At 33.5% G+C, this 144,179-nt stretch overlaps 8 protein-coding genes and 1 long non-coding RNA gene across 13 annotated transcripts; 2 read left to right on the forward strand and 7 right to left on the reverse strand.

Moving 5' to 3' along the window:
- Window positions 1–34,600: 34,600 nt before the first annotated feature.
- LOC111418293 (pupal cuticle protein 20-like) lies at window positions 34,601–56,836 on the reverse strand. The gene is made up of 7 exons (XM_023050800.2): window positions 56,783–56,836; window positions 56,547–56,692; window positions 43,415–43,708; window positions 35,897–35,939; window positions 35,608–35,776; window positions 35,118–35,232; window positions 34,601–35,060 (listed from the first exon to the last, which is right to left on the reverse strand). The coding sequence occupies exons 1-7, from the start codon at window positions 56,789–56,791 to the stop codon at window positions 34,694–34,696; spliced, it is 1,143 nt and encodes a 380-aa protein (XP_022906568.2). The 5' UTR covers window positions 56,792–56,836; the 3' UTR covers window positions 34,601–34,693.
- Window positions 56,837–70,564: 13,728 nt separating this feature from the next.
- Window positions 70,565–71,406, reverse strand: LOC111418292 (uncharacterized). The gene is made up of 5 exons (XM_071197020.1): window positions 71,290–71,406; window positions 71,106–71,239; window positions 70,982–71,049; window positions 70,840–70,923; window positions 70,565–70,784 (listed from the first exon to the last, which is right to left on the reverse strand). Exons 1-5 carry the CDS (start codon window positions 71,401–71,403, stop codon window positions 70,648–70,650), a joined length of 537 nt encoding a protein of 178 aa, XP_071053121.1. The 5' UTR covers window positions 71,404–71,406; the 3' UTR covers window positions 70,565–70,647.
- A 7,275-nt stretch (window positions 71,407–78,681) lies between these two features.
- On the reverse strand, window positions 78,682–79,459 carry LOC111421949 (protein lethal(2)essential for life-like). Its single transcript, XM_023055142.2, has one exon. The coding sequence runs from the start codon at window positions 79,442–79,444 to the stop codon at window positions 78,854–78,856; it is 591 nt and encodes a 196-aa protein (XP_022910910.2). The 5' UTR covers window positions 79,445–79,459; the 3' UTR covers window positions 78,682–78,853.
- Window positions 79,460–88,104: 8,645 nt separating this feature from the next.
- Window positions 88,105–89,594, forward strand: LOC111421948 (succinate dehydrogenase iron-sulfur subunit-like). The gene is made up of 6 exons (XM_023055141.2): window positions 88,105–88,249; window positions 88,353–88,552; window positions 88,631–88,777; window positions 88,851–89,040; window positions 89,092–89,316; window positions 89,378–89,594. The coding sequence occupies exons 1-6, from the start codon at window positions 88,190–88,192 to the stop codon at window positions 89,459–89,461; spliced, it is 906 nt and encodes a 301-aa protein (XP_022910909.2). The 5' UTR covers window positions 88,105–88,189; the 3' UTR covers window positions 89,462–89,594.
- A 3,110-nt stretch (window positions 89,595–92,704) lies between these two features.
- LOC111417273 (serine incorporator TMS1) lies at window positions 92,705–101,685 on the reverse strand. 4 transcript variants are annotated; one of them, XM_023049498.2, is made up of 8 exons: window positions 101,506–101,685; window positions 101,066–101,415; window positions 100,715–101,009; window positions 100,476–100,659; window positions 100,212–100,406; window positions 93,511–93,549; window positions 93,118–93,262; window positions 92,705–93,064 (listed from the first exon to the last, which is right to left on the reverse strand). In XM_023049498.2, the coding sequence occupies exons 1-8, from the start codon at window positions 101,539–101,541 to the stop codon at window positions 92,926–92,928; spliced, it is 1,383 nt and encodes a 460-aa protein (XP_022905266.2). In that variant the 5' UTR covers window positions 101,542–101,685; the 3' UTR covers window positions 92,705–92,925. The 4 variants fall into 4 exon arrangements, with proteins under 4 accessions (XP_022905266.2, XP_022905265.2, XP_022905268.2 ...); XM_023049497.2 differs by having other exon boundaries at window positions 92,884–93,064; window positions 93,118–93,289; XM_023049500.2 differs by lacking the exon at window positions 93,511–93,549 and having other exon boundaries at window positions 92,884–93,064.
- Window positions 101,686–102,178: 493 nt separating this feature from the next.
- On the forward strand, window positions 102,179–103,158 carry LOC111417277 (uncharacterized). Its single transcript, XM_023049504.2, has 3 exons — window positions 102,179–102,343; window positions 102,457–102,764; window positions 102,882–103,158. Exons 1-3 carry the CDS (start codon window positions 102,268–102,270, stop codon window positions 103,098–103,100), a joined length of 603 nt encoding a protein of 200 aa, XP_022905272.2. The 5' UTR covers window positions 102,179–102,267; the 3' UTR covers window positions 103,101–103,158.
- Window positions 103,159–118,250: 15,092 nt separating this feature from the next.
- LOC139430232 (uncharacterized) lies at window positions 118,251–120,536 on the reverse strand. 2 transcript variants are annotated; one of them, XM_071196920.1, is made up of 7 exons: window positions 120,443–120,536; window positions 119,621–120,052; window positions 119,466–119,564; window positions 119,159–119,412; window positions 118,657–119,053; window positions 118,527–118,595; window positions 118,251–118,451 (listed from the first exon to the last, which is right to left on the reverse strand). In XM_071196920.1, exons 2-4 carry the CDS (start codon window positions 120,030–120,032, stop codon window positions 119,327–119,329), a joined length of 597 nt encoding a protein of 198 aa, XP_071053021.1. In that variant the 5' UTR covers window positions 120,033–120,052; window positions 120,443–120,536; the 3' UTR covers window positions 118,251–118,451; window positions 118,527–118,595; window positions 118,657–119,053; window positions 119,159–119,326. The 2 variants fall into 2 exon arrangements, with proteins under 2 accessions (XP_071053021.1, XP_071053022.1); XM_071196921.1 differs by having other exon boundaries at window positions 120,447–120,530.
- Window positions 120,537–131,148: 10,612 nt separating this feature from the next.
- On the reverse strand, window positions 131,149–131,744 carry LOC139430271 (uncharacterized). Its single transcript, XR_011640733.1, has 2 exons — window positions 131,253–131,744; window positions 131,149–131,197 (listed from the first exon to the last, which is right to left on the reverse strand). It is a non-coding gene; the product is annotated as an uncharacterized lncRNA (long non-coding RNA).
- Window positions 131,745–139,964: 8,220 nt separating this feature from the next.
- Window positions 139,965–140,904, reverse strand: LOC111419950 (uncharacterized). Its single transcript, XM_071196702.1, has 4 exons — window positions 140,807–140,904; window positions 140,285–140,746; window positions 140,142–140,231; window positions 139,965–140,088 (listed from the first exon to the last, which is right to left on the reverse strand). The coding sequence occupies exons 2-4, from the start codon at window positions 140,724–140,726 to the stop codon at window positions 140,063–140,065; spliced, it is 558 nt and encodes a 185-aa protein (XP_071052803.1). The 5' UTR covers window positions 140,727–140,746; window positions 140,807–140,904; the 3' UTR covers window positions 139,965–140,062.
- Window positions 140,905–144,179: the final 3,275 nt, after the last annotated feature.

Here is a 144,179-nt window from a genome sequence, read left to right on the forward strand (position 1 = left end):
TTCTATTACGAGTTTTGTTCAGTGAGATTTAGCACACCCAGATCTTCACTGATAAACTTTTTTCTCTGTAATACAATCAAATCGGCTTAAAATTTCAATTAAAGTTATGAATTTTTAATGTTGTGTTTTAATAATATAAAATTAAATATTAACAAAAAATCGTTAAAGTAAAGCTAAATTCCTTATTTCTAAGAGAATAATTAATAATTATAGTATTTTACAACAAAATTACCGAGGTATTCTGTGACATTAACAGCAGTATATGAAAGCAAAATTCTAAGTACTTCTTGTATAATTATAATATGAATTCATTATACACATATTGTTATTGGCAACGAAACTTAAATATACGTACAAAATAGCCCTGTACTTTTAGATTAGTTGAAAAATCATTGAAAAGAATCAGTATTTCTTATTCGAAAGTTTAAACGCGATTTTCTCAAAACCACCTTTTTATAGCTCTTGGACATGATATTACAAATACTGCCGTCCTTACTGAAATCATCCTAAGTGACAAAATGTTGAAACTGAGATAATTCAATTTAAAGGGAAAATTAATCGCTGTCCATATCTTTCAACATTTATTTTTCAATCTTTGTATGCCATCTCAAAGCGTATGGATATTTTCATTATTTACGATTAAAAAAGTGTAAGTTTAGTTATAACTGAATTTGAAATTGAATGTAGAGAAATGTGCAGATAAGATGTTATGTCTTAGTAAAATTACACCTAAAATATAGAAAACTGTAAAGAAAAAGGAATGCTACTAAATAATATATGATTTATCAAGTTTATTGACAAACAGTACATACGTATTTTGGTAAAAAATATAGCTATTCATGCAGTAAACATAGCTGAAAATTTCTGTGATAGGAGTGGTAAAACAATTATATCCTGTCAACCGGAAACTAAAATGTTCAAATCCTCAAAAATAATTTAATAATAATAAAATAAAAACTTATTACACCTCATCCATAAATTCGTCATCATTATTGCCGTCAGCACATATGGGTACATGCTCCCAAAATTTTCCTCGTCTCGGATATTCCTCGGCATTCATGATTGGAAGTAGGCTTCGGCATTCCTTGCTTGAAGTGTTTGGCTGTCAGAAAATTTAGTTTGACAAAATTATCGTCAAGAAAGTTGTTTTTATACCACATTACGTATTCTCCTTCCCTAAATACCAAATGTAACATATCTTGCAAATATGTTTTAGGAATCCTTTGAATTTTGTATTTGGAACTAAAATCTTTCCAGTCAAAAAAGTATTTGATAGTCATGTCTTTAATGTCAACTTTAGAAGAGTTTGCATCGTTAACTGCACGTTTGAAATCATCAAAGTCTAATACCTTCCCTATTCTCTTAAGTGATTTTTCCACCTAACGGTGGAATTTCCAAAGTTTTCAAGGCCAATTCTGAACAGTTATTGACAGCGTAGATACAAAAACAGAATAAAGCCCAATTCTTGTTTTGGGCTGCACAATTGTCCAGCCAAATCGTTATGTTAGACACGTCTCTATTTCTCAATAGAAACGCATAAAATGTTGAAATCAAATCTTCTTTTTTCCTATCTCGGATTACTTCGTGCCACACCACCGCCAGAGGTTTCGTGGACTTTGTATATTGACCAACTGGTACAAAGGACTCATTAAAGGCAATCAGTCTTGGAATGAAAATAACCTCCTTAAACATATCCGCCCGTGGCAGCATGATCACCTGGAAGTTCAAAGATATAATAAATTCTCAGTCCTTAAAAAAAATTTAACTTTAGCTAAGCATACCTTTTGTAAGTCACCACCAACTTATCAGTTATGAATTGTTTCCCATCCTTTTGGTATTCCACCCTGGCAATATTGTATTTTTCCTTATGCCTTTTCCATAACATGCATGAGTCGCAATCTTCGGGTAAATTGTTTTTTTGATGAAGAGTAGTTGTTGAGTGTAAGTTAAACTTTTACATTCAAAATATTCCTCATTCCCAAGTCTCGCGAATGAAATATTCATTGCTCTTATTTCTTTTCTATATAGCTCGTAAGACAGTTTAAGATTCGCATTCTTTTCCTTGAAGTCTTTATACATGAGGGTAGCAGATATATCAGCTGGCAGATAGAGTCTGTTTGGAGCATGCTCCCTTCTATAATGGGATATAACTGGACGAAAGGACTTAATATGCTCCTTAATTATTTTTGCGTGATTAGGATGACGTCCGCGTCTATCAATCCTCGGTGAAATAGCTGTAGATTCAGTGTTTCGGACGGATTTCAAGAGACTGTCATTGGAAGAATTGAATCCTAATGTAGCTAGGAGAAACGTTTTGCATACAGACGTGTCTATGCCATTGACATCTTTAAGAAAATATTTAAATGAGTTTTCCCTTCTTGAACGTCCTTTTGTTGTTTTTCTTCCTTTTTGACACTTTCTTATGCATCCAAATAAGAATGATGTTTGATTAGTATTGTTCATTTCCCAGAACTGAGAGTTGATTTCCTTTTGTCTCAACATTTATTTTTTTCGGGCAGTTCTTTATGCATTTCATACATGGTAATTTAACAGTATGCATTTTCTTGTAATTTTTGTTTTTTCCTTTCAACAAGAGGTGCTTCAAACATTTTTCGCTTGCGAATGATCCCTTTCTTGGTATACACATATTTTTCTAAATTCTCACGCATATTAACAACTTGGTTTACTACACTTATTAACATGTTTTTAATCCACATTTCATTTTCTTCAAACATTGTTTCTTGATTGTTTTCTCTTCCTTGTGCCATGTGATTTCCTGAAATTGGTCCCAATGTTATATCTGATAGCATAGTGATTCTCGTGGATTTATCGGGTTCCATAGGAATTCAGTACTCTTCATTTTCGAACTTAGTTCCATCGTTCGCAATCTGGTTCCCATATTCAGAATAATTTTCCAAATCACTAACGTTACTATGATGGCTGCTGACGCTGCTGGAATCGTAATATAGCGGTAGATAATCGGGATCATCATCATCATTACTGCTCTGTTTAGGTTCCCTATTGCTCTTTAGTTGAGAAATTTTTTCTTGTAACTTCTTATTTAATACCATGGATACAATTTTTTTACCGCGAGATTCCATTTTTCTAAAAGCAAAAATTAAACTTACCAGACTACTTATTTATATTTGATAGAAAAAGATGAAATCGACGCAGGCGAGAAAGGCATCCAGCAATCGGTATTTATTTTCTTATAACCTAATTGACAGCAAGGTAGAAGCAAATGAAGGTGCTAGGTTTATGTTAAGTATACCTATGTTTTTTATTAATCTATCAGATGTGCAACTAAAATGTCTTTAGGGAAATTTACAATATGATATGAAATGGAAATACTTCCCATTCTTTCTACCACAAAAATAAAACCCTAAATCATTAACATTGAATAATAGGGACAATTTTAACACATTATTCACTCGGCAAATTCATTCGGCAAACACATTATCAGCTGTGATTTTTATCACTAACTGGAATAATCATAAAATCTTAATGAGTCTGTATCTTATACTTACCATTAGCACTTGACTACCAACAGGCATTCCTTGTCACCACCACTTATTAGTATTGTAATAATTAGTACATTAGTAATTCACAATAATTGTATAGCAACAAAACACGGAAACACATGGATGATTGCAGACTACTTGCATACTGATTTTTATAGGTTATGTTCTGTAAATTATTTCCCATTAAAGCCTATGTGAGAGAGGTTTATTGAAATCAGCAACCAATTTTCCCATGTAAACTCAGTAAATTCATCCTATCTACAACAAAAATGTGAGATAGGACAATTTAACATAGCACGTGGTAACATAGGACATCTTAACGTAGCAAAGCCTTCACATTGAATACTCATGTACATAGTCATAAGACTGAACAAAGCTAGTTAGGATTATTTACTTTAGTAAATATCAGATACGATTTTCTCACTTAGGAAATGTATTAATACTGGAGATAGGATGATATGTTTAGGTATATTTTAGCAACTTTAAAAGCAGCTAGGACGTTCTTACTTAGCCAAATAGGTAGAAATAACACCCATATTCAAGAATTTGCATTTAGGTTGAAAATTAGGAAAACTGTAGATACGACGATTTAAGTAAGGACGGCAGAATACTACTTATCGTTTTTATAATAAATTGTAATTTCAATAAATCATTATGATGTTAATAATAATTATATTATTAATACATAATTGCCATACAAGTCAAAAAAACAAAAAACAAAAACAAACATCTAAATTGCTTAATATTCGAATATTATAATTTTTTAAAACAACTCACTCAGTTCGTAGTATCTTTTGAGCTTCACCTTTGGCAGACGAGTTGGCATTGACTTTATTTCATCAAGAAGATATATTATTGGCCGATTGCTACATAATATATTTTTGAATTCGGATAAATCTTGTCATCGGTCAGTTCTAGTATAGTACTCATGTTTTCGTTGCATTTCTTTATACTGTCGGGTATATCGTCTTAGTAGATTTCTGTTAAGATAAGTATCTGACTGCTTAAAATATTCTTGAATGAGTCGAGTCTCTTTAATTCATAAATAATTCTAACACATTTCTTTTTCAGTTCTATTTAGTGAGAAACTGTTCCATAATAGGCAAGCAAGATAGTCTCAGTAGATGTTCTATCTCTAATTTGCTATATAATATACAGAGTGTTTTAAAACAACGTTTAAAGATTTATAGGGGTAGTACTACAGTCAAAAACAAGTCGAAAAGTGTTAATGAGTCCGCAAATCGACCGGTTTCGAGTTGATTTCAGGATGTTTGTTTTCATACTTGGCAAATCGATAAAGTATGAAACTGTCTCATTTTCAGAGTAGTATGATGCTTCCATTGCTTCCAGTTGGTATAAGTTATTCCATTACAAAACGTTATGTCGAGTGTACGGCCATTAGTTACCAAAATTTTGCCATTACAAGGAGTAGTCTTTGACTTACGTACAATTTCGATGGGTTTGCAGGGTGTGTTTCAAAATTTACGATTTTCAGGCACCCCTTATATCTCGACTAGCCGGAAACTTAGCAACAAAGTAAAAATTGGTTCTCATAGATTTTTTCACGTAGTATCCAATTGTGTACGTAGAATTTTTCTAGTCATCACGGTTTTTGAGTTATGAACACAACGTAGGTTTTTTTAAACGGAACCACCTATATTTTATTTTTTTATTGAACTAGATTTTTTCAAGCTTTTCAAAGATATATAATACACTATACTCATCTTTATAATTATAATAATAATAATATCTTTATTCCCATAGGCTGTACAGCATCAGAAATTATCATTACGATAATGATTACAAAAGATAGTCGGTACAATACGTACTTTCGTCATCTCACAGCGAAAATACAAAAAACAAACACAAAAGGAAACAAAACAAATTACTGCAATTCTCTGTCATCGTCGTGGTCCCATTCCGTGTTTAATAAATATTCCCCCACTGAGTAAAAGCATTTGGATATAAGAAAAATTTTTAATTTATACTTGATATGGTTGAAATCAAGCCTCTTAAATGTTATCGGCAAATGATTGTATAAGCGAATCATCATATGTTGAGGGCTATTTTGGGTGAGAGACAATCGGCATTTGGGTATGTACAGATTTCCAGCCTGCCTAGTGAGGTATTGAGTATTTATATCACCACTCCTAGCAAACTTCGTAAGGTGTTTCTTTACATATAAGAGTGATTGCAGAATATAAACAACAAGGCATGGTTAATAAGCGATTCTTTCGAAATGATTGCTTACATGATTCAATATAAGACAAATCAAACATCGACCTAATGATTTTCTTCTGGACCACAAACACCCGTTGTGAAGTCGAAGAATTGCCCCAACACACAATGCCATAATTTAGATGGGAATAAACCAAACCGTAATAAATAGTTTTGGCAATTTCGGTATCAGGTACCTTCCGAAGTTTCAAAAACAAAAACGAGAGTGAGGACAGCTTGTTTGAAAGAACTCGTGTCTGCTCATCCCAGGAAAAGTGTGCATCAAATTAGATACCAAGAAATTTTACATTGTCTGCAGATTTAACCGATGTTCCGTCGACTTTACCCAGCACGCTGAAATCAGGTTTATTGTATTTTGAGGTGAACTGCGTTAGTTGCGTTTTACCACAGTTCAATATCAAACCGTTGGTGTTACACCAATGTAGCATTTCGCGGGCAACATCAGTGATCCTCATTGACAACTGCGGAACTGATTTAGCCTTTATTGCGACGGAACGATCGTCGGCAAATAAAACCTGTGTACAATCTGTACAAGATAAAGGGACATCGTTTATGTACAAAATGAAAAGCAACGGCCCCAATATACTCCCCTGAGGGACTCCATATTGCACTGGAAGGAGAGACGAGTAGACAGTACTATTATTCTTTGACCACTTTACCCGCTACTGAATACCAGACAGGTAACTTTGAATCCACGCTAAGGCTAGGCCTCTAATACCATATCGACTCAATTTTTCTAAGAGTAGTTGGTGATGTAGAGTACCAAACGCTTTAGGCAAGTCAAAGAATAGGCCACAACAGACAGACCGAGCATCCAGACCCTCCACCACAGATGCATAAAAATCCAAAACAGTATCCTGAGTTGACTTATCAGTCCTAAAGCCAAACTGATGATTATTAATTATATTACACTTGTTAAATTGCCGGAAGAACAGCTACAGGTCTATAATTGGACATCACTGAAGGATCTCCCTTTTTGAAAATGGGAGTTATGGAGGCTATCTTGAGCTCACACGGAAATTCCCCGCATACAAACGACAAATTAATAAGAGCTGTCAATGTATCAGTTACAATGTGAGATACCTTGCCCAACAAGGAACAAGGTATCTCATCACGACCGTCCGAGTGCTTGACAGCCACGGACTTAATTATGTTAGCAACTTCTGTAGCTGTAACTGGAGTTAGAAAAAGTGAACAGTCATTATTTTTTATGCTTATTAGTGCCTCAGAAATATTTACAGTCGAGCAGCTCCCCAATTTTCCAACAGAATTGATAAAAAAAGTTCATTAAAAAGTTCAGCAATATCAATGGGAGCTAAGACCTCGGCACCATTATCACCTATAAAGGTATTAGTCGCTGTAGTAATTTTATCTAAGGAATGCTCCTGTCGGGCCAGGTCCCATGCTATTTTCGACTTATTGTTTGCTGTTGAACATAGCTTACTATAGTACATCTTTTTGGCAATCTCAATAGACCCAAAATGACATCTCAGCCGATCCTTATTCCGCATCTAAAGCCGGATTCCTTACTAGTTTACATGAGCGATGGAGGCTCCTCAAGTCGCTAGACTGTCTCCTAATATCCTGCGTAATCCATCCCTTGTCGGTGGATTCGATAACAGATTTCCTCAAGAGGTAGCTGGATTGGAAGTCATTGCAGAAGTGACTGTAAAATGACGAAAAAGATGTCTGGAAACTGAAATGGGAGTTTAAATATTTAAAGGTGCTCAGGGTTGTTACAAAACTACTCAGGTTAACCTTATTAAACCGACTTACACACACTGGAATAGGAATAGAAGTAATTTGAGCAAGGTGATCGGAGAAACTCGTGTGAACCACCCTAGAGCTGTTAGGTACTACCACGTTAGTAAATATGTTGTCAATAATAGTGGCTGATGCGTTCTTTACTCTAGTATGACTGAAGATTCGTTGGTGAAGATCATGGGACATAAGAATATTAATTGTGTCAATCACATGGGGACACTGATGAGCCGCAAAATCCATATTGAAGTCCCCACAAACAACCAAGGGACCACGACGACTGCGAAAATTAAGAAGTAAACGCTCAAGTAAGTCCCCGAATAACGATATATCTTCCGAAGGAGACCGGTATATACACAGAACAATCATTGAAAAGCCGTGGGATGCGTATCTCAACGCAGGCGTATTCAAAAGTCTTTTCAACACAAACACAATCAGTACAAATTAACTCTTTAAAATCGATGCCCTGTTTGATAAAGAGCGCGACACCTCAATTAACCTCGAAATTGAATAAAATACATTAGATATATTATATGTAGGCTGTGATAAATTAAGTGATCGCGTTGCTAGGATACCGGAATAAACAAAGAATTTTGAAAATACTATAATATTTTTACTATTATATTACTTTTATTTAATTATTGACTTATTAAAAAATGTATCTAAAATGTCTCTAATTTTTGTTTGCAAAAAACGAAATATAATTAAAAACTAAAGTTGATGCAAATATGACTTCCAGTTACAAGAATTGTTCAAAGTTGTTACCATTTTGATGCACACATTTTGAGCACGCAGCTATAAAACTGATGCCGAAAAGGTGGTGGCTCAAAAAAAGACTAATTGTAAAAAATAAGAGAAGAATTGTTCGATCGATAAATAAGCATCGCAAGCTATCATGCAAGATTGACCGTGGATGGGGTTGCATGAGACGATTTCCTCGGCATGACAACCTAGCATAGCTAGAATTGTCTCATAATTCAAACCGTTTTGAATTTCTGTGGGCGGGGTATCTGGCTTGCAAGCAAGCGTGCACGTGGATGGCAATGCTGTTATGCATTTCGTCATTCCATCTGTAACCTTTGTGAGGTAAACATCACTTTCAACATGGCTTGTGGGAGCGAGAAGTCCTTTAGGATGGAATTTTTTGAAATATTTTGAGATCATGAGGAACTGTGGAAGGTTAAAAGCGGAAAATACAAGGATAAAAACGAACGGTCGAAGGGATATGATGTTTTATTAAAAACACATCACCACTATGCTGTGAGTCTTTTTGTAGTTAAAATAGTGGCTACCTGCATTTGCTGGTTTATAATCGCTACATGTTTTCCATCTATTGCACCTAAGCAATTTGGGAAATTCCATCAGCTATTAACATTTGATACGATTTCTTTCCGGGCCTCTTTATTTCTTGGCATCTAGAAATTGCAAAGTATATTTACATTTACTTTTAAAATTGTATCTTTTAGTATATGAACGTAATTTTAAAATGGTATTTTTAGGCACCACAAGATTCATTAGAAGCCGAATCAACACAAGTAACTCCATCACGTCCAAAAAAACAAAAGTTGTCTATTGAAAGAAATGAACTTCTAAAAAAGGCAGTTAAACATTTAGACACAGTAAGTGATAAGGCAGAAATGCTCGGCAAAGTTTGGGCATCGCAATACAGAAAACTTTCCGTTGAGCAGTAACTGTATGCCAAGAAGCATATTGATGACATTCTGTATCATGGTCGCCTTTCAAAACTAGGTCCTTCGCCTACCCCATCAATGACACCATTGCCTTTCGTGAGCCCATCATCGTACGACTCAAGTTCAACCACTACGTCGTATATGTATGAACCAATGCAGACACCATGTTATACAGATGTATCGTCTTTATTAAGCGATACTCAATATCATTAATGTGTTATAATGAATAAACGATAATAATTTTTCCGTCGACCGTGTATTTATATGATTTATAAATGTATACAAAATCATTCATTAATGACACCTATTAATAAACGATTTTCTATTAATAAACGATTTTAAGAAAGTCCGACCGAACTAAATAGTAGTCAATTTAATAAATATTGTCCAATGAAATTTGTAATACCGACCCAACCGACCACTATATCTATTCGGTAAGACTACAAAAATAAATTATGACACATTAAAAGTGAGGTTATTTTGCCAGTGACAGAATTGGGAGATTTTTCAACGATGGATTTTCTCTATGTTGTTGAAAAGACGGTCAACGGAAAAATATTGTAACTAACTCGTATATTAAAATGCGATTAATTATCTCAATAATTAATCGCCTTCATTAATAGACTTGTTGGTTAAATAACTATTAACGATAATAATTGTTTACGTGCCTTTATACAGGGTGAGTCAGAAAGAATGGGAAATCCGAATACCGGAGATACTAGACACCAAAATATGATGATTTAACGTAACATCTCTTATACAAATGTCAGTGGTTTTCGAGGCATAGGGTGTTGAAAGTTAAATTCTTATTTCGTAACTTCTTGATAATTTTGAAGGTTTTTGTACTATTAATATAAAATTTTGTAGTTTTATGTTTTCGAGCATGAGAAATACGAATTTGAAACTTGTTTTGTTATTGCTCGTAGAAGGCGCTAGATACACGCTGCTCGTTTGATAAATCAAATCATAAGTTTTTTGGCTCGACAGCTACGACCAATAAGAGCTGCAAATCACAAAGAGCATTCAATTTTACGTAAAAAAGGTACTCTTATTGAAATTGTCTAAGTCTATCGGTTTTCGAATTATTTACTTTTAAATGTTTAAATGTATTTCATATCCAAGCAAAGTTGGGTTATTTTTCTGCTTATGTTTCGACAATTGCCTATTAATTGTCAACATTTATCTAATTTCCGTGTGTAATAATCATTTTTACCAACAATAAAATTATTACCAATTTGAAAATGCCACGACATAATGAGTTTTTTAATAGCGAGAAATCCAGATTAAGTCCACTGGATTTTTGAAAATGGTCACAATATTCTATTGTTATTAATTAATTGTTATTGTTATCGATTATTATCGTTACTAATTGTTATAGTTACTGTGTGTTATTGATTTTAAATGTTAACCTTAAAATTACTTTGTAACAATTAAAAGCAGATAACTTGGAAACCAATAGACTTACACAATGTAAGCAAGAGTACCTTTCTTGTGTGGAATTGAAAACTCCATCAGATTTCTGGTTCTAATTCACCATACCTCAACTGACAAAATAATCATGACTTGATATCTCAAACGTACAGTGTGTATCTAGCGTCCTCTACGAGTAATCACAAAACAAATATCAAATTCGTATTTTTCATGCTCGAAAACATCTAACTACCAAATTTTATGTTAATAATACAAAAACCTTCAAAATTATCAAGAAATTTCGAATAAAAAATTTAACTTTGAACACCCTGTGTATTAAAAACCACCGACATTTGTATAATACATGTTAGGTTAAATCGTCATATTTTGGTGTCTAGTGTCTCCGGTATTCGGATTTCCCATTCTTTCTGACTCATCCTGTATATTCCTTCAATGTACTAATAATCGCTTCGCATGTTTCAATTACAATTTTTCCTTTTCTTTGCTGAGCTATCGCCGTCAAAAATTTTAAATCTTCATAAGTTGCACCACTGGCCAAATATCTCAGCATGGTAGAAAGCCGAAGTTGTGGTAAAATAGAATCTCTCATCTGTGTATTTTGTTTTTCAATGAAATCGTCAAATAATTCAAGATCCATTCTTAAGAAATTGTTATAATCTTTTGTCCAAGAAACTTCTAAGTCTTTTAAAAGTTTGATATGCGAAAATTTTTGACGTTGTAGAAACCAACGCTTCCACCAATACCTATGTCGTCTCTTTTTACGAGTTAACTCGTCGATTATTATTAAAGCGCAAGCTATATCACTCATTATAGATGTACCGATAATCAGTATTTACCACCTTCGAGGATTCGGATTAAATGAATGAATGACAAGCTTGCATGATAGTGTATGGAGAAAGTAAGAAACGGCATGAACAGCATGCATGACGAGCATGCATGACCGTGGATAGGCCCCTTTACACTGTCCTTTATTTGATCACTACTACACTTTTGATATGTAGTAGTTATAGTTTATAAGAAAAAACGTAAAGTACCAAAAAATTTTAACATCCTGTATCTCGAAAACGGGTACTACTCCTATAAATGTTTAAACGTTGTTTTAAAATACTCTGTATACGTATTTAGCTACCTTAGATGCTAATATTCAATATGCTGCTTCCATTGAAGATTTTGATGAATTATCACACCAAGCAATTTGACACTATGGGCAGCTACTACCTGTTTACCTCCATACCTTATTATCGTTCTATATCTGGCACTATTTATATCTTATTCGATAACTTCTGTTAGAAAGAAACACAGGTCAAACCATCCTTAGCTTTACTACTCACATACTCTCATTTGCACGCATTATTCTCTATAAGTCAAAGACTCAGTTGGACATTTTACTGTTCCCCTTATACCAATATTTCATAATTTTTCCATGAGGATACTTGTTTTGAGAGAATCAAATGGTTTTGATAGCTCCAGATACAATCCAGGTATACGCCCGCCATCTTCGTTTAATTTTTTTATTATTTCTGCTATCACTTGATAGATTCCACATTCAGCATTTTTTCCCTTCAAGTAGGTGTTTGGACATTTCGAGAGTATATTATTTAATTCCAGAAAATTGACAATTCTCGCGGATATAACCTTCTCCAACACTTTGGAGATATTGGATATTAATGTTATAGGTTTATAGTTGTCAAATAGCTTGTTACTGACTCCCCTTCTTATGGAGCGGAATGACTACTACTTTTTCCGTCTGCGTGTTATTCAGAGATATAACTATGTTGAAAAAAGGATTAAAAAATTTGAGGGATTATAGGTCTCCTCTTTCTGAATAAAAAATTCTTATAACACAATGTCCCATTCTTTGTCCTTCTTAAGATATGATACGATAAAGTTAAGGGTTCACAAGTTTGAGTACTACTGGTTAATGAATTATATTAAGCAGGCTTTGCTTTGCAATTTGTAATTTGTTTCTAGTTTTGTAATTTTGTTGTTTTTAATACAATTAGCAAGTTTATTTATTAAAACCTAAATTTTTGTAAATTTTCACATTAAAGAGTGATAAAACAGAAGTGATAAATTTATTCGTATAAAGTAAACAACTTCTAAAAAAATATCTCAAAAATGAGATATTTATATATTATATAAATATCTCTATTATATGTATTATTATCATTACATTATATTATCATCATTCATAATACGAATTCTACGTATTAAAATGCATTTTCAAAAAATTGTAATAAATTGTAGTTTTAATACATTTAACTCAAACCAATTTATCTAAATTAAAAAAAAATTTTGGACAATTCATATCCCCCTAGATTGCTTAATAAATTACTTTTCAATGCTACTACTAACAATTTAAATGAAGGCCTTTAGCCACTAACGAACGTATCATGTACAAGAAGTTGATTTACATTCCTATAAATTAATTAAAATGTTCATATCTACTTCAGTAGACAATAGTAGAATATTATCCTTTCAAACTTGATAGAGTTTTTCCCAAGTTGAAAGATAAAATTCCCTTTGAATATCAATCTAATGTCATTTGAAACTACAGGTGTTTCATAACATTGCAATCAATATTTGTACATTAAATAATGTACGGTTTATTGACTAACGTAAAGTTTGTTGTATCTATGAATAACTTACATTGATTTTCTTAAATAAAGTTTATTAAATCAATAACACAAAATATTCGTGAAGAGCCCACAAAATTCTTGCATCACTACCTGTAGTTATAATACTAAATTCAATTAATTTGTGATGAAATGCACAAATAAAGTCACTAACTATGTGCCTAAAACCAACCTTCATCAACATCGCCAGTTATTCATACTCTATCAATAACGTTGCGTATTCCTTTTTCTTAATTCTTCATAAAATCAATGTCGTCAATCTAGAAAAATAAAAATATTCGTAAGTAATTAGCGCAAGAATAATTATCAATCGATATTTTAATACCAAACGAAACCCAAATTGATTTTTGTAAAAAGGCTATTTTTCAAACAATGCTACAAATAAATACTAATCGGAATTTGATATTAACGTGTGTAACATATAAATGAAACAACCAGAAGGTGGGATATTACCATTACACGTTAAAGAACAGGAATAACAGAAAGGAAAAATTAGCAGCGCCGGGACTGGGGGGACGGGGGAATTCTACGAATAGTCAAATTTTTCGGAAGACATATTTTAAGAATTTGTATATATTTTCCCCATCTTCTTCCCATATTGAAAATAGGATAAATTATTTCTTCTAATCGATTAAGTTTAGAACGTTGCGACTGAATTATACCGAGCTAAGATAGCTTGTTGGAGAACCATGAGGTAAGATTTTTCTTATATCTGATGTAAAATTAGCCCTTGTAGAGATTACGTTTACATGTAAAAAGAAAGTAATAACCTTAATCAGTAATTTTTTTATTGAAAACGCATGTTTCTTACTACAAACTTATAGGTTACAATCGGTGTTATGTTTGGTGGTTTGGGCGGGTCATTATAAGCAAATGGTTTGGGTACTTGGGGCAAGAGTCCTCTAAGAAATGGGGGCATAAGTTCGCATGCGGTCTCGTGCTTTTATTAGAAAATAAGTGATCACCGGTTAAGCCGAGCCTTAGACACTGAGTTTTTGATATTTTTCAGAGTCTACAAAAGAAAAACGGAGCGAAAAAATTGCACAGAGGACATGCTAATGATAGCAAGACAAAGAAGAGAGGAGGGTATTTCATACAGACAAATTGCAAACGAATTGAAAATTGACCAATCCACTTTAAGAAAAAGGCTTAAGAAAGGATGTGGTGCGTCAAAGCTTGGACGTTTCACATCCATCTTTCACCGACAACAAGAAGAAGAGTTAGCAGAACATTGCAGGCAGTTAAGTCTAAGATTTTATGGGCTAACGTTTAAGTCCTTGCAATGTTTGGGATTCGAGTTTGCAGAAAGGAATAATCTAAACCACCACTTCAACAAGGAGAAAGGATTGGCAGGGAAGGAATGGTCTCGAAGTTTCATGAAAAGGCACAACCTTACTTTGTGGATTCCTCAGAAAATAAGCGTGGGGCGGATAATGGGATTCAACGAAGTGCAAGTAACCAGATACTTTGATAATCTAATGACTATTTTTGAAAAATATAATTTCCCACCATCATCTGTTTTTAATATGGATGAAACTGGTCTTTCTACCGTGCCAAATCGAATACCAAAAGTGATTAGTACGAAAGGAAAAAGGGCTGTCGGAAAAGTTGTCTCCGCTGAACGAGGCCAGCTTGTAACTGCGGTATGCTGCTTCAGTGCCTCGGGAAACTACATACCACCCGCTTTAATTTTTCCTAGAAAGCGCAAAAAAGACGAACTTATGAATGGGGCACCACCAGGTTCAATGATGATGATATCTGATTCCGGTTATATTAATGGTCAGTTATTTATTGAATGGCTGGCACATTTTCAAACACATGTAAAATCATCCGAAGAACATCCTGTGTTGCTAATACTTGACAGCCATAGTTCACATATAACAATTAAGACAATAACGTTTTATAGAACAAACCACATTCACCTACTCACTATTCCGCCTCACAGCAGCCACAAGACACAGCCACTAGACAGATGCTTCTTCAAATCACTTAAGGACTTATATGGAGCTTGCTCCGATCAGTGGATGGTCAGCAACCTGGCGAGAACCATAACTCAATTTCAAATTTCAGAAAATTTTGGAAATGCGCGGTATCGTTCCTTTCAATCGATTTATCTTTAGTGAAGAAGATTTTTTACCTTCTCAAGTTACCGATCAAGCACCCACCGCACCTCATGAAGATGAAAGTACTAGTGACCATAATGTTCCTCCAGGATGTAGTATACCAGTTCCAAATGCACAACAACCATCCTGTTCCAAAGATTCACTTAACAGTAAAACTCTATCCTCAAGGACTGATCCAGATGTACAACAACCATCCTCTTCCAACGATAACTACATATCACCAAGAGAGATTTTGCCTTCACCCAGGATTTCAAAACATCGAAAGAGATCAAATAGAGGCAAACAATCTGAAATACTATCCAGCACTCCTTTCAAAGATAAACTTGAGGAGCAACAGAGACAAAAGGATAATAAAGAAAAACAAAAAAAAACTAGTAGGAAGATATTTAAAGACGATGATGAAAAAACTGAATTCATGCCTCGCAAAAGCAAGACACTGAAAAAACCTAAAAGGCAAAATCAAACCGATGGCGAAGTGCTTTGTGGAGGCTGCGGAGAACTATACGAGGAACCACCAACGGAGGAATGGATTCAGTGCGATAGCTGCAAACAATGGTGGAATAAAGAGTGCACGTGTTACGAAACGTGCAGATTTATTTGCGACCTTTGTTGAATTTCTTTCCTATAAATACTAAATGTTAATGTTTATTTTATGTTTGTTTGTTATTTGTGGTTTTTAAATATCTATTACTGCACTTTTGCCTAGCTTTCAAAAGTGCGGAATTTTATCCCACCAGTCGCGGCCTCTTGCCCCACATGTGGGGCAAAAGTCCCATTTTGACGCAACATGTATGTTAATTTTTTCAATGAACAACGTTTTAAAATCATGGCAGTACTATTATTTATATCAAAGTAGAAGTGCTATACTAATATCTCATGCAAATATTCAGCTGATTGGATGAAAATATATAGGCGTAAAAAAATACAATGTTCTAAGTGCGGACTCTTACCTCCCTCTACTCTAACTATGCATATTTTGCAATAAACTTTATCGTTTCTGATGCTTTCATTATTTAATTGTGACGAAAATAGTTAAATTTAAAGTTTAAATTTAAATGAATAATAAATTTAAAATAAGATATCTTCTTGAACAAACTATTTTTTTTTGTTTTACATTTGTCATATTTTATTATTAAATAAAAAAAATTAGTTTTCATAAATGTCTAAACATTAAAATCATTTTTGGTCTTACAACATGAATTCTTCTAAAAGTATTGCCATTTTTATTGTGGTACAAAACATGAAACTGAAATTCAAATCCTTAAACTGGCTTGTGAAGAAGGTATCATCGTGTTTCCATACATTTTATAGACCTTGGATATTGCAAAAAGGTAAACAACAAAAGACTAAAATACAATATTGAACACCTACCTGGCTTGATGACTTCCCAACAACTTTTACGCAATTCGGTACGTTTTTCTTTATTATCTATAGAGTTACATACGGCCTTCCTTATCGTTGGTTTTAAATTTATATATTATAAACTTTTATCTTTTGGAGATTCTATAGTATTCCTGTTACAATAATAATTTGTTTATGTTACTATTAAACCAAGATTAATTTCTAATTTTTATAGACTATTTCTATTCTTCTATTAACAATTTCTTATAGACTTTTAATTCTTATTAAACAAAGACCAGCGTAAACTATAGTTGATGACGTGTGTAGTCGAATTTACTGCACAAATTATCGAATTTTGGAATTTCTTGAAGGCGAATGAATAGTAAGTAAATTTACAAATTTAGCAGCAAGTTTTTACATGATGTAAGTTTGATTATCATTTGTGTTTCGGAATAACTTTTATATTCATAGTGATATCTAGTCTGATATCCATTCTGATTTGTAACAGTTCCCGATATATCAAACGTCCGTCGTTGATTATCCCATATTTTTATATTTACTATTTAAATTCTTCATGTCAGGTTTCAGTTTTGAAAAGAGTGATCACATCTTAAAAATTGCTAAAAGATTCAAGAAATACGCGAATAATATACCAAATCCGTGACCTATTTCTAACAACGCTGTGCCCATATAAATTACATATGTTAGCGATGAAGGTTTTGCGTTATCAGAACATTTACAAAAACTTTACAATTTTACTTTAACGCTAAAACATTTTTACCACGGGAAAAGGGAATATATAATTGCTATTTGACACGTGCAAGAAGATTTATTGTAGTACTCTCTGTTTACTTAGTAATAAATTTAAAATTTTTATTTAATACGGAATATAAGTGTGGATTTCAGTGAGTAGGTATATAAAGCCGTTGTGTAATGCATATAAAATAAAATTATACGTATGAATTATACGTTTGTAATATAAGTAAGAATGACGGATTTAAATATGGTCATGGTTTACATATTGACAGATTAGAAAATGCATGTTCTAATCCGTTAAAAATCCCTCTGTTCATGAAAATTTAATTTGGACTAAATCCGAAAGACGATTACAACTGTTAAGTGGAACTGCAAGTATACATATACAGAGTGTCCCGTTAAGCGTACGGAGCGGCTGTATCTCAACAACGGTAAGGCCGAGAGGTTTGGGAAAAAAAATCCTTATAAGCAAATTATTTTCAGTAAGACCGCTTGATTTAAAACAAATAAGCTAGACGGCGTTATCTGCAGCGGTTACATATTTTTGTGATTTTTGAAAAAAGGTTAAATGGAACGGTACTATTTATTTCACAGACCGTAAATCACCATAAAATTTGCTAAATATTAGTGAAAACCGCATCTCGATATCTCCATCCATTCTCGAATTATAAAAGAAAATGTTAAAAATTCGTATATCTTAATCAGATCAAGTTACCTTAGGAAACAAATAAGAGAGAACAAAAATTTTATTATCTAGAACCTTCCTTCACACTTTATCCAAGCTTAGAACTGCTTCAAAACTACTTTTGAGGCGTGTTGAAAAGCCAACGGATCAATGAAACATCAACAATGATAATAAAGCAAAATAAACCAAAATACTTAGAATAACTTAAATTTTTGGCAAAAATAACTCACTAATGAGCGAAATGCCTTCCATAAACCTCGATGCATTTATTTAATCTAGTTTCGACGAAAAAAAAGCGCTGCTTAAGTCTCGGCCCTGGACACGTTTTTACTGGTATTTAGTGTTTTGTCATATTTTCCCTGGTTATTGGTTTTTCTTGAAAAGTCAGGTCGTTTAGTCTACCCAATAGATAAAGAGGTGAAAGCAATGTGGGTTTTGCTCGAACCAAGAATGCATATTATGCAAGTTTACATCAACTTGTGGACAGATGCTTCATGCATCCATAGCATTTGTGATAAAAGGTTTGGATTTGCCCAAATCATATTTAAAAGTCAATGGTAATAGTTCAGTCTGTTATCATAATCGGTATCTGTTAAGGCCTGATGTAAAACAACGTGGTGGAGATATTATAATAATAAATAATAATAATAATAAACTTTATTTCCTTTTCCAAAACAAGTATATATATATATACAAACAAACAGTAAAAAACCAAAACGATATACATAGAAATGAAAATTGGCGATGTTTCGTCTGACGCAAAATTGCGACAAGACGCTTTTCAAACATAACCTTTACGTTACATTAAACACAAAAAAAAAGAAGAAGCACAATTGATCAAATGAACTCAAAAAATAAACTACAAACAACAAAAGAACAACGATAAATTAAAATTTCCCTAACCTTAAAAAAAAGAAAAAAAAAGATAAAACAAAAACTTAATATTATATGAAATGCAGACCCATCATCGAACGAAGCAGAAAAAACAGAGAAACAACAGTTCACTGTTACATTGAATAATTCACTGAAACAGCCACAGAGCTTGAAACTGCGACAGGCGTCAGACACGAAAGCCAGAGAGAGCACAGAGGTATCGTGTGTACTTGATTTTAAATTGTTTCGACGCGCATTTTTTAAACTCATTTGGTAGCGAATTGTATTTCAAGACTATCTGATATGAGAAGCATCGTCTAAAAAACTCTATCCGGTGTGCAGGTATTTCAAGCAAGCCTCTATGTCTAAGATTGAGATTATGCACATCTGTACGATAAGTTAATTTTTCGTACAGATATGGTGGTGACTTATTGGTGATAATTTTGTGATACATACATAAACAATGCAATAAACGTCGATTCTCCATGTTTAACCACTTCACTTCTTTTAATTTGTACGATATAGGTTGACGGCTACGAATACCATATATCAATCTCAGACACGATTTTTGCATTTTCTGTGTTCTACCCACATCCACCGCTGACAAAAAAGCGCCATAAACAGTGTCGCAATAGTTAAATCTAGACAGCACTTGTAGGTCGCATAGTAGTTTTTTTGTATTTTGATTTAGTGAAAACCTGTTATTAAAAATCACCTTTAGTGCAGCGAAGGCCCTCTGTATGGTGAGATTGATATGCTTTGTAAACGACAGCTGACCGTCCATTATTACACCCAGACTTTTCACCGTATTTTGTACTTCAATATGTTGTCCATCTATAACTAAGGTTATTGGGCCTAAAAGTGAGTGCGCATGATCCGTGCCAAAGACAGTAGCTGTAGTTTTAGCGCTATTGGTGTGTAGGGAGTGATCTGTCGAGAATTGTAAAACATTTGATATATCGTTGTTAATAATACCCATGGCGCGTTGAAGATCTGAAGGTAGAAACGAGTAATAAATCTGGGTGTCATCAGCGTACGAGTGAAAATTACAATGTTTTAAGCGTTCTGACATTGTAGATGTATATGTATTGTATAGAATAGGACTCAGAACACCACCCTGCGGTACACCAGAGACCAGGGGCTGTGGACGGGACAGTTGACCATTCAGAATCACTCTCTGTGACCTACCCTTTAAATACTGGGAAAGCAGTGAGAGGGAATTCTCACCGAGACCGCTGTAATGCAAGATGGAGATAAGGGTATCAATGTCGATTGAATCAAAAGCTTTGGAATAATCGATGAGGACCAAGACTGTAACCAGGCCCCTGTCAGAGGCGCGGACGATGTCATCACAAACATGCAGTAAAGCTGATTCGCAGCTATGCAAAGGTTTAAATCGAGATTGTAGATCCGGTATAATATTATTTTTGGATAAAAACAAACGTAATTGTGTTTCCAGAATCCTTTCAAAAATTTTGGAAATAGTTGGCAAAAACTGATAGGCCGCATATCTGAGTAGGAGATAGGAGATTTTATTTTTGGAATAGGGACGATGTTAGCCACCTTCCACAAAGAGGGAAAGGTATTAGTTTCAATACAAGTATTTATGATATGGGTCAGGAACGGAATAATGTGAGGAAAACATAGTGTTAACATGAACTGTGACACACCGTCCGCGCCAGCAGAAGTATTTTTCATTGTAAGAAAAACCCTCTCGACCTCCGCCTGAGAGACCAATTTGAATTCAAAAATATTTACTTCATCTTTCCGATCATTTAAGTAGGAATTTATCAATTGTTGTGAAGTAGTGGCTGGCGGCAGGGCGGAAATGAAGTAATCATTTATATCATTGACATTTGATAAGGTTTCTGGTAGCGACGGCTTATTTTTCAAAATACCTATCTTTCGTAAACGTTTCCAGACATCTGAGGACGCATCCCCCGGTCTACACATACGAAAGTTGACATAAGCTCGCTTTTCGTCTCGAATAACACGAGCCGTAAAATTTCTTAATTCTTTATATTCGTTATGATCCGTAACAGCCCTGGTCCGTTTCCATCTACCCTTAGCTTTATCCCTCAAAGACATTAAAAATTTGGTATTGCTTGTTAACCATGGGCTAGCATTCGAACGGCGTGTAGTTGTTTTCATTAACATCAAAAATCATTAACATCTAGCATACGGTAAATATTGTTAAAGGGAAATGCTACGAAATCACTTAAGAATTTATTTTTATCAAAACTACCAAAATCACGATACCGTTTGAACGTAGGCTGTTCAGTAGATTTTATAAAAGTTAGCTTGCAATAGATTAATTCGTGATCAGAGATAGCGTCAGCGTTTAGTGTATCTACATGAGTAATTAAATTTAGGTTCGATGTTAAAATGATATCAATGATCTTTGAGGTCTTTGGCGTAACTCGAGTTGGCTTATCCATTAGTTGTTTAATATCAATCCCTTCTATCATGTCATTGAATCTCAAAGCATCATTGTCATTTAAGTTTGACATATCAATATTTATGTCCCCCAACCAGAGGACCTCATCATGCGTTGGAAGTAAAGATAATAGCTGCCATTCTAGTTCCTCCGTGAATGTGCGACAATTAACTTTAGTGTGTTGGCGGTAAACTACCCCTACTAGAAATTTAACCTTACCTAGCTCGACACTCATCCAAAGCTGCTCAATTTCGTTACCTGAGGGAATGAGTGTAAATTGCAAAGAATTACGGATGTAAAAACCCACTCCACCGCCGTGAGTTGAACGATCTTTGCGACAAAAAATGTAATTGTCTATGTGCAGGTCTTCTGTACTAATGCCATCATTCAACCAAGACTCTGTGACTGCCAATATATCAAACTGGTGATCGTTTAATATGTTTCTAACTTCGTCGATGCTGGGAAACAATGATCTACAATTCAAATGTGCAACTGCATATGTACTTGACATAACGAGAAAAAATAACAAAAAAAAGAAAAAAAAGGAAAAGAAAAGGTTTAACTCAAAACAGCAAACTCCTTGCTTCCTTCCTTCCTTATTCTCCCGTAATCGGTCGCTCGGGGGGAGATACACTCTACTGTTTCTTCCGACTCCTCGTCGACATTTTAGTGGACACCTCAGGTGCAGCTCCAGAGCAGGATAGCTTTCTCAACTGTTCCTGTTCGTCTCTTTGTGTTATCCTGTGGATTCTTCCGTCCCCAAGTTAATGCAAATCCTGCTGTCCTTTGTCCACACAGATTCCTTATCGAAGGCTTCAACGGCGTTTTTAAAAAGATTCATTCTATTTTTTGAGAGAGATTCCGTAATTAGAATCCGGGTACCTTTCAGGTGTTTTTTGTGTAACCAAACGAAATTCCTGTATCTATATGACACAAATTTTACAATAATCTCACGATGATTCCTTTGCCTTTTGTTAAATTTCCCCAACCGGTGAGATCTATCGATGATTTCGATATCTGGATTCCAATTGGGAATTTTTAGTTTGTTAATCGTCTCCAGAATTTTTTGATTAACTAATTCGGCTGTTTCGTTTTCCTCTTCCGGGATTCCGTGAAATAGAAGACAATTTCTACGAGAATAATTCTCTAGGTCGTCAATGCGCCTCTCAGAGTCTTCAATTATCAATGCGAAAGATTCCAACTTTTCATTTATTTCGTATTGAAATTTGTGGAATTTCTCACTTAAGGCTTGTAAAGAGATGTGCTCACCTCCTGAACCTTGGGTTTCGACAGCATTCTTTAATTGACACTTGAAATCCTCCATATTTTTGGCAAAATCATTCTTTAATGCGTGAAGTAATTCTGTGCTGTTTATTGCCATTATAGACACGTTTGAAGAACAGGTTTCCAGACCGTCCGTACACACGTTTATCGAATGGCGCGTGCCGACCACAAAAATTATAACAAATAAAACTGTTCACGAGTATCGCCTACACTTTTACTCGCACAGAACTATGTATGGACTTAATATGGTGTCGATAATAAGTTGTTTAAATTAAAGGTCGACATTTTTACCCACTATTTACAAATTATCGCGGACCGATCACACAGTGCGTGCGCTTAACTCGACATGAACTGGATTTCTGGAAATAAGTAGTGCGATTCTACATTTCTTAAAAACGCAAAAAAGATAAAGGAGTGACGAAAGTTATTCTGTATTCCGACAACTGCGGAGGTCAAAACCGAAATCAATATTCTCATGAGAAATCTTGTGGACAATTGTTTTCGGAGTTCCCAGATTATATGGGATCACATTGCGCACCAATGTGATTTACGAATTCATAGAGATGTCTGAATGGACTACACGTTGCCAGTTTTCCGTAATCGCTAAATCAATCTTAAAAACACTTCTAGAGAAAAATGTCTTTCTTTGTCGTAATTGCATTGCACATTTTTGCCATGCAGTTGCATCGTATTCGAAACATTAAAAATAAATCATCATACGCTCTATCATACGCTTCTGCGTTAGTAAATGACATGTTTACAGTTACCATGGTTATGTGATTTGTTTTTCTCGATGAGGTAACTGGATCCGATTGATGGCACTCAAGTTTTTAACGTTTTCTTCTATAACTCGAGAACTGGTGGCGATATCCAGATGCGGTTTTCACTAAAATTTAGCAAATTTTAAGGTGACTAAGGGTCTGTGAAGTAAATAGTATCGTTCCATTTAACTTTTCTTCAAAAATCACAAAAATATGTAATCGCTGCAGATAACGTCCTCTAGCTCATTTGTTTTAAAGCAGACGGTCTTATTGAAAATATCTTTAAAAAGAGCATAAAATGCTCTTTTAAACAACACCGAAAACATTCAAATCGGTTGAATGGTCTAGGAGATATTAAAATGTAAACGTATGAAAACGCATTGGCCTCCCCCTCCCTTATTATGACAGATATGAAAAATATCACAAAACAAAAGCGATGCGGTATTATCCAAGCTATTAAATGATGTTGTCAAAGTTATAGCTCATCGTCTAAATTTCTGAGATAGCGGGAACTTTATGTTTTTCAATGACAGTTAACATAAAGTTAACCTTAGTATAATTTCCAGCTATTTCTCTTGGTCACTTTGCTTATAAGGATTTTTTTCCCAAACCTCTAGGCTTTACCGTTCTAGAGATACAGCCGCTCCGTACGCTTAACGGGACACCCTGTACAGTAAAGCTTCGCTAATCCGAATCAATTAGAACCAGCCCAATTCAGATTATGGAAGCATGCGGATTATTGAAGTCATATTTAAATATTATCAAAAAAAGTCTTATAAATATTTATTTATAGATTTATTGAACTAGATAATATCGAGGGATTCATAACATAGGGACATATGAGCCAAAATGCAAATTTTACAGGAAACGATAAAATAATAGTAATAATAATGATGCCTGGGGCAAGAGCAACGATCACTTCCGGTTCATACGCCCATCTTTTATGTTGACAGATATACGTATCTGTGATGAGGGCTAGAGCGCGTATGAGAACAATTTCCAATTCTAGAGCATTTTAATGGATAATAATATGGGTAAATCATCCAAAAATAATCCTTTTTGATTAATTTAGAATAATAATTAAAAGTTTAAAGTCTAAAATCAAAAGCAAGTTTATATTTTTATTTAATCTCTCTCGCTTTGTTTGGAGAGTGATATGGCAATTTGGCATTGCTGAGTGTTTTAGTTCCTTAAAATCTTTAAAATCTGTGAACTTTATACGGTTCACCTCTTTTTTTTGCGAGACGTACAACATTGTATCAATCAGATGACAGCACAATTTTTGATGTGGCTGAAGTTAGATTCATATTCGAATCTGTACCAGATTCAGATTCATAAAATTACAGTTGACCAGACAAGTATTGAACATATCAATTGAAAAATAGTTTTCTGAAATTATAGAAGTTGTAGCAATCTGCGACTACCCTGGATAATTCGAATAGACCCTCTAGTATGTTCCCTGTCTATCCTCACCCTCAGATTTGCCGTAGGGGCCGAGCGGTTCACCGTTTTCAATAGCATACTTAGATATTATTTTCTCAATAACTAGAGACTGCAGCACCCTGGGACTAGTTCAGATTATTGCATTAGGTCCTCTGGTATCTTTCTAGCCCACCAGCACCCCCAGATTTGCCGTAGGGGCCAAGGGGTGAATTTTTTAATATTATTCGTTTTCAATATCAAATGTAAACATTATTTTCTCAATAATTAGAGACTGCAGCACCCTGATACTAGTCTAGATTATTGCATTAGGTCCTCTGGTATCTTTCTAGCCCACCAGCACCCCCAGATTTGCCGTAGGGGCAGAGGGGTGAATTTTTTAATATTACTCGTTTTCAATATCAAATGTAAACATTATTTTCTCAATAATTAGAGACTGCAGCACCCTGATACTAGTCTAGATTATTGCATTAGGTCCTCTGGTATCTTTCTAGCCCACCAGCATCCCCAGATTTGCCGTAGGGGCCGAGGGGTGAATTTTTTAATATTACTCGTTTTCAATATCAAATGTAAACATTATTTTCTCAATAATTAGAGACTGCAGCACCCTGATACTAGTCTAGATTATTGCATTAGGTCCTCTGGTATCTTTTTAGCCCACCAGCACCCCCAGATTTGCCGTAGGGACCGAAGAGTGAATTTTTTAATATTACTCGTTTTCAATATCAAATTTAAACTTTATTTTCTCAATAACTAGAGACTGCAGCACCCTGGGACTAGTTTAGATTATTGCATTAGGTCCTCTGGTATCCTTCTAGCCCACCAGCACCCCCAGATTTGCCGTAGGGGCCGAGTGGTGAATTTTTTAATATTACTCGTTTTCAATATCAAATGTAAACATTATTTTCTCAATAATTAGAGACTGCAGCACCCTGATACTAGTCTAGATTATTGCATTAGGTCCTCTGGTATCTTTCTAGCCCACCAGCACCCCCAGATTTGCCGTAGGGACCGAAGAGTGAATTTTTTAATATTACTCGTTTTCAATATCAAATTTAAACTTTATTTTCTCAATAACTAGAGACTGCAGCACCCTGGGACTAGTTTAGATTATTGCATTAGGTCCTCTGGTATCCTTCTAGCCCACCAGCACCCCCAGATTTGCCGTAGGGGCCGAGGGGTGAATTTTTTAATATTACTCGTTTTCAATATCAAATTTAAACTTTATTTTCTCAATAACTAGAGACTGCAGCACCCTAGAACTAGTCTAGATTATTATATTTAAAATTGATGTAATATTTAGTTTGATATTATAATTTCGTATTGCTTTTACTTCTATATAATAACATTGAAATAAAAGAAAGATCTACTAATGCAAATGAAACTATAATACTGAATAGTAACAGCCCCATTCTAAAACGTTCCTCGCCAACTATATCGCAGCTACTTGTTTCTAACGTTTCATTATTTAGTAATATTCATGATAGATTAGATGAAGAACATTTATCAGAACCCTCTACTGATAATGAAACTTTTATAAGTAAGGCACAGCTACCGACGTTACAGGTAGAGCCGTGTCAATATAAAAAACATATAATATAAAAAACAAATACAAAAAACAATATAAAAAATTAATTTAAATGCTTTAATGTGTCTAAAAATTTTGAAAAGTGTCGTTCAAGTTTCATTAATAAAGAAGTAAAAGCCATATGAAAATTATACCTTCAAATCAAACTAAATATTGAATAAATTTTGAATATAATAATCTAGACCAGTCCCAGGGCGCTGTAGTCTTTAGTTCTTCTAGTCTAGTCTAGAAAATAATTTTTAATTTTGCTATTGAAAACGAGGAATTTTAAAAAATTCACCCTTCGGCTCCTACGGCAAATCTGGGGGTGCGAGTGGACTAGAAGGATACCAGAGGACATAATGCAATAATATAGACTAGTCCCAGGGTGCTGCAGTTTCTAGTTATTGAGAAAATAATTTTTAACTTTGCTATTGAAAACGAGTAATATTGAAAAATTCACCCTTCGACCCTACGGCAAATCTGGGGGTACTGATGGGCTACAAGGATACCAGAGGACCTAATGCAATAATCTAGACTAGTCCCAGGGTGCTGCAGTTTCTAGTTATTGAGAAAATAATTTTTACATTTGATATTGAAAACGAGGAATATTGAAAAATTCACCCTTCGGCCCCTACGGCAAATTTGAGGGTGCTGATGGGCTAGAAGGATACCAGAGGACGTAATGCAATAATCTAGACTAGTCCCAGGGTGCTGCAGTCTCTAGTAATTGAGAAAATAATGTTTAAATTTGCTATTGAAAACAAGGAATATTAAAAAATTCACCCCTCGGCCCCTACGGCAAATCTGGGGTTGCTGGTGTGCTAGAAGGATACCAGAGGAACTAATGCAATAATCTAGACTATTCCCAGGGTGCTGCAGTCTCTAGTTATTGAGAAAATAATGTTTACATTTGATATTGAAAACGAGGAATATTGAAAAATTTACCCTTCGGCCCCTACGGCAAATCTGGGGATGCTGATGGGCTAGAAGGATACAAGAGGACCTAATGCAATAATCTAGACTAGTATCACGGTGCTGCAGTCTCTAATTATTGAGAAAATAATGTTTACATTTGATATTGAAAACGAGGAATATTGAAAAATTCACCCTTCGGCTCCTACGGCAAATCTGGGTGTGCTGATAGGCTAGAAGGATACCAGAGGACCTAATGCAATAATCTAAACTAGTCCCAGGGTGCTGCAGTCTCTAGTTATTGAGAAAATAAAGTTTAAATTTGATATTGAAAACAAGTAGTATTAAAAAATTCACCCCTCGGCCCCTACGGCGAATCTGGGGGTGCTGGTATGCTAGAAAGATACCAGAGGACCTAATGCAATAATCTAGACTAGTATTAGGGTGCTGCAGTCTCTAATTATTGAGAAAATAATGTCTACATTTGATATTGAAAACGAGTAATATTAAAAAATTCACCCCTCGGCCCCTATGGCAAATCTGGGGGTGCTGGTGGGTTAGAAAGATACCACAGGACCTAATGCAATAATCTAGACTAGTATCAGGGTGCTGCAGTCTCTAATTATTGAGAAAATAATGTTTACATTTGATATTGAAAACGAGTAATATTAAAAAATTCACCCCTCGGCCCCTACGGCAAATCTGGGGGTGCTGGTGGGCTAGAAAGATACCAGAGGACCTAATGCAATAATCTAGACTAGTATCAGGGTGCTGCAGTCTCTAGTTATTGAGAAAATAATATCTAAGTATGCTATTGAAAACGAGGAACCCCTCGGCCCCTACGGCAAATCTGAGGGTGAGGGTAGACAGGGAACATACTAGAGGGTCTATTCGAATTATCCAGGGTAGTCGCAGATTGCTACAACTTCTGTAGTTTCAGAAAACGATTTTTCAATTGATATGTTCAATACTTGTCTGGTCAACTGTAATTTTATGAATCTGAATCTGGTACAGATTCGAATATGAATCTAACTTCAGCCACATCAATTTTTGCATTTTTCGATGCTGCCTCAATGATAGGATGATTCAACAATTTCTCTAAATTTCACAAAATGCACTGAATAAAAACATGAAGTGAAGACGGTTAACGGTTAACAACCGTCTTCAGTTCACATTATCGAACACCGGTGATCGAACAACCAAACCCGAACGCCCATAGACGTCCGTAATACCGGACACACGGGGGCTCAATTTTTTCGAACAAAAAAACATTACATTATCAACTTAAGAAGTTAATTACAGTATAAGAAAAGTAATTAATATATTTATCACTAATATCTAGGTACAATCGGCAATTTTAATTAAAATAACTGGCTCCAGCTCCCTTATTGATTCGAAGATCGGCACCAAACTTTATATACGCCTTCTAGACATGATAAGAAGTATATTTATCGAAAGAAATTCCACTTGCAAAGGGTCCGCGGGGGTGAACTACCCCGCAGTAGATTATAATTTGCTCTACCGCCCTTATTCGGTCAAAGATCCGAACCAAACTTTACACAAGTGATCTAGACTACCTTAGAATTTACACAAATCTTCTAAATTATATTAGAATCAAATATCCGTTAACAATTTCCACTTGCATAGGGATCGCGGGGGTGAACTACCCACCAGTAGATTTTAATTACCCCTACCGCCCTTATTCGGTCGAAGATCCGAACCAAACTTTACACAAATCTTCTAAATTATATTAGAATCAAATATTCGTTAACAATTTCCACTTGTATAGGGACCGCGGGGGTGAACTACCCACCAGTAGATTTTAATTACCCCTACCGCCCTTATTCGGTCGAAGATCCGAACCAAACTTTACACAAGTGATCTAGACTACGTTAGAATCAAATATCCGTTAACAATTTTCACTTGCATAGGGACCGCGGGGGTAAACTACCCACCGGTAGATTTAAATTACCAATACGAAGGGGGACGTTGACACAAATGGTCAAATGTGTCAAAACTATATAGTAACTACAAAAACCAGGAGGTCGACTTTATCCTTTCGGGTAAAATTATATGGGAAATAATTAATAAAAAACGCGCCAACAAAATAGACAAAATTAAAGCCAAATTCGATCCAAATGATGTTAATGATTACTTTATTAAGGTACCTCTTGAACTACTAAATGGCTTAAAAAAGTCCAACATAGATGATAAGTTTGATTGCCTTTTGTAAAAAATTAATGTTGCTGATTGTGGGTTTTCCATTGATCAAGCAACATTTGTTGAGGTTCGTAACACAATAAACTCGCTAACATACATGGATGATTGCCGTAGGGCCTTTACAAACCATAATATACTGACCTTTCCGGCATTGTACATTTTGGAATGTGTAATATTTGTAAGGCGAAATCTCAACGACTTTATTAGTCATGACACTTTACATAAATATCGGACTAGAAACGGTACCCAACTGAGACCGACCTTTTGTAGACTAGGTCGAAGTCAGTGCCATTTTACATTTCTTTGAGTAAAATTCTATAACAAAATACCGAACGACATTGCTCGGTTGCCTCCTGAACTGTTCAAGAATAAAATTAAAACTTTTTTAATTCGGAAGGCCTACTATTCGTACTCTGACTATTTGTGCGACACCATACACTTGCGTGACTTTAGTGGTTAATGTAACTGTTTTTGTTCTGTAAACAACTGGATGTTCGATGATTTTTTTGTTAAGTACTAAAGTTAAGACTGCTGACGTATTTATATAAATATTGTTAATATTTATACTAAATAAATTCGAATTTGAATCCTCGTTTTTTTCAACAATAAATATGGCAGGAATAAATGCCCACATTTTGTACAGTTTCAGCGACAAAACAAAAGCCAAGCCGCAATTTAGAAAAGATTTTCTAAAAAATTTGGCATTGAAGATGAATGGATTTTTCATTGAAAGAAGCCAAATAACTACTCTGAACCAACAGGGTAGTTAAAACCCAAAAGGGAAAGCTCCAAGAGCCAACAAATATACACACTCCATCGACATCGCAGCAAACAGATCCACATTCAAGAAAAATCAGAGAACGATGCCAATTATGTGGTAGGGCTAAAAATAATTATACAACAAAAAAATGTGATGAGTGCTATGAATTTATGTGCAAAAAGCATCTGATTAGAAAACAAGTTTATCTCAAATGGTAAATAAGGGCGGTAGGGGTAATTAAACTCTACTGGTGGGTAGTTCAACCCCGCGGTCCCTATGCAAGTGGAAATTGTTAACGGATATTTGATTCTAAGGTAGTCTAGATCACTTGTGTAAAGTTTGGTTGGGATCTTCGACCGAATAAGGGCGGTAGGGGTAATTAAAATCTACTGGTGGGTAGTTCAACCCCGCGGTCCCTATGCAAGTGGAAATTGTTAACGGATATTTGATTCTAAGGTAGTCTAGATCACTTGTGTAAAGTTTGGTTGGGATCTTCGACCGAATAAGGGCGGTAGGGGTAATTAAAATCTACTGGTGGGTAGTTCAACCCCGCGGTCCCTATGCAAGTGGAAATTGTTAACGGATATTTGATTCTAACGTAGTCTAGATCACTTGTGTAAAGTTTGGTTCGGATCTTCGCCCGAATAAGGGCAGTAGGGGTAATTAAAATCTACTGGTGGGTAGACAGGAAAAAATATAGAGTAAAAATCAACTCTAAAACATGGTTCAGATCGGTCCAATATATTTAGAGTTATTTTTTTGCACTATATAGTGTAGGTGAATAGATTAAAATTTTACACTAAATAGTGAAAGATGGTGTTTATTAAATAGTGTAAAATCGTTACTCTATAACAGTGTATTATATGTAATCTAACTAGATGTTGTCGTGACTCTAATTAGATACATTTCTAATCTAATCAGTGTAAAATTAGTACAGTAAATTATTAAAGATTCGTTCGAATTTTATTCTATTAAGTGACAAAATATCACTAAATAGTGTGTATCTTTCACTTATTAGTGTTAATTTTTAATAGGAAGTATAGAATATTTTTAGGAAGGTTTTAGGTTTGTAACAAAAATCAAAATTATAAATATATTTCTTTTTATTTTTACTTGTAATATATTGTTATATCTTAAATTTAAAAAAAATTAAATTCTTTTTATATAACCATACTTAATCCATTTTAAAGTTTCCACCGAGTCACCATGAAAACTGCATCTAATGAGTCTTCTATAAGTTTTCTGTATGTATAGTTGTACATACTTACCAATCTTCGTAAGGAACTCGTGCGTAAAATCTTCCGGAAGTTCCACTAATTTCACAACACGAACGTTTGGCAAACATAATTAAAATAAAAATAATCGTTCTTTCTTTTTATATCGCGTAAATCAGGTCTCGAAACGCTGTCGAGTTCCGACTCATTTAGTAAGTGACCGTTAAATTTTAGCTGTATCACACCACATGTTAATCACGTGGTACCGACGAGTAATCCCGAGCAAAATAGTACGATGCCTAGGAAGTACCTGAAGGAAAAGTACAGTTTACACGTCTTGTGTAAAATTTAATGTTTTATATATTACATAAGTTCACTAACATAAGTAAAAAAGAACTCTCCTTTAGAGAACTGTAAAAACTACTTTATTAAGTGAATAATATATGAACTCTATATTAATATTAAATATAGTGTACATTAGAGTTATTTTTACCATGTGATATTACAATTTTTACTCTAATTCTTTTTACCAACTACTCTAAAATTTTTACACGACACAATTTTTTCCTGTGTAGTTCAACCCCGCGGTCCTTATGCAAGTGAAAATTGTTAACGGATATTTGATTCTAATGTAGGGTAAACGCACCAGTGTTTGACCTGTTAAGGATTTTTTAATGTCAGTGTTTGACCGAGCCATATTATTTTTCTTGTGGATCCCTCTGCCTTTACATAAAATGATCAAAATATGATCAAATACACATCTGATTCATTTAAAGTTATTTACCCTACATATAAAATATAACATCATGAAGTAATATTTTTTAAAAATTAAAAAGGAAAACAGTATTTCACATTTAGTGTTTGACCACTTTGATTACATTACTTGACCAATAATACCTAGTCTTTGACCTTAAAACCGTCAATGTTTGACCGATTCTTAATATAATATTCATTTTCATTATTTTTCCATACTATTTTGTTCACAAAAAACTGTTTATATTTTTTGACTCTTTAAGAACATCTTTTAAAACAGGAGCAAAATGCTCTTGACTTAACTTTTCACCCAAATTTTGTGTTTTTCAACTGGGTTTTTGTAACAGGAAAACCCCTATCTGCAGAATTTAAAAATGCTGGTGGGCTGGTGTTTATAAATAAGATTTTACTTTGGAACGTTAAACATCTTGGCTGCTTTTTCATATGATAAACCCCTACTTCTTACATCGAGTCTTTTGAAGATCCTCTTCACTATTTTTAAACTTAGGCTTCGTTGTCATATTGGTACTGAAAAAATGTTAACCTGATTCATATTTGCTAAATTTTCCATATAGATTTTCCATTGTTTGATAATTGAAAACTATAAGAGTCAGCGTTTGACCAACCTTCTATCCTTTTAATTTTACAGATTCATTACTGCTTAAGTGCGGTCAATTACTTTTATTGTTATAAAAAAGGTTTAAAAAAATAGAAAAGAATCAAACATTTACACTTATATTTATATTACGCTTAAATATTTATAAAATTTAAAGTCGGTTAAAAAAACTCAGTTTTGAGTGTTTGTGTCCTATAAATGACCAAAAGAGAAACCAGTAATTGACCGCATATTTAAACTGATTGTATCTTACTTTTAAAGTATAAAAGTTTTGGTCAAATACTAAACAACTTAAACGGGAAGATATAAGTTTTAAAAACAGGTACTACACATTTTTCCATTTTATTAATCAAATATAAATCCTTGTGAGATTATAAAACAACCAATTCGTCTAGTATTTGACCGTTTGGTCAAACACTAATTTTTAATTAAATTTAGAACTACCAGTCATTGACCGGCTTTATTTCAACAAATAATTAATTAAAGCGGTATTTTTTTAATATAACCAATAGAAAACATTATTAGATCACTGGCAAACAAATAAAAAACATCATACATACAAAAACGGCTGAATAGTACTACCCTGTTTAGGCGAATTTCTAAACATAAAAATTACGCTTTTTAGCACGATGTGAATAGGCCGGCAGTTAGTGCGAAATTAAACAACAAAAACTCAAGAACGGGTATGGTCGTGGACTTTTTGTGTACTAGGGGGTGGAGAGGAGACTGGTGGCTATTTATGGATATATTTATATTTTTTTAGATATTCCTTGGATCCTTATTTTTAAAATTTTTTTACAAAAACGGTCAAACACTGACCAACGGTCAATTACTGGCGTTTTATCCTAGTGTCTAGATCACTTGTGTAAAGTTTGGTTCGGATCTTCGACCGAATAAGGGCAGTAGGGGTAATTAAAATCTACTGGTGTGTAGTTCACCCCCGCGGTCCCTATGCAAGTGGAAATTGTTAACGGATATTTGATTCTAATGTAGCTTAGAAGATTTTTTATCGAACGACGTCTTCTACATTTTCAGGTGTTGCGAAGCGGCTAAAACATGAACTGATCATTGTCATACAAATACGAAGCAGCTTCGTAGTTGTCCCGTTTTTGCACCGAATCCAATAAGGAGACATCTAGATATTCAATCTATTTCCCTTATGTGCTAATCACTCGCTAGAGATTCAAATCGATAGAGCGCCTTAGGATTATCTTACAGCGATTAAACACGATTACGTTATTTTATAAAAATGTTTCGTATGTTAGCGCTAAAACTAGAAAAGAGTAATTTGGGAAAAGTTAAATCGCATTTTAATCATTTTCTCCAAAATTTGTCAATGGAATTCCAGACTGTATACTTCTGAGACTAAATCTTAAAGGTGGAATCGAGAAATATAAGTTCTTTTTTATGATTATCACCATGTTTTTGTGGTAATAAATGAAAGAATTATTTAACTTATCACTTGTTATATTCACACAATTTTTTTATACATTTTATAGCAATTACAACTATTATAATACTATGATACATAAATAATGCGTAAATAAGCTTAATAACAACGTAATAGCACCATAAAACATCACATATATCATTATTTTTTCTCTTTGTCCGTTATACATAGCAAAAAATCTAGAGTCCATTTCGATTAAGTTCATGTTGTATTAATTTTCTTAATAACTGTAACCGTTTGAAGGACTAAATCCGGGTTTACCGTTTCCATTTCCATTTCCGGGCCGTCCAAATCCACCACCACCTCCACCTCCACCACCACCTCCACCTCCTCCTCCGCCACCAGCTTCTTCAGCTGCATTTTGCTCTAATGATTTTAAGATTTCATCCGGAATCGGTGGAGGAGTCGGTAAATGAGCGCCTTGTGGAACAAAACCGTTCTCATCGGCAGTATAAGTTATTTTTATTTCTTGACCATCTGGTCCCGTATAACTGTACGAACCAACGGCGCTTTGAATTTCGTTATCTGATCCCGCATTTTTCAATTCACCTTCCTCTTCCGCTTTAATTCCATTTGACGTTTCATAACTTAAGAAATAAAGATACGAAGTAATAAAAACTAAATAGTTAATTTAAAATGCCTACCTGAACTTGTAACTTCCGTCACCATTATTTACATTTTCATAAGATATGATGGTTGCGCTTGCATCGTCGCCGCCACCACCTCCAGGTCTTCCACCGCCATTACCACCTGGTCTACCTAAAGTAACCGTTCAAACGTCATTTTAAAACGTTCTTTTCTATATTTAGATTTTGTTAATGAGACTTGTTTTTATTGAAATTTCCCAATCAATTTCCTTTAGTGGCCATGATCAGGCACGCGACTTGGTTTGATTATGTTAACTCGGAATTCGAATAATTCATTTAATAGACGTGACCTAACAACAACGACGCTTTCAACGAAAAAGATCAGTACAAACTAGTAAAAACATTCTTTGGAATTAATTTGTATTGGCAATTATTGAGAGCGTTGCGATAATGCGTAATTCTTAATTGATTCTGGGAACTAAATAATTAACTATTAACATTTTTAAGTATAGACGTAAAAAATTTGATTAATCGTTTTATAAGTTACCAAATCCACCTGCACCCGGTCTTCCTCCACCTCCTCCTCCGCCACCGCCTGCGCCAAAAGGAGTTGAAAGTCCTGGACCACCACCTGAAGAACCAGCGCCTGCTGGTGGTAGGTAAGTGTTTTCTAAGCGAGCCGCTTGTATCACACCTATGAGTGCTACAAAGAGCACCTAAAAATACACACCAAATTTTTTTTTCTTATTAATTTATTAATTAAATAAAATTATTACAAAATTATTTAATGAACTTGTTATAAAACATCAACAATTGAAAATATAATATGATCTTACCAATTTCATGTTGGTGATGTCCAGTTTAAATGATGTCTCCTCGCTTTATTGAGAAGCCTCCGGCGGTGAACTGAGTGTGACAATCGAATAACATTTTCCCCTTTATATAGGATTAAATCGAGAGCAAAAGAAGAAGATGCACCCATCCTCCCTTCCCACCCAACAACGTAAAAGACGTGACCGTCGAAGACACATATCGGACCACATTAGAAAGAAGAAGAAGAATAGTGAAAATGCAATTGCAGGGCCACGACGAAGAACTATGGCAAATGTGTGTGTCGTGTGGTGATTACCGAACGTTTTTTTTTTCTGCTAAGAGGACTTTTAAGGATCTGAAACCAGTGGTCAGGAATTGTTAATGCTATTGACGTAGAAAAATAACGAAGGAAAAAAACTTAATAAGGCAGGTTCTTTTACAAACAGTCTGTTGTAAATCAGGACTTGTTCATTTATGTAGATTTCAGTAAATTTAATTAAGATGACGTGTAACTTTAATCAATTATTTTTGGTACAAATGCTGATTGGATTCACGAGATGTTAATAAGTAAGATGAAATTTATTATAAAACATCCTTGATACAATTATTAAACGTAAAATTTCTGTAATGTATGGCATAACTGTTTGTAACTGGTTATGATGAATTGAATTTAAGAGAATTATCGGTATATTGAGTGAAACTCGAATTTCATTGAGCTCAATTCCCCTGAAAAGGAAAAAGAACGAGATGGTGTTTGGTTTAGTGATCAGCGAAGATGCGTCTCCTTTATGTTGTAACCGGACGACATTGAGCTCATATTTGATTTACGATTATTTAGAAACTATCCAGTAAGACTTAAAAAGATATATTTTAAAATATTTCAAGATTATTTCTAATAATTGTTACGTCTTGAGAATTTCGATATTTTTGTATAATACCTAGATAATGGAAGCTATTTTTTAAGCAGTTATGAATTATATTTTTTTGGTTTATTATAAACAACTTTTATGTTCTTTTCCATTGGGTTTTATATTTGAATTAAATGAGGAGGTTTGATCCATGTCGACCAGTTATTGTAATGTAAATTAGAATAAAAACAATGCTTTTTCTGGTCCTTCTAATTATTATATTTTATATTTGAGTAATAATCGACTTTTATAGTAAAAAAAAATGTTGAACATCACAATTTATTACGGCAAATTTTTTTAAACAGTTTTTTCAGTTTAAGAGATAGAACAATTTTTATTTAGGTAAACCTAAAATACAAATTAATATAACTTCAACAAAAAAGAAAATATTATATGTACCTATATAGAAAAAAAAGAAGAAAATAACATTGCGCTGAACGTTGGCTATCGACTATAGTCTTTCTGCCCGACATTTCAGTTTAAGATTTTCGATATTTTTTGCAATATATTTAAATAATTTTTTGTTTTGAGATTTTCAGAACTTCCGCTTGCTATAGATAACGATCTTAGGTAAGTTTATACTGATTATGACCATGTTTTTCCAATTTATCACACACATTTTTTATGGATAACTTTACCCACTATTTGTTCTTAATTTCGAGTTACAAACAATTTTATAATAAAACCATGTATCACATTTATTAATAAAACCAATCGTGTATTTTGAAATTATATATTGATATTATATTTAAATATTATTATATTTGAGTTATAGCCCATTTTAATAACAAAAGTTGCTCGTTTTGAGATTTTCGAAACTTTTGCTTGCTATCTAGATAACGATCGTAACTAGTTTCAGACTGATTATGGATAATGTTTTACCATTTCATCGCGAACATTTTTTATGGATAACTTTTTCTACTACTTGTTCTTATTTTCGAGTAATAAGCAATTTTATTTAAAGTAGGCATGTATTTTGTAAATATCTGGAACCTTCGCTTTACACATTAATAATGGAAACAGCTAGGTTATAACCGGTTGTGAATTATGTTTTTCTAGTCCATTATAAACAATATTCTATAGAGAATTTTTTCCTATTTGAGTTATAAACGATTTCAACCGCAAAAACTGCGTTTATAGATTGTTGGGATTTCTACTTACTATCTAGACAACCATTATACAACCATTTTATCATTTCATCAGAAATATTTTTTATGCACAATATTTTTCTCCTATTGCTTATAACTAGGAAATGAGCAGCAGCCTGGTATAGGAAACTCCGACAGACTTTAGTTATCAGTAAACTTTCACGAATTCAACGAGTAGCTGGATTGGCAATCTCTGGTGCGATAAGCACAACGCCAACTCTAGCAATGAATGTTCTACTTGGCCTATCTACTTTGCATTTGCGTATAGAGAAAGTGGCTAGAACTATCATGTACAGATTTAAGCAATATGCTGAAAATTGTTCCTACATGTTCTACCTATGGGCTGCGGAAGACATTATAAGCACTGATATGAATGCAGTCAGATTTGGCGACATCACTATCAGTGCTTACCTATACCAGGTTGTACTGCCTGAACGGCAGTCCTGGATCGAAAACGAAAATTTTCTGGTTCAGGCAGATATTTATATTCACAGATGGATTAAAAACGTCGGAGGGGTCGGAGCAGGAGTATACTGCTAAACACCTCGGATTAAGCAAGCTTACAACCTGGGTACGTACTGTACTGTATTCCAGGCGGAAGTGTTTGCTATTGACCATTGTGCTAACATCCTTCTTGAGTACTTTCTCAGATAGTCAAGCCGCTCTCCAACCGCTGCAGGCCATGAAAACGTTGTCGGCTCTGATTAATGACTGTAAAAGAATATTAAACACACTGAATTGTGATAACAGGGTGTCTCTGATCTGGGTCCCTCTTTTGGATCCCAGGTCACTCTTAGTATATCATTTGCGATAGCCATACATAAGATTGGAGTGTGAGCTGAAGAGAGACTCCTGGAATGTGCATGCTAAGGTGTTTATTAACATCGCCACTATTAAACCCGGGAATATTTTAGGACTAGCTCGTAGCAGCAAAGTTCTAATTGATGTCTTTACTAGGCACTGCCGATTAAAAACACACCTCAACTTGTTGGGGCTAACCGATGATGGTGAATGCCGACTATGTGCGGAGGACGAGAAGACGGTTAAGCATGTTTTATGTCAGTGCCCTGCTGTTAATCGTATCAGATTTTTTGGGTCCCAGTTTATCTCCCTAAAGGATCTGAATTACTTTTCACCGAATAAGGTATTAATGTTTGTTAAGAGTAGTGTTAAGATGCGGATTTAACGGATGCGGAGTTACTGAAAAAAGTTACGTACTAAAATTTTAATGAAAATAATATTTCTATTGTAATAAATAGTAATTAGCAATTGCTAATTTTGTTGTAACGGAGCTACGTTAAAATATATGTGGATGCGCCTACCCGATATGTAATTAGTATGATGTAATGTAACTAGGAAATAAAATCACTTCCGAGTTATAACCAATTTTATTGAAACCAATCATATATTTTGAAAATATTGGCATTTTCGCTTTACACATTTATTGTGATCATAGCTAGGTTACAACCGGTTATGGATTATATTTTACCAGTCCATTGAAATAATGTATTACACAAAACTTCTTTTCCTTTATTATTATATTTGAGTTATAACCGATTTTATTAAATTGAAGATTGCTGGGATTAACTAACAACAATCTTAAGATTGCTGAGACTTCTGGTTGATATCAAGATAACAGTCTTAGATAGGTTCATACTAATTATGGATAATGTTCCATTTCGGAACAAACATTTTTTATGGATAACATTTTTCCACCATTTGTTCTTATTTCCGAGTTATAAGCAATTTTAATTAATCGAAATATGTGTTTTGAAAATACGGGCATTTTCGTTTACACATTTATTGTGGTGACAGCTAGGTTACAACCGGTTATGGATTATATTTCTTCTAATCCATTAAAAATATATTTCGTATTTCGTTGTTTCATTTTCCCTTCGTCCAATCATCCCTGCTTCTAAATATGACCTTATACGGCTGGTCGAAATTGTTTTCTGTCGGTATAAGGTCCGTTTTAATTTCGATCAAGTGATTTAGACATGGGTCCTAAAGCATTTCGAGGTGTCCTCTAAGGTTATGCCGCATCAGCTTGAGTGAAGAGCATGTTTTCAGTGATAAGGCACTTAAAGCTGCCTTCTTTTGTATATATAAATGAAGTGGTGTGATCTTATTACACTCGTTATATTAAGACATGCTAACCGCTGGATTTGTGCCAGCTGTTGTTGTGTTATCTTATCATTTGTTGTTTGCCACCAAACCAGTGAGGCATAGGCGACCATGGGTCTGATTATTACTACGTAGGCCCAATGAGCCATTCGTGGTTTAAGAACCCACTTCCTTGCGAGGAGCCTGCCGCAGATCTGGTTAGCCATAATGGCCTTTTTCGTCACCTTGTCTATGTGGGAGTTCCAGTTTAATTTACTGTCTAGTATTACCCCTAGGTATTTAACTTCTGTTTTGAGGTTAATAGTTCTGCTTTCAATGAAGGGTCCTCTCCATTGTAGCTTCCTTCTCCGAGTGAAAGAGACTATTGCGATTTTGTTTGGATTGATGCTGAGCCCATTGCTTTTGCGCCAAGTGTTAGTAAAGGACGGTTAGATATATGTAAGAACTAAAAAGAATTCTCCTTCAATTAATACTTGTTCTATATTTTGTAGTTCACCTTTCACAACAACATTTCTATTAATAGGTAGAATTGCATTTTCGCTGAAAATTGTTTGTCACATTGGACAAAGAGTATCCATTATCGTTCCATTGGCAATTAACATTACTAAATAAATGTCAAATGTGTCTTTTTAGTACAGCATCGCCTGCTTTGGAACATAGGTCAAATAATGATCGGTTCTATCAAACTCTATATCGTTGTATATACTCTATATCTTGAAATTAAAAGCATTTAAGTTGTGTGCAAGATGTTGATAAATATGTTATACAGTGTTTTTGCGAAATGGTAATTGTGTTGAATATAGTAGTGTTGTATATTGAATACAGTGGCTTAGATGCCTAGTATGCCTATATCATGCGAGAAGGTACTACTCCTTAGAATTCTAGGTAATCATTTGCTGATACTGCTCATACTGCTTATACTGTTTAAGTTTACGTTTATCCATTGCTCGACTAACAATCGACAATGGGATTTTATGTATATATTTTTGTTATTAATATTTTTTCTCATTGTTTTTTCTGCTTGTGTACCTTATGTAATTTTGTATTCTTATTTGTGGCAATAAATGGTAAATAATAATAATGATAGGCGCTTAATCAAATGGCTATGTTAACAAATAAGCTTGTCATATATGGGTCGACGCCAACCTACATGAGTTTCACCAGGTGGCAATGGTTGGTCCATACTTCTTCGAAAACGACGTTGCTGAGGCCATCGCCGTCTACGGCGAGCCCTACAAATCAATGGTAACCGATTCTAGCAGGACGACGCTATGTGCCATGCAGCGAATGCCACAATAGATATTCTGCATGAACGTGAATTGGCAACCAAGATCATATGATTTCAATATAGAGTTTTCTTATAGCTTTTTCTACAATCACAGGTGTTTGCCAATAATTCGCAATCGACTGATGCCATTGCTCAAATTCAGTGGAATCTATACGGCAGAATCATTAAACAATTGGACCTTTTGAATCCGTGTCACCGTGCGCAGCCGCGACGGGACGCGAACGATGTTATTTTCCGTACATAGTGGTTATATTCAAATAAAAAAAGAGTTCCATTAATACTTTATACATGGGTTGTTTTATTTCACTTCAACGTTGACCCGCGTAGTGGAAAACCTGTTACAAAACAATGTACGGCTGCAAATATTTTGACCGCCGAGAAGTTAATCTCTTGACCGTTCAGACTAAAAGAAGCAATAGATAATGAGTGAGAAGTACAAACGAATTGTATTCATAAAAGTTTTCGAGAACTCGTCTTGTTCTTAGATTATCGTCATTGTTAAATTAGAAACAATTTCAAACAATTTTAACTTTTGAATTAGGATTATTGAAATTTTGGAAATATGTGCTTTAGACATATCTGTGATGAAATCGGAATTTACATTTGTTGTTCCTAATGTATAATTGCATAGTGTTATATTGGTTTTGTATGAATCTTGTTGCTGCGATTAATTGGTTGTGTGGATAGATGTTGTAGTTAGTATTCGAAACTAGACCAGGAAACGTGTCTATAGAAAGCCCTGGTTCTTCGTCAGACATTGTTGTTTCGATGTTTGTTGTTTCTTTAAAAGAATTGTAAGGCAGTATGGCAAAGTGTCTTTTAAAAATTGTATTTGATACGTATACATGTACGGAACTTCTGTTTCAGTTTCATCCTCAGATTTTCCTTTGTCTTATTATAATTCTCTAGCAAATCTACCCTTTCGTTCCAACGGTTTTAGTTTTAGGGTTATTATCCGAAAGTATATTCCGTCGATTTTGGTTCTTGAGTTGTAATCGAGTATAGCAAAATTCGACCATTTTCTGATTTTGAAGATTCAGCTATCAACTTAAACTTTGATCATAGCTAAGTTGGAAACGATTATGGTTTATGAATTATGAACAATTTTAATGAATATCGATTTACTTTATTGATTCTTTAGAGTTTTGATAACAAAAGTCCTCAATTTTGTGATTTTGGAGATTTTCGTTTAATGGATTATTATTTTCTAGTTCATTATAAACAATGTTCATACAATGAGTTGTATAATTAGTTTAATAAGAAAAATCGTCGTAAACGGTATGATTTTGCGATTTATAGTAAATAATTTTCATGTATTAAGTTTGTTTATAAAGTAATTTCACATCACTCCGGTAAGTTTTTAAAAATGTATATAAATAAATAAAAATCCTAATATTTTTTTCACTTTCAAAATTGTTAATTGATTTACTCTCATATTGATTAAAATTTTCTAATCAGATCGTTTCGAGGTTGATCTTTCGAGAGCTGCATAAAAGCTGAAAGGCAGAATGACTCTGAAAGGTTCTTCATCGTTTTGAGATGTGTCTACACACCCACATCTCTTGCGCACTTTGCACTTCTTCTGCTCTGTGCGAGATCGTGCTTCTTCTTGCCCAAGATGAAAGATTCAAATGAAAGAGACGCCGACCGCGGCCGTGTTGTTACGATCGCGACGGTAACTTAGGTGGCAATCGCGAAAAATCACGGCGGATGCAAACAGCATGAGAACATTCCAGAACAGGTAACACGAGAATCCAACCAATCCTAACCTGACCTTTATCCCGTTAAAGAAAAGGAAATTGTAATAGCATGAAACGTGATTGTTGTTGTTTCAATACGTAACTTAACTCGATGTGGAGAATTAAAAAAACGAGTTTAAAACATCGTTTAAACACGATTACAACTTATAGACATGAAATTTGAAATGAAGCTGAAAATAAAATATGTAATACATAAAAAAAACAATTTTGTTTGATAACATCAAATATATTTAAAAGAATCTCTTAACACTAATTATTTTTTTATTTAATTTTTATTTAATCGTATCCTGATTATATTTTTGATTAGTATTTTTAAAAATTGTATCGATTTCTTTGAAAAGCATCGTTGTTTTGATATCGTTGTGGTTGTTGCGCGATGATAGCCAGGGATCGTTGGATGGCTTCCGGAATTGGTGGTGGTGTAGGTAGATGAGCTCCTTCAGCTCTGAAACCATTCTCATCGGCGACCCAAGTAACAGTGATCGGAGTTCCATCGGGGGCCGTGTACGAATAGGATCCTTGGGAAACTTCAGCTTCGGAATCTTTAACTCCGGCGTTTTTCAAGTAGCCTTGAGCTTGAGCCGATTGACCGTCGCCGGTTTGGTAACTAAACCGTGAAGAATAGTGAGTGCAAAAATCTAGGTTAATATGTCTACAACTTGTGACATGGTCGACAAATCTATGTCTAGGTATATCTATCTATTTATTTTTGCATAAAATGTTTAAATTAATAATTTAAAGTTTAAAACTTTAATGAAGATACCTTATTATGGTTAAAATATATTTTTTTAATTTACCTTCAGTTTTTAGGTATTTAGCAATAAGGTTAAAATGTCGGTTTTAAATTTATAAGTTATATTTCCAAATAAAAGCTTATTAAGTTATATATCATTTCAAAGGAATCTTATAGCTTTAATTAAGTGTAAATCATTTCTTTAAATGCAGAAAGAAATTCAGAATAATTTCGTAAAGATTACGTTTAGTTTCTATGAATTTATTACAATAGATAAAATTTAAACTGTTACAAAGCATTTTTTTAGGTCTAATGGTTGAATATATTGAAATTGTTTAAAAAAAATGCGAGAAATACTTGAAACAACAAATATAAACCAGACCTTCATAAAAGCGTTGCAGGAATTATATAAAACGCATAAGTAAAATATGGTGACAACTTCGGAAAGCTATTTAAAACTAATAAAGGACTCCGCCAGTGGTGCTGTGTCTAGTCTGTGCAGAATCTACCGAGATGGGGACAGTGGAAAAGGAAGTGCGAGAATATGGAAATAGAGCAGGGACAGCTATATACGTTTCATTACGCAGATTACCAGATAGTAATGCCCCATGATAGAGAAAATATAAATTACATATTTAAAAAGCTAAGGCAAGAATGTAGGCAGTAGGGACTAGAAATAAACTTTTCAGAAAACTAAGTACATATTTGTGTGTAAAAGGAAACAACGAAGATCTACTAGTGAACGACGAGAATGTTGTACAAGCATATTTTCCATCATAATGTAAAACACAGAAAAAAAGACCAAATAAATAAGGAAAATAAGGAAAAGGCAACTATCAGTATGCTAAACCTAGTACTGTAGAGGAGAGATGTATCAACAGGAAATATTCGATACATACATAACACCAGCTTTAACACCATAGTTACCTACGGGTGTGAAGTGTGGCAGATGAATATAAGTGATGAAAGAAGGATGCTGCTGACGGAAATTATTAAAGAAGAGTGGCAACAAGATCTAGAATAGGAAAAGTCACCAACCAGAAAATACGAGATATTATGAACATAATAATAATAATAATAAACAGTTTATTGAGCCATAATAGTTATTTATATTACAAGTGGGCTAGAAACATAATTACAGTACGAGCGTGGAGAATTGCACGACGAGGTCGTAGACCGAGGTATCGAGGTATATCAATCAATTTCTTTAAAAAAGTCTATTTGACATTTATAAAAATATTTTGAAATGATTGTTGACAATTTTAAATTGTCAGTTTCAACAACATGTTTACTCATCTGGAATAAGTGTTTTGAAATGTAAAAACATAACAATTAATGTTTATAATAAATAGTATTGTTTCTCTGTAAGTAGATAGCACTTTTTCTTTTGTATTGTTGCTCGTTTCAATAAATTTAGTCTGTTCTGATTAGGCTAAAAATGCGTTACGTAATGAAACCAGTGCGGTAATGAACTTCATTACGTAACTCAAATCATCTCAAATGAGTGCGGTAATGATGACTTATCCAAGCAGTCGTAGATAATAGTTATTTATATTACAAGTGGGCTAGAAACATAATTACTGTACGAGTGTGGAGAATTGCACGACGAGGTCGTAGACCGAGTCATGTAATCACACGAGTACTGTAATTATGCTCTAGCCCACGCACAGTGGGGCCAAAGCAATGAAAAGTTGGAAAAAAGTCGAAAAATATAATTCATATTTATGGCCAATTTTCTATGACAACATGCAGGTACATAACCTAACTACCCTACTCAACAATAAAAATATCAAAGGGATCGCTGGTGCTCCGGATATAACAGTAGAAAGTTTGACTTATTACAAATCAGTAAAAATTATATAGAGGTTTCAAACTATTTTTATATAATTTCTTTGTGTGGCGATTTATTATTATTATTTATTTTGCGATGGAAAATCAACCTAAAGGTTTTAGTTGTTTACCTTTTTACTATAATTTTAATTTTATAAGTACTGACGTATAAGAAAATGTTAAGGTTGACTTTTGATAACCTTCCGGATGATATCCGGTCAAAATTTTTCCTCTATAACATAAAGTGACTAATGTAGTTTCATAATCAATCAAAAAAGTTTGCGCATATTTGCGCCCTTTTATATAAACAAATATCTACGGACTTTCTTTTCTTACGGAACACGGAACAACATGCAACGCTATAATTAATAATGCCATGTTAGATACTAAATTCAAAATATACTTATCGCTATGTTTTAAATTTATTGTTTAAAAGGATTCAATTTAAAAATGAACATGGGAATAAATTAATGTGTTCCAAAATACTCATCTTAAAAGACAGTATACTATAAAACGATTTTGTTTAATTATTTAGCATCCGGTTTATTTATCTCTGTCCTACGACGTACTCTCGTTTACGAAATGAGGAGTTCTCATGAGAAAAATTTGGATTAACAACTGAACTCACTGAAACAGTACATTAAAAACTTCACGAAATATCCTATGGATATGGATATTACTCCAGAAATGAAAAAGACCGTTTCTCATTTTGCATCGGATTTTAAAAGTAGATGGCAAAAGCCTCAAAGAAAAGAAGATAGATTTTTGAAGGAAAATGAGAATTGGCTAAATACTTCCATAGGATTTGCTATTTATTGTAAAGAACCGGGGCAGAAAAAGTTACGAAGACCAACAAAATCTTTTGCGGATGTATGTGAAAGATCCAAACGGCAAAAAACCGAAATAATACGTGCTTCCCATGATTCTGATGAGCTGGTTTATGCGGCTCAGATGAGTCTTCGTTCATCTGGATTGAGCGATGCTGCAAGCGTACTGAAAGATATAACAACCACGTCTCCAGCGCGAGCCAGCAAGTATAGTTGTTTTGTTCATTCACCTGATTAAGATGTATTAACCCAGATATAAAAACTTATCTATTAGATGATTTTTTATCTGGGTTAAAAACAATAGTTATTTGCAAAAATATTTTCTTTTCATTTTTTTATACTATACCTTTTACGATGTAGGTACAAGTCTGCATACCGAAAATCCCTAGAAGGTGTAATTCCTCAAAAACTTCCACGAAGCGAAGCACTTTCTTTATTTGTTGATGCCACTCTTACCAAAGAGCAATATAATAAAATACGCAAGAAAGATCCATTGCGATTTCCTTCTTACAAAGAAATTCAACTTGCAAAAAAAGAATGCTATCCATTAGAAGAATACATAATTGTTTCAGAAACAATGGCAGAGGTGAGATTGCAAGGACTATTGGATCACACCATAAATCATATTTTGGAAGCACAACAAGATCTATTGCAATCAATAAACAGCAAACTTTGTTTAATTTCAAAATGGGGATTTGACGGATCGTCCCAAGCACAGTATAAACAAAAATTTTGGACGAACCCGGAAGCGTCAGATGCCAACATTTTTATTGCGTCAATGGTACCGTTACGTTTGACAATGAATGAGCGTATCTTGTGGCAAAATAACAAATGCTCATCAACCAGATTTTGTAGGCCTATTCGGTTTCAATTTGCGCACGAAACAACAGAATTGATTAAAACGAAGAAAGAATACATAGATCAACAAATAAAAGAATTAAAACCGACAAAATATTATATGGATGAAGCTAATGTCGAAATAACTCATCAACTAGTTTTTACAATGGTAGACGGAAAAATTTGCAATACACTTACAGATACGACATCTACACAACGTTGTTATATTTGCGGATTAACATCAAAAGATTTTAATGACATTGAAAAGGCAAAAACAGCTGAAATTAAAAAAGATTCTTTTGACTTTGGTTTGTCAACACTGCACGCTTGGATTCGATTTTTTGAATGTGTTTTACACATTTCCTATAAATTACCTATAAAGAAATGGCAAGCGCGTGGAAAAGAAAATCAAGACATTGTTGCTGAGACTAAAAAGAAAATTCAAGCTAGGTTTAAACAGGAACTCGGTCTTATTGTCGATAAACCAAAACAAATGTCTGGGAGCACGAATGATGGTAATACGTCAAGGCGTTTTTTCATGAACCCCGAAAAATCTGCAGAAATTACTGGAGTTTCTATAGATTTAATAAAACGATTCAAAATTATATTACAAACATTAGCAAGTGGACATACTATCAATATAGAAAAATTTAAAAATTATACGTTGGAAACGGCAAAATTATATGTTGAAAAATATTCTTGGAATCCAATGACCCCAACAGTACACAAAATATTAATACATGGTGCAGACGTAATTTCGAATTTCTGGTTGCCCATAGGATTGTTGAGTGAAGAAGCACAAGAGGCAAACAATAAAATTTTTAAAAAAGTTCGAGAATCATACTCACGAAAAATGTCTCGTGAAAAAACAAATGAAGATGTACTTCGTCGCTTGCTTATTAACTCTGATCCATATACAGGTGTCTCAGCGAGACCGGTCATTAGACGTTTCTGGGGTTCTGGCCAAACAAAAAATTTGAGAATGCAGACTTAAGTATTATCAATTACGTTCTCTTCATCTAAAATATTTTCAGATTTCTAACACTTCCGGTTATACCGGAAGTCGCCACCTACTTTATTTTTTTAAATGGAACATCCTGTATATTTTTACATATTTGGATTTGTCTGTTTTGAAGGTTTATAAATAACTTTACTTTTTGCAATTTGATTCTACCGTTCTCGAGTTATTCGATTTTTTCTAGAAAAATCTGCTCCAGCGGACATTTGTTCAAAAAATCATAGAACACTTAATTTTTGAGATATCAATTTAGGATTCAGAACATGCTTAAACAATATGATGGAGTATGTTTTGGTGCCGAGAACGGCTTTCTAGATCGTTTGGTCACTTTACTATGACACGTTAACTTTTCGAAATTTAGCAGCACCATAACTTCATTTTTTTAAATGGCACCCCCCATATTTTATTACTTAGTCGTCTTCGGCGTCTCATTTTACATCTTTTATACTCTATATGTCCTATGCCTAACATTAATAGTTTAGGAGATTGAAACGGATACAAAAGTCTATTTGACATTTATAAAAATATTTTGAAATGATTGTTGACAATTTTGAATTGTCAGTTTCAACAACATGTTTACTCATCTGGAATAAGTGTTTCGAAATGTAAAAACAACAATTAATGTTTATAATAAATAGTATTGTTTCTCTCTAAGTAGACAGCACTTTTTCTTTTGTATTGTTGCTCGTTTCAATAAATTAAGTCTGTTCTGATTAGGCTAAAAATGCGTTACGTAATGAAACCAGTGCGGTAATGAACTTCATTACGTAACTCAAATCACCTCAAATGAGTGCGATAACGATGACTTATCCAAGCAGTCGTAGATAAATGAAATTACAAATCAAATGTAAATTTCCAAACAAAAAAAATTAAATTCCTAATATTATAACATAATTCCAATATATGTAAGCACACAGAAATTTGCTATGGCTCAAGTAGTACAAGAACAGAATAGACAGCTGAACTTCCACTGATTTTACTTGCACCAAAACAAAAAAAAACAAAATATTAAACTGAGTAACAGTTAAAATAAAAGAAAAATATGTGTAATTATCGTCGGATCCTAATAATAATAAAGAAATGTGATTTAAAAATAAACATTCAAGCACTCCCGAAGCACAAATCCTCTGAACTGAGTCGCCAAGCTCGCACATCTAGCCAGAACAGACAATGCATTCCATAAACGGGCTATTTGATAAGAATAAAAATGACAAAATTTTGCAAACCGATGCAATGGTATAGTCATTGTAAATCTATGTTTTAAGTTTAACTTATAAATGTCTGTTCTAAACCTTATTTTATTTACAAGATAAGGAAGTTTCCCTAAGTGAACAATCCGGTCTCATACTCAACCATCCGCTAAACAACAGAACAGGTGAAATATGGTCCTTACTCCATAAACAAAACGTAAGCAAGAATTTTCAAATACCTGCACCCTCCCCCTGGATTTAGACAGCAAACATGAACTATAGACTACACTACAATAATTGAAATTTGAAAAAATAAGACTGTCACACAGTATACGCCTGAGCCCAATGGACAAAACTTTACGACAAGAATACAAACGTTTCAAAGCACCATAAACACGACCACACAGAACGCTTACATGATTATCAAAGTTCAATTGATCATCAATAGTGACCCCGAGACTCTTAACTATATTAGAAAAATGTATTGGCCTATCCATACCAGTAACATTGACTCAAGCACTATCAACAAACCAACTACCGCCTTTGTAAATACCTTGAGTCTTGTCAGGATTAATTTTAAACCATGATTAGTAATTTCCATGCACAAAGCAACCAATTCGTCAGTAATAATATGGCATGCCGAAAGGCATCGATCATCTGGTTTAAAACTGTGATATAATTGCGTATCATCCGCATAGAGATAGTAATAACAATTCTTTAATTTAGAAAATAAATTGTAAGTGTAAATAGTAAATAAAATTGGTCCAAGAATAGACCCTTGTGGAACAGCTGATGAACGAAATATAGGATTAGATATCACTGAATTCAACTTAACGGACCGCATGTACATCCAACCTGATAAACTTTAAGCTCAGTAGCAAGCCGTGATCAAGTATATCAAAGGCCTTGGTGAAATCAAGCAATATCAACAAAGTTGACTTGTCCTGATCTAAAGCCCGGAAGACATCATCAGTCAAATCCATAAGACTGAAGTTGCTCAACCATAAGCCTCTTCAATAATGTTGATAACCCTGGCGGTGTTATTATAGACCTCAGATCTTTATATGTATTAACTGGAACTACTTTGGGAATGGGAGTAACATAGCCGTACTTCCAGGAGTTTGGGAATACTGATTGAGTAAGACAAAAATTTTAAACATGGCCAAGTACATTAAGAATACGGGGACAACTAAAACGTATCATAGCTGATCCCATCAGACTCAACACAAGTAGATCTCATATTTAATAAGATGCCCTGAATGTGATCAGTAGATACTTCATGCAATGTCATTGTCGGTGAGTCAGGACGCATCGTGCATCAACGTCGGGACAAACCAAGGTATCTTTTATACAGTTACTGAAAAATGTGTTAATATTATCGGGATCTGACAAATGTGGAGGCATGCTAACACTGGAAGATTTAAAATCATTAAAGTTTTTAAGATTTTTTTACATATCTCTTAAATTAGCAACAGCTAAGTTTTTTCAAAGAAGGCCTTTTTCTTCCGACGAATGGCACTTGTAACGTAATTGCGCAGCGATTTGTAATACTGAAAAGTTCCCCGATTTTTGTTTCTCTTATATTTATTAAAAGCATCATTCTTTAATTTAATCATTTGTTTAATATTCCATGTAATCCAAGGTATGGCCCTTTTCTTTAGTACTTTTGTCACAATTGGTGCATGAAAGTCAAATAAAGATACCAATAACATCAAAATCATAAACAGCCTCCCAGTTCATTAAATCGAGATCTCTACTAAATTTATTGATATCGATAGCACTCAAATTATGGAAGCTAATGAGTTTGGTCTTAGGTTTAGCACTTGTTGGAATTAACATTAACAATAGACTAATAAATGATCTGAGACCATAATATCCTCAGTATCACAAATGAGAAGAGGCAACTCTTTAGATATAATAATAACGTCAATTAGGGTCTCAGAGGAATCAGTAATTCCAGTCGGTTAATCAAATGCATCCTAAGTAGAGATTAAGGCATCAGCAGAAGATCCAATGGCCAAAAGGTTAACACTAATATCGCCAGTATTTATAATTCCATCGACAGTAATACAGATTGCTGACAAAGACTCCTCCAATACTTCAAAAAACGACCTCAAATCAAAAGATGGCGACCATAATTTTCCATGATACACAATGAATATAAATCTATCATTGATTATTAACCATCTAAATGACTTAGTAATATACACACAACCAAATTTGAGTTATTAACAAAATGAATTCCAACATAAGAAGTAAAAACAATGGAAAAATCAGTCATAGAAACAAAAATGCAATGAAAGTATTATTAATAAACCACTTTAATTGATATTTAACCTATGAGTGAAAAACCTTAAAATACGATCTACTCAAATCACATTGTGCAAGAGTCTACATTGCTTAGCATTTTTTTTAAGATATACATCATTAAAATATTGAGATTTATTTAAATATTTAAGAGTTATCAAAAAGGGCATCTACAGTATGTCCCCGGATCGAGTTACAAAGAGGAAAAAAATGTTTGTTACTGATTTTTGAAACCTATCTCAGCATAAATAATGCGTCGGATATGTTCAAACTACTAAATCGCATGAATTTTATACTCTAACTATAAAAGTTAACTAATTATTCCAATTTTTATGTAAAAATTGAACTTTTTTCTAAATTGTAAATGTTTCAAGTTCAATTTATGACATGTAACCATAGAAACCATAAAAGTTACAACTTATGTTGGTGAGATTAAGTCTTTTTATGCGATGTTAACCGTGAAAGAGAGAATTTATTTAGTACTGTGCTATGGTACTAGTGAATCATGTTTTCGTGTAGTTATACAAAAATTCCAGCAAAAATATCCGGACACAAAAATATCTCATGTTGGGGCTCGCAAACTGATGAAAAAATTTTTGGAAACGGGTTCTGTATTATCCATAAAGAGGCAGACAAAGAGACTAAACGAAGAAGACGCTGCTTTTCAGATAGTTTTTCAACAAATGACATTGTTTCTTCCAAGCATTGTCGTTATTGGAGCGATGTAAATCCAATTACCCTTAAATTTCATATGGTCAATGTACTTTCAGCAAGACCGTTGCCCAGCTTACCATTCACACATTGTGCCAAATGGTTAAAATTACAATTTCGTCAAAAATGGATTGAACGAAATGGTCCTATTTGATGGCCAGCACGTAGTCCTGATTTTACAATTATGGATTTTTATTTCTGGGGACAATCGAATCAAATTGTTTACAGTGAACCATTACAAGATGATGCAGAACTATTAAAACTAAGAATAACTAAAGCGATAGAATTTCTACCACAGGCGGAAATTCGTACTTCTTATAAAGAATTTAGAAGTCGTCTTCAAATGTGTGCCGAATTGGGAGGGAATTTGTTTGAATGAGGATTTGTTCACTTACAAATAAATAATATTTATTACTTACGCAGTGTGTTATTTCATAAATTTACATTTAAAATATTTTATTCAATTAGCCATATTTTAATTTGATTTGTCCGTATATTTTTTTACTAAGATAAGTTGTAACTTTTATTTTATTTTATTGGTTTCTATGGTTACGTATCGCAAATTGAACTTGAAAAATTTTTAATTTAGGAAATGTATAATTTTTACATAAAAATGGGAATAATTAGTTAACTGCTATAGTTAGAATATAAAGTTCGTGCGATTTAGTGGTTTGAACATATCCGACGCATTATTTACGCTGAGATAAGTTTGAAAAATCAGTAACAAAAATTTTTTTCCTCTTTGTGACTCGATCCGGGGACGTACTGTATACTTTCACTTTACTAATTTCAAATTGTTTTAGGAAACTTCGTTGTATACTTGGAAGGTGATTGGCATATATGATACTTCATTGGACACTTTATTAATTAGGGTTTGTTATATGATGTAAACCGTTTAAATGCATTAATTATTTGAGAAGTTATGACAAAGGGAGTTTTATTAATAATTTTAAACCAGTTAGATATGATATTGATAACTTAGCAGCAGAAATTCTAAAAATACGATCTGATCGTATTATATTGTGCAAGAATTTATATTTCCTAGTTTTTTTAAGATATTTATCATTAAAATATTGAGATTTATTGAAGAGTTATCGAAAAGGAAACTTACACTTCAACTTTATTAACTTGAAATTGTTTTAAGCAACTTCGTTACTGATATTATGGGAAATTAATTGGCATATATTATAATAAAAGTATATACCCTCGTTATTGTATATATTATTAATTAGGCTTTGTTTTATGATATAAATCCTTTAAACGCATAAATTATTTAAGAAGTTATGGCAAAGAGAGTGTTATTAATAATTTTAAACCACTTCGAACTGCTATTGAGATTCAGGAACAAAAATCATAAATATAGAATCTGATCATATCATATTGTGCAAGATCATATCATATTTATACTGCCTAGCTTTTCATTAAGGATATACAACACTAAAATGTTGAAACTTATTCAAGTGTTATCAAAAAGAAAAGTTAACTTAACTAATTTGAAATTGTTTGAGGCAATTTCGTTATAAATCCTTAAAAGAACCTAACAAGACACTTATCATACCTCCTTCGGTTCTTTATTAATTAGGGTTTGTTTTATAATATGATCTGTTGAAACACATCGACTATTTATGAAATTATGACAAAGAGAGTATTATTAATCCTAGAAATACGATCTGATCATATCATATTGTGTTGGAATTCGTATTCGCTAATCTTTCTCTCATTAATATACAGTATGTCCCCGGATCGAGTTACAAAGAGGAAAAAAATTTTTATTACTGAATTTTCAAACTTATCTCAGCATAAATAATACGTCGGATATGTTCAAACCACTAATTCGCACGAATTTTATACTCTAATAGGAAGTTAACTAATTATTCCCATTTTTATGTAAAAATTGGACCTTTTTTCTAAACTAAAAAATTCTCAAAGTTCAATTTATGATATGTAACCATAGAAGAGTGATGTAAATCCATATTCTACACTCTCTACACGAAGTCAACATTTCAAAAAAGTAAATGCGTGGTGTGCTATAACATATTACGGGGTAATTGATTGGGCCATATTTCTTCGACGAAAATGTAAATCAACAGAAATATTTGGATATGTTACAAAATTATTTTAATGAACAACTTGATGAATTACCCTTAAATTTTATACGGTCAATGTATTTTCAACGAAACAGTTGCCTAGCTCACCATCACATATTGTGACCGAATGGTCCTATTTTATGACCAGCACATAGTCTTGATCTTACAATTATGGATTTTTATTTTTGGGGACGATTGAAACAAATTGTTTACAGTGAACCATTACAAGGCAATGCAGAACTTTTAAAACTAAGAATAATTAATGCGATAGAATCTCTACCACTGGCGGAAATTCGTAATTCTTTCAAAGAATTTAGAACTTGTCTTCAAATGTGTGCCGAATAGTTGATTTGTTCACTTACAAACTTACATAGTGTGTTATTACATACATTTACATTTAATAGTTATTTATATTACAAGTGGGCTAGAAACATAATTACTGTACGAGTGTGGAAAATTGCACGACGAGGTCGTAGACCGACTCGTGTAATCACACGAGTACTGTAATTATGCTCTAGCCCACGTGTGATATACAGCATTTTATCTATGACTGCTAAAAATTACTAAAAAATCAATTTTTTTAAAAAAGTTTATTTGACATTTATAAAAATATTTTGAAATGATTGTTGACAATTTTGAATTGGCAGTTTCAACAACATGTTTACTCATCTGGAATAAGTGTTTCGAAATGTAAAAACATAACAATTAATGTTTATAATAAATAGTATTATTTCTCTGTAAGTAGATAGCACTTTTTCTTTTGTATTGTTGCTCGTTTCAATAAATTAAGTCTGTTCTGATTACGCTAAAAATGCGTTACGTAATGAAACCAGTGCGGTAATGAACTTCATTACGTAACTCAAATCACCTCAAATGAGTGCGGCAATGATGACTTATCCAAGCAATCGTAGATAAAATATTTTATTCAATTATTTAGCCATATTTTAATTTGATTTGTCCGTATATTTTTCACTAACATAAGTTGTAAGTTTTATGGTTTCTATGGTTACATATCATAAATTGAACTTGAAAATTTTTCAATTTAGAAAAAAGTTCAATTTTTACATAAAAATGGGAATAATTGGTTAACTTCTATAGTTAAAGTATAAAATTCGTGTGATTTAGTGGTTTGAACATATTCGACGCATTATTTATGCTGAAATAAGTTTGAAAAATCAGTAATACAAATTTTTTTCCTCTTTGTAACTCGATCCGGGGACATACTGTAGTTTTGACTTATTCAGAAGATATCGTGAAGAAAATTTACACTTTCATTTTACTCTTTTGAAATTGCTTTGGAGATCTTTGTTACATTGATTAATATTAATTAAAATTAGTTTTGCGATATAAACCCTTGGGATGCATTAATTATTTGGTAACTTTTGTCAAAAAGACTGTTGTTTTTAATTTTTAACCATTTCAAATTGAGATCGATAACCTAAATATGAAACTCTGTTATGCTGTACCTCATTAAAACGCTTTGACTTATTTAGAAGATGTTGAAAATAAAAATACACTTTAATTTTAGACTTTTGAAATTGATTTGCATGATTTCATGTCCGCCACCTCGATGGGTACTTACAATTAGTTTTGCGATATAAAATCTTGAAACGCATTAATTGTTTAATAACTTTTGGCAAAGACAGTGAGTTGACCTATATACGGAAATACTAGAAATACGATCTAATTATATCATATTGTATTGGAATCCGTATTAAGATATAGACTATTAATATACTTAATTTTATCGCATTCTACTTCGTTGGGTATTTTATTAATTAAGCTTTGATAAAAAATAATGTTGGTATCAAATTAAAGTTAAGATTCTGTTTAAACCAATAGGGGAAAATGTATTAATAATTATCAACTATATATATTTATAAATCAACAATATGTTTTAATTACCTGTAACTATAAGAACCATCAGGATTAATCTCATTCGTCTCCGAAACGATTGGAATAACATTGCGGGGGATTGGTTGCTGATACTGTGGTTGATAATAATTTTGTGGAGCACCCAACGTTGAAACCGCCAAAGAAACTAACACAATCTTAAATAAAATCCGAATTAAGTTTATCAAAATTATTAATCATTATTTAAAAAGAATCTCGAATATATATTATAGTCCTATTTAACTTACCAGCCTCATTTTTCGTTTTGAGATACTTAGTAACGGGATAAGAAAATTTGTGGTTTATGTGGTTGGGTCGGGCTGTTTGCATTTATACGGGGACCCCACCACACGCATCCGGGACCGATGTTTCATCCTTGCAATCGGACACACCCACCCCCAAACATTGTCTTCATGCCACACACAGATTACGTTAGCACCATAACATCCATACCATTTACACACATTATTGTTTCAAATTCAAATTTTGATTTTACGCGGAGAGAGGTCACGGTTTTTAGGTTTACATGTCTCAATCACGTAAACTACGTGATCTCTAAATTTCTCTATTTTTAAGGTTTCTGTGCAATTTCAAAATATCACATCTGTCGAAAGACAATAATAAGCATAGTATTCTTTTTTTGTTAATACACCCAAAAGGAAAAGGTGCTAATAATTTTAAAATATTACTAAATAAACAAATCATTAAAAAATTTATTATAAATTTTTTTGTTGACAAGTTTTCATCACATCGTTAAAAAATCTAACGCTAACGTTTCGGAAGTTATGAAACCTTCCTAAGACATAACTTATCCGCGCACAATGCTTCTTGCATCTATCCATCTCCTCCTCTAGGAAATATTCTAGATACGACGAAAGATTCTTTACGATAAGTTGGTTCCTTTGTGCGAAATGGCCTGAAATAGTAACGTAACCTACTATTTCAGGTCATTAATTTCGTTATAACTATATCTTCTTTTTGGGTCAAGGTTTAAAATTAGTAAAGGAAAAAAAAATTAAAAAATATATTGTTTATAAGTAGGTGGGTTGGAAACTAATTTTGACGATGACAAAGAAAGGTACATAATTCTTCTTCTGCGAAACGATTAGAATACATTTACGATTTCGCAATTTTCGTTTCGTTTTTGGTATCGCTACGATCGGCACGTCAGAAATGTCCTATTCAAATGTCCGGGTTTTAGATAATTTATAATCTCCAATTACGCCTTAAATATACAGTATTAAGGCAAGAGGACGGTTCAGAATTTATTATTAGATTTTAAAGAATAATACCATTATGTTATTATTTATTTTATAATAAATTATTGTTGTAAAATAATTATTAAAATTATTATTTTATAATTACTAAAATTTACGTTATCTTACACAGTACCGAAATTATAAAAAATAATACAAAAATGGAACGACCAAAGACTTTACGAATTAAACATTAATCTGAGGAACTCAAAAAAGATTGAATAAAGAAGAATAAGTAACTAAAAAATTAACATCACGTAAACACGTAAAAAATTAAAATAGATATGAGGTGTTTGATTGTTCCTGATATTGATACAAATAAATAAAAATAAATGAGCAGGAAAAATGATTAAGAAATTTACTATATACTACGGCTTAGCAGTCAGTAGAAACTGCGATTCTGTTTATATCTATTAATATCATTTAGATATAATGAGCATAACATTAATTGTACAACTTACACTTGGTTCTTTCCTACAATAATTGTGAGAGATCATAACTCGCCTTATTGATGATACTTTCGCTTGAATATAAAACATACTCTCACCGTTGAGTACCACATCTGAATACTAAGGGAGCTGATAGTACGAACTAGTAGTAAATTATAGTTCTTTTAGCCATAATATCTTACTATCGTCTAAGTCACTAATGTCACATATGTACGACTTAAGAAGCAAGGTTCTTGGATTAGTCAATGACATTGATAATCATTCATCATTTACATGAGGTTTTTCAGGTTACGATGGCAGGTTATCTGTGATATAGATTGTATTACACAGCCCTTAGAATATCTCTGGTACATCACCTCAACTTCGCTTGCTTATTTTAGCATACAAATATTCTTCATAACGTCTAGTACTCCAGGTTGGGAATCCAAAATTGAATCTTTCACTAAAGGGTTCCCAAATCTATTAAGGAATTGATGAATTTCCAACTCTTAAAGATCGCACAAGCTTTGAGAAGATGATAAAGTATCAAATACACCGGATAATAAACCAAATGGTAGCCCGAGGTCTTTTCTTAAACGAACGAAAATTTTATTAAGTCAGATACGTCTGAAGTAATAATTAAGTTAAAGCAAGTTTCATTAATGGTTCTTAAAAAATTAACCATAAGTCAACGGAAATATAGTAAAGGTATGAGCAAACGTTGATGACATCTAGCAAAATGAATTAAATTATTGTCAAGTAACGAAGAAAAAAAGATTTTATATTATGTACAAACTAATTATTTAGCTAAAAAAAGGAATGCAAAACAAAATGGAAGAAGTCAAGGAAATTAGATAAACTGAAGGAGCTATAACATTGAATGAGTCAGAAAGACATCAAAAACAAACATAACAAATAGATCGGATGATGTCATATAGAGAGGTAGAAGAAGCCTGAGCTAAGCCAAAAGATTTCTACCGTTTTTTTCAATCAAGTACTAGTATGGTGAGGAAGCAGACAACAACCAATCTATAATAGAGAGAGTCAAATTTGAAGCAGAAATAGACAGTGATGAAGATAATAAAACTGAAGAAGCCGAAAGAATACCAGAGAAAAAAGATGAAAGTCCAAAAAAAGTCTGAAAAAGAATGCTAAAAGGAGGGAAGGAATTCAGAAATCGAAGATGAATTGTTGCAAAGAAAAAGAGAGAAATACGCATGTAATCCATTTTCGGATACATTATAGTCTTAAATGGCACGTCTTAAATGGATTATTTTTAAAGTTAGATTTCATCAACAAGGACATAAGATCACCAATAGAAAAGCACATCGTCGAGATGTAGAATAATTACGTAACTTTTTGTAGTGTAATGCTGAAGGAAAATCTTCTTTCTCCTGTTGATGCATTCTTTGTTGGGTACGAGCTTATTTTGTCACTTTCATCCCGAGAGTTGGCATACATTTTAATCTATTCACCAATTTGAATTCTCATTGTCACAACTTTTAAAATAGCAAATGAGCCTTCGTTAAAAATGCTAGCTGCTACACTGAGGGAAATTATTCTTGACTATCAAGAAAAATTTATTCTTGAATGTATTTCTTAGAAACAAGTATAAGATACTCTTAAAACAAAAATATTTTTTTGTTTTATGAATAGAAGTGTTATCGAATGAAGTATATCATATTCTTAACATCAAAGAATATCAAGTTTTTGTATCAAAAAGTTCATTTTTGCGTGAATAATTTATAATTCTTAAATGAAGAATTATACAAGATTATTGTACATGAATAAGTTTTTCTAAAAAGAAAGATACCTTCTTCTTGACTTAAGAAATCTCTTTTCCTTACACCAGGAGCATGCGCAATAGAGTTAAACTTAGCACATCGAAATCTAGATGATATAAATTGTGATATTACACTCTTTACACTATTAATAAATGTGTCATTGTATTGACTAATAATTAAAATAGAGAGTTGAGAGAGTAGAGTTAAACAATAATCGGAAGTTATTTTGTAAAATTATTGTATATCGAAGTAAAAATTTGTATAAATCGTTAAGAATGCAATCGAGGATGACATTAGTTATTAGAACTAGTTATAAGTTTAATGTTTATAATCCGTTAGCGCATTCAAATAGCGAGCATGAGAGTTAAATAAGTTTCGAATTGAGATTCTAACCTTACTTTTTAAATTTGACATAATATTAATTTAATTTTTTAAATTTGTTATTAAAAGACTTCAAACCACTTAAATATTATAATTAGGATACTTATTAGTTAGTTTAACGATAATTTGGAACTTAATAACGCATATTGTTGACGAAAATCCCTTTCGTAGTTACAAAGTTTTAACATCAAAAATTCATAACGTAGGGTGAAATTTTCGTCAAATCCTTTAGTCAAATGTGAAAAAGAATAAAGATTAAAGTAGAATTTAATACAAATAATTTTGTAACCTCAAAACAATAGAAATATTATAAAATAGATGACCCACCGAAAAATCCCCCCAATTAGAATGAACCGATTTTCATTTGTTTTAAGAAAATCGTATATAAGGGGAAACATTTTCGGAAGAGTGACAGTCGATTTAACAGCGGTTCTACGTACACGTTGTTTTGTAGAAAGATTAATTTTATCCTTGTGGTGTTATTCAAATATATACAGAAGAGAAAAGTTAGAGGTTTGGAGGACCTTGTAAATACTTTTGAAGGTACGTATAAAATCTTTTTTAAATAAATTAAAAGCAGCTTTTACACAATATTTACGATACTGAACGATGCAAGAGCACATAGTTTAGTAAGTTGTTGTTATGTATAAATAAAAAGCGCATAGTATATTTTTGTTATTTTTAAATATTCTTAACTTGTTAACTTTAAACGGTTATTTGAGATAATATTAAAACTTCGGAAAAATATTTCCATTCGCTTTCATGAAGGACAATCTGTTCTTGAAGAGCTTAACACAAATCAAGAAATTGCCGCTGGTAATTAACTATATACTTGACATTACGTACATGTTTATATTTATAATGTTTTTTGATGACTTCAGTTTATGTCATTGTCGTATGTTCTTTCTCTGCGAGGCAGAATTAACAGACGAGTAAAATTATGTTCTAAAGAGGTGGCTGATTCATTGTGTTTGTTTGTTAAGGTAAATAATGTTAATCTGAATATGTTTACTTGATATCACAATGTTATATTTTAACATATTTAACTATGTAGTATATGATCTTTACAGAATCCAGAAGAAATCGAGCAAAATATAATAGCCCAACGACGATTATATGCTGACCAAAAGATAAGTATACAGCCATAGGTTTTATTCGAAGGAAATTCTATTTGTGCTTCATATGTGATCATTGATGACATAAAATATAAATGCGAGAAGGTAATTGATGCGATTGAATTATGTTTCAAGTCCTTCCATGTGACAGGAGTACAGTATCCAACTCACAGTGGTTATTTGTGGACTCTTATTCAGCAAGGTATTTTATACATACATCAGAAGATAAAATTTATCCTTATATTTGCGACGGTTTATATTATTATGTTTTCAAAATTCTTTCATAATGTTCATTTGTAGCAAGAAACTTAATACTGTTAGGTGATTGATTTTACCTTTTTGAGTTGAAAATTCGTTATTGTTTAATTTATAATACTATAATTTACAGTTTAAATATATAATAAGTTCAAATGATATAAATAAACTTTGTTACAATATTAAACTTTTTTTTTATAGACTTGTACCTAATCTCAACACTATTATACATGAGATAAGAATATAGCGGTTTATAGGGAATCTATAGATGCAATGGATCGATATTTCGCATATCGATATAGAGCAAAGAAGTCGATATTTTGAGGGTAATGTTGTGTTTCTAAGTTGCTACCAACTTCATTATTTTTAAGAAAATTTTAATAATATTGAAGTTAGTAGCCATTTCCGATATAACCGAAAGTGATTGAGACATGACACTACCCTTACAAGATTGATATCTTTGGCTTACATCGACGTGCCAAATATCAAATCCATTGCAGCTGTAGTTTTCCTATAAAATCCTATGTCTCAATTCCGTGGGAAGTATTCTTGTTTCAAGATTATTAATATTCTTATTGCAAGAAAATGGAATTGTTGTTCCAACACTAACATATTCATGTTTTAAGATATTAATACACTTACTGCAAGAAAAAGGGATTGTTGACGCAACACTAAGTTACTCTTGTTTCAAGATAATTGATATACTTCGACAAAGGTTTCGTTTTCTTGAGAATCAAGAATAATTGTATATTTGCTTTGAGAATATGTCGTTTTTCTTTACTCAACAAAATGATCTTCTGGATATATAAGAATATGATGAGCTTGAGCCAAGAGCAATAATCTTCGTTCAAGAATATATTTCTCTCAGTGTATATAAGTGAATATTTTCATTATTTTTAAGCCATAGTATAGATATTTGGGGATAATCGCCAAACAATAGAATGAAAGTTTTCATTGTTATTTTGAAATTCACCACCGAAACATCTTTCTAACAATTCTTTTGTTGATAAGTCGTAAATTGATTTTATTTATTTATTTATTACATATTTGAGATGCATACAGGGAGAATATCCTCAATAAAACATCCTCATAATAAAGAAAATTAATATAAAATTTGTGACATAAACTAAAATAAATACAACAATAAAGCTATCAACAAAACATCCGCTATATATTAGTTATTATTATATTTAGCTAATGCAGAAAGCCCTACTACTCACCAGTACTTGGTGCAGAAGCAATGGGCTCAGCATCAATCCCAATAAAATCGAAATAGTCCCTTTCACTCGGAGAAGGAAGCTACAAATAAAAGCACCCTCCATTGAAAGCAGAACTATTAACCTCAAAACAGAAACTAAATACCTAGGGGTAATACTTGATAGTAAACTAAACTGGAACTCACACTTAGACAAGGTGAGGAAAAAGGCCATCATGGCAAACCAGATCTGCCGCAGGCTCCTAGGAAGGAACTGGGGTCTCAAACCACGAATGGCTCATTGGGCCTACGTAGCAATAATCAGACCCATGGTCGCCTACGCCTCATTGGTTTGGTGGCCAAAAACAAAACATAAGACAGCTCAACAACAGCTGGCACAAATCTAGCGGTTAGCATGTCTTAACATAACGGGTGCAATGAGATCCTGTCCGACGGCTGCTTTGGAAGCCCTACTTGGTCTCACACCGCTCCACATAAAAGGAGGCAGCCTTAAGTGCCTTATCACTGAAAACAGTTTCTTCACTCAAGTTGATGCAGGGTAATCTCAGAGGACACCTCGAGATCCTCAAAGACCCATGTCTAAATCACCTGATTGAAATTAAAACGGACCTTATACCGACGGAATACAATTTCAACCAACCGTATAAGGTCATATTTAGTAGCAGGGATGATTGGGCGAAAGGAGGGCCTCAACTAAAAAGAGGAGCCCTAGCCTGGTACACCGATGCTTCAAAGACAGTAAGATCTGGAGTAGGCATGGGCATCAGTGGACCAAATAGCCACATCAAATTGCCCCTCAGCTCGGACTTAACAATTTTCCAAGCAGAAGTTCTTGCTATAAACTTCTGCACCGCTTTGAACCTACAGAAGGGACAAAAAGGTGCATCCATAAACATTTTCACAGACAGTCGGGCCGCCTTAAAGGCAATTCAGGCCTACACGTGTGGCTCCGCACTGATCAGAGAGTGCACCAACAACCTGAGAGAACTCGCTAGGGGCAATGATGTTACCCTATGGTGGGTTCCAGGTCACAGCAATATTGAGGGCAATGAGAAGGCCGACAAGCTGGCCAAAGAGGCAGCAAACACGCCCTTCATTGGACCCCAAGCTGGATGTGGACTACAAAAAAGCCACCTAAAACAAATAATCAATAACTGGGAGGCTTCAAAGATAGCCTTACGCTGGAAAGAACTTCCAGGTCACAGACAAGCGAAGAGTATGATAACTCCGTCGCAAAACAAAACCAAAGAGGTTTTATGCCTCAGCAAAGGGGATCTAAGAACACTCTCAGGCTACCTAACCGGCCATGTGCCCCTAAAATACCACCTCTTCCACATTGGACAAGCTGAGGATCAAACTTGTCGACTATGCAACGACGAGTCAGAAACTGCTGAACATATACTGTGCAATTGCGTCGCCAGAGGACGTCTAAGGCACAACGTCTTCGGTAAAACTACCCTGTTACCTACCGACATAAAGGTTCAAGACCTTAGGACAATACTAAGGTTCATTAAGGACCTACATTTGCCCTAAACCTTTGGAGGGCTAAAGTTACAATAGATCTTATAGGTCGCGGTAACGAGAGGGGCCGCCCTCCTCAGCCCGGCAGCAATAATAATAATAATATATTAGTTAGTACACATTCTTTAAAAGAGCGTAAAGAAACGTCAAAGCTTCAAGATACATGATTGAAGCTCTTATTATAGGTATTAAGAATTCGAACTAATAGCGTGTTTTGATAAAGGTTGCTGTTAGATACGTTCTGACTTAGATGAGATGTGGCGTTGTAACGTGTAAGCCGTTGTGGTACAATGAAGCTCAACTAAGTCAGAAGATCGGGGGTATCCAGCATACCACTAACAAGTTTGACAAGGAAGATGCAGTCAGAAACAACTCGACGTTGCCGCAGAGACTATAAGTTGAAGACTACGTAACGCCTGTCGTAATCGCAGTAAGGAAGATGTATATGTGCCATATGTGCCAAATAACGTACAAAGCGTCGCTGATTAGCTTATTACTACGATCACGATACACACCGCATACATGGGTTTTCATATTACAGAACCATCACATATATGGAGTACACTGTTGACAAATGCTAAGTAAAGGGTTTTTATACACAAAAAATTCATGAAATTTTTACTGACTGATAACAAATCCCAATTTACGGTGAGATTTCTTTATCATAAATTCAATATGATCATGAAATCGCAATTTGGAATCCAATATGATGCCAAAATCTTTTACTTTATCCGTGGACCGGATACCAGTACCGTTAAAGCTGTAAGGAAAGTTGAGAGGATACCGTTTCCAAGTAAATGTAATTTTTTAGCATTTGTCATAATTTAGGTAAAGATTATTGAAGCAACAGTAGTCATGCAGGTGGTCACGATCTTCCTGTAGTCTAAGACAGTCCAGATTAGACCCGATCCTTTTGAATGTTTTATTATCGTCAACATAGAGTAAAAACGTAGAAAATTTAAAACAAGAAGAAATATCGTTTATGTACATTACAAATAGTAAGGGTCCAAGATGACTACCCTGAGGCACACGGGAGGTGATATGTTTGTAACCAGATACAAAGCTACCAATCCTGACCGCATGACTTCTGTTAGGTAAATATGATAGAATTTAGTGAACAAGACCATCTGGAATATCAAAGTAGAAAAGTTTCTGTACAAAACTAGTATGACCGATTTTGTCGAAGGTTTTGGAGTAGTCGGTGTAGATTGCGTCAATCTGAGTATCCTCGGTTAAAGCAGAATGAATAAAGTTTACATAGGACAACAGATTAGACTCCACCGATCGCCCAGACAGGAAACAATGTTGTTCCTTGATTATAGAGTGAGAAATAGGGAGACTAAGATATTCGTGGATAATTTTTTCAAAGACATTGGGGATAGCTAAAAGAATAGAAATAGGACGGTAATTCGATACCAACTGTTTATCACCGGATTTAAATATTGGAATAACGGAAGCCGTTTTCCACATACTTGGGAAAACACCTTCAAGTAAGAACTTCGAAAAAATATGAAGCAGTGGTGTAGACAGCTCAGTAGTAAATTCTTTTAAGAATAAAGTTGGAATACCATCCCGACCAGGGTTAGAAGACCGGTCAAGATGATAGGACGAGATATAACATACTATCTTGATAAAGTGCCGGTTGGTAGTCGAATTCATTCAGTATTTTCTTCTATTCTGCTTTACGCAATTTATTTTCTTTTCGCTGATTGGGCAATACATATGCTGCGGATTTTAATTTGTAGATAATGGATGGTAGTAAGTTGCTGTGGGGGCATTGTACATATCATTAAGAGAATTTGGATGTCTCCTGATAGCTAAACCATACTAAACCGTTAGCTTTTTTCACCAAGTTTTTATGTTTTTTTCATATCTCTCAGTCGTGCACGATGCGCGCGCCACATACATTTTTTTTTTACCGTAAAGTTGTCGCGATAAGGAATCATAGTCTACAAGGCATTAAAAGTTGCTGTATCTCTATCACCAATATAAAGCCCCTCTTCTAATAAGTTCCATCGCCGGACACAGTTATTTCTAGTACAAAATTGCCGTTTTCAGCATTTTTCATTTCTTCTATTGCTTTTTTCTTCTATACATCAAATACCTTCTATACAAATAATTGATTTTATTAAGTTAACACAAATAAAATTCAAGGATTTTGTCGACAACAGCTGGGTTTACTATTATTCCTCTTACGTTTCCTGCGTATATCTATACCCGACAAATTTTCTTTCTTTTTTGGCTTATCAGCACGTTAAAAGTTCGCAGACTACTGAACGATTCTCGCGAACTGTGTATGCTGAGCGAAATAATACAGATAAATTGAATCCTGTTCTTAGAGAAGGTTTAATCATCACACCGAAATCTGTTCATCTTGCTTCAACAATGCGCCCGATTACAGCCCCCGATATATGGAAAGGAATTACAGTGAATTAAATACATACTCGGAAATCTACAGTATTACATACATACACCTTTATTTAAATTTCATTTACGATTTAAACGTCCACCGTTTTGATATATATTTTTTGTAATTCGCGACGGTAACGAAAGCTCTAACAGTACTCAAACGGGTGCTGTAATGAGACTCCTTACAGCATCCGATGCTGTAATGAGATTTTAGTAACATTTTATGGAACCAGTTCAAGTTGGTGACATTGGGTCATTAATTTTTCTAGTTGTTAATGTGACAATTTTTGTCTATGGATGTTTAAATAAACACGTTCTTAGCATCGAATGCAAGGTCCACAATGATGAGGACATTGAACACTGAACAATTTCTCTTATTTTGGGAGGTGTACATGAAACATTTTTTTCAGGTGAATACATTTTGTGTTTTGACAGTTTATAATTGTCAATTCAAATTTATATTTTCAAGTGTTACGGTGTTACCAACTGCTGCATACCTATTTCCCTACATTGTCAAAATTTATTTATTTTTGTTAAAAAAAAAGGATAAAAACGCGAATTACAAAAAATAGCATAAAAAACACGTTTCATAAGACTTAAAGCACTCATTCATTAAAGAACTCGTGGCTTCGCCACTCGTTTTTCAACTTGAATTCGTGCATTTCAAGCGTGTCTTACGAAACTTGTTTTTTAATATACTATTATTTGATTCTTGTAACTATTAATTCGAACAACTATCAAAAGTACGTTTCAAAAGTAACGGATAAATTCGATAAAATTATTATAAACAATTTAGGTTAGAATTTTCCATTTTTATTACATTTCAGAAAGAATGATACGTTTAAAATGTACCAAATTAACAATACTTCAGAATTTCGTATTGATTGGCTTGGAAGTAATTAAAAATATTATATATCGCAACTTCTCCTTCATAATCAATATTAATGTTTTAGAGTTTAGAAGGAATTGGTTAATCGCTATGGATTACGATTCTTGGTCCTGTGGTATATTTGTTATTCGGAAAATCATGATAATAGTAAATATATTTATAAAATTGTCATTTTTTATTACATAAAATATATCTTGCGTAGGTGCAGTTGTATTAGTACGAGGGAGTCCAGACGAAACGAAACCGTTATTAATGAAGCTAAAAAGGCGATGAAAAATGTTAAATTAAATTCGATTTATTCTAAAATGAAAGAAATTGATAGAAGCAACTGTGAATAAAAACAATAAACGAAATAATTTAGAATGGATTTGTTATAAATGTGTCAAATGATTGAATTAAAATAAATGATTTGAAATTATTAAAATTAACATTTCATAAAAAATTAACTTCGTTTTATTTATTTTAATACGAAAAATTACATTGCTGAACGTAATAGTGCTTCCAGAAAAGATTCAGAGTTGCATACAGTGCGTTTCAAAAGTAACGGATAAAGTCGATAAAATCATTACAAACAATTTATGAAAAGATCGCTGAAACAGGTCTAAAGATTTAAATTTTTTGCAATTTTTTGGTGTATATTTTAAATTTTTTCCGCCATTTTTAAACGAGTTATGACGTCATCGAAGTTTTTTTTAAATGGAACACCCCATTGTTTATATCGGAATTTGAAAGAGAATTTTTTTCTGAATTATGTGCAATAAATATTAATATTGGTTATATAAGAAAATTTTCGAGAAAAATTAATTTAAAGTTTCTTTATTTTCCATTCATTTGATTTAAAAAATAGTAGTAGCCGTGCGTAACCATGGCAACCAAATGTTTTGATTTAAAATTTCCAAGTGTCAAAATTCAATTTGAAACAGTGTATTGTGCGTTAATGAGATTATTTTGAGTAGTATTGTGGAGTTTCTTGTGTTAATTGTTGTTATTCATTGTTATTCGTTGTTATTTGTTGCTATTCATCGCTATTCGTTGTTATTTGATCTTATTGTTTATCTATTATTGGTTATTTTTTATTTATTGACTGTTCGATAAGTAAGAAATTAATAATGACGCTTACTGAAACTGAAAGAATCGAGATTCTTATGATGATTGGTTTCGGAAATAGAGTCCGAACGTATAACGAAGTCCGTGCGTGTTTAACGAAAAACATCCAAACCGTACTCCAATATCACTATCGACAATAAGTTGAATTGAGAGTAAATTTCGCGAACTTGGTCATGTACGAGATAAACCTAAGACCGGACGTCCACTGGCCTTAAATGAAGACCGTCAATTGGATGTCCTGTTAAGTGTAGAGGAAAATGGGCATTCAAACATCACCAATATTGCTGCAAATTTAAATACATCTAGAAGCACAATATCAAGATTTCTTAAGAAAAAAAAATATCACCCCTACAAAGTACACTTGGTGCATGAGCTTTCCGATGACGAGTTTGATCGACGCGTGCAATTCTGCGAAACAATGACGGAATTTATTAAAAACATTCTATTCTCCGATGAAGCAACATTTTGTTTAAATGGCACCGTCCATAAGCAAAACTGCCGTTATTGGGCAGTAGAAAATCCCCATTGGAAAGCCGAGGCAAGTACACAGTATCCCCAAAAGGTGAATGTGTGGGCTGGAATAGTGGAGAACAGAATTATTGGACCGTATTTCTTTAACGGAACAGTAGGCGGCCTTCAATTAGAATTAATTCCAAGTTTATTTGCAATTTTTCCAAATTCACTACATCCCAGAATTTGGCTACAGCAAGATGGTGCGCCTCCTCATTATGCTCTAGTTGTACTAGAATACCTCAACCAAAAATTTCCCAATCGGTGGATTGGCAGACGCGAACATATTGAATGGCCCTTTAGATTATTTTCTTTGGGGTTATTTAAAATCTAAAGTTTATTTTAATAAGCCTGATACCTAGAAGATCTAAAGCAAAAAATTAGAGAAGAAATTCAATTAATCGGCCCGGATATGATTCAAAACGTTCAAGAAGCATTTGTCTCCCGATTAAGATTTTGCCTTGCCGCTAACGGCAGCAATTTGAACATTTCAATTAATGATGATTATTGTTTTCTATCGTTCATGTTACTTTTGTAAACTTAAAGTTTAAAAAAAATGTTTAATTTTTGATATCTCATTTTCTGTTTGCGTTTTTTTTAATGCGTTTGATGCAACAAGCTATTGCTACTTTTGTATCTCAAGTACAATAGTAATAATAATTAATTTAAATAAATAATTCAATTCAAATTGAATTTTGACACTTGAAAATATTAAATCAAAACAATTGGTTGCCATGGTTACGCACTGCTACTGCTATTTTCTATATCAAATGAATGAGAAATAATAAAAGTTTCAATTAATTTTTCTCCAAAATTTTGTTATGTATCCGATATTAATATTTATTGCACATAATTCAGAAAAAAATTCTCTTTCAAATTCCTATATAAAAAATGGGGTGTTCCATTTAAAAAAACTTTGATGACGTCATAACTCGTTTAAAAATGGCGGAAAAAATTTAAAATATATACCAAAAAATTGCAAAAAATTTAAATCTTTAGACCTGTTTCAGCGATCTTTTCATAAATTGTTTGTAATGATTTTATCGACTTTATCCGTTACTTTTGAAACGCACTGTATGTAGCACTATTACGTTTAGCAATGTAATTTTTCATATTAAAATAAATAAAACGAAGTTAATTTTTTATGTAATGTTAATTTTAATCATTTCAAATCATTTATTTCAATTCAATCATTTGACACATTTATAACAAATCCATTCTAAATTATTTCGTTTATTGTTTTTATTCACAGTTGCTTCTGTCAATTTCTTTCATTTTAGAATAAATCGAATTTAATTTAATATTTTTCATCGCCTTTTTAGCTTCATTAATAACGGTTTCGTTTCGTCTGGACTCCCTCGTACTAATTACAACTGCACCTACGCAAGATATATTTTATGTAATAAAAAATGACAATTTTATAAATATATTTACTATTATCATGATTTTCCGAATAACAAATATACCACAGCGACCAAGAATCGTAATCCATAGCGATTAACCAATTCCTTCTAATCTCTAAAACATTAATATTGATTATGAAGGAGAAGTTGCGATATATAATATTTTTAATTACTTCCAAGCCAATCAATACGAAATTCTGAAGTATTGTTAATTTGATACATTTTAAACGTATCATTCTTTCTGAAATGTAATAAAAATGGAAAATTCTAACCTTTAATAGAAAACGTCTTATTTACCCATTGTCCCAAAACCGATCTATGGTTATAGTAGCATTACATGGTTTGTCGTCTGATCGCACAACGTAGTAAACACATCTTTTTGTGACTTCTATTTCACTTGCAATTTCTTGAGGGTACCAGTTTCCCATTATCTAAATAGAAAATTAAGAAAAACTAGAAAGTTTAAATTTTTTTATATAACCTGTGCTAATTTAAAATCTTTCACTGTGGGCATACGATAACAAATCTGACCGTATGCTCCCATTTCGATTAATATTCCCATAATAATCACAAGGAGAAAATATTTTTGAGTCATTTTCATCAACTAACAATTTCACCTTAACCTTTTTTAACGAAACCTGCGTAGTTTTATAAACTACACACCAGATTTTTTGTTACCATTTAATTTTTATAACTAATTAGCGTGTTTGAATTTGCTTCGTTAACATGAAATTTTTTTCACGTTACAATATAAAAATTAATAATAATAAGGTTAGTTACTTTTTACTAATTAAAATTCTTTTTGATATGGAATTTATGAAAACTAAAACGCTTACTAAAAGGCTAGATTCTTACAACAAATTAAAGTTTAAACATAACCCTTCAAAATGATGTATTTATGTAAGCTCCAATAAAATGCTCTAAAATACTTATTAAATAAAAATATCCCAAGTACTCAAGTTCGAACTAGTCATTTGTAACATACTACTGATAAGTCGTATACCGAGAGCTTACGGAAGGGCTTTCTACTGTGGTAAAGGTTGTTTAAAAGACTTTACCACAATTAAAAACTCTTTGTCTTTTTCTTTATAAATAAATTATATTTTACATATGTTATAACTTTCGATACAAGATACGAAGTGAATGAAGTATATCAAATTCTCAAGTCTATTACTTTCGTTTTTCTTTGTTTTTTGGTAACTCGATCTTTTTAAAATAAAATATCAAAATATATCGTAGTGCATTTGGATTTTAGGGAGTAGATTTTGCTATAGAGATTTTTTATATAGAGCTGCTATATAAGCTCATAAGAATCATGTCATACCAGACCACTATAAACTTATCGGAAACATGCTGTGCGACACATACTTCTGCGTAACGCTGGGAACCAAGATGAGAAAACAAAAAAAATTGAACATGGCTCCGTTCTTGAACCCATACGTTTTAATTTATACACATCAGATCTAACAACCACAAGGGCAAGAAAATGTATCTATGCCAATGATATAACACTCGCTGCCCAACAAAAATGGATTGAGTGCACTGAAGATATCCTCTCTAATAATCTGAGAGCTATGGTGAATAACACCTAACCTGAAAAAAACAGAGGTGAGCCTTCCACCTGAATAATAGGAGACTCCACCGAGAGACTCCAGGTCAGTTTTATAACATAACGCTGCAGCACCAAGATTTCCCTAAATACTTAGGCATCACGTTGGACAAATCACTCTGGTTAAGAAAAAACGTCCAGAGAACACATTTGCGAAAATCTGAACTCGCGATAATATCACATAAAAACTCTGCTGCTCTACATGGGGTGTCGCAAAAACTACGCTGCGATGTTCTACCCAGTCACTGGTTTTCGCTTCAGACAGAACCATTCAACAATATCCCAGTACATCGTACTATAGATGTTACAAAGAGAGCACTCAAAAAATAACAAGTTAACTCTGTAAAGTTAAACAAAAGGATGCATATTTAGACATAAAGGAAAAGAAAATAAGCTACTGTATGTCTTGTATACCGGACCTACACTAGGTTGGTATTGCTCGTAGTGAGACTAAATATCACTGCTTTCAATCAATATAAGTACGAAGGCTTTCGCGGCCGGTATGAATTAAACTAAAATTAGAACTAAAACTAGAAGTAACACTAGAAACTTTCGGGTTTTGCCGTGCGTCTTTTCAGAAAAGGTTTAACGTTTCAGATGCCATGTTGTAACCCGAAGTGACTCACTTCGAACCAGTTTCTGAAGAATGTTGCAACAAGTTTAGCATATAGCCGGCCATAGTACTATATGTGAATTGACCAAAAGTTGGAACATAAAATCAAATGCCTTCTACCGTGAGTGTGATTTACATTTTTCTGACAAATTTCTCCACTCTTTTCTGTTCCGGCCATCTCTCTTACTCATTCCAGCTCCTTCTCGGACTACCTCTCATCCGTCGTGCTTCCGCTCCAGTATTCAAGACTTTTTTTGTCTGCCGATCTAAAGGCATTTTTTAAACGTACCTCCCCATAGAAGCAGTCTTTTCTCAATGTATTTTAACTTTGTCATAACGATTCTGTTTACTCCTAAGGCCAGTTTCAAGTACTTCGTCTCTGTAGCTTGAAGCTTACTTTTCTCGATGTAACGAAGTGTAACCAAAAGTCAAAACAGATCTAAATATCGCTTTGAAAATCTTGTAGTACTGTTTCTTTAAATAACTCCTTCCTGTTAATAATGTACACGTTTGACGTATAATTTTATTGCTTTTTCCATTTTTTCGTAAATTTCTTTTTCATTTCTGCTTTGTCTTCCAGCCTTTTTGCCGTTGTTTGCTGGAATCACGCAAATCCGCAAATGCACATTGTCCCACATACACTTTTTGCATATTTCAAGGTCCTATTAACATTTTTCTAGTGTTTTTGTAACATTCCTATACAACGTCGCCCATAAATATCGTGAATAATACTGGGCTCAGTGCTCCTCCCTGGCATAAACTAAATTCATCCGATTTTCAATCATCCTCACTAATTTATTTTTTACTTACTCTAAGTTGCATGCATTATCTTTCTATTTAGGTACTATATCAAAACCGTTTTTGAATCCACTTTGTGAATCGAATAATTTTGGTTTTGTAACATTTGTTTTATTCTTTTGAGCAGCATAAGTTCGTAACATTTTAGTACACCATCAAAATTTTATGACTCTACTAATAAGATAAAAGGCAGCATGCATTCTTTTCCAATTTATCGGTATTGTTTCTTCTCTCCACGCTTTGTTAAGTACCTCGACAAACATTTCTGTCCCAGCTTTGCCCATTTTACTAGAATTTATTTATTTTACTACATTTTACTAGAATGCCTGTTTTTTCGTATTTTCGTTTTTTCGTTTTTGCGTATTTTTTCGCGACCTTTATTATTTCTGTATTATTTAATGTGTATTATTATTTATTTCTGCTTACATTTCGAAAAGTTCTTTGAAAGTTACATTTCCATCTTTCCATAATCTCTTCTTCCTTTGTTCTATTGTTTTTAAATATATTAAAAAATAACTTTTGATGTTCCTTTCCAAATTTTCTTTAAAACACGTCCATGTGCCACATTTTTCCCTTCTGAGTTTAACTTGATTGCCAATTTCTTTTTTATTGCTATGTTCTTTCCTTATTGTTTGATTTTGTTCATTGTTTAGTTTATTTATGTTACTCTTTATTCCTGATACCACCAAGTAAAGATTGTTATTTATATCGGGTCCTCTTCTCATTATAGTGTCCAATACAGCTTTTCTTTCCTCTCATCGTACCAACGAGTAATGAATTATCTGCCCTTCTCTTCTACGTGGTTCCTTCGTATACTTATGTATATCTTTATATTCATAAAACGTGTTTGTTATTATCGTGTCGTTAATTTTATTATTATGCATGTCTTATATGTGGAAGCTTATAACAATTCTCTTATCAATTCTTCTTCTTTGCCTCTTATCAAGGTCCTCAAGCCTCAAGTCCATATGTAGTCACTGGCAGGATGCAACTATCATACACCTTTCATTTTAGGCTTCGCGGTATTTCTTTGTTTTTCAGTATAAAACTAAGTTTTCCAACTGCCCATGATAGTTGATTCCAACGCTTTATTTCTGCTGTCTGATATTCTTTGCCAATTTGAAAACTGTGATCAAGGTATATATACTTACAGCTTACATTCTCTAAGAAAACGTTGTCAATGGCTACATCATTTTGCATATTTCTCATTATTTTGGTTTTATGCTGGTTCATTTTTAGACCTATTTTCTTTGAGTGTTCGTTTAAATCTTGTAATATATTTTCCAGTTCCTCTATGTCTGAACTGACCACTACCATATCGTCTGCGAAACTTAAGTGATTCAAGCATACTGTAACACTGCGCTGCGCTGCTCGGCGCAATTGAGTTAACTCAGTACGTGTTACGTGCGCTGATACCCAATTTTAAAATAAGTCAACTCAATTGCGCCACCGTTGTAAAGGACGCCGGTGTGGCTTGAAGATTTACAAATATGTATGTAAGTGAAAATTACGTACATGATGAACAACTCATCTATTTTGATGTGAAAGGTCGCTTGTTCATAGATATTTTTGATGATGGCGGTATATCGCGAATCTATTCTAGCATCTTCTAATCCTGTCAGACATGACCAGGCCTCAATGCTATCAAAAGGTTTGTTATCACAAGATTTGTCGGTGAATGCCCAGTACTGAAACCTTTCCACTCACCGGTTTGTTCCACTGGTTGATTTGAATCTAATTTGACTGTAAGACGATTCGTAATAATACTAGTCAGTATTTATACAGATGAGAAAATAAACTTATGGGTTTATAATTTAATTTTCTTCCATGCTTCGCGTGTCTTTCTTGTTCTTCAGCTGTCGAAGAGCATGTCTAATTTCAGATATGAATATTTCGGGAAGGTCCTCCGAACCGACATTTAGAACCTTTCTAGCCGCAGTTTCCGGTTTTGGTATGGCAGAAATGTATAGTTTTTTATACAAAGTTTGGATTTCTTTTACAAATCGTATTCTTTCTCTGATTGTATTGCCATTTTCATCCTTTATTTTCGTTATCCTTGGTTTTCCTTTGACTACATTTGATCTTAGTATTTTCATATTCTTGTAATTTTCTATAGATTCTAGGATTTGTTTTGTTTGGTATGCTCTTAGGTTTTTCCATTAGTTTCCAGCTTAAACTTAGTCTCTTTTATATTTTTAAGCTGCTAGAGATATTTTTGTGACTGGTTTTATGTTATTACATTTACATTATTGTATAATACAAAATAACTAATTTGTCTTGGTTACTCCTATTAATTTTTTGTCTTCAGCCTATCGAGCCACTTCTTGCCATTTCAGATCCATTTTTCATTCTCAACCATCACTTAATTGTATCCAATATTTGTTTTTCTTTCTCTTTTCTTCTCAGAAATTAAGAAAATAAATATACAGTAAAATTCCTCTAACTCGAACTTCTATATCTCGAATTATCCTCTAAGTCGAATAATTTTCGTAAGCTCAAGCGTTTAACTACACTGAGAAAAATAATGTGGAAAAACTACCTAAAATTTACTAGTTATAAAAACTAATTCTATTTCGATAATTTAAGATAGATAAATGATCGAAAAATGTATCTTATAAATACCTAATCAAATTAGTTTCATTATATAATATTAATAGATGTTTTCACTATTAATATTATTTTTATTATTAATGGTAGTAGATAGCTTTATCACTTAAATACAGGGTGCTCATTATGTATGGAATATAGCATATATCTTGGTAAGTATCAACTTTATAAAAAAACATTTTATACAAAAGTTGTTTAATATTTTATTTGCCATAATAAGACTGCATTCAATTGTTTTTAATTCAGAAAACAAATGAGCAATGTATTCTTTCGTTAGGCTCATTTGATAGAGATTACTTTTCTCTTTACGATGGCGTAAAATTTTTGTACCCTTACGTTAGAAAATTTTAGAAAAAATTGTTAAAATTGTTTATTAATAAAAATAAATCAATAACATTAATCTAGAGACCCGAGATCTCAAATTATTACCGTAAATTAAATTTACGTGCAAAATAAAACAAATAAACGAAAAATTAGTGTACATCTCCAATAATTCGAGGTACTTCGAGGTATTTGACGATCTCGGATATCTATAGATTACTGTTATTAGTTAAATTTTCTTAATAAGCAATTTCTACATTTTTTCAAAAATTTTCTGATATAAGGGTACTAAAATTTTACGTCATCGTACGAGAAAAGAAATCTCTATCAAATGAGCCTAACGAAAGGGTACATTGCCATTTAAAAAACTTCAAGTGTTATTCGTTGCTCATTTGTTTTCTGAAATAAAAACAATTGAATGTTGTCTTATTATGGCAAATAAAATATTAAACAACTTTTGTATAAAATGTTTTTTTATAAAGTTGATACCTATCAAGATATATACTATATTCCATACATAATGGGCACCCTGTATAGACGTCGTACCTAAATTTTTGTATTAAGAAATATTTTCTATAAACGATCGATGTAACGATGAAAACAGGTAGACAAAACGACTAAAATACAGTTAAATAAAGTATTTAATAAAATAGTACATTCGTCCATTTAGGTAAAATATTTCATTGTTAAATGTATATAGATATTCAGACTAGAACAAAATACATTTAGAGTGTAGATCCATGTTGCAAGTGAATTATTTAAAAAAGCTCAGTGTGTTTTTCACATTTGTCCTCAGTCTCGTTTCTTCACGTCTCTTTAAAGGATCAACATATTTTTCAACAAGTTAAATCTTTGTTATTAAGTGATTTTTACCTGTTGTTTTACCTATTGTTTTTCTTTTTTCTCTCCTTTTTTTGTCTAATTTTTTATTTTTCTTCTCCTTTTTAGCGTTTAAAATAACGTTTTTTGCTGTCGCCATTTTAATCGTATTGCTGTACACGTTTAACAACGCATTATATTGCCTTCAGCTTTATACATGCTTTTAATTGCCCCCTTTTTGATGATCTTCAGTTTACAATATTAGTCTTCTATTGATAGTAAGTAGTTTTTTGGGATTTTATATATTTTATATTTTTAACATGTTTTAATGTGTTTTTTAAATAGTTTTTATAAGTTTTTCATTTTTTCGTTTTCGATCCTGTTAGTCATTTACATTTTTATATATTTTATAAGTTTAATTGCAATATTGTCCAAAATTAATTTAATATTTTCTCGAGTGATTTTAACTTTATGTTTTCTCTTTTTAAATTCAGTTGTCACTGAGGATGGGGCTAGCCCCGAAACTAGTTTGACTACAAATATATTAAATATAGCAAGTTAAGAAGTTTTTTCGTTTTATTTTTTAGAACAAAATAGACAAAATACCAAATACTTTAGGTAATTAAACTACACAACAACTAGACTTATCAACTAGTAGTTTCTTTTTCTAAAAATTAGTTATATATCCTCAGTAAATAGATAAATTAACTATGATAAATTTGACTAATTACAATTTTATTGTATGTCAGCTAGATTACGTTAGGTAAATGAATAAATTTTCTAGCAAAAATGACTATTTGTCTAACAACTAAATTGATTTAGTTCAATTTTCCACATTATTTTTCTCAGTGTTGGCTTCAAATGTTTCTCTAACTCGAATTTTCCATAACTCGAAGTTTTCTTCCGCTCCCTTAGTAATTCGAGTTAGGGGAATTTCATTGTATAGCAATATCTTTAACATAGAAAATAAAAATTTGTTGTGTTTCCTTCACTAAATCTCCAAATGAGGTCATTTTTAAAGCTGGAATCTCTATCCTATGCGTGTACTATATGTGATAATGAGGGCATATTTGGATTAAAATTCGCAAAACATTATATTTTCTTAAAATTTTATTTATAACAACATGGATTGATAAAGGTTAAACAATAAATATTTTTGTGCAGTTATTTAGAATCTACATATTCTTAAGTTCCAAATAAATACAAGTATAAACATTTTGTTATTATATTACATCAATTACATTCTTAAAAAAAATAATACAAAACTTAATTACATATTTACTCAGTTTTCTTTTCCTCTTTCTTGGCCTCTTCCATTTTCGTTTCGACAACTTTGGGTTGTTGTTCGACGACCGTTTTAGATGGAGTTCCAGTTTGAACAATTGGAATACTTCTTTCTTGATTATCGGGAATAACGGTAATTTTCGGTGCGGTTATACTTAAAACTCCATCCGTTGACAGATTCGATTGGATCCTATCCAAATTCAATCCATCCGGAAGAACATATTTCCTGGTAAATTGTCTCGAAATAAATCCATGCTCGTCTTGTTTTTCTTCGTGTTTTCCTTCGATCGTTATCGTATTTTTTCCAGTTATTTTCACCGTAATCTCATTCGGACCAAAATGTTGCACATCAAGGTTAACTTGAAATTTATCTTTATCCACGGTTACCATCGATCCAGCGTCTTTTTCGGTCGACGGTGATCTCCAAGGACGATAATATCCAGCCGGACAACGCATCATCGATCGATTCGATAAAGTTAACGGAGAAAGTATATCGTCGTGGCTTAATCCCAAACCGAATTGTTGATCGATGAGCCGCGAGGGACGATAAGCGAAGTCATCCCAATAATATGGAAACGTAGACATCTTACTTCTTTTTTTCTGATTTAAGCGTAAATATTGATGTTTTTAAAATAACTGAATACTGAAGGTGTGGTCAGTTGTACATCGTTTTATACCGAGTGAATCGTTCTAGAATATTTTGAGATGATTCAATGAGGGGGGATTTGCTAAAAATAAGCTTGATATTGTATATTTTTGGCGCGCCGAGTTTCGTTTTAGTTTTACAGATTCAAAAAGGAGATTTCTAGATTGAAGTAAAGGTGTATATCAGATTTTTGGCTCGAAATCGTTTTGGCAAAAACATCGCATAAATTTTTTGTTTTAAAATTTGTGGAGGTTATTTTGGATTTAAACAAAATTTTCCGATCATTACACAAAATCTTTTGAAATCTTTAAGTTATTGATATTATTACCATGAGATACGATGAGAATATATTGAAAATTTCGCAATTTTCGTTTCGCTTCAAGTATCGTCGCATCTACACTGTCAGAAAAGTTCCATTCAGATGTCCGCAGCTTTAAGATAATTTATATTCTTCAATTACGCCTTCAATACTCAATTAAATAAGCACATAGAAAATAGTTGCGTAATAAGAAAAAAATTTTAATGATTTGAATTTCGAGAAATAACTAACGAGAAAGAAAGTGATTTTGAGTCATTTATAGAAAATTTGCTGATTAGTTTTTAAGTATTTAAAGAATGAAAGTTAATTTGATTTTACTGGTTTAGTTGAGAGTTTGTCTTTAAGCGACCAAGTTGAGTTAAAAATGGTAAGTTATTTTTTTTTTAATTTGGATAAGTTAAAATAAATGTTTTTTCTTAGATTATTAAATTAGGACTTATCATTGTCGCCTTAACAAATCTCGTTGCTTCAACTGAAATTAGTAATGGACATTCAAATTTACCATTTGGTTGGAAATTGGTTAAAATCAACCGAAAATTAACGAATTCGTCAAATCTTAGTCAAATTAACACCGAATTAATTACCTCCGTTTCAACGCAAAATAAAGATAATTTTGATCAAAACGACTCGCGAGATGTAGAAGTCGATTTAGAAGCACCACCAGGAGAAAGTTTTCCAAATCATGATGTTACAGATAAAGTTAATGAAAATAAATTAATTACTAAAAAGCTGGAATTTAAAAGCAATCAAAGAATTGAAGAAATTAATTCAACCAAAACGAATTTTACAATAAAAACTGCTAATTTGGATGAAATTTCTATTGGCAGAAAAAATGAATCTATCCAAAATGGGGATGGAGTTGATTTTACTCAAGAAGAATTGGATAAATACTTTCTGCCTAAACAGAATCAATTTGTATCGTTTGTAAAGAATGAAAATGTTAATAAAAAGGACGAAGATGCTAAAAAAATACCATCAATAATAGATCACATATCATTCAATAAAAAGAATGAGGAGAAACTAAAAGATAAAAATGAAGAAATTACAATAGAAAAGCATCAAGGAATCAAACATTTTGTTGTTAAAAAAGTAAATATTAATTTTACTGATGAAGAGTTAAACAAATATTTTCTACCCAAACAGAATAATTTGAAACCATTCCTAAAACTTAAAAATGAACAAAATAGTAATGATGGCAATAAAAGGTTATCATCAACAATTATTGAAGAAGAATTGAATAAATATGTTTTGTCAAAGTCCACAAAAGAAAAACATGAACTAATTAAAACTTTGGTTGGTAAAAGAGAAAACATTGATTTTACTCATAAAGAATTGAATAAACACTTTCTACCTAAACAGAATCAATTTGTATCGTTTATAAAGAATAAAAATGTTCAAAATGTTAATAAAAACGACGAAGATACTAAAAAATTCCCATCAATAATTGATGAAGCGGAATTGAATAAACATTTCTTACCCAAATCTACAAAGTTAAACGAGTTTTCATTCAATAAAAACAATAAGGTGAAACTAAAAGAAAAAAATGAAGAAATTAAAATAGAAAAGCACGAAGAAATCAAAAATTCGCTTGATAAAGAGGAAAATATCGATTTTATTGATGAAGAGTTAAACAAATATTTTCTACCCAAACAGAATAATTTGAAACCATTCCTAAAACTTAAAAATGAACAAAATAGTAATGATGGCAATAAAAAGTTATTATCAACAATTAGTGAAGAAGATTTAATTAAATATTTTTTGCCAAAGTCCACAAATTTAGACAAGTTTTCATTTAGTGGAAAGAATGTGGGAGAAACAAAAAAAAAGGATGAACTAATTAAAACTTTGGTTGCTAAAAAAGAATACATTGATTTTACTCAAGAAGAAATAAATAAATATTTTTTACCAAAGCAAACACATCCAAATATCTTTTCATTTAGTACAAAAAATGATGACAACAATAAACACAAAAATGCAGAAATTGTTGAGCTTGAATCGGTAATGAAAACAGAAATAAAAAAATTAGACGAAAACCAAAAACATGCCCCTCAACAAAATACTTATACATTCAAAAACAATCACAAACATCTTATAACTATTAATGAAAAAGATCTAAAGAAATACTTCTTACCAAATGAAAATCCTTCTAATTTAATTTTCAATAACCATTTCAATGTCAATAATAAAAAGTTAAAGATAAAAACGAATTTAAATTATGAGGAAATCAATAAGAAAGTCGTTAATAATGTTGAAGAAATTCGGAAAATTGAAACCAATCAGAACTATCATCAAATCAATCAAGAATTTGAACACGGTTTTCATGGATATCCTGCGAAACAACCAATTCAATATTTACAAAAATTACCAACGAACCGAATTTGCAGGTTTAGATCAAAAAATGTAATATTCTTCAAACCTCATCATCGACAGTTTCAATTTCATCATAATGTAAGAACCCTGTCTCCATCTGATATATTTCATCGAATGAGGAATAATGTTTTTGGTTGATATATTTTAGTTTGTAAGAAGTAACTTATTGTAAACATTTAAGTTTAATTATTTTATATTAAACGGTATTATATATTTTGTCTTTTATACATAAATTGTTATTGTTTTTATTTTAATTCTTAATGGTTTTTCCCAAAAGAAAAGATTTCATTGATGAAGAGGAGCTGTGACGTCCGACGTAACCGAAGTTTAAAATTCTCATTCAGTGCTGATGAAAAGTTTTATAATCATCCCTTGTGGATTTGATACGTTACACTCCTAATATTATTTAATATCAAGGATTTACAATCAGGTAATTTCCATTTAGCCGATCTAATTGAAAATTACTTTTCTTCCGTTGTGTTACGACACGTCTTCTCAGAAACCTGGCAGATGACAGCCTTGGGTGAGTCGTTTAATATAATATGTAGTTTTGAGAATTACTATTTTGGGATATGTATGCGACAAAGATTGTTATTAAACTGCTAATATACAGGATAATATATAAAATGCTCGACCTGATACATTCTTTTTGTATCCAACTTTAGTATCATTCTTCTACCTATAAATAACATTTACCTTCATACAAAATTTGTATCTCTTCCGTATTTAGCTTACCTTTCCTGTTGGTTTTTCACATATCTTCCTATTTAAGGTACGATCAAGATCTGCTCATCAATGGATAACGATTTAGAGTTGTTTCATACAAAATTTTTATCTCTTCCGTATTTAGTTACCTTTCCTATTGGTTTTTCACATATCTTCCTATTTAAGGTAAGATCTGCTCATCGATGAATAACGATTTATAGTTGTTGCTGTTGCGACTAAGTCGCATCATGTCTGTAAAGCCCACTACTATTTCATTGTTGGCGTACCCGACAGTCCAATAGTCATGGTACACACAAAAAAAAATAAATTTCTGTAGCAATAGTGTTGGTTCAAAAGGCAATGTTTGCAAAGAATCCAGCTTTCAAATACCATTCAAAATATTGTATTAGCTTTTTGACATTATGCCTCTGACTCTCCTCTGAGATGTTCTCTGCACGTTGCATTGATGCGACAGATACGGGTCTAAAAGCAGTTGAATGCTAGTCTAGCTGCAGAAACATTCCTGGTCGTACTAGACAGATGTTGAAGAGGATTATCATGGGAGTAATCCCAGTCACTATTTGGTTCTTGAAAAGGTTGCAGTTCCTCATTATCTATATCCTGGTTATATACGTCATCTTGATTCCCGTCAAAATTCTCCTCTTCATAATCAGAGACATTGAGAAATGCTTTGTCATACAAACCAGAAATCGTTGTAAATAAGTAAGATTATGTTCAATAGTACCCAAAACAATTCAAAACAATTTTTCATATGATATTCGCATTAAATAAACTTTTATATGATGTAAATAAAAAACAGATAACATAACAAATACTCAACAACAGTTAACTTACTTATGTAAAGTTGACATGGCGAAAACTTGGAATTTGTGAAATACAATAGTCCTACAAATTAAAACCTAAAGCACTTTACGTGATGAAAGTTGTAGTTATACATCTCTAAAAGTCTATTCTAATCTTAAATAGAAAAGTTTCAAAATAATATAACAAATTGCGGCGTCAAGAAGTTTTTATTACAACTATCAAATAAGATACTCCGGTCCCAGGAGGATATGCACTTTATTATCTCCCGACACAAATGGTAAAAGTATTTTTTAATGTTGATATTGTTTTATTGACTAAACATCTTTATACTCCCACCATGTTCTCTCATCTAATTCTTGTAAACTTACTACTTTGGAAAGTAAATAGTTGCTCATCTAAATTAAACAGAAATCTACATTACTTAATAAATAATGTAATTCAGTAAAAAAATGGTTATCTAAAGTTATAATTGAATGTAATGTTCACATGCATACAAGTTTTTGAAGTGCCTCCCAAACTGTAAAATCGGCAACGAGCTATTCTTTGAACAGATTAAATGCATTCCCAAATTACTGAAAATGTTTGAAACATCACAAGCGTTCGACATACAATTATTACAATTTCAAACAAGAATATCTGAACTCTCCTATGCTCCAGTACTACATCAATACAACGGAAGTAGCCGTAAACGTTCCTAAACGACGTTTACTTATTATAATTATTAAGGATCTTTACTAAATAGTGCTTACAGAAGAATAAATTGTATTAATGGATGACGACACCTCCTTATAGAAGACAACATATTGCTAGCAGAAGATTAGATATGACTGGCACAACAAAAAATACTGTTCCCAAAAAACAACCTACTATGTGCAGAAGACTAAATACTGTTCATTGTAACACAGACAAAAGATTAGATATTGCTGTCAGCAAACTATATACAGCTTATATAAGTTTAGACTTCTAACTATACTTCTAACAGAAGAGTAGATACCGTTAATAGAAGAAAATTTACTGTCACTAGTGAATTATTCATAGTGTAATAATGATGTATTAAATACATTAATTTTCCCTTCTTACTAGACAAACACATATAAAACTAACTGTTTTCAACGTTTCAGCAAAATCACAACTATAAAGCGTATTCCAGAAGTAGTGTGATACTTAAACTAGAACTAACATTATCACTAGAACTAACACTAGATCTAGAGCTAGAAACGTTTGGGTAAAGCCGTGCGTTTTTTGAAAAAATGTTTAACGTTTCGGATGCCTTGTAATCTGTAATCTGTATAATATTTACTATATTTATATACATATACAGGGTGATTTATAACAAATTATAACATACGGAGCAGATTAAAAGAGCAAGTACTAGGGGCCAAACTGAAATATATAAAATACAAAAATGATATTAGTAGTATATTATATATATATGTATATATGTATATATATATATATATATATATATATATATATACTATAATATATATATATATATATACTATAATATATATATATATATATACTATAATATCTACTAATATCTATCTATACTACTAATATAGATGACACTTTCGTGATCTGGCAACATGGAAAAGAGCAACTCCAAGAATTTCTAGACCACCTCAATTCACAGCACCCCATGATAAAAATTACCATGGAAACAGAAACTGCAAAACAGTTGCCATTCCTGGATGTGTTAGTCACTAGGAAGACAGATGAGGGCATGGAACTGGGAGTATATCGAAAGAAGACGCATACGAATAGGTGCCTGCAGGCTTCATCCCACCACCACCCACAACAGAAGAGGTCCGTGATTCAAACCTTATTCCAGCGAGCAGAGAGGATATGCGATAAAGAGAACCGAAGAAAACGAAGAAAGATTCCTAGAAGATGTGCTACAGAAGAACGGCTATACGGTGGGAGATATCCGACGAGCCACCAAACCACGCAAACAAAAGGATGACTCGGTAAGTACGACACCAGCCGGTTTTTTCTGCCTTCCTTATGTTTCATGTGTGACGGAGCGAATTGCGAGGCGTCTGAAGAAGAATGATATCGTGGTACGATAACTCTTTTCTTTTTTCTCGTGGTACTCTTAAGAGCCCTTCTTACTGCTATTTTTGCAACTCCAAAGGCAACAAGACGACAATATTTTTGTAAATACGTGGTGAGATGCAGTGACATGTTGTCAAACCGCCATTTTGGCTCGAAAACAGGCGTCATGAACCGCGGTACTTTGTAAATCTAGGGACTATCGACATGGGAATAACATGAATAGAGAAGATGGTTGGGAACTCAGCCGCACATGGAGGATGCTAGTGAATTCAACGAAGCCTTCTCCACCCGGACAAAAACAACTTAGTTGACAATTAGACACTAATTAATTACCATTTCATGTATTTGTTGTCAAATGTTAACCGAATTCGTCACTTCGAACTTGTTTCTGAAAAAAGTTGCAACATGGCATCTGAAACGTCAAACATTTTTTCAAAAAACGCACGGCTTAACCCAAAAGCTTCTAGGTCTTGTGTTAGTTCTAGTGATAGTGCTAGTGTTAGTTTTAGTTTAATTAACACCGGCCGTGAAAGCCTTCGTACTTATAAAATAATTTCCTCTTAGCTTATATTTTATTTATTATTTATACAAGACACAATCATTAATTTTAATTAACATTATTTACAACTTGAAAAATATCAGAACTACTACTTTCATATGATGAAGAGTATATAACTGTATGCGAGCGAACGGTATCTATAGTCGAGCCGTCGAATTTGTGCAGTGGTAAATCACCGTGACAGGTAGGTACTTACAAAAAAAGGGGTAGTCGGTTCCTTCGTTATGTAACCGCCTACACCCACCAGGGTCTATAAGGCGCAGCTACACTATTCGAGAATAAACCTTCCTTTACAGTCAGATAAGAAGTTATGAATACCGTTTACAGTGCGTCGGCGGCTTTTATTATTTTTTTGTCCCCAGTAACGCGCTCAGTGCGCTACCCCCAGAAGGGGTGTGGTCACTTACTTTGACGAATCCGGACAGGGCCACCGACGATGTGAGAAATTTACCTACCTGTCACGGTGATTTATCACTGCACAAATTCGACGGCTCGACTATAGCTTCGCTATCTGTCAACCATTCAAAAATGGGTCGAAAGTTATATTCGCTCTCAAAGTGCAAATAAACGCAAACTACGAAACAAGCAACTTTTTCAATTGTGCAGCAACACTGCCCGAAAATATTCATTTCAAATCCATCGAAATAGCAGCTTATCCCAACGATTATTAAACGAGAAGCCAAGAACATCGCCTTTGAAATAAATAAACAAAAGACTAAGATATTAACGCAAACGAGAACAAGAAGGAATGTAAACCACGTCATAGCAGAGGAAAATGTGGAAGACAAGACAGAGAAACTCAATACAAAAGAATCGAAGGAACCAGAAATACAAAATAGAATAAGGACCGCGACCAGAACCTACTTTGCCCTATCCCATGTATTGCACTGCTCCAAAACTATACATAGACACTCAAAAATAAGAGTCTACAAAACAATCATTAGAAATGTACTGTGCTATGGATGCGAAACATAAATTATAACAAAGACCACAAAGAATAAGCTGGAAGTATTTAAAAAAAAAATACTGAAGAAAATCTTTGGTCCAGTAAAAGAGAATGAGATACATGTAGAGAAGGCGATACAACGTGAAACTTAACCATCTGCTCAAGAAGCCCCTATCTCACAATTCGTCAGGTTGCACAGACTGCAATGGGCTGGTCATATATGTTAAAAAGGCTCTTAAACAGCAGAAGGCAAAGGACTGAGAAGGAGGCCTTGAAAATGATGGGAGAGCGAAGTGATGGCGGACACACAATCGCAAGCATCCGAACCTGGAAGAGAGTGAGAACAACATCGAAACTCTTCAATCAATTGCAAAAACTAAACTCTATTGATTACTGTATCTTCATTTATTTTGACTTGAAGTATGGCGTTTGCGTATATGTGTTTCAAGAGGTTTGTGTATCGTGAATCATTTCTGACCTGATTCACTGCTTGAAAGAAAGCCCAGGTTTTGATGCTATCGAACACATTGTGGAAGTCCACGAATGCCAGATGTAGAGTATGCAGTATTCGGTTGCCTTTTCTATCACTGTTCGAATTGTTTGAAGGTGATATCGATCAATGGTGCTGAATCTTTCCTGAAACCCATCTGTTCTACAGGTTGATATGCGTCGAATTTAGTTTTTAATCTGTTTGTAATAATCTTGGTCAAGAGTTTGTATAGAGACTAATGGCGTGAACTAAACCGTAGCTTAACAAGGTGAAAAAGAAAAATATTTAAAAAATTTGATCGTAGTAATTATTTCTACATTACATTACATGACACTTTTTTTTTACTAGACAGAGACACTGACACTTTTATTTGTCATTAATTTCATTACAAAAACATCAATTTTTTAAAATAATGAATGTTATAAGGCTTAAAAAGTTTTCCATTTACACTATTTGGTCTCGATATTATATAGTAAGTAAACAATTATGAAATTGTACGAAAACAATTGTAATTTTTAATTACTTTTGACAAAATATTTATAATTGTCTTTGAGTTATCAAAATTAATTATTTAGCAATTTCGAAATTTGTCTCTAAACAATGATTTAATGAAACAAAACGAAGCCTGTAACACGGAATCTTCTAAACCTGCGAAATCCCATTCGAAACCAACACCAGAAGGAGGTCCAAAAACGTTTAAAATTTATCGGTACGATCCTTGTAAATCTGGAAAAAAAGGTGGCGAACTTAAGAGTTACACAGTAGACACTTCTAAGTATATATTTAAAATTTTATTAATTTAATTTATTAAGAAATATGAGATAAAATCGACTTTATTAATTCATTTTTTTAGGATGAAAGGAAGAATGATTTTAGATGTGTTATTCCACGTTAAAAACCATATGGATAGTTCTTTATCGTTTCGGAGATCTTGTAGGGAAGGTATTTGTGGTTCTTGCGCAATGAATATTGACGGAGTAAACGGTTTAGCGTGTATTACGTAAAAATTACTAAAATAGTGTTTAATTGTAAGGAAACAATGACGTTTAAATTTTATTGATTTAATTTTTTAGGCATATACCGAAGACTGCTGTAATTAAAATATATCCATTACCCCATATGTATATTATAAAGGATTTGGTAACGGATTTTCATCAATTTTACCAGAACTATGAATCTGTTAAACCGTACCTAATAAAAAACGTTAGAGCTAAGTATGGAGATCCATCTTATATGCAAAGTATCAGGGATAGAAAAAAATTGGTAAAATATTGTATTAAAATATTTCTTTAAAATAAACTTGGGTGTATTTAGGATAATCTTTACGAATGCATTCTTTGCGGATGTTGCACACATTCTTGTCCGTCTTATTGGTGGAACGGCGATAAATATTTAGGTCCGGCCGCTTTATTACACGCTTATAGATGGATAATTGATTCAAGGGATGATGCGTGCAAAGAAAGATTGGACTGTTTAAGAAATAAATGGTCGGTTTTTAGATGTCATACTATTCTAAATTGTATGGTTTGTTGTCCAAAGGTAAGCAAAAATTGAAACTATAACAAAAATACGGTTTAAAAGATAGTGTTTTTAATTACAGAACTTAAATCCTGCAAAGGCAATTGCTGAAATACGATTGATGTTATCGCCTTTAAAAAAGAAAGAGAAGCCTGATATGCAATGATAAAAAACATAAAAAAGAAGAAATTGTATGTATTAATGCTCAACTGGTTTTAGATTTTTATCTTATTAACTTATATTTACTTATGATTAATTTTTAATGTGTTATTCTTTTGTAAATACATTTTTATTTTTGATTTTTGACATTGCATCGACTACATATCGGGTAGGCGGACTAACCAACCTTGCACCGCGACCCTAAGGATCTATTGTAGCCCGATAGATATCGTTATCAAATTTCACCGTGCAGTCCAATGCTCTTAACGAACGTTAATACCTTGCTCGGCGAAAGGTCATTCAGATCCCTTGAGGAGATAAACTGCGACCCAAAAATCGAGAATCTGATACGGTTAACGGCAGGGCAGTGGCATAAAACATGCTCAACCGTCTCTGCTTCCTCCGCACATAGTCGGCATTCAACATCGTCGGCTAAACCCAACAAGTTGAGGTGTGCTTTTAATGGGCAGTGCCAAGTAAAAACACCCATTAGAACTTTTATGCTACTACGGGCAAGTCCTAAAATATTCCCGGGTCTCATTCCAGGAGAACTGGTCCACAGTAGGCGAAGTCTCTCTTCAGCCCACAGTCCAATCCTATATTTGGCCATCGCAAATGATACACCAACTGCTGGTTCCGGCCCCACAAACGCTTCAGCGCTGCCATCTCGTGCTAGCTTATCTGCCGCTTCATTGCCAGCAACCCCAGAGTGACCCAGGACCCTGATCAGAGAGACTCTGTTATCACAACTCAGTGTGTTTAATGTTCTCTTACAATCATTAACCAGAGCCGACACCGTTTTCACGGCTTGCAGCGCCTGGAGAGCGGCTTGACTGTCTGAGAAAATTCGTACTGTCATGTTCTTCACCCCTCTTTCAAGAAGGATTTTAGCACCCATGTCAATAGCAAATACTTCCGCCTGGAATACAGTACAGTACGTACCCAGGCTGTAAGCTTGCTTAATTCGAGGTGTCTGACAGTATACTCCTGCTTCTACCCCTTTAGGCGTTTTTGATCCATCTGTGTACAAGCAAATGTCTGCCTGAACCAGAGAATTTTCATTTTCAATCCAGGACTGCCGCTCAGGCAGTACAATCTGGTATCGAGCATTAATCACTGATAGTGATACCGCCAAATCTGACGGCATTGATAGCACAGTATCAGTGCTTATAATGTCTTCCGCAACCCATTGGTAGGACATGTCGGAACAGTTTTGAGCACATTGCTTAAATCTGTAAATGGTTGTTCTAGCCACTTTCTCTATATGCAAATGCAGAGGAGATAGGCCAAGCAGAACCTCCATTGCTAGAGTTGGCGTTGTGCCTATCGCATCAGAGATTGCCAATCCAGCTACTCGTTGAATTCGTGAAAGTTTACTGATAACTGAAGTCTGTCGGACTTTCCTATACCAAGCTGCTGCTCCGTATGTGATCATAGGTATAACCACAGTCACATAGAGCCAGTACAGTCTTTCAGGGGTAAGACCCCAATTTTTTCCACAAAGACTGCGACAAGTCCACAAGGATAGTCTAGCTTTGTGCAAAACTCCCTGAAAATGTCCATTCCATGACAGGGTTTTGTCTAGGATTACTCCTAGATATTTGACTTCCTTTGAGAAAGGAATTTCTTCACAACAATTGTCTTTTGCGGGTTTATTGAGAGGTTCTCTCCCTTACACCAAGCGCAAATGGTATCTAGGGTCACCTGGAGGACTTTAGATATCCTCGGTAAACAGGTTCCTTGGACCATAACGACAATGTCATCAGCATAAGCTTGTATTTCCACACCAACGGCTTCGACTATCGCAATCAGATCGTCAACTAGGAGGGACCAAAGCAGGGGAAATAACACTCCTCCCTGCGGGCAGCCACCTTCCGGCCTGAAGCGTATCATATCACCGTGGAGTGAAGTAGAAATTATTCTACTAATCTAGCATATTGCGGATCCAAACCCGCTATAATTGCTTCCACTCCCCTGTCAAGAGCAGCTCTTTCAAGAGATTGTGGTATTGCGTTGTTGAACGCTCCCTCTATATCCAGAAACGCACAAACCAAGATTTCTTTATCCTGCAGCGTCCTGGATACTCTACCAACTAAGTTGTGTAGAGCCAATTCTGCTGATTTTCCTGCTTGATAAGCATACTAGTGGCGACTCAGTGGACCAGATACCAATGGCACCGTACGGATATACCGTTCCAGAACGTTTTCAAGGGTTTTCAGCAGAAATGACGTTAGGCTGATGGGTCGAAAGGCATTAGAAGTAGGGATCGAACGGCCCGCTTTGGGTATGTAAGATACCCGTACCTTAGTCTATTCTGCCGGCACATATTTCCAGGCGACACTCGCTCTAAAAATTTTTACCAAAATTGGCAACAACAAAGACCTCCCCTGCTGTAACAAAGCAGGAAAGATATTGTCTTCTCCAGGCGATTTGAACGGCTTAAACGTTTGAATTGCTTGGTCCACGGATGTGTAAGTGACGACTTTTCTAGCCACACTCCAATCCGTATTTGAGGGGCGCTTTGCCTTGCAGGAATAGCCCGCTGTGGCATTATCGGCCCTCATCATCAGGCTTCCTGGGAAGTGAGTCTGCATGAGAAGCTCCAACGAGGCTCTGCTAGAATCCGTAAAACTACCGTCAGGCCGCCTAAGTGAGCCCAGGGGTAGTGCCGGATCTCTAGCGAGAATCTTGTGAATTCTTGCACTGTTGGGTGTGTCTTTCACTCCCTCACAGAACCTCCTCCAAGACTCTCTTTTTGCCTTACGTATGTTTTTGGTGTAATTCGTTAGAGGCTGTTTATATTTCTCCCATTCACCTAATGTCTTGGCCCGGTTAAAAACCTTTCGGACCTCTTGTTTTTCGGAGCTAAGAGATTCGTTCCACCAGGGTGTGCCCCGATTATTACTTTTCACCTTCAGTGGACTGCTACTGTGATATGCAGAGCGAATTGCCACAGAGATCTGCTCCGTGGCTATTTCAACCTGATCACAGTTCCTAACGGTTGCGAGACACTAGTTAGGTTATCTGCAAGGCAACTCTTAAACAGATCCCAATTAGTGCTACGGGGATTACGGTACATACAGTCCGATTTCATCCCTAGATCAATTTTAAATTGAATATGTCTATGATCTGAACACGACGGTTCAGAGGATACCCTCCAGGAGGTTATCTTAGAGCTTAATATAATTGAGCTGAACGTAATGTCAAGTACTTGATACTACTTACTGTAGATAATTTACTGATTAAAAAATTTTTAACGTTTTAAACCTATTTTTATTTATTTAGAATAATCATAAAAATCACAAAACTTCTATACAACAAACTGAAAAATAAGTATACAAGAATATTTATTACATTTAGTAAAATTAAAGAGATTGAACTTGTTAATCTCAATATTTCAAAGCAACCTAACTCTATTATAAACAACGATTATGAGAAAGACTATTTATTTACTCAATGTTAAATAGTTCTTTAATTAAATTCGCGATCTCTTAAGACAATTGGAGCAATCAATGTCCATCCATACAAGAATAAGCAGAGCCAGCTCGATATCGCTTTAATCCACATTGAAGCGGCGTTGGCGTTTAATGTTTCAAGTGTTGAATTAGGCCTAAAAATAATTTCAAAATAAAATTGATTACACCCAATATTTCGTTTACTTACTTGTACCAATTGGTGAGTGTCATCATGATGTATAAAGTAGCCAAAGCGAACATGATATGGAAAAAACTCCAATTGTAAGCGACCGTATCAGCTTCGTTATCCCAAACTTGCGTCTTTTTCTCACCTCCCTCTTCGGCGTCACCACCTGGTATAGAGTCATAGCCGTTAGAAGCTTTAAAATACATAAAAAGAAAACGAAAAAAAAGTAACATGAAATGGGATTAAAATGAATAAAACAACACTAAAAAATCCATAGCATTATGTAACTACAAAAAAATGTAATATCTACGACTTAAAAAGCAGCTGGGATGATAAAATGAGAAATTAAGTTAAATACAAATAAAAGATATACTATTTTTTCACAAAAATAATAATTGTAAATTTAAAGTTTACCTTCCCGATTGACCAAGTGAGCGTCGTCATTGGGTTGAACTGTTAATAAATAAAAAGAAGATTAATATTTTCAAACAAGGTAGGTGTTCTAGATTTTTGAAAGATTTACAATTTCTAAAAAAATAAAATACATAATGCTATGGTTAAGGAATGGATAAAAAATAATATAAGGTGAGTCATAATTAACTGTAGAAAAAAAATGGTTGAAAAATTCAACAAATTAGAATTACTCAACTATTCTTTTATTTTGCATTTTTTATACGTGAAGAATACGTGATATATTATGAAGAAGTTATAAATATATGATAAAGCAACAGTTTTCCTTTAGAAATGCGGAAGTCTGTAGTTATGTTGTGTGAAAGGCGACATCCTCTTTAAAATTATGGAATTGTTAACCGATAATAGTCATCTCATTTCGTGAAAACTTGCTTCATGAAGAGAAAATCTGCTCGGTTACCGTCGCATCGCTGAAAGCTTGCACGCGAGATTTAGAAAGTCGAGATTCTTCGAACGTGGTGCATCTATGCCCCTATAACCCGACATGAAAGGAAATAACCTCATGAATCCCAACATGAAAATGGAATTATAAGATAAATTTATTCCAACTTCTTTGTATCTTAATAGTGTTTCCGACGATTTTGTCCCATCGAGATCCGAGATCTCCTTCCCTCCGCCCTCTCCCCCAACACCTGTCTCCAATCTATCACCTCCTCCCTCAACTCACTACACTCCAACAGCAGATGGTATAGAGACTCCCAGCCCTCCTCACACAGCCTGCACTCTCAAACATTAATTTCCTTTTTCCAACATCTTCTCCAAACATCCTCTCAACCCATCCCCAAACCTGTCCCATAACCTTATTCGCCCTCGCAGCCAACATTCTAGTATGTCCTCGTTCCTTGTAGTTCTCTTTAAATCTGTATACCAGGTATGTGTACTCCCTCACTTCCTCGATCACCCTCCCCTCCCATCTCCAGTCGTCAGTCTTCTTCGACCCCCTTTATAGAACCTCATCATTTTCGTTTTGTCTACGTTTACCTTCAAATCCTTCCAGCTAAAATACCTTTCCAGCGACCGCATCATTGCCCTCATCTCATCCGCTTCCTTCGCGATCACTACCAGGTCGTCGGCATACGCCAGTACGTGCACCTTCTTCCTTCCGATCCTTCAGATGGTATGTTGTGTTGCCGATATGTTGTGTTCACAACGGATGAAGATAAACGGTCGAAGTTTTCAAAAGATAAGGAAGATTTTGTAGCTTATCATAATTATTTTGATGTGCGATTGGGAAATAGTGACAAATCAAGTGAAGACGATGAAGAGTTGAACAGGATGTTCGCCAAGGCGTTCTTGATCAAGTACCAACGTTGGATCCTACGGATTTCGGTAATGCATAGGAATGTCCTATCGTTGAAGAAAATGTTGTAATAGAAATTGTTGGAAAAGTAGGTTGTGAAGTTCCTGAACAATTATGCCGAGCAACATGTGATTTATCTGCCAGGCAGAAGCAGTACTGTATATAACACTAATCTAAAACTCTTGCCTTCTAGTGATGGCAAGAAAAAAATCTACGATATCTACATACAATCATTCACAGAGGACATGGTTAAAAAAATCTGCGTCATTGAGAGTGTTCACAAACATTTGGCGAGAGACGTGCTCAACCATCAGACCTCTGCTCTTTTTGCCAAAAACATTATACTTCTGGGGCTGCTATAGCGGTTGCAAGTGAAGATAGCCAATGTAAAAAAATGAAGGCGCACTTAGAACTGGTAAAAAATGAAAGTTTTACAAAAATACAATAAAAATGACCATAGACTCTCTTCTCTTGATAATCCGCTTGAGACAAGTGTCCATTACAGTTTCGATATGGCCCAATAGGTCCACATTCCCAGCAACCCCTTAAAACCTGGCCCAATTTATTTTTTGGTGCTTCTTTAAGATCGGAATTTTTGGGGTTATGTGTGAAACAACTAATAAACAGATAAACTATCTCCTCCCAGAAAGTGTAAGCTCTACTAAAAGGTTCAAACCCTTATTACAAGCCTGTTTCACCATTACTTGCAGCAAAATAGTAAAGGAGATGATGTGATGTACATTCATGCTAACAATTGTGTTGGGCAAAATAAAAATAATATTTTGCTCGGCTACTTGACGTGGAGGATAAGTTACAATAAAAACAAAATGATAGTGTTGTCTTTCATGCCAGTAGGACACACTAAATTTTCTTGTGATTGGGCATTTGGGTTCTTTAAAAAGAATGTATGTAAATTATCCATGTTGCAAGTAAATGAAATTTTGAAGATAGAAATAAAACACAGATGTGACCTTTACACTTGCATAAAATTTAATTTATATCAGTACCAGTTTCGAAGTTTTCACTCCATCATCAGATGAAAAACCAAAAAAAAAAATTAATTAAATTGACAAAAATAGCTTATATTTGTAACTGAAACTTGAAAAAAACTGAAACTTACTGATGCGGTTTTTGTCAAAGCTGATAAAGGAGCGGGCATAGTCATATTAAACAGATGTATGTATATACAGAAAACTCATGAATTTTTGCTTAAGAATAATTATAGGAAGATAAATTTTAACCTATTAGATAAAATGATCAAAAATACTCGAGACATAATTAATAAATGTAAAGAGACTCTGACTAAGTACACGCCTTACCTCAATAATACTAACAAAAAATTTCAAACTACTTATTTTTTAGATATTAAGCCTAATTTACCGTCAATTTACTCTCTGCCAAAACTACATAAAGCAGGTATGCCCATCAGGCCTATAACAAATTTTGGAAATTCACCATCACGAAAACTTATCAATTTTATGTCTAACATTTTTAAACAAATTAATTTCACATCTGCTTTTTCTGTTAAAAATGCAAATCAGTTCATAACTTTAACCAAAAATATTAATATTGATAATTGTTTATTAGTGTCTTTCAACGTATCTACTCTTTACACAAGTGTTCCACTTGATTACACCCTCACAATAGTTTCTACTTTATTTCATTCAAATTTTGATAATAAAAATAATATTGACGATTTTAATACTATCATTAGACATATAGTTTCACAAAATTATTGCTGTTTTTACAATGAAATTTATTCTCTCTCAGATGGTCTTCCAATAGGGATGCCATTGTCGGGCCTTTTAGCAGAAATTTTTCTAGACTATTATTAAAAGGATTAATCATGTTAATCCTTTTCATAAACATATTATTTCTTGGAATAGATATGTCCATGATGTTTTCTGTGTGTGGAATGGTGATATTAATGAACTTAATGAATTTCACTCTTACATCAATAAATTTCATAACAAACTTAAATTTACAATAAAGATTGAAAAAGAAAAACTATCAACTTATTGGATTTAACTTTAACTAAAAATGAAAATAACTACATAGAATACAATATCTATAGAAAACCTTCTTCTATTTCTACCACCATACACATCATCACACCCTAATCAACATAAATTTGCTAATTTTTGATTTCTCATTAACAGGATTTATAATTATCCTCTTTCTGAATATAACAGGATTAAAGAAACTAACTTCATTTTTGATTTAGCCCATGATAATGGTTTCCCTATTGGTAAGATTACTAATATGTCTAATAAGATACATATACAAAAGGACCCTTTATATACAGAACATAATAATGATGCCATAATTTATAAATCCCCACAATTTAATACTTTAACTAGTAAATTTCATAAAATATTTTCTAAAGAAACCGCGCAGTTTATTAAAAAACCCTTATGTTGTATTTTTAATAGATGTTTTTTGGAGGGTCGCTTTCCGCGAGCCCTAAAAAGGGCATTAATTGTCCCGATATACAAAGATGGATGTAAACTTGAACCGACCAACTATAGACCCATATCGTTACTAAGTAATTTGTCCAAAATATTTGAAAAAATAATTAAATCTCGTTTTATTGCATTTCTTGAAAAAAATAACTTCTTAAATAAACATCAATATGGTTTTAGGGCTGGGCGGTCTACAAATCATGCAGTTTCGCGCTTAACACAACTCATTCATTACTCTTTGGATAGAAGAAGGCCCTGCATAGCTACCTTTCTAGATCTGTCTAAAGCTTTCGATACAGTCCATCATGACATTTTGTTAAATAAGCTGGAGATGTGTGGATGTAGAGGTAGCACTCTTGAGTTGTTTAGGGACTACTTAAGTGAGAGATATCAGCAAGTTAATATAAACGGTGTTGCTAGCTCTGAGAAACTTGTGACATTTGGTGTCCCGCAGGGCACCGTTCTGGGACCTTTACTCTTCCTAGTTTACATAAATGATATATTTGATATTCATCTTAATGCAGAGGTGATAGCATATGCTGATGACACAGTTCTCTTTGTTGAAGGCGAATCATGGGAGTGTCTGATTGAACAAACCTCATCCGATTTACGAATAGTAAAAGCTTGGTTAAATAGAAATAAATTATCACTTAACATTAAGAAGTCTCAATTCATTACATTCTCTTCGTATTCTACTAACTTACCAAATATAAATGAAATAACATTTCACTCAGATAAATGCCAACCAGAAGTACCTTGGTGTCATGATTGATCAGTGCGTTCGTTGGGGGGATCATATAAGTAACTTGTGTGCCAGATTACGAAAACTATTCTATGTTTTCAAGAAACTGCGTGAAATTCTACCGATTAGTTCTCTTAAAGTGGTTTATTACGCCTTAGTCCAATCTTTGTTGATATACGGTATCTTAGCTTGGGGAGATGCCTCGACTTATCTTATTACTAACGTTGAGGTTGCTCAGAGAACTATTTTAAAAATTATGACATATAAACCGCGCGACTTCCCATCGGACGCGCTGTTTGAACTCACTGAGGTTTTTAATATTAGGCAACTTTATACAATCGAGATTGCTAAATTTATTATCAACAATCCACCACTGCTGGAATTTCCGAGACACACTTATTCTACTAGAAATGTTTCTGATAGTCTGGCAAGATCTATTAGGCATTTTAAAGCGCACACAGAAATTTTTTTTATTTGTCATGCACATAGAATTTACAATAGCTTCACTGGATTTCTCTCGGCAACTGATAGGAGTGTAACTCGTACAAACTTGAACTATCTCATAAAATTATGGATAAATCAATTACAGACGTACAATTAACTAATCTGTACTTAGTCGTTACTTGATGTCTTTATTTGCTTCTTTTTTTTCATATCTGAACATATAGTATAACTGTGAATACAACTGTTTATAATGTGTTAATTTACCTAATCTTACCGTTCATACTAGTCGTTCGCTAACTTAAAAGTTGAAATATTTTGAGCCACGCGCAGCACCTTGGTGCTTTTGTGGTGTATCCATTCACGCCTAGCGGACGCCTTTATTCGTTTAAATCTATGTATGATTTTTGTAATGGTCTAAGCATCAATAAAGGATTATTTATTTTTATTTTTTATTTTAATTAATATAGCCTTTTCAAATCGTAACACCATTTTAAATTTATTAACTAATCATACTATAAAAGTTTTTGATATACTTTGTGAATGTATTTAAATTTTAATAACGACGCAATTTTATATTCAGAATTTCTTTCAAAATTTAAATTATCAACATTTCAAACCTTCTTTAATGTTGCAATCTGTGGACTTCACTTTCTGATAGTGAGTATTTCGTTATATTTTTTTATATATTTTTTATATTTTCATATTTTTACACATTTTTTTTATATCCATTACGTATTTTAATAATAGTTAATCTCTCTGTATAGTTGTCAGCTGATGATGAAGTGAAAACTTCGAAACCGGTACTGATATAAATTAAATTTTATGCAAGTATAAAGGTCACATCTGTGTTTTATTTCTATATTCAAAAAATCTTTAAAAAGAAGTTCAGAACAATGTACCTTTCTATGCCAACTTCTAAAGTAAACCCTGCTGTCTCTATTGGAAATGAAAAGGGCGATGTTAAGATCCAGGTGTTTGACTAGCTAAACTTTTTTAACGATTTTAAATCCAAGAAAATACCTCTCATCACTCAGTACAACCATTTTGAGTTCAATGAAAACAACAAAGGAAAAGTACTATGCAAAACATGAATTTCTGCCATTTAATTTGATGTATTACTTGTTTCTTAAACATGCGAAATAAAGTCAGTGTGATTGAACAAAAACTTTAAAAGCGTTTCATTGATTAAAATCGTGTTTTAAATCAAGTGATTTAAATTGGGCGAACCCTGCTTGACACCATTTTTTTATGAAAAAGCCTCAACTTCAGAATATTCTTAAACACTTCCTGATAAAACAATGCCATAAGTTTCTTGATTCATCAAAATTTCAGACATTAATCTTCATAAAAATAAAATAATGATTTACTTTAGGACACAAATAATACCTTTCATTAAATTTCAAATTTTTAGAACACAGTAAATGTTTCAAAACCAAAAAAGTTTCTGTCTCTGAAGTAAGACTTCGCATATTTTATAATGATAATATATAGTGAAAGACTGACAGTAATGGTTAAAAAAATAGTGTAGAAACTTCAAAAAGAAAAATAAATAAATAAAGATTTGTCATAACATTTTGTCAATTTACTCTTAATAAATCCTTAATCTCCAATACTATACTAATTAATTAAACTTGATAAAAATTAGTCATTATATGACTCACCTTATACATTATTAAAAAACAAAATGTATACTAACCTGCTCCAGTATCTTTAACTAAAACATGTTCAGACATGGTAATTTTTGAAGATTTGGATGCAGTCCTTAATGATGAATACATTACAACCAAAAACCATATAACCAATCCAACTATACTTTCCATATCAAAACCAAGGTTGGTCTTTTCCTTCCCAGCCCCAATAATCGCCAATAACCCGGGGTTGCAATTTTTATCTTAAGGAAAAATTATAATGAATAAAAATTATGTTAACAAATAAAAATCACAAAAATTAAAATGATTACCTGGTTGATTCGAAACTGATGACCAAGTTAGATAAGTAACATAAATTGATACAACTGATGATTGTAATAACCCAGATCTTGGAAGTTTTTCTTGCACCGCTGGTAAAATTGAAGTCACACTAACAATTATGCACAAAATTAAGTTAAATGAAATGAAAAATTTGTTTAATCCACAAGAGTCAGGCTTAAAAAAAAATTAATTATTAATATTGAGGTTTAATTTCTATATTTAAATTTACCTTTGTAAAGAAAACGAATAAAAGAGTTATTCCAGTTATTGTAAGCGCATAATTTAAAATGGTAGCCCCTAACAAAGCGACATACCACCCTTTTGATTCGCTTTCCTCATAATTTCCAACCCAATACTCAGCCCAAGAATGCGCAAAGTCAACAATCAATATCAATTGGATTAGAATATATAGAAATCCTCCTATCATTCCGAAATACATCCATGTTTGTCCAAACGATACTTCCGGAATGAAAAATGCTCCAATTAAACCACCAATAACTAATAAGTATTTAAGACCCCAAAAACTGTTTACAAATAAAATGTTAAACGAAATGAATTCATTTCAAATTAATTATTTTACCCATTTTGAATTCCAGCCCGAGGATCTTTAGAAGTTTTAACCCCAATCATCATAATTCCCATTAGGACAAAAAATAAAGTTAAAATAAAATATATTCGATAAACAGCTAAATATCCAACAGCTTGGCTACAATTAAATACAGCCTCCTTTGGTAAATATGCTGTTTGATTATTACAAAATGGCACGTTTCGTAGGGAATCTTGTAGTCCAGGGGCTAACATAATGCATGCCACAATTGTTGCTAATATTAACATTAAGGCATACATAATCCGTGAAGATGTTGAGTTTTTGCATGAAGGACATGCTGAGCAACATAACGAACAAGCTGCACTTCCACAGCAACAGGCCATCTGTAAATAAGCATATGTAAATAAATAAACATAATGATTCTAAATACAAAAATAACTTCGTTGATTGGATTCTTTGCTTTTGTATTTTACCTGGGCTGCGCTGCATAATCCAAGAACTGCACCCATTTTATTTTTCTAACAACAACACTTTAAATTTTTTAGATTTTCAGGCTTGAAAAACTATTACGCTGTTTACCTAAACGTTTTTCTTTGTAGCGCAACGAACAACAATGATTTTTAGTTGACAACTAAATGTCATATTATGACATTTCGGTTTTTTAAGTAAATGTTGATATTTGATCTAATACTCAATGATCTTAAATTTTAATCTTTTTTAATATTTCGCTTTAAGTTTTTAAAAAGATGAAACCATTAAGGAGCAATAATTATTAATTATCGCTTAATGTTATTTAATTTTATAAAGTATTTTAAAATTTTAATCAATATATCTAACGGACGAATGACCTAATTCGGTAATTTGTTTATTTTATAATTACTCATATTTTAATCTCTGATGCAAAACATTTATTATTAGCACGTTATCTTTATTATAAATTGAAATTAATGTTCGATTAGTCACTGTAATAATGTTTAATTATTTACGCAATAACATTTAATTAATTAAATTAATTTTATTATTATAAATAAATAAGAAATTGAAGGCAAAAAAAACAACGTAAAGTTAGAATTAAAATGTAATTAATTTCTTTTCGTCCTCTTCACGCGTTTTTATTATGCTGTGATTATGCTTCTAACTTCACATTAATAATAAACGTTTGCTGTCACTTTTCGAATTGAATAATTGCTTTACTTTCTAAAAAAATAATAATATTATTGCGTATAACTTATAAAATGGATCAAAACGATTTAACTAATGGTTTAGATATAGAAAAATTCGAAGACACTTACGAATATCTCGCTGTAGAGTGTAAGTCTTAAATTTGTAACCTAACCTAAAAAAAATATCTTTTCGGTTTATATTTACCTAAATATATTAAATTTGATTTATATATTAATATATTCTGTATTAATTCTCTTTAGGTACTAGATTAAGAGGCTTGTTAGAAGACTTAGGACTTTTAAATCTTGTAACTGACAGTTTAGAATCAAATGCTGTTAATAAGAATGATAAAATTGAGTTTCAAGCTAAACGAGAAATGTTGGAATTAAAAGCGCGTATTCAACTATATGAAAAGATGAATTTAAAACTTTCTGATGAAGTTAAAATAGCTTGTCGAGAAGTGGATCATTCAAAAAACCTTTTAGAACAATATTCTGTGCCTTCAAAAGAGATCAAAGTATTAAAAGAGAAGTGTAAAAGTTATCAGAAGCATGTGAGGAAACCGGAGGTGAGTGACACTTTAGTTTCTTATTTATCCTGTTCACTGGTAAGAATCTGAATATTAATAAGTATTTGGTTTCGCTTCATACAGAAAGTATAAATAATTTGTCATTATTATTTTTAGTTTTCATGGTTGCAAGATCCAAGGTTTAAATTCGATAACATTTTAAGTGACATGGAGATTTTACAACAATTAACGTATGATAAAAATTGTTTGGAAAAGGAATTAAGAAAGGAGTATTGTGGCTTAACACCAAATTTAATAGAAGCTAATCAACAGTTATTAAATGTAAAACGGAAATACGATTCTTTCATAAATAAAATTGAACATAGAAGACATTAATTTATAAAAAATATTATTCATTATAAAAAAAATAAAATTAAAAAAAAATTGTTTAAAAGTTGCGTTTAATTTCCTATTTGTAGTATCAAATGAAGTTGTTTTTGTGTTTTTACAGTTTTTAATTTAGTATTTTTTGGAATCCTTTAGTTTATAATGTTATTACCACTACTACCACTGAATAAATTTGGAATTTGGACACCACACGAAACTTCAATTTTCAGCTGGGCAATGAACGTATTAAAGTGGTCAAGCTTGTGACATTGAACGTCATCAGAGATCTGGGTATAGGTCAGCGGTATACAGGAGGATGTATCTGAATGACTGCAAATGGACTGCAACAAACTTCAAGGGTGCAAACCCTCTTTTAGTGAATTTTAAGGGTACTTTGATATATGCATATGCGGCTGGTAAAGTACTTTGTCTGCCGCTAAATGCACAAAGTGTCACTTTACTGCCGCAAATGGATAGCATAAAGTATGGTTTTGCTGCCGGTTGGCGATAAAAAATATTAGCAAAAATGTAAAGGGGGTGGTTACGTTTAGTAGTTTAGAGGGGTAGGTTGAAAGTACGAATAGGGTCAAAACATGCCTTATTATGAGTTAAACATATTCCCCAAATTTCATTTTCCTAGCGTTTATGGTTTTTGAGAAAAAAAATTAAACCAAAATTTTCCGCCATTTTTTGAGGGGTGTAGCTCCTTAGGGGAGCCGAAGTCGCCCATGGTTCATATATCAAAGTACCCTTAAAATTTACTAAAGAATCACCCCTTGAAGTTTGTTGCAGTCATTCAGATACATCTGTATATCGATTGCTGCGAATTTAATTCTTTATATTCTTTTTAGTTACGTTGTAGCAGGCAGAACCGGACCGATTACCCTTTTCTTTTTACCTCTAACGGTGGTGAATGTCGTTGATAATCATATATCAACCAAGGTTATCCCGCTTGGTTCTCTCGGGACACAATTAACACATTACGTGAGAAAAGGAATGTACAGGGTGGGCAAATTTGGGTGTTATTATAGGCTATCTCAGAAACTATAAGAGATACAAAAAAAGTAGGTGCCATGTCCCGGTCTCTTTTTCCGAGACTAATCCAATCCCGTAAAGACCAAATCTCTATCTTCTTTTGTTTTTAAGTTATCGCCAAAAAGTCAAATTCTAGTGATTTCAAAAAATGCTCATATTTCGTTTATTTTTCAAATTAGAGAAATGGGGTTAATGCATTCTTAAGACACTTTTTTGAGTAGAATATACTGCCGTTGAAAAATTTTTAACATAGCTGATAATTTTTGAGATATAACATAAAGTTGTATTTTTTTAAATACAAACTATACTTTATTATGATATTACTGAAAAGAGCATATTTTTAGCTTTCCAATGATGTATCGCACGCATGATGTTTCTGCGGAAAATAAGCGTTATTTTTCAATTTTTAAAATATTAAAGATTAAAATTCAAATTTTTAATTATAGTAGGCGAGGAAAACGCTAAATACTACTTAGTTACTATAGCAACGTGAGTTTACTTGTCATTTCATTCATGAATTTTGCGAAACAAGTTTCCCGTTTAAGAAGTTCCGCATTATCTTTAAATAAAACGATAAAATTAAATATAGAATATATTGGAGTCCGCTTTGAAGATGATACATAAGTCTTCATTCAACACCGTTTGAATGGGGATTCAAACGGTGTTTCTCCGAAAGTCCGCTCCCAGTTTATGATTCCTAATTTTCCTCTATCTCACTCAATTTCAAAAGAAAAGATTGCTGATATCAAAAAACTTCTACATCTTATGTTTGGGGAAAACTGGGAAAATACTACCGAAGATTTCATTCATTGATACCGAACTGTTCTAATCTTACAACCAGTAAGTTGAGTAGAAGAAGATGACAGTTTATGACTGTTTAGTTCCTGAAGTTGTCCATATTTAATTATTCATTAATTAATACATTTCTTGTATTTTTAATAAACAAACTTTAAATGCTAATCATTTTTTATTGGTAAACAAAGTCAGGGATAAGATGCTGAGAAATTTAAATTAACTATTCAAAGTTTTTATTCGTTGGTACAAAACCAACTTATCCTGAATAATGGTACAAAACCAACTTTATTCTGTCATATTCGTGCAAAACCATATATTATAGCCACTAGGTAGTATTTACTGTCCGGACACGCCTACTATAATCAAAATTTTGAACATTAGCGCTTACTATTTTCGAATTGAAAATTAACGCTTATTTTCTGCAAATACACCATACATGCGATACATCATTGGAAAGCTAAAAATATGCTCTTTTCTTTAACATCATAATCAAGTATAGTTTGTATTTAAAAAAACACAACTTTGTGTTATATCTCAAAAATTATCAAGTATATTTAAAACTTTTCAACGGCAGTATATTCTACTTAAAAAAGTGTCTTAAGAACGTATCAACCCCATTTCTCTAATTTCAAAAATAAACGAAATATGAGCATTTTTTAAAATCACGAAAATTTGACTTTTTGGCTATAACTTAAAAACAAAAGAAGATAGAGGTTTGGTGTTTGCGGGATTGGCTTAGTCTCGAAAAAAGAGATCGGGACATGGCACCTACTTTTTTCATATCTCTTATAGTTTCTGAGATAGCCTATAATAACACCCAAATTTGCCCACCCTGTACATAGAAGGTGGAAACGATACAAAAATCAACTTGACTACCGTACCTTTTCAATGCTGAGACATCGTTCTAAATGTCTTATAGCACGTGATCACAAAGATTATATGGTTCATGTTCAGGACTCTGTTGCTGCTGACGCTAAACAATTTTGGTCATATCTAAGACAAAGAAAGGGCGGTGTTGGCGTGCCGGCGGTTGTCCGACATAACGGTGTCTCCTCGGTGAATGGGGAGGAAGTTTGTGAGCTCTTTTCCGACTACTTCGGATCTGTGTTTGCCCCGCCGGTAATTACTGCATACCCCGAGGGGGTCCATAGCCTTAATGCGATCGCGGTTGGCTGTTTCGATTTATCCGAGGTTGAAGAGACTCTTTTTGGTGTGGCTGTTTCCAAGGGTCCGGGCTCAGATGATATACCTTCCATTTTTATTAAGAGATGCTCTAAATCTCTTGCTAGACCTCTATGTTTAATTTTTAATATGTCGCTACGTTACGGTATTTTTCCATCTGTGTGGAAACGGGCGAAAATTACGCCTATTTTTAAGTCCGGAGATCGTGGTCTTGTAACTAATTACCGTCCTATATCTATTTTACCAATAATGGGAAAAATCTTTGAAAAATTGGTTTACAGCAAGCTATTTTTTCAGATGAAGCCCTCTGTGAGTGCGGAGCAACACGGTTTTTATCCGGGGCGGTCTGTGGACACCAACTTGTTAGAATATACCGACTTTCTTTTTTCGACTATTGATAAAAACATCCAAGTAGATGCGATATACACTGACTTTAGCAAAGCTTTTGACAAAGTGGATCACTGTTTATTACTGTTGAAGTTGGAGCGCGTTGGTGTCGCAGGTGTCCTTTTGAGCTGGTTTGCTTCGTACCTCTCCAATCGCACGCAGGTGGTTGGGGTTGGCGGATATTTGTCCGGTCCTGTTATCATGTCTTCCGGAGTGCCTCAGGGTAGTCATCTGGGCACGCTCTTGTTTACGGTGTACATAGGTGACATCACCAGGTCTTTTCTTACCTCAAGATGTATTATGTATGCTGACGACATTAAAATATTTTCTTCTGTTGCTGCTGTTTCAGACTGTGTTAACCTTCAGAATGACCTGAACAGATTTTATGACTTTTGTGAGATTAATAATTTGTCACTTAACATATCAAAGTGTCGGACTGTTACTTTTACGAGAAAAAAGCAATTCTTTAAATTTGATTACCGGTGCGGAGCATGCTTATTGGATCGTGTTGACACTATTAAAGACCTGGGCATTACTTTAGATAGCAAACTACTGTTTGATCAACACGTTGATGCAGTGGTGGCCAGAGCTAATAGGATGCTGGGATTTGTAATGCGCTCTTCTGAATCGTCTTGCTGCCCTAGACCTATTATTTCTTTATACAATGCTTTCGTTAATAGTATTTTATCGTTCGGCAGTACAGCTTGGAACCCTCAGTACGACGCATACATTAACAGAATAGAGAGGATTCAGATAAGGTTTCTGAAGTATCTCTCGCATAAATTCCGGCATCCTTATACAGATTACGAATCTGCCTGTCAAATGTATCATATGCCCACACTTCAGCAGCGCAGAACTTGCAGTGATGCCTGCTTTCTGTTCAGGTTGGTCAGAGGTTACTGTGATTCTTTCTATCTTCTTTCACGCATTGATCTGCATGTTCCCCCTCGTCGGCTGCGCTATGACTTTCTGTTCTATGCGCCGACTGCCCGGACAAATTCGTATAGAAATTCCCCAATACTTCGCATGGAGAGGACAGTGGACCGTCTTGGGTTGGACATATTCGCCGTCACGCCTCACAACTTCAAACAAATTATTCGTAATGCCGTGCTCGCCCTACCAGTTGTGTGATTTTATGTACATTATCTCGTTGCAGCGGCTTGAGTTCTGCCTTGAATTGATTTGATCACATATGCTTAAGGCCATTATCAATTGATCGATTGTCAATTTTGTGTTCATACAATTTATTGTATACAAAATGTATTATAGTGGAGTAGCTTTTATGTGGGACTGTGTCCTGTTGCTACCCCCGTGTGTGTAAAATAAAAAATAAAAATAAAATAAAATATATTTTTCATATTTCTTTATATAATTAACTGCAAATTATGATGTAATTGTAATATATTGTAGTAAATATTATTTGGGTTGAAATAGCGCAGGCGCGTGAAGCGCAACACGTTTTTGGAAAATAAGAAACTGATTTCATTAATATGTGTTTTAATAGCCATTTCCTTTAAGTGCACCTTTTTTTCGTAATTATAAGTGCACAACAGTAATATAATAGAATTTATCTACAACTATTGAATTATCTATTCGTTATACATTTGATTTTTGACGGGTAATGACACGCATTACTCATGACTGACAAAGTGTTGAATAACGAAGCTATTATTCCACAGTTCTGACACGGCCTACCAATCAAAAAATAAAATATTAACAGAAATGACAGCTTTCTTATATTGAGGTTACGTCTGAAATGTCTATCAAGTTTATTTTTTCCTTTTTTTGATTTTTTTTTGTCAAAATTCAATAGTTGTAGATAAAGTATAGTATTCAACTTGCGTATAATGGATGTTACCCACTCAGATTACATCATCTTCGTGGGTAACAGCCGCCATTATACGCTTGTTGAATAATATATTATTATCGCCAACCGGCAGCAAAACCATACTATGCTATCCATTTGCGGCAGTAAAGTGACACTTTGTGCTACTGTCTAGTAAACTGTGCATTTAGCGGCAGGTAAAGAACTTTTTGTAATTCGCGACGGTAACGAAAGCTCTAACAGTACTCAAACGGGTGCTGTAATGAAACTCCTTACAGCATCCGATGCTGTAATGAGATTTTAGTAACATTTTATGGAACCAGTTCAAGTTGGTGACATTGGGTCATTAATTTTTCTAATTGTCAATGTGACAATTTTTGTCTATAGATGTTTAAACACGTTCTTAGCATCGAATACAAGGTTCACAATGATGAGGACATTGAACTCTGAGCAATTTCTGTTATTTTGGGAGATGTACATGAAACATTTTTGTCAGGTAAATAGATTTTGTGTTTTGACAGTTTCTAATTGTCAATTCAAATTTCTATTTTTAAGTGTTACCAACTGCTACATACCTATTTCCCAACAGTCAAAATTTATTTTAATTTTGTTAAAAAAAAAGATAAAAACGCGAATTACAAAAAATAGCATAAAAAACACATTTCATAAGACTTAAAGCACTCATTCATTAAAAAACTCGTGGCTTCGCCACTCGTTTTTTAACTTGAATTCGTGCAGTTCAAACGTGTTTTACGAAACTTGTTTTTTAATATACTATTACCTGCCGCATATGCGGCATTACCTTGCTGACTTGGTACATAAATAACTATTTGATGTAATAACATTCCAGTTATTATTAATCTACCATTCAAACATTCTCTGTCATTAAATTTATTATTCAACCGTTGATTCTTCGAAAGAATAATAATAATAAGTTTATTGTGTTATATGCCAGGGCTTACACTCGTCATATATAATTTAATACAATAGGTAAATTCACAATCAAATCTCAATTACAATCCTGTCTTTCAGATATTCCTCAACTGAATAGAACGCATACCTCAACAAAAACGCTCTTATGAAATTTTTAAATTTACTTTTTTGTAAAGATCTAATGCCCATTGGCAATTTATTAAATAAGATTTGTGCAATATATATGTGACTTTTTTGCGTTCTACTCAGTCGACAAAAATCAACGTAAATGTTTTCATGGTTTCTGGTTCCATAACTATGCACGTCGGCATGCGTGCTGTATTTGTCTTTGTTATCGTAACAGTACAGAAGACACTCAAGTATAAACAAAGATGGTAGTGTTAAAATATCAAGTTGTCTGAAAGCGTGCCGGCAGTCATCTGTATAGTTAAGTTTAGCAATCATCCTCACCGCCTTGCACTGCAAACCAAATATATGGCCACTAGCTGGACTACCACTCCAAGCAATGACACAATAATTCAATATTGAGTGAATGAGCGCGAAATAAGAGGTTCTGGCCACCTCAGCCGACACAGAATTCACCAATCTACGTAGCAGAAATATGTTTCGGGCAATTTTCCTACCAATAACCACCGTATGAGCCTCAAAATTCAAGTCGGGAGGACTCACTGTTATCCCCAGTAATTTAGCAGAGGATAGCTCATTTAAATTTACATAATTTTGTCTAAGACTGAACAATGATTGGACCGTTTTGTCTTTATTTAAACACAATTCATTGGCAATACACCATTCGTTTGCCGCGGTCAGCAGTCGATCTGTGGAGGATATCACTTCCTCAAACTAGCACACCCGTTACTAGCAGCGTGGCGTCATCCGCATACAACAAACAGTTTACATTATCACCCAAATACCTAGGAAAATCGTTAAAGAAAAGAATAAACAAGAGAGGTTCCAATATTTTATTTCCACACTTAACCTGTTGGGATTTGCCCGACAGATATGATCTGATTAAGTCAACACTGTCCTGATCAAATCGGAAAAAATATCGAACTTTATACAATAGTAATGGGATACACTGTCAAAAGCGCGTGACAGATCCAAAAACAATGCAGCACAGAATTTCCGTTTTTCATATGCATCATAACAGGTGGTCGAAATCCAAATTGGTTTTCAAAAAGCATATTATTTGATTCTACATGTGCTATTATTTGCTTGTAAATTACGCGTTCAAATATTTTAGACATTGCCGGTAGTACACTAATAGGTGGGTAAATCGAGCAGTCATCTTTATCGCCGCGTTTGAAAATATGCACAACAGACGCAACTTTTAAGACATCAGGGAATACACAAGAAGACAACGAGCTGTTTACCAATCTGGTTAAAGGCTTCACAAATAGGATAATATTATTCTATATGTCTCTAGTCCCACTAGACTTCAAACCCTGAAGGATAACCCCCTAACCTCACACTCCGACACTTGTGTAAAGGAAAAAATAGGGACATCGATAAAGCTAGCAGGGCATATATTTGAAGAAGGGTTAGATAATGGACCAAGTTGAGACACAATGTTATTGGCCCCGTTAACAAAGAAATCATTAAGAATATCTGGGTCAAGATTCACTGAATTTTGTTTATTGGCGTTTGGCCTATTATTGTCTATAACTGCCCAAGAGGCTCTAGATTTATTGTTCGACCCATTAATAAAATTATTCGTAGCTTTACGCTTTGCCTCAGCTATTTTGTTACGGTATAACAATCTGGCTTTGTCTCTAGAATCTCTTAGACTTTTCGTTTTAAAACGATTATAAAGATCAGAAGCCAAGTCATAGATATCTCTCAGCTGGCGCAGTGTGTTATCAAACCATTTGATTTCTACATCACGAACCCTAACCTGATTTCCAACCTCAGGATAAGCTGTATAAAATGTTGATAAGAACCGATCAAAAAAGTAATTCAATCTTGCATTAACATCAAATTCACTATCAGAAAAAAGCTCCCAGGAGTATTCCTGAAAGAGTTCAAAAAATCTCATGTTGCCCTCAACACTAATTGGCCTACCAATTCCAGTAGTGTACTTCACAAGTTCCAATACATTACATTTTCGACCAATTTTAGAAAAGATATATGGACAGTTTTAACAAAAAACGAATGAGCAATCCACTTTCCAAACCGCATCCAAGTTCAAACTCCATACTGTGAAGGAAATGTTCACTTATGCAAACAAAATCAAAAACCGTTTTATGACTTTCAAAAAACACCTCAAGCTCACCTATCTTCGGACGCAGCCGCTGAGCATTCAAATGAAAAACAGAAATTACCTCGTAATTCGGCAATATACGCTTGAAAATGGGATCGACACCGGAAGCGGACTCAGATCTTGTTATATTGTCAAACACGAGCCGACGTGCATTCCGAGTCAATGGTAACATATATTAAATTGTCATTTACGTCAGTGTGATTAAAAAACGAAGAACACCTATGAGCGTCAATAACATTACACAACATATTAAAAACTTCTGATTTCCCATAACCATTCAAATGAATTTGGTGAAAATAAGTTTAAAAGACAAAGTGTTTTATTCGGAGGTGATTGTAAACGTTGTTTGATTTTATCGGAGCCTCGGGATCTGGTAAAATTAACGTTATGTTATCATTACTAAAAGCTCGTAATGGATTACGTTTCTTTAATGTGCATCTTTCCTCCAGCTCTCTTTACCAAACAAAATACAAATACCTTTTACATTTACTGACACCTATTACATTATGTGAATATTATAAATGTTCGGATGTCATAGAATTCATTAGACCAGCAGAAGTTAAAGAATATTCTATTATTATTTTTGAAGACATAAGTCGGATGGTGCAAAATACTATTATGGAGTGTTTTTCATATGGTCGTCGTATAAATTTTGATTGCTTTTATGGACTTATACCATGAAGCAGTACGGTTTAATAAAACTTTAAAGGGAAAAATGTGGAAGTAATTTAGCATGCAGAGAATTATCGCTGATTAGATTCACTACCAAAATTAATTCGGAGCTACAATAACACCACTCACAGCACAATTACATACATATTACACTACACTATACATATTTCATTCAATTACGAATGCAGATCCTACAAAAAGTAGATTTAAAGTTGGGCAACATGTTAGAATTAGTAAACATCGGGTAAACACGCCTTTCACAAAGGATACTTACCCAATTGGTCAAATGAAATATTTACCACAGCTTCTATTCAAAATACTTATCCTAGAACATACATTATTAACGATAGTAGAGGGGAGACAATTTTGGGGACATTCTACGAAACGGACTTACATGTCAAACATTCAAATGTTTATTTGGTTGAAAAAATGCTTTGTCGAAAAATAAATCAGGTTCTGGTGAAATGGTTGGGAATGGATAACTCACATAATTCCTCTTGTTTTCCTTTCAATTATTCCGCAATTCCTTTAACTGTTTCTTCAAAAGTTCTTCCGAGTCTCTCTACTACGTATTAGCGCTTACGTTCTTCTTTGATTTATTTCACTTCCTACCTTCTTATCTTTTTCCATTTTTCCGGAGTTGTAAATATATCGTTTTTTACCTGTTTTGTGCAACATATTCCATATTAATTCTTTGTTCTCCCGGTTTTTAATTTTATTTCCCTTTTCTCTAACTCTCTTTCTCTCTATTTTCTCCTTTTTAGAAGCTCAGATTCTTTGTCCAGTTTCTAAACTGCTCTCTTAATCTTCCTTCTTGTGCTTAGTTCTACGTTCCCTCTCAATTTTTTTATTGTTTCCAAAATTTTATGTTTTTTTCGGTATTTTCTCTTCATCATGCAAATTTGTCCTTTTTACGCTGTCTAAGGATCAGCACCTAATTCTTGATGCGGTTTCATCATCTAGCTCCTGTACCTGAGGTTGACCAGTAAGTTGGCGTAATGTGCATTGGTAGATATCACTTTTGTGGTCGTTAAATCAATTCACTCTATATCTTTCTGGACCGTCTTTCTACTTCTATAGTCGTTTGGTCTACATCTGCTGCTACATTGCCTCGTCTTCCTTCCTATTTTCTGTTGTATGCTGGGCTTCTGTTTTAGATGACGGGATTGCGTGCCGTTTTCGTGCTATGATCTGCATTTTTCTTTTCAAAGTTTTTATCCTCCATATATATGCGTTTGTGTGTGCAATTGTTCATCATTTGGGTCTCTATTCCTCTTTGGTCGCCACGTCGACTGTCATTGTCGGCGCGACTATCTATAGGCTATATATAGACTTTATTATCTTCCATTAATCATATTGCAGCTGTCAGAAGTTCTGCTAACGCTCTATTTTAAGCCTACTGGTAGGGATGCTGTACGAAAGGCTCCTCATTTTGTCGAGAGCTTCCTAAAATTCACGAGTCCATCGTACTTTTCGGCTAGGTTGGCTTTTTTGCTCCGCGCAGGGTTTTTTATTTCTACGGTACCCTTCACATAACCGTGTGGCGACCATTCGCTAACACGGAGATGTCTGCTTGGGGGGAGTCAGCCCATATATTTACGTTATAGTCACTCATCGTGTTTAACCACAATATCGGGATAACGGCCCGTTTGTCACTTCACAAACACTGTGGTTGGGGTCACCTTCTCACAGAATTGACGTTAGTTGGTAAAGAAGATTTTTTGTCGTTCGTTGTAAGATGGAAATAATTTAAGATGCCCAGTATCTTAAGAGGATAACCTATTAGCAAAAACAACGAATACCATTTTATTCAGCCATCGTTTAAAATTTTTGTATGTTTGTTACATCAAAATTTCTATTTTTTTATATAGTTTTTAGTGATGCATTTAGTTTTTTCAAAAAATGTCGCGTAACGTTTCTAAAATCACGTTATAAAAATTTTTAAAAACGGAATGCATCACGAGGTAGTGGAATGTAAAGTAAATCATATTTAAAGAGTTCAATTTTTTTATTAAATGCGGCAAATTTAAATAAAATGGGTTTAAAACGTGTAGTCCGTTTTGATTGCTTGTGGAGTATAAATACGGCAACATCGCAAATATTGCTCTGTCCGAAACATTGCCCGAGACATAGTGGAGCTCGGTATTCTCAGTAACCGAGACGTCAGCGTAGTGTCTCCCAAGAAAAACAAACCTGAAGCGATTAATATTTTCGGATAGATCAAAAAATTTGTATATCATTAATTTAAATTTAAACATTTAATTTACGTAGAATGCAAAACAATGTCTAAATGTGGCAATACATTTTTAATAATGAGAATATTTGCACAATTATCTGATCATCTACTATTAGATTAATTATTAAAATAAATACAAAATAAAAATATAAAGAAGCACCAAAGGTATATTTTAAAATAAATAATACAATATAAATAATAAAAAAATATATTAACTCATAAAAAACTAAAAATTTTCTTAATAACAATTTTTAAATTTTTTCAAATATTTTCTGATGTAAGGGTACTAAAATTTTACATCATCGTAAAGAGAAAAACAATCTCTATCAAATGAGCCTAACGAAAGGGTACATTGCCATTTAAAAAAATTCAAGTGTTATTCATTGCTCATTTGTTTTCTGAAATATAAACAATTGAATGCTGTCTTATTATGGCAAATAAAATATTAAACAACTTTTGTATAAAATGTTTTTTTATAAAGTCAACATTTACCGAGATATACCGGGTGTCCCTCAAAAGTGGCTCACCCCCATATTTTTCTTTATTATTGGTGATATAAGAAAACCATTTGGAATGCATAGTTAGGGTGCTAAAACGGATTATTACGACATGAAATCATTCTTTTTGTACTTCCGGTTATACCGGATGTGAGTACTAATTTCGCTATTTTTTTAAATCTAATTTTTTTTTCTTCAGTTGGGTTGATAGTATAATTTCACATAACTTTTACTTGAAAAAATAGTAGCTAGGTTAATAGTATAAACTACGTTATGTCCCTCTTGACTTGCTATTTCTCGAGCAGTGATCACTGCTACGCTTTAGTCAGTGGTTCTTTTTTAATAATGGTGTAAATTAACAGTTGTATTAAATTGGTTTTAAAAGAAAAACGCGATCAAACAATTAAGTTTAATTCAATTATTTTTGATTTTTTATTTTTTCTTTATTTTTTGTTCTTTTACACTAAATGTTCTGTAGCTGATAGAAACTTACAATGTCCATTATACATTATAATTTGGATTGTTTACTTTATTTTGGTTAAAACCTCTCCAATCACCTGACCTCACTCACACCTTTAGATTCTTTTTATGGGGCAAAATCAAAAATGAGCTGTATAATACACCAGTAAGGTCTCGTGAGGTATTAGAAAATAAATCGAGTTAGAAATTGTATTACCTAAATATCTCCGCAGGAATAACGTCGAGTCGTTAGATCGACAATACGCAAGATACAATTATGTCAAAATCGAGGCGGGAGCATTTTGAAACTTTAGAAAATTAGTTTTTTTGAACTTACAATTGAATTAAATTTAATTGTTGGATAGCGTTTTTCTTTTAAAACTAATTTAATACAACTGTTAATTTACACCATTATTAAAAAAAAAACCACTAACTAAAGCATAGCAGTGATCACTGCTCGAGGAATAGCAAATCAAGAGGGACATAACGTAGTTTGTACTATTAACCTAGCTACTATGCGTCAAAAGTTGCAATACATTTTCCGAAGGTACTAAAATGTTAAAAAATAACGAAAATAATTTTTTTTTCAAAAATTATAAGCGATCGTGAAAATTTTTTCAAGTAAAAGTTATGTGAAATTATACTGTCTACCCACTTTTGAAGGACACCCGGTATACTATATTCCATAAATAATGGGCACCCTATATAAAAATATATGGTGTTTCTGTAAGTGGTGGCATAATTTCAACCACATATACTGCTAGGAGCAAAAGTTATGACAGCTAGTCTAAACATTTTTAATCTTTAAATACAGGTTGATTTATTAGCTCACCATCAAACTTTGACATATGATAGCTAATCCAATTACCAAAAAAAAAATGTTAATGAACATATATCCTATTTCAATTATTTACGAAATTATAACACTTTAAAGTTTTCTGCAGCGAATTTATTAATAGTCAGTAAAATCAAACATTCAACAAAAACAAAGTTGTCATTGTAATATATCAGTTTGCTGTAAGGTTTAATTATTACATACAAGAAGAAACTCAAAATGTACGCTTATAGCACTGAAGAGTATGCTGATATAATTTTCGTGTATTTTTTTTGCAATTGAAACGGTCGACAATCAGTATCAGAATATCAAGAAAGATTTCCACAGCGTCATTTGCCATATTATTCAGTTTTTAGCGATTCTTTCAGAAGACTTTGAGAAACAGGTAATCCTATTCGACCGCATGTAGTTAATGTAGCGGACGAAGAAGCTGTAATTAATGCTGTCATTGATAATCCTTCCATCAACACTCGAAGAATAGCACACAACATACATGTAAGTCAACATTTTGCATGGCGCGTATTGAATCGACAAGTCCTTCATCCGTATCGTAAACAGAACGTTCAAGCTCTACAGCCAGGAGATAATCAGCAACGGTTAGCATTTTGTGAATGGTTATTGTAGTAACATGCCCAAAATAATGACTTCATTTCAAATGATCGCTGGACAGATGAATCATGTTTTACACGAGATGGTATAAATAATTACCATAATGAACATATCTGGGCATTACAAAATCTGCATGCGATTAGACCAAGGAAATTTCAACAACGTTTCAGCATCAACGTTTGGGGTGGATTATTTAACAACAATTTACTAGGTTTGCATGTACTTGATGGGCGTTTGAACGCTGTAAACTACAGATTTTTTTGAACAACACACTTTTCGATTTACTTGAAGATATACCTCTTAATGTATGTAATTCAAAATATGTGGTACCAGCACGATGATGCCCCCCTCAGTGGTTAAATCAATATTTTCCAAACAAGTGGATTGGTAATGGTCCATTTGCTTGGCTACCTAGATCCCCCGACCTTAATCCATTGGATTTCTACTTATTGGGTCATATGATACAAATTGTGTATCAAGTGGAAATTAACACACGAAAACAGTCATTAAACAGAATACAGATGGCTGCTACTGGAACAAGAAATCAACCAAACATTTTAATTCGGCTAACTCCTTCTTCAGAAGGAGTCTATTTTGAACAATATTTGTAATATTTATGTGTTTTAAAAATAATGTAGCAGTTAATTATGATATAAAAATGAAAACTTTAAAGTGTTATAATTTCGTAATTAATTAAAATAGGACATATGTTCATTAACATTTTTTTTTGTAATTGGATTAGCTATCATATGTCAAAGTTTGATGGTGAGCTGATAAATCACCCTGTATAAATCAATAAATGGCTAAGGTATAGATTATCTGTAATAATTTTAATGATTTGTCATATACAGATAAAATTTGGTATACTGTGTAATTTTATAATGAGGAATCTGATAAGATCGGCATCCACCAACATCCCTTTTCGTGAACATATATAATTTTAACTAACAATTGATAATAATGAAATACTAGCAATAACAGCTATGTTCCAAAAAGCGGCCCCGACTCGTATTGAAATGCATTCAACTAAGAATAAAATCAACGTCGCTGATTGTCGAGAAATTACCCGACAATCGGACAGTCACGCCAGCCCGATCGAGTACACATGGAGCGGTGTTGCCGCATTAAGCGTGTTCACGAGGGAATCTCGTTTCGAATTTTTCGCCAGCTAGGTAGGCCTCTTAATACGTATGAAATATAGAGACTGGCAAAAGCAAAAGAGAAATCATCGTCTTCACGACATTATTAGGCATACATCCGAAGGATTCAGTTTTTCTCTAATGTTATGTCTCTAATATAGAGCGTATAACTTTTTATACGATTTGTTTTGTAGAGTGCTAAAATAAGTAAGTATTGTTAATTTTTGATTAAATTGTGTTTATTTGAAATATGCAACAAATGTATAAATAAACGTAACGACTAAATTCTGCAACTTGATAATTATTTAATCTTTTCAATTGTTTCAATAATCGTAATATGTGTGGAGAATATTATTATCGGAATAATCGTTATCATAATAATTATCATAATAATTATCATAATAATTGTTATAATAATACTGTATATATCTTATATTTCTTTTCTTAATTTTGTCAATCACTTTTCGTAGAAGTGACTCAACTGGTGGTGGTTGTAGATCTACAAAAAATATTTATTTTCATTTCCAGAAATGGTTTTATTAAAAATTGTTTGATTTTTAATTATTCAACTTACTTAAATGTCTTCTCTTTTTCGTTGTTTCTGATAGACCAAGCAGGTATGTTCGATATTTACTATTATTAGCTGCACAATAAAACATTAAAAGTTTTTTCTACATTTTTACATTATCTTAGAAAATACTAACAGTTCTTTTCACTTCCTTCACACATTAAATCCTCATTTAATTTTAACCTGATCAACGTGGGTATATTATATTCCTTAGGAAATTCAATTTCCCATTTTAACAATTCATTTTCTAATCCCAGAAAGTTTACCTTAATACTGCTGTTACGTACCAGTCCCTCAACTGCCATAACCACGTGTAACTCGTTTGTAGAGCGATCAACGTCTCTTTGAAGTTTTACTATACCTTTCCAAACATTGTTTCTTCCCATTTCGTATTTAAACATGTTTGGACAAGGAATTTCGGGAAGGTTTTCAAAGCTTTGAGCGGGGTTTGAAAATAATATGATTGCGATTATGGCTAAGAAATGGATTGATAAAACAAAGGAGTTAGTTGTTATTTTAATCATTTTGATATCCTGAAAGAGTTGAAATTAATAATAAATACATTGAATAAATTAAATTTACGATTAATTGTTTAATTTTGATATCAGTTTATTAATTTCATTATTTTAAATACTTACCCGCTCTCACATCTGCTTTATTTAAATATTTTAAATAATTTGTTCAGTTAAACAATAATTAATGTTTTTTAAACAATGAGTAATACTCGTAAACACGAACAATAGATTTCATCTTAATGAATGTACCTTATAAAAATACAATATAATACATAATCTTGCTTTAATTTGTTAATATAAGTCACGATCATACTCGTTATATTTATTTTGCGCTTTTCTTTTCTTTAGTTTTGCCTTCATCGATTTTCGTCGTCGATCTAGAAAACGTTTGTTTCCTTGAAATTATTTTAATTTTTTAATCGCTTATTACCTTTATTCTTTGTCAAAATCCTTAAATTACGGTTTCTCTTAACTGCCTCCGACTGACTGGTGTGGTACACTCGAGGTATATTCATAGCCCCTAAATAATCTGCATAAAGATTGTTTAAAATCACATTTTTTTCAAATTCCTTTATAAATGTTTACCGTGATCCACATCGTTATCACATACTTCATAGTCATTAACTCTTATAGAAATCAACATCCAATCGTCATTTCCCACGGGAATATCAAATTCCCATGTCAATATATTATTTTCGTCTCCCAAAAACATTAAATCAAGGGTTGTATCGGTAGCTTCAGTTCCATAAGACATCGTTGTTACTTCTATGATGGCAGGTTCATATCCAGGTGGTTTATCAATCGATATTAGTCCTTTCCAAAGATTGTTTCCAACTTCTTCATAGTCGAATATCTGCGGACAAGGATTTCTCTCACCATGAATTTGTCGACGATTTTTCCTCATCGACTTTGAATAGCTTGGAATTATTTGGGAAAAAAATATTGAAACCAGGATTAAACACATCAGGCTTTTTAAAATGTTATAATTGTGTGCCATTTTAATCAGTTGAAGATGGCCTGAAACATTTATTAAATTTTATTTCCGAAGTAGTATCTTTATATAATATTTAGTTTCTTTTTTATTTTTTAAAATTATTTAAAGACTTAGTCAAAGTAAATAATATGATGTGAATATAACATAATAGGAACATATGCTATTGTTATTTATATTTATTTGATTTTCTTTGAAGAAATTCATTTTATCTTGCATAGCTCCTTACTATTATCCTTAAATTTCTTTAATTGCTATTGCGTAATTACATTTTACATATACCGTTAAATATAATGATTACAGGTAAAGATAATGTGAAAGTTAGAATAAAATGATCTTATAAATTAAGAATGTTGAGAATTGTTAATAAATGTAAACAATATTATTAAGTTGATTATTTAATTATAAATACTTACTCACTATCACATATAATTTTTAGTTAAAAATTGGAATATGTAAGTGCTGTTAAACAATCATTTTTGAGTTTTAACAATGAATAATTAGTCGTAAACACCAACAATACAAAACAGATGTTAATGGATCGGTAACAATAATTAACTTATAAAAATACATAAAAGAAAACATTACAAGGTGATTTACTTGACAAACTTTAGCAGATGATACTATGTTGTAAAATAGCTTGGGCAGACGTACAAAGAACGGAGGGGTCAACCGGGCTGTTGTAGTTAAATTTGTTTCATACCGGTATAGACACATTCAAATAAAAAGAATTTTTTCCTTTTTTTTTGTTATTCAATTTTATACTTATTGCTATTCTGTTACTGCTTTTCTCTCCTCGTGCTTGTATCATTTTTTTAATTTAGTTACTTTAGTTTATAATACAATAATTTTGTTTCTAATTTCAATCGGCCTCATAGTATGAGTACCATAGAATTTATTCACTGCTTTATGGTTCAATTTTAGGTTTAAGGGGAGAATTATTATTTCTCTTATTTGTTGTTATTATTGTTCATTTTCATTTTTTTCTCTCATTTTTATTCTCTCTTTTTCCCTTTAAGCAATTATGAGAATAGCGCACTTGAATATGCAATCGCTACCCGCTCACTTTGCTGCTGTTAAAAATATCATATTGACTGAATCTTACGATATCTTTGCTATATCGGAAACTTGGATTTACCCTACTCTTTGATTATATATAATATGGATTGAGCCAACGAGAGAGATAGCTTGCGCAAGGTGATCGAACCGAAATAGACATAGAAGCGTACTGCCATATAATGGGTATTCGACACTTTCAATGGACTGTATATGTAATTGTTCTGATTCTGGATTTGATACACAGAAACACACACTTTTCTTTATTTTAAAATGATTTATTGTGAACAAAACGCTTATGGACGTTCGCCATCTTTACTTCGACAAGAATGAACACGAATACACTAGTTTTTAGTTGTTTCCTTAAAAACTACCGTACTCATGCGCCTCGATATTCGCAGCGGTCCTCAACAATGGGTGTACTGATAGAAGTGAGATAGATATAGAAGCGTACTGACATATAATATATCTATCTTTGTTACACTTTCACATTATCGCTTTCCATCTGCGTCTATTCACCTTGAGCAACATTTTTGTTAGTAGATATATTCAGTTAGCTCAATCCATATTATATATAATCAAAGACCCTACTTCATGTCATGATGATTGTTTAATTGCGAATTATAGACATATATTTATTGATCGCTCGTACCCGGTTCCTGAACGTGTGGTGGTGACGTCAGAATGTACGTAAAAAATGATTTTAAGTTTAACCACATTTATAACGAGGTTCTTATCTTTGTTGAACAGTTATGGAGCGAGGTGAGCCGTGGGGGACTGTCACTATCAGTTGGTGTTCTATATAGACCGGACGTCGATTTTGCTCAATTTTTAAACAATTTTGAAAACAATGTGTCCAATTTGGTCCTGCATTCCGAGTGGTTGCTATGCTTAGGTGACTTCAATGTCAATGCTCTTGGCGTCACAGGTGCTTACTGCAACCGTTCATTATCGGTTATTGAATCTTTTAACCTAAGTCAAATTAACTCATCTGCTACCCGTGTCACTGCTACATCGGCTACATTACATTACATTACATAGAATACATATCGGGTAGGCGGACCAACCAACCTTGCACCGCGACCCTAAGGATCTATTGTACCCCGATAGATATCATTATCAAATTTCACCGTGCAGTCCAATGCTCTTAACGGACATTAATACCTTGCTCGGCGAAAGGTCATTCAGATCTTTTGAGGAGATAAACTGCGACCCAAAAATCGAGAATCTGATACGGTTAACGGCTTTGCAGTGGCATAAAACATGCTCAACCGTCTCTGCTTCCTCTGCACATAGTCGGCATTCAACATCGTCGGCTAAACCCAACAAGTTGAGGTGTGCTTTTAATCGGCAGTGCCCAGTAAAAATACCCATTAGAACTTTTATGCTACTACGAGCAAGTCCCAAAATATTCCCGGGTTTGACAGTGGCGATGTTAATAAACACCTTAGCATGTCTCATTCCAGGAGAACTGGTCCACAGTAGGCGAAGTCTCTCTTCAGCCCACAGTCCAATCCTATATTTGGCCATCGCAAATGATACACCAACTGCTGGTTCCGGTCCCACAAACGCTTCAGCGCTGCCATCTCGTGCTAGCTTATCTGCCGCTTCATTGCCAGCAACACCAGAGTGACCCGGGACCCAGATCAGAGAGACTCTGTTATCACAACTCATCATTAACCAGAGCCGACACCGTTTTCACGGCTTGCAGCGCCTGGAGAGCGGCTTGACTGTCTGAGAAGATTCGTACTGTCATGTTCTTCACCCCTCTTTCAAGAAGGATTTTAGCACCCATGTCAATAGCAAATACTTCCGCCTGGAATACAGTACAGTACGTACCCAGGCTGTAGGCTTGCTTAATTCGAGGTGTCTGGCAGTATACTCCTGCTCCTACCCCTTCAGGCGTTTTTGATCCATCTGTGTACAAGCAAATGTCTGCCCGAACCAGAGAATTTTCATTTTCGATCCAGGACTGCCGCTCAGGCAGTACAATCTGGTATCGAGCATTAATCACTGATAGTGATACCGCCAAATCTGACGGCATTGATAGCACAGTATCAGTGCTTATAATGTCTTCCGCAGCCCATTGGTAGGACATGTCGGAACAGTTTTGAGCATATTGCTTAAATCTGTAAATGGTTGTTCTAGCCACTTTCTCTATATGCAAATGCACAGGAGATAGGCCAAGCAGAACCTCCATTGCTAGAGTTGGCGTTGTGCCTATCGCACCAGAGATTGCCAATCCAGCTACTCGTTGAATTCGTGAAAGTTTACTGATAGCTGAAGTCTACATCGTCTACACTTATTGTCTATATTATTGTGGATGTAGATGCTTCTCTAAACGATACAGGAATCGTTTCTGTGCATGGTGTTGCAGATCATTCTTTGGTGTATGTACACTTAAATTTGTCTTATCCTAAGGCTTCACCTAGGATATTGAACTATAGAGACTTTAATAATTTCAATATGGATTTGTTTTCTCTTGATCTTCTTGCAGTGCCATGGCAGGATATACTCGGTTGTGATAACATTAATGATAAGGTTAACCTCCTTAACTTTTTTATGCTTACTCTTTTTGATATCCATGCGCCGATGAGAACTGTGACAACATGAAAGAATTTTCGACCTTGGGTGGCCGACACTATTAAAATTTTAATGAAATTTAGGAATGATGTGTACAGTAAATTTAGAAAAACGAGTAATCCCAATAATTTTAAATATTACAAGGAACTGCGGAATTTTACGAATTCTTCAATTCACAGAGAAAAGAAAGCATATCTCTCATATACGTTAATTAAGAAAGATTCTCGTGAACTTTGGCAGAGTTTCCGTTGCATGGGTATCCTTAATACTAAACAACTCCTAATCCCTGTCTGTATAGGCAATCCTGATCAACTTAATTATTATTTCCTTGGTACTCAGGTTAGTGTCCGAGGTGGTTCCAATTTCATTCATTATTACCAATCGAGTGTATTGCCTAATATAACTGAACCGTTATCTTTTTCTCTCGTATTGGCGAAAGAGGTTTCGGATATTCTGTACATTATTAAAACAACTACAATCCGTATTGACGGAATTAGCGCTAAAATGCTTTTTATTGTCTAGTTATCATTCCTTACATCTGCCACATTGTAAGTTATTGCCTCGAACATTCTGTATTTCCGGAATTTTGGAAGATGGCGCAAGTGACGCTAATTTCAAAAGCTGCTAACCCTCGTGAACTTAAGGACCTCAGACCCATTAGTATATTATCCATTTTATCTAAGATTTTAGAAAAAAATGTGGCTATTAAACTGAATCAACATTTAAAAAGTTTTAATATCTTACCCGTCCATCAGTCTGGTTTCCGTGCTGGTCACAGTTGTACTACGGCTCTCCTCGACGTAACGGATGATATTCTTGAGGCCATTGATCGAAAACATGCAGCGGTTTTGATCTTGCTGGATTTCTCTAAGGCCTTTGATATCATACACAACCCCACGCTATTGGCTATTCTCCACTACATTGGACTTTCCGTAAGTGCCATACATTTTTTTGGAAACTATCTTCTTAATCGGATGCAAACTGTTAAGCTCAACGGGAAAGAGTCATTAGCAGTTGCGGTGTCGTCAGGAGTACCACAAGGATCAATTCTTGGTCCCTTAGTCTATTTAATCTATACTAGTAATTTACCAAAAGTACCTCAACATTGTTTAGCTCACATGTACGCGGACGACACTCAGCTATATTACACTTTTGATATCTGTCATATTGATAAAGCGCAGATTGCCATTAATTCCGATTTGGAAAGATTAGTTAACGAAGCATCTAAACTTTGTTTGAATATTAATGCCGGTAAATCGGCCATGATGGTCTTTGGAAGCAGGGGTGTAGTGGGGAAAATAAAGGAAACTCTATCTGTAGAAGTGATCGGCAGTGGATTGGATTTTACTGTGGAATCCTGCAACTTGGAAATGTATCTGGACACCTCTCTTAGATTTCGTGGACATGTCTCTTTCCTTGCATACGCTAATCTTAAATTACTCAAGAGTGTAGAGTAACAGGAGTTTGCTTAACCAACGTCTAAAAATTCAACTGTGCGAAGCTCTTGTTCTGTCATTATTTAACTTTGGAAATATTGTGTATCATCCATGTCTGGATGCCGTCACCAAAATGTGTATTCAAAGGGTACATTTATGGTATCAAACGACGGGAGAAAATTACTTACACGTTGAATTGGGCCAATTGGTTCAATTCGTAGAATCGTAAAATTCTCCAGTGTGCCTGTCTTTATCACAAAATCATTACCTACAAATGTCCTCCGTATTTAACTAATAAGATCAGATTCCGTAGTGATGTGCATAATATTAATGTCCGACACCGCCACACGTTACCTATTCCCCGTCATAGGCTGCAGATTTTTAAACGTTCATTCGGTTACAATACAGTCTCAGTTTGGAAAAGCATACCATTATCACATCAGTCATTATCAGCGGGGTGAGCGAGGCTTCAAGTCAGCTTACAAAGAATTTCTCCTGAATGAGTAGAATTAGTTTTAATTTTAGTTGGTTGGAGGATAAAGGGGAGGTAAAGCATAACAGATTTATTGATTTCTTTTTTTATTTTGTTTTTAATATTATATATTATTCATCTTACTCACTACATCTTTTCTTGATTTGAATTTTGTTCTTCTTTTTCTCTCTCGTTTTGTTTATTTTTTTAAGGGTTGATGAAAAACAATAACAGTCTATTTGCATTGACTCAACCCTTTTTGATGATGTGCTTGTTGAGTATATTGTAAAACTCATTATGTATATGTATAATAAGGTTAAAGCTCTGTTTTGAATTATTGTACTACAGTAAAACCTCGACTTACGCTACCCCGTCTTACGCGACCCCGTACTGACGCGGTTTTTCTAACGACGCCGCGCCGTCGGGGCGCGACAAGAAGGCGCGTTAGCCATCTCGCATTTTTTTTATTTCTTCATCGTGTTTTTCGCTGGTAGTCTTGTGTATTCACCAACACGAAATAAAACGTTTCGATAGAATATTTTAAAACTTTTACAAATGTCCTGTAAATGAAGCAAAAGTGATTATTCGGCTCCGAATAAAAAAAGAAAAACTTTAACGTTAGATTATAAACTTAATATAATCAAGGGTTTCGATAGTAGTATGAAGGTCTGTGAACTCGCGAGAAAGTTTGATCTCTCGGAATCCAGTATACGGACAATTATAAAGGACAAAGAAACAATTCTCACGGCTGTGAAAAATACGCAGTCGTTAAACTCTACCATAATTCGCAAACGTCATGGTATTATTGCGGAAATGGAATCAATCTTAAAATCATGGTGCGATAATCAAGTCCATGTAAAAAACTGTCCAGTTGATCAAAACATCGTATGTAGTCAAGAAAAGTTAATTTTTGAAAAATTAAAAGAAAAAGCTGGAGAAGCGGTCAAAGACGAAACCTTTGCTGCCAGTAACGGTTGGTTCGACCGATTTAAAGTTCGTTGTAATTGGCATAGTATTGCCGAGAGCGGAGAAGCGGCCAGTGCAACAGAGAGGCCGCGGTTTCTTTTCCTAAAACATTAAAAAGTTTGATTGTGGAAGGTGGTTACACGAGCCAAACCATATTCAACGTGGATGAGACAGGTTTATTTTGGAAAAAGATGCCTAAAAGAACATTTATAGCTCGCGAGGAAAAAACATTTCCAGGTTTCAAAGCGTCTAAAGACCGTTTGACCGTGATGGTTGGTGCGAATGCAGCAGGTGACTGTAAATTAAAGCCTCTTTTAATTTACCGATCGGAAAATCCAAGAGCTTTAAAAAATAAGTCTAAAGCTGGCTTGCCCGTAATTTGGAAATCAAATCCTAAGGCTTGGATGACAGCGTCTATCTTCGAAAACTGGTTTGATTGCCACTTTATTCCCGAGGTTAAACGCTACTGCGAAACAAATTCCTTTTAATGTAATGCTTCTTATTGACAATGCTCCAAGTCATCCGCCAACTGTTCTATTTAATTTTAACCCACATGTTAAGGTTGTTTTTTTGCCACCAAACACAACCAGTCTACTTCAACCAATGGACCAAGGAGCCATTAAAACATTTAAGGCTTATTACACACGACGTTCATTTCCGCACTTGAATAATGCTATGAGACAGAACGATCAAATGTCCGTTAAAGATTTTTGGCGGCAATTCACCGTTTTAGATGCTGTTAGACTTATTGGAGAATCTTGGGACGAAGTTTCGGAGAAAACATTGAGTAATGTTTGGAAGAAAATCTGTCCATTTTTTTTTCAACAACGAAACGGAAGTAACAGCCGACGTAGATTTTCTTGGTAATACTATAGAAGAAATAGTAACTCTTGCGACGGCATTAGATATGGATGTTGACAGAAACGATATTCACGAGCTATTGAATTCCCATAACAACGATTTAACGATTGTCGAGCTTATAGAAATGCGTGACCAAAATGATGCTGATGAAGAGGTCAGTTCTGATCCAGCCCAAGTGGAAAAACAAATGACAATTGCAAGTTTAACTCAAGGTTTGGACTCAATTGAAAAAGGTTTGAAAATTTTGGAAAATATAGACCCTAATGAAGAACGAGTTATTACTACAACGCAAGGTATTAAAAAATTATTAGCTTGTTATGAAGAAATTCTTCGAGAAAAAAAAGCATCCCTCATTCGTCAGTCTAGTCTTTTAGATTTTATAAAGCCGTCGTAATAATATACGTTTTATAGTTATTTAACCAACAAGTCTATTAATGAAGGCGATTAAATATCGAGATATTTTAACGCGTGAGCGAGCGAAGCGAAGCGAACGCGTTAATTATTGAGATAATTAATCGCATTTTAATATACGAGTTAGTTACAATATTTTTCCGTTGACCGTCTTTTCAACAAAATAGAGAAAATCCATCGTTGAAAAATCTCCCAATTCTGTCACTGGCAAAATAACCTCACTTTTAATGTGTCATAATTATTTTTGTAGTCTTACCGAATAGATATAGTGGTCGGTTGGGTCGGTATTACAAATTTCATTGGAGAATATTTATTAAATTGACTACTATTTAGTTCGGTCGGACTTTCTTAAAATCGTTTATTAATAGAAAATCGTTTATTAATAGGTGTCATTAATGAATGATTTTGTATACATTTATAAATCTTATAAATACACGGTCGACGGAAAATATTATTTATGTACCTTATATTTTTATATTGCTTTTATTTTTTCGGGAAAATAAATTTATTAAAATTAGTAGTAGTATTATTCGTATGTGCATACATTTTTTTAACAAAATTATGTTTAATTATTAATGTTTATTAATCCTTGATTTTATATATATATATATATATATATATATATATATATATACATATAATCTATATATATATATATGTATTTATCGTATTTCGACTTACGCGATTTTCGACTTACGCGGCTACTGTCAGTCCCACCTATCGCGTAACTACGGGGTATTACTGTATTTTGATTATTATTGTGCCTCATCATCAATAAACATATATTATTATTATAAACGATGTCATATAATATATGGATTGTATATTGCCCCCTTTCAGTATAATTATTATCTATTTTATCATTCGAGAAATGTATTTCGACTGAGTGGGTCGTGTTTCTCTTACAAAACCCGAAATCGTCTTGCTAACAAAAGCAAGACTAAAAATTCAGCAATATACAGGGTGTCTCACGTAACTGGTTCGTTAGAACTTTTTCAGGTCCCACTATTCGCAGAGATTTGAAATTTTGGTAGCATGGGTTGCTCATGCGGAACTTTCGATCTAAAATATTTTCAAGATGGCCGCCACTACCGGAAGTAGGCCATAACTTCGCTATTTTAAATGGAATGCTATACTTTTTATTACACCGTTTAATTGTATGTAAAAAAATAGGTTGACTTTGATAAAAGTTATTGGTACCTAGCGTTTTTCATTTTCGAGTTATTTTAGTTTTAAGCTTTTTTTGGAAAATTTCAACATGCTCTTTAAAACTCCATATCTCAGCCAACGTTCATTCAAAAAATATCTACGTTGACACGATTACTCTTCAGATATTGTCAAATAGATTGTCATTTGTTGTATCGAAGTATCTTATACAGCGTGGTCAAAAATTGAATTACTGTTTCTCCATATTCAATGCTGAGAAAGTCGAAAATTTTAAATAGAACGCCCCATATTTTTTTAGCCTATCAGAAAGAGAATTTAATTCTCTACAAATTATCTATAAAGATTCCCATACCTATTTATTGTAGTTTGCCTCATTGCGAAATTTATTAAAACATGCACGAAATGCAGGTTTTCTTATTAGAAAGCTATGGAATTTTGACAGTTTTTGGTCCATGTTTGTATTATTGTTGTCATTAGTTACATTTGACGACGGGTGTAAGTCATTGAACATCATGATAAATTATTTCAACGCCGATATTTGAAGTTTATTTTGTATTGATGGCGAATGTAATAAACTTTTGGACAGGACGTGTCGAATACTAATGAGAGATGCCTAACAAAAAACCTAACGCCCATCAATAGGAAAAATTTCAAAAAATTGATAAAGAATTTCCTAGTTCTGGATATATCGAGCCCAAAAGAGAAGCTTGTTTCCAAAACGTACCAAATCCACAAAATTTGGAATCGCTGTATTTTGGGCTGTCTATTTAAGATTTGCTTTCTCTGTATACTTGAATAGTAATTTCTTGTCAAAGTGTTCCACATCCCGTTGAAAATAGCCTCTAAATAACAGTTTTGGTTCCAAAGTGTACTACATCCAGTCGCTGTTTAGTGTCAAAACGTACCAAATCCATTTCAACCAATCCGAGACGTTCTTAAAGTAACGTGACTAACCTAAAATAATGTAACCGTGTAACTTTCTGCTGTCAACAAGATTGTTCGTCTGTTAGTATTTAGTAGTTTACAAAATGAGTATTGTTGAGACAGAAGAGTTTTTTGAAGACATTCAATCGACAACAAATGCTAGAAAGCGGAAAAGTGATAAAAGCAAGTGGAAAAAGAATGTTCTTAAGAAAAACAGATATGAGCTTAAGTCAAAAAAAGAACCACGTGTATCCTGCTCACATAACGATAAAGTATGTAAAGCTAGACAACTAACAGCCGCTGATATATCTGGTTTCCATGGATATTTCTATAAACATAAAACTGCAGTTTCTCAAAAAAACTTTCTAAGTGCATACATAATCGTGGAACAACCAAATAGACATAGACCAAATCAAGGCAAATCTAAAGGTTATGCAAAATCTATAAGTGTGAAATATTCGATTCAGTAAGAAAACTAGATGTAGCGACTGTGTTGCCTTCTCAAATAAACTCAAAGTCATAAACGACGATGTCGTCAAACGTACAATGGTTGTTGAGCAAATGCTTCACATAAGAAGATCGAAAGCATTTTTTCAGCAGTTGAATTTAAAGCCAGAGAATTCTATCACAATAAACTTTGATATGATGCAGAATCAGCCGTTGCCAAAAACACAGATAGGTGAAGCTTACTATAAAAGACAGATTTGGTATTATCTTCTTGGAGTGATAATTTGTGATGACCACGGAAAACTAAACCAAGAAAATGTATTTTTTTATCGGTTGCTACCACTTTTTTTTTGTGAACTCAACCCGGTCAGCCCAAATCTCAGGGGAAGCAGATTTCTGGTCCACAATTGGACACTAGCCGTAAACTCACCGCTGAGACCTGCCACGACCACGCTAGATGCCAACCCGACGCCCTCCTGCAGTGGATGGTGAAGGTTAAATGATAGAAGTAAATGTGTTCCCTCTCCTTTATTAAACCTTACAAATCTCATGAATGTAAACAAAAAAATTATAAAATTACGGTCGACACAAAAATGTGGTACGTACCATTAATGTTTCACAATTGATAAACGAAACCTTAACAAAATAGATGGTCCAATAAAGAGACAGTGGTTCGTAGTTTCTTCCTCACCTCCCCACACGTGGACGTCACAAATTGGCCCCCCGCTCCCAAGCGTCCGCGTCGTAACCGGCTTCAGGGTTCACTTTTTTTTTCGGCCAGACGGGATTGTTGGTAATATTGTTTTTTAGTTGATACAAAAAAAAACAGGGATAGAAAAAAAAAAGGCCTAGACGGAAATAAAACACATTAGACAAACATTAACAATAACATCACAACATTACCTCCACTCCGGGAAGCCTGTGTTCAAGGGTGTTAAAAAAGAAGATCGCTATGGCTTGTCGGAAAAATAATCCGGAAAAAAGAGATTCCGCTTGAAAATACTTTTACTTTCGTATTCTCACTTTTGTCACAAAAAAAACGTTGGATCCCGATACTTCGGATGAGAAGCCCCAATTGAGATAATTGAGTTTCGGTCTTCACGCCGTTCACTTCTCAGAATCAGCACGCTTTTCGATAATCCACAAGCAATCCGATCTTTTACTGGACACCACCAAGGTTACTCACAAACAGAGGAAGAGACGAAGAAGGAACACATTTTTATACGAAAACACAAGTTATTCATACCAACTCATCCCAAATCAAATAAAAATTACTATTTATTCTGGCAACAACGCCCTCTTACCAACAAAAGGATGAATTGATATGAAAAACAAACAAACATAACCCCACAAATATGTAAACAAGGAAAACAAATCTAAATTCTAATAAAACCGTAACACGGTGGTTAGAATCAGATGGAGGAAGAGGCTGCACAGAAATTACATCTTGCTTATGGCATTTTTTTAAAACAAATATTATCAGTAGGAATATAAAAAACATTCGATTATTTTCAGATAGTTGCTCCTCCCAAAATAAAAATTACACACTACTTTTGAGTTTGCTGGTTTTGGCCTGGAAATATAAACTCAACGTTGAATGGTTTTTTCCAGAGCGTGGTCATTCATACATGCCAGCGGATCGTGCATTTGGCATTCTTGAAAAAAAGCTTCGGAAAAAAGAGAGTATCATATTTCCTCACGAATACGATGATATCGTAAAATCAGTTGGAACTTTATATACCGTTTCACAAGATTTTAAATGGATGAGTTGGCGAGATCTTAATAAAAGCGTGGTAACATCTAGTAAAACATTTAAAATAACTAAGGCCAGGCGCTTATTGATCAACTATTCAACTCCAAAAATTGGTCTTGCTCTTTCTTATAGCCTAGCTCCTACGTGTGAACATACAATTCTTAAGAGAGGAATGAAGCTGGCCAACATTGAAGGACGTTTAAAAGAATTCCCTTCCTCAAATCATATCAAAAATGAAAAAAAGGCTGACGTAGTTTTTCTTCTCAACAAAATGGGATATGATATAGAAAATGTTATATATTATCAAAATGTTTTACGCAGCACTCAAGATAACGGTAACGATGAAGATTCAGATTAAGTGTTGCACGAGTATTTGTTATGTATGTTATTATTTCTTGTTCTTTTTTTAGTAAATGCATCCAAATTTACTAAATGGTAGTCAGTGTTTTTTTATTCCATATCGTACTACATCCTCATTTTTTAGCAAAATGTACCAAATCCAAATAGTTTTTGTGTGTATAATTGAAAATATTCATCTATGATTTGTAGAATTGGAAAGAAAAGATAGTTTTAGGTACCCTTTATGTATAAAAAAAACAAAAACCCATTTTAAATTATCAAAAACAAACATTATGAAAAAAGTTAATTTACCAAATTTTCTATTTCGTGGATTTGGTACGTTTTGGAAACAAGCTTTCTTTTAAAGAAATCGCATATTTCCGGTCACCAGTGATGAAGACAACGAAATAAATATTTTATCGTATTTTATTGCATTTCCAAATTCAATTTAATATCAAATTTATATTTTTATTCAAATCTAATTTTTGTCATTAACTTTTTGTTTTAATAGTTTCATTTATTTGATCTTCTGTTTATTATTTTTGGTAAGTAAAAGCTAGTAAACTAAAAGATTATCAATCGTAATTAATAGTACAAATAATAATAGAAATAAATTAAACAAAAAACTGTCAAAATGTCATGGCCTTCTAATAAAAATACAAACGGTTGCCTGCATTTCCTGCATGTTTTGATAAATTTACGAATATGAGAGAAACTACAATAGATAGGTATAGTAATGTTTATAGATAAATTGTAGAGAATTAAATTTCCTTTCATCTAGGTTAATAAAACATGGGGCGTTCTATTTAAAATTTTCGACTTTCTCCCCATTGAATACGGAGAAACGGTAATTCAATTTTTGACCACCCTGTATAAGATACTCTGATACAATATATGACAATCTATTTGAGAAGTCCTCCAGGTGACCCTAGATACCATTTGCGCTTGGTGTAAGGGAGAGAACCTCTCAATAAACCCGCAAAAGACAATTGTTGTGCCTTTCACCAGGAAGCGAAAGTTGGATGGACTAATCCGCCCAACTATCCAAGGTGAAGAAATTCCTTTCTCAAAGGAAGTCAAATATCTAGGAGTAATCCTAGACAAAACCCTGTCATGGAATGGACATTTGCAGGGAGTTTTGCACAAAGCTAGTGCGACTATCCTTGTGGATTTGTCGTAGTCTTTGTGGAAAAAGTTGGGGTCTTACCCCTGAAAGACTGTACTGGCTCTATGTGACTGTGGTTAGACCTATGATCACATACGGAGCAGCAGCCTGGTATAGGAAAGTCCGACAGACTTCAGTTATCAGTAAACTTTCACGAATTCAACGAGTAGCTGGATTGGCAATCTCTGGTGCGATAGGCACAACGCCAACTCTAGCAATGGAGGTTCTGCTTGGCCTATCTCCTCTGCATTTGCATATAGAGAAAGTGGCTAGAACAACCATTTACAGATTTAAGCAATATGCTCAAAACTGTTCCGACATGTCCTACCAATGGGCTGCGGAAGACATTATAAGCACTGATACTGTGCTATCAATGCCGTCAGATTTGGCGGTATCACTATCAGTGATTAATGGTCGATACCAGATTGTACTGCCTGAGCGGCAGTCCTGGATCGAAAATGAAAATTCTCTGGTTCGGGCAGACATTTGCTTGTACACAGATGGATCAAAAACGCCTGAAGGGGTAGGAGCAGGAGTATACTGCCAGACACCTCGAATTAAGCAAGCCTACAGCCTGGGTACGTACTGTACTGTATTCCAGGCGGAAGTATTTGCTATTGACATGGGTGCTAAAATCCTTCTTGAAAGAGGGGTGAAGAACATGACAGTACGAATCTTCTCAGACAGTCAAGCCGCTCTCCAGGCGCTGCAAGCCGTGAAAACGGTGTCGGCTCTGGTTAATGATGAGTTGTGATAACAGAGTCTCTCTGATCTGGGTCCCGGGTCACTCTGGTGTTGCTGGCAATGAAGCGGCAGATAGGCTAGCACGAGATGGCAGCGCTGAAGCGTTTGTGGGACCGGAACCAGCAGTTGGTGTATCATTTGCGATGGCCAAATATAGGATTGGACTGTGGGCTGAAGAGAGACTTCGCCTACTGTGGACCAGTTCTCCTGGAATGAGACATGCTAAGGTGTTTATCAACATCGCCACTGTCAAACCCGGGAATATTTTGGGACTTGCCCGTAGTAGCATAAAAGTTCTAATGGGTGTTTTTACTGGGCACTGCCGATTAAAAGCACACCTCAACTTGTTGGGTTTAGCCGACGATGTTGAATGCCGACTATGTGCGGAGGAAGCAGAGACGGTTGAGCATGTTTTATGCCACTGCCCTGCCGTTAACCGTATCAGATTCTCGATTTTTGGGTGGCAGTTTATCTCCTCAAAAGATCTGAATAACCTTTCGCCGAGCGAGGTATTAATGTTCGTTAAGAGCATTGGACTGCACGGTGAAATTTGATAATGATATCTATCGGGGTACAATAGATCCTTAGGGTCGCGGTGCAAGGTTGGTTGGTCCGCCTACCCGATATGTATTCTATGTAATGTAATGTAATGTAATGTAATCTATTTGAGAGCATCTGAAGAGTAATCATACCAATTTAGGGCTTATTTGAATGAACGTTGGCTGGAATATAGGATTTTAAAGAGCATGGTGAAATTTGCCAAAAAAACCTTAAAATCAAAATAACTCGAAAACGAAAAATGCTAGGTACCAATAACTTTTATGAAAGTCAACATATTTTTTTACGTACAATTAAAAGGTGCAATAAAAACTAGAGCATTCCATTTAAAATAACGAAGTTATGGTCTACTTCCGGTAGACCGGAAGTGGTAGCCATCTTGAAAATATTTTAGATCGAAAGTTTCGACTGAACAACCCATACTACCAAAATTTCAAAACTGTACGAATACTCGAACCTAAAAAAGTTCTAACGAACCAGTTACGTGAGACACCTGTATATACAAGAAGATTTGACCGCTTCTATACACCGCCTCTTCAGAGAGGAAGCGATGGGAGAATTCATGCTAAAGTGAATGGTTCAATCATATCAATAAAAAATTATTCAGATATTGATAATTTGGAAAATAAAGAAAGACGTACGTTACTTAACGATGAGTTACTATGTTTGAACTGTAGAGCCGTTGGTCGTTTAATTTAGGTTTAGTTTAACAAGATGTATATTGGCGGTGGCTATATGTTTTTTTTTTATTTCTTTTTATACTATTTGCAAGTTTAGATTTTTAATTTTGTTTATCAATTCTTTTAGTACTATTATTATTATTATTTACATATAAATGTTTTAATTTTGGTCTTTTTTTATAACATCAGATAAACTGTAGTTCTTATAAATTAGTACTTTTTTGAAACCTTCTCCAGTCTTTATATTCGCTCGTGTCTGCATTGCTGACTGGCATATTTATTAGAGTTACTATTCGATTTGTTCATTCCTTTAAGTATAATATTTTTTAACATATGAACGTGAGGTCGTTGCTTGCACACTTTGGTGCGTTGCGGGAGTATTTGGATCGTTCTGACTGTGATGCATTTGCTATGTCTGAAACATGACCCCGACATTGATAATTCTGTTATTCAAGTTAAAAAATGTGCACTGCTTTAGAGCTGATAGACTATCTAGAGGTGGTGGGGTTGGTCTTTATATTCGGAACTGTTATAAGTGTCAAGTTATTATTATTAATCAGGTTCCGGGACTGGAGCAATTGTGAGTTATAGTTACAGTGAATGGTAAGAATTTAGCTATTGGCGTCATCTATGTATAGTATTGTATAGCCTTCCATCCTATGAGCCTAAGTCGTTTTTAGAATTACTTGAAGAATCTTTAGCTCAGATTTATTATACAGTAGATGGAGTCACAGCTCTGGGCGACTTTAACATTAATCTTATGGTCGATGGTCCTTTGACAAATTCTCTTAGAAGCTCGCCGCATTAGAAGCTTTTAACTTGAGACAGGTGGTTGAACAACCTACAAGAATATCGGATAACTCTGAGACACTGATTGATATAATTATTATATCCAATGAATTGACAGTTAGTAACTGTAACACTGCAGACGTGGGGTTTTCTGATCACTTGCTAGTTTATTGTCAACTGGAAATTTGAATCTAAACGTGAAGCCAGACAAATTATTTATCGAAATTTACGCAACATTGATATAGATGCCTTTAATAAAGATCTTAATCTGTTGAATTGGGAAGCTGTTTTTAATTTTAACAATATCGATGATAAAGTTACCAATTTCAATGATGTCTCTATTCGATTTCCATGCTCCGGTTTTAACGGAAACCTTAAAGAACGGTCCATTACCTTGGATCACGTGAAATATCAAACAGATAATCAAATTAAGGAATAATGCTTTTAATAAGTATAAAAAATCCAGAACACAGCAACATTTTCAATATTATAAAACCTTGCGTAATTATGTTACGGGTGCAATTCGTAGGGAGAAAAAGAAATTTAATATTTTAAAACCATCCTATTCCATCGCATTTGGCTGATCCTAATAATATTAACGCTGTTTTGAGCAATTCTGCAACTAGTACTCTGGTTGAGCCTGATATTAATCTCCAATCTTATTATTACAATAAGAGAATGCACCCAGACACTCCAACAATGACTTTTTGTAAGGAATCTTCAGATCATATTCTGAAAATACTTTTAAATATGAAATCCACTAGTGTAGTGATGGAATTAGGATGGACATGGTACGCTTATGTTGCCCCGGTATTCTTGCTATGCTTATGCACATGCTTAATTTCTGTTTTACTGAATCAGTATTTTCAATGTCGTCGAGGCATGAACTTATAACTCCCATTCCTAAAACGAATCCGGTCACTACATATAAAGATTTAAGACCCATAGTAATACTGCCGGTCCAAAACTATTGGAAAGACTCATGGTTGAACAATTGAAGCTTTATTTAAACACCCATTGCATTTTACCGCTTAAACAATCTTTCTTCAGGAAACATTTTAGTTGAGTTAGTACGCCTGACCGACGATATTTTTGGTGCGTTGGATGTAGATAACTCAACATTGTTAATTTTGTTTGATTTCAGCTAGGCTTTTGATGTACTTAATCATAGCCTATTGCTTAGTATTCTAAAATTTATTGGGTTGGATGATAAAGCGATTAGATTGTTCAATAGTTATCTTTCGGATAGACTGCAATCTGTAAGATTAAATTCGGTACAGTCGGATCCTGTCATTGTTCCGTCGGTGGTACCGCAGGGGTTTATTCTTGGTCCAGTTTATACACTACATATATTTTCAATTTATAGATGAATATCCAGCGATTTTCCTGCGATATGCAATACTGATAAACTAAGGACAGTCTGTACAGAGATTACTGGCCTAAGGATCAATCCTGCCAAAACGCAAGGCATTATATTTACCAAGAGAGGTAAGTTGTTTGTCGATAAATCTCATGTAAATGTATACATACTAGATCAGCTAGTAGGCTTTTCAGATACGATCAACAGTCTAGGGGTTATCTTGGACAATCAATTTAACTTTAGTAATCACATCAAAGTTTTGTGTGGTCGTTCTTATAGTGCTTTGAAGCACCTCTAGCGCTTACTATGTGATATTTTAATTTTATCTAATTTTAATCGTTGTAGTGTTGTCTTTAGTCCATATTTATCTTTTGAATCTAAGCGACAGGTCGTTCAGAACTCTTGTTACGTTGCATTTATAGTGTAAGGCGTAGAGAACACATCTCTACGCCTTACTTTCTCTACTCTTTCTATTATACCATTCTTATTGTCAGGTGGTTGGCTAAGCATGGCACAGAGATTTCTTACACATTACTTATGCCTAATTTATAAAATTATTCACATCGGTAAAGCTCATAACTTAAATTTAAGACATAGATTTACAATGACAATACCAATCCACCGATCTGCTAAGCTTTATCATTCTTATTCATATCAAGTTGTCCATGTCTGCAAGGTGTGCTGCCTCGATCTCGCAGTTTATATCGCTTATACCTTGTAACTCTCTGCATATGTACTTACATGTAAGTATGAGAATGGTTGTTTTCTGCAAATATGCTTTGTTGGCGAATGGATACTGTTTATTTAATTAAATAAATATAAAATTTAGATATTTAAATAAAATAACTTTTTTCTCGCTAAAAAATTTACTATAATCAGTACCGGTTGCGGCTAGTAAGCCATCATCAGCTGAATTGTCGAAAATGAATAAAAAACTAGATTGTCATTTCAATTGTCGTTGTAGTGTGTTTTTCTTGTTATTTTATCATTTTTACTTTAAAAATTTTTAAGTTCTTTACTTGTGTCTGAGTTTTTGTTCTTTTTTATTCATTTTTAACAATTTAGCTGATGATGGCTTACTAGCCGAAACCGGTACTGATTATATTAAATTTTTTAGCGAGAAAGAAGTTATTTTATTTAAATACTTAAATTTTATATTTATATTTATTTACTTTTATAACTCGTAATATGAATTACAAAGATACCTTATGTTTATTTAAGGTTTATTCATTTAGGGTGTGGAAGAATATATTACTTACAATTAGTTGTTTTGCTACTCAGCATTAATAACATAGGATTGTGTTACATTCTTTTGTCATTGGTGCAAGTAAAACCAGTGGTAGCTTTACTGCCTATTCTGCTCTTGCATCTATTGAGCCGTATTTCTCTACAAATTTCTTAATTTAATTTACATTTTTTCTTCTTTATAAGCTTTTTTGTAAGTTTCTTTTAATTTTATTTTACAATTATTAATGTTTAGAAATTATGTTTTCTTTTTCTTCTGCTGTATTGTAATGGCTCAATAAACCATTTATTTATTTATTTATCTCCTACCAAGTAAAAAGTTTCTGAGCCTTTTTGGGTTGGTAGATGCCTAGTATTGAAAATTATATGTTTTCAACTTGGTAAGGTAGCCATTTGGCTTCCAAACATTCATACGGTGGCGGTTCAAAAACGCGGAACAAGACAGGGCCACGTTTCGATACAGCTTAGTGACTTTACCTGCAAACCGCTACAAAACTGAATGAAGTTGCTTTTTCCATCGCAATACTCTCGGACTTAACTCAAACTAATCAATCAGTAGTTTTCTGGTGGACTGGCGATGTTGCAGCCCTTTGAAATATGTTTATAAAAAAGAAGAACTTTCACCAGAGTTAGGCGGAGGAATCCAGACGTTCACTACGTGAGTCATAGGAACTTAAAAGTACCAATAAACTGCTTATATCTGCCATTTATAACATGAAAGTGAAAAAAGGGGATGAAATATGAGAAGATGTTAATATTTTTGTCGTGATAAGCTTTTCTGAAGGAATCAATGGCATTTTTAACATGTGGTTAAGATGGGTTTTTTCAAAATAATCAAAGTTTTCCATTATGTACATAGCAGGTTCAAAACTGAATCAAAAATTTTAGTGGTCATAATCGTATTTGAACTTTTAAACGCGTTTTTTGGCCGTTTTAATGATTAAATGTTATTAGCATATTCGTAGATAACAATAAATTTGCCGTAATAATTTTTGTTTATTGAATTATTATATTATATCATTATTATATTATATATTTCATCATTGATGGTATTCTAGTTCCCTTTTCTGCTTTCTTGTGTTAGTATCTCCTCCCTCGTCGTCGATCTACAAAACATTGATTTTAAGCAAATTGAATCAATACTTCAATTGTATATTACTTTTATTTCTTTTAGCCTTCCTCAAGCTTCGTGCGCTTTTGGTTGCAATCGCTCTAGATCTGAAGTACGCACGAGTCATAGGCAGACTTTCTGAAATACATAAAATTTTCTCATTATGAATTCTCCTTCTTAAAAGTACTCACCATCATCCATGCCGGATTTACAAACGATCTCATTATTTACACTTAGCTCAAGCATCGCCCAATCTTCAATACTTGATACCGGAAGCATAAGTTCATATACTAATAAGTCATCTTCCGGTCCTACATAATCTACTCGAAGCATTTCTCCAATAGGGTCCATTCCCAAAACCATCATTGTCACGTCTAGAATATTAGGTTCACTTTGGGGATCTTTCGCAACTCTTATTATTCCTTTCCAGAGATTGTCGTCTACTTGTTCATATTCGAACATTTCCGGACAAGGATTTCTGTAAGTTTCCATAAGCTCCGATATGTCTAAATCAGCGTTTCGGGCCTTCTTTCTTCTCATTGATCTCGAGTTACTTGGAATTATTTGAGAAAAAAACATGATTATAATCAGGAATAAAAGTGGAGCTGTTGCAATGTGATTATAGCGTGCCATTTTTGTCAAGTTGGGTAGATCTAAAACGTTTATAAAATATTATTTTACGACACAACATTATAAGTAAATAGTAAATATACTTCAAACTTTTCTTAAATAAAAAAATCGCAATTTTGTTAATGTTGGAATTACATCAATAATCGCGATTTTAGTTTATTTAACAATGAATAATTAATTTTAATCACGAACAATACAAGAGGTATTAATGTTATTTTTACGTCATTACGTTAACAATGATTATTGTGATAAAATATAGATTATAATTAAATCATTATTAAGTCATTAAATCATCACTTATTTACTTGATATTTTACCTAAAAAACTTCTGTCGGAAATATGATTCTACCACGATTATAGCCAACTGATGGTACCCTTCTAGTTTAGATATGAGTGTGTTTCCTAAAATTGTAACTAAACAATTCAGAGAATATCTTGACAATTTGGTGTCTCTCAACTGTAGAATAACCATCATATACCATACGAGCTGGTCACTGCCACGTTTTTTACTCCCTGCACATGACCAAAGATGAGCCGGATGATTAATTAAGTCAGATTGTACATTAGTTAAATAAGTATTATAATCTCTCAAGGTCAATATCTTAGATCTTCTAAGATTTAACAATAAGATAAGTTTTAACAAATCAGCTTCAGACCGACCAGCTTGATTATCCCGACTTACTTGAATGACGTAATTTTTCAGCCACACGTATTTATAAACCTTATTGCGACAAATCGCTTTAGTTGACTTCAACAGTCCAGCATAATGTATAGTAAGCAATCACGTAATCCACAGGATAGAACCACAGTTGGTGTCAGCCAACCAGTTGTTTCCGTTGTTTACGTGCACCTGTAATTTCTGAACCAGTTGTTAAGAGTGCTATCTTACATTTTCCTGTGTTGTTATGCCCTCTTTGGTTTGTCGCTTTGTACCTTTTCCTGAAATTGCTTTAGCTTATCTTCGTCCTGCAGCAGTTCGGTGCTGACATTGGGTGTTTTTTATCTTTGTCCCTTTAGTTTATAATAAACAATTTATTTCAAATAAACTTTTCTCCATCACCTTTAATTTTTGAGTTATGATCTATTTTAATACCAAAAGTACTCAATTTTAATATTTTGATGATTTTTTCTTTATCACTAGAAAATCATTATACCTAAACTAAATTTGTTTATGGACGATGTTTTTTTAGTTCATAATAAACAATTTATTCTTAAAAAACTTTTCTCCATCACCTTTCATCCTTGAGTTATGATCAATTTTAATACCAAAAGTACTCAATTTTGATATTTCGATGATTTTCTCTTTTTAATCATTAGAAAATCATTATGACTAAACCAAATCTGTTTATGCGTAATGTCCTTTTAGTTCACAATAAACAATTTATTTCAAATAAACTTTTCTCCAACACCTTTAATTTTTGAGTTATGATTTATTTTAATACCAAAAGTACTCAATTTTGACATTTTGGTGATTTTTTCTTTATCACTAAAAAAATCATTATAACTAAACCAAATCTGTTTATAGATGATGTCTTTTTAGTTCATAATAAACAATTTATTTCAAAAAAACTTATCTCCATCACAATTAATTTTTGGGTAATGATCGATTTTGATAACAAAAGTACTCAATTTTGACATTATGGGGATTTTCTCTTCATCACTAGAACATCATTACATCTAAACAAAATCTGTTTATCAATAATATCTTTTTAGTTTATAATAAACAATTTATTCCTAAAAAACTTTTTGTCATCACCTTTCATTTTTGAGTTATGATCGATTTTAAAACCAAAAATGACATTTTGGGGATTTTCTCTTTATCACTAGAAAATTATTATGCCTAAATTAAATTTGTTTATGGATTATGTCTTTTTAGCTCATAATAAACAGTTTATTCCTCAAATTACGTACAATTTCACAGCCGACTACTAAATTTTCGATGATTTTCAGTAGCATTAACAAGATACGCGACTTTAGTTTTTTGAGTTTTTTATGAAAACGAAAATGTTTTTTAAAAAATAGTAAGAGGAAAAAAAGTTTTAGAATTAAATTCCGCATGAAATGAGGTAATAATGTATTAAATCCACAAAAAGGTTAAAAAAATCTGCCAAAATTTAGGTAACCATCACCCTTAATCAACCCTTTGAAATGCCTCAATTGGTCTCAACTTGCTGCTACCAATTAATACCCTCGGTACACTCATAACGTATACCAAATTTGTTTTTTTTAGCTTTATGTATTACGAAGATATTCAATGTTTTAAAAATTTAAGACCCAATTTTGAAGGCCTATAACTCCTCAGGGGTACAACTTGGTATAGAGATAAGTTGCATTAAATCATCTTCATTTATTGTCCTCTACATGTCCCTGCTCTGTGTCGGTTCTTATGTGAATCACCCTGTATATAGTAACTTTTGCTTTGAATAATTCGGTGGTCGTTTTTGAGAGAGTTTTTGATATCCTCAACTTTTTATGGCATGATATCCTTCTTCTTCTTGGTCTTCTTCTACCATGCATTTTCCCTTGGATCTCCGAAGCTAGTATTTGTAAGATATTCCACTTTTCTTTTCTTTATGGTGTTTGATGTGATAATTACATCAAGTAATTATTTATATTATAATAATATTATTTCTTTTATGGCGCTTTTTCAGCGAGAAAAAGTAACAAGATTAATTTGTATGTTTAGACTGGTTTCAACTTGATAATAATATTTATTTATTTATTTTCGTTTTTTTTTATGGCAACCATAAAATGTATTGTCATATATATAACAAGAAAACTGGATATTTTAATACGAAAATAAAGCATCAAATATACCCCTCTCCAGAGAAAAATTACTATTTATTTAAATGAAACATTTAAATTGTTTTTTCTTTTAAATTGTTCTATGTATGAACTATTTAAAAGAAAAGCAGGTTTCAGTCTGTCAACATTAATGAATTGTTCTCGATTTTCTTTAAAAATGCAAACAATTTTAGGAAATTTTTTAATAATTTTAAATGGCCCTTCATACCTTGCAGAGAGAGAAGATTTGTTGCCTTCTATCCGGACAAAAGCAAAATCTGATTTCTCTAGATCTTTATGTAAAAAAGGTTTATTAAGGGAATGATGACGCATCGTGGTTGGTCTCAAGTTTGTAAAATGATTTCGTAAACTGATCAGGAGTGGAGACGTATCAATTGAACTATGAGAACTTAAGAAAAATTCACCTGGGAGTCTCAACGGTTGACCACAAAGTAATTCAGCAGATGAACAACCTAAATCTTCTTTTATGGTTGAACGTAAACCAAGAAGGATAATAGGGAATTCATCTTTCCAATGAGTTGTATTCCCTCTAGCAATTAATGCGGTTTTTAAAGTTCTATGGAATCCTTCGACAATACCGTTGCTTTGAGACATTATGATCTGTGCAAATTTTAAATTGATAGCCTTCTAAGAAATGGCGAAAACGTTTAC

This window comes from Onthophagus taurus, chromosome 6, assembly GCF_036711975.1.
Source record: "Onthophagus taurus isolate NC chromosome 6, IU_Otau_3.0, whole genome shotgun sequence".
In the NCBI taxonomy this organism is placed as follows: Eukaryota; Metazoa; Arthropoda; class Insecta; order Coleoptera; family Scarabaeidae; genus Onthophagus; species Onthophagus taurus.

Excerpts from the sequence above, each read along its gene's own strand:
- LOC111417273 (XM_023049497.2), bottom strand. The coding sequence starts at position 101,541 with ATGGGTGCAGTTCTTGGATTATGCAGCGCAGCCCAG. Across the intron at positions 101,416-101,505 it reads GATTATGCAGCGCAGCCCAG|ATGGCCTGTTGCTGTGGAAG; the intron begins GTAAAATACAAA and ends GCTTATTTACAG. Across the intron at positions 93,290-93,510 it reads TCACTTGGTCAATCGGGAAG|CTTCTAACGGCTATGACTCT; the intron begins GTAAACTTTAAA and ends TGTATTTTAAAG.
- LOC111421948 (XM_023055141.2), top strand. The coding sequence starts at position 88,190 with ATGAATGTTATAAGGCTTAAAAAGTTTTCCATTTACACTATTTGGTCT. Across the intron at positions 88,250-88,352 it reads TTTGGTCTCGATATTATATA|CAATTTCGAAATTTGTCTCT; the intron begins GTAAGTAAACAA and ends TTAATTATTTAG. Across the intron at positions 88,778-88,850 it reads AACGGTTTAGCGTGTATTAC|GCATATACCGAAGACTGCTG; the intron begins GTAAAAATTACT and ends TTAATTTTTTAG.
- LOC111418292 (XM_071197020.1), bottom strand. The coding sequence starts at position 71,403 with ATGACTCAAAAATATTTTCTCCTTGTGATTATTATGGGAATATTAATC. Across the intron at positions 71,050-71,105 it reads GATCGGTTTTGGGACAATGG|AAAGAATGATACGTTTAAAA; the intron begins GTAAATAAGACG and ends ATTACATTTCAG. Across the intron at positions 70,924-70,981 it reads TCGTATTGATTGGCTTGGAA|AGATTAGAAGGAATTGGTTA; the intron begins GTAATTAAAAAT and ends TTAATGTTTTAG.
- LOC111419950 (XM_071196702.1), bottom strand. The coding sequence starts at position 140,726 with ATGGCACGCTATAATCACATTGCAACAGCTCCACTTTTATTCCTGATT. Across the intron at positions 140,232-140,284 it reads TAAATCCGGCATGGATGATG|AAAGTCTGCCTATGACTCGT; the intron begins GTGAGTACTTTT and ends TATGTATTTCAG. Across the intron at positions 140,089-140,141 it reads GAAGGCTAAAAGAAATAAAA|ATCGACGACGAGGGAGGAGA; the intron begins GTAATATACAAT and ends AATGTTTTGTAG.
- LOC111421949 (XM_023055142.2), bottom strand. The coding sequence starts at position 79,444 with ATGTCTACGTTTCCATATTATTGGGATGACTTCGCTTATCGTCCCTCG.
- LOC111417277 (XM_023049504.2), top strand. The coding sequence starts at position 102,268 with ATGGATCAAAACGATTTAACTAATGGTTTAGATATAGAAAAATTCGAA. Across the intron at positions 102,344-102,456 it reads CGAATATCTCGCTGTAGAGT|GTACTAGATTAAGAGGCTTG; the intron begins GTAAGTCTTAAA and ends AATTCTCTTTAG. Across the intron at positions 102,765-102,881 it reads AGCATGTGAGGAAACCGGAG|TTTTCATGGTTGCAAGATCC; the intron begins GTGAGTGACACT and ends TATTATTTTTAG.
- LOC139430232 (XM_071196920.1), bottom strand. The coding sequence starts at position 120,032 with ATGGCACACAATTATAACATTTTAAAAAGCCTGATGTGTTTAATCCTG. Across the intron at positions 119,565-119,620 it reads TGATAACGATGTGGATCACG|ATTATTTAGGGGCTATGAAT; the intron begins GTAAACATTTAT and ends ATCTTTATGCAG. Across the intron at positions 119,413-119,465 it reads GATTTTGACAAAGAATAAAG|ATCGACGACGAAAATCGATG; the intron begins GTAATAAGCGAT and ends AACGTTTTCTAG.
- LOC111418293 (XM_023050800.2), bottom strand. Across the intron at positions 35,777-35,896 it reads ACATCACCAACATGAAATTG|GTGCTCTTTGTAGCACTCAT; the intron begins GTAAGATCATAT and ends GTGTATTTTTAG. Across the intron at positions 35,061-35,117 it reads GACGGAAGTTACAAGTTCAG|TTATGAAACGTCAAATGGAA; the intron begins GTAGGCATTTTA and ends TTATTTCTTAAG.